At 44.3% G+C, this 137,149-nt stretch overlaps 7 protein-coding genes across 10 annotated transcripts in view; 3 read left to right on the top strand and 4 right to left on the bottom strand.

Annotated features, from left to right (window-relative positions):
• Nucleotides 1-8,392: 8,392 nt before the first annotated feature.
• On the bottom strand, nt 8,393-12,311 carry SERP1 (stress associated endoplasmic reticulum protein 1). The gene is made up of 3 exons (XM_081911451.1): nt 12,047-12,311; nt 11,600-11,675; nt 8,393-9,769 (listed from the first exon to the last, which is right to left on the bottom strand). Exons 1-3 carry the CDS (start codon nt 12,128-12,130, stop codon nt 9,729-9,731), a joined length of 201 nt encoding a protein of 66 aa, XP_081767577.1. The 5' UTR covers nt 12,131-12,311; the 3' UTR covers nt 8,393-9,728.
• A 174-nt stretch (nt 12,312-12,485) lies between these two features.
• Nucleotides 12,486-32,586, top strand: EIF2A (eukaryotic translation initiation factor 2A). Its single transcript, XM_081911083.1, has 14 exons — nt 12,486-12,652; nt 14,000-14,069; nt 14,510-14,584; nt 15,653-15,771; nt 17,592-17,691; nt 18,162-18,244; nt 20,513-20,586; nt 20,727-20,871; nt 22,002-22,118; nt 23,350-23,918; nt 28,798-28,908; nt 29,109-29,237; nt 30,698-30,763; nt 32,201-32,586. The coding sequence occupies exons 1-14, from the start codon at nt 12,625-12,627 to the stop codon at nt 32,264-32,266; spliced, it is 1,752 nt and encodes a 583-aa protein (XP_081767209.1). The 5' UTR covers nt 12,486-12,624; the 3' UTR covers nt 32,267-32,586.
• A 7,409-nt stretch (nt 32,587-39,995) lies between these two features.
• SELENOT (selenoprotein T) lies at nt 39,996-50,535 on the top strand. The gene is made up of 6 exons (XM_081911422.1): nt 39,996-40,227; nt 45,914-46,024; nt 46,926-47,052; nt 48,222-48,309; nt 48,895-49,047; nt 49,632-50,535. Exons 1-5 carry the CDS (start codon nt 40,091-40,093, stop codon nt 49,017-49,019), a joined length of 588 nt encoding a protein of 195 aa, XP_081767548.1. The 5' UTR covers nt 39,996-40,090; the 3' UTR covers nt 49,020-49,047; nt 49,632-50,535.
• A 6,858-nt stretch (nt 50,536-57,393) lies between these two features.
• On the top strand, nt 57,394-60,379 carry LOC309369894 (glucose-dependent insulinotropic receptor-like). The gene has a single exon (XM_081911333.1). It carries the CDS (start codon nt 58,581-58,583, stop codon nt 59,613-59,615), a length of 1,035 nt encoding a protein of 344 aa, XP_081767459.1. The 5' UTR covers nt 57,394-58,580; the 3' UTR covers nt 59,616-60,379.
• Nucleotides 60,380-60,766: 387 nt separating this feature from the next.
• Nucleotides 60,767-93,524, bottom strand: ERICH6 (glutamate rich 6). Of its 4 annotated transcripts, none has more exons than XM_081911019.1 (18): nt 93,224-93,524; nt 87,510-87,564; nt 84,955-85,043; nt 82,471-82,525; nt 81,043-81,164; nt 79,759-79,831; nt 78,961-79,067; nt 78,531-78,563; nt 75,537-75,595; nt 75,213-75,329; nt 70,495-70,593; nt 70,249-70,406; nt 69,545-69,639; nt 68,272-68,435; nt 67,000-67,085; nt 64,951-65,109; nt 62,604-62,835; nt 60,767-61,033 (listed from the first exon to the last, which is right to left on the bottom strand). In XM_081911019.1, the coding sequence occupies exons 3-18, from the start codon at nt 84,995-84,997 to the stop codon at nt 60,773-60,775; spliced, it is 1,863 nt and encodes a 620-aa protein (XP_081767145.1). In that variant the 5' UTR covers nt 84,998-85,043; nt 87,510-87,564; nt 93,224-93,524; the 3' UTR covers nt 60,767-60,772. The 4 variants fall into 4 exon arrangements, with proteins under 4 accessions (XP_081767145.1, XP_081767142.1, XP_081767143.1 ...); XM_081911016.1 differs by lacking the exon at nt 93,224-93,524 and adding an exon at nt 89,841-89,987; XM_081911017.1 differs by lacking the exon at nt 93,224-93,524 and adding an exon at nt 89,841-89,987 and having other exon boundaries at nt 79,759-79,828.
• Nucleotides 93,525-96,027: 2,503 nt separating this feature from the next.
• On the bottom strand, nt 96,028-119,336 carry SIAH2 (siah E3 ubiquitin protein ligase 2). Its single transcript, XM_081911348.1, has 2 exons — nt 118,293-119,336; nt 96,028-98,004 (listed from the first exon to the last, which is right to left on the bottom strand). Exons 1-2 carry the CDS (start codon nt 118,719-118,721, stop codon nt 97,447-97,449), a joined length of 987 nt encoding a protein of 328 aa, XP_081767474.1. The 5' UTR covers nt 118,722-119,336; the 3' UTR covers nt 96,028-97,446.
• A 13,112-nt stretch (nt 119,337-132,448) lies between these two features.
• The window catches only part of MINDY4B (MINDY family member 4B), a 36,823-nt gene continuing 32,122 nt past the window's right edge, over nt 132,449-137,149 (bottom strand). Inside the window, exons 11-13 of the mRNA XM_081911456.1 lie at nt 135,728-135,901; nt 135,126-135,306; nt 132,449-133,597 (exon numbers count right to left, since the gene is read on the bottom strand). Coding sequence (XP_081767582.1) covers nt 133,455-133,597; nt 135,126-135,306; nt 135,728-135,901 — 498 coding nt within the window. The 3' untranslated portion in view covers nt 132,449-133,454. The remainder of the gene's footprint in view (nt 133,598-135,125; nt 135,307-135,727; nt 135,902-137,149) is intronic.

Raw genomic sequence — 137,149 nt, 5'->3', positions numbered from 1 at the left:
TTAAGATTTGTTCAGCCTTGGATATTTATTCTCCCGATTATGCTGCATGATGATTTGTGTCCCCATTATGTAGCTGATCTAGCCAGCAGGGGGCACTGTTGGTCAACATAAATTTTGTTCAGTCTGTGTTACTGTGGATCCCAAATAGTTTGGGATTTTGTTGTACAGCTCCCAAACTGCACCCTGGTGGATGTTAAAAATGATTAAACACTAGTCCCTATCAGGATTTCAGTGTGATTTTAAGGGCTCGTATCAACCAAGTCACAAGTCTTTATCTGAGTCTAATAATTAGGTTCATGTGGATGTGAGGGTGATCTGACTGTAACATCTGTCACCCCACCGATCACCAGGGTAGATTCAGCTGATCTGACTGGCTAGGCTGGTGCCACCCGCCCCTCCCAAACCTGCATGCTCAGTGGAAGAGGCCCATCATCCCAGATAGAAGGACTGTACCGTTCTTCAGTCAAGATAGCTGCACTCCCGACAGAAGCTCCAAACAAGCTCAAGGTCCATAATTAGGTTCAAGTAGTGAATCAGAATACACCATGATGGGAGTGCCCAAGCTGGTCCACAATCTTCATTCAGGTGGTCCACCACATTTCTGTGGATTTCTTATTGATTTTTGATTGCATTTTCATTGCTTCTTTTATTTCTTATATTGTATTTTATTCCATTGCATTGCCATTTTAATTCTATGTGACCATAACCAGTTGATTATATACGTGTCTACACATAAGTAAACCTCACCAAGTTCAACTAGGCTTACTCTCAGGTAAATGCTTTTATAAAGCTCCTGTAAACTTGTCCACTCCCTAATTGGTAATGCACATGCTTCAGGAAAAACATCTTATTCAAACCAAGCCTTGGTTCTTGCTTTGTTGTTTAGCAAATGTGTGTGTGTGTGTGTGAGAGAGAGAGAGAATAACCTGTCTGAATGATTTCTCCTTGCACTGATAAGCATTTATAGGAGAAGTTAGAAAAGCAAACAACCAGGAACAAACACACACACCCCTGTCTCCCTTTGTGGCAAAATTTAATTTAAATAATTTAAATAAACATGCACATGAGGAAAACGGAATAAGAGAGGGATAGAATTAAGGGCATCAGATTCTCTTTGACTGACTTGCCACTGTCCTCACTCCCAAAGTAAACAAGGGTAGAATACACCCATTTCTTCTCAGTCACTATTTCTTCTCCCTCTGCCATCCTGCTGGTCTCGTTTCTTATCCTGATCCTGCTGGAGGGAAGAAACCACCCACAGCTTCCTCCTCTCACTGCTAAAGACAAGCACTGCCTGAGGTTTTTTTCAAGAAGCAGGAGCCACTAGCAAGGAAAATTCTGGTGAGCAGGCTGGGGCTTCGAATGCGAACAGGAAGCATTTGCCTGTTATGTGCTGTGGCCATTTCCACTCACAAATTACCTAACACGCTATGCCCAGAGTGGACACTGGATGCTGAATAATTGGATGGTGGGCAGGCCCAAATATGAGATCTGGAAAGTGCAGTAACTACCGGGGTCGGGGAGGGTTTGTTCCATTGTCTTCTAGTGCCCACAACCTGATTGTAGTCTCCCTCATCCCAAATGCTAGCAGGAGCGAAGTAGGGGTCTAAGGCACTCTGTCAAATGTCTTATGATACTAGAAATCAGGAGCATTCAATGAAGATTCGGACAAAGAAAGTACTCCTTGACATTAGGGCTGGGCAATATATCGTTTGATGATTATCAGTTTCATAGTTTTTGACCCGGCAATATATTGCGAATCATGACGTGTGTGTGCGCATCCTATGCAAAAATCACAATGTGGGAAACACTGCGAAGCCAGACAAAATCCATCCTTATTTTAGACATTGTGATATATTAGTATATCGCAGCATTTAGCTGGTGATATATCACGGTGCTGGAAACCAGGTGTTTCCCAGCCCTACTAGACATTGTTAAACTATGGAATCTGCATCACAAGAAGCAGTAATGGCCAACAACCTTGATGACTGTAAAAGAAAACTCAACAGCTCCATGGAGAATAAGGCGCCCAATGGTTCCTAACCCTGCTGGCTCATGTCAAGGTAGTATGCTTCTGAATACCAGTTACTGGAAACCACATGAGAATCACACTAATTCATTACAAAGCATTCAATGGCATTTTTGACTTTGAAACTTAACAGGTGCATTCGTGCAAAGCTATTTGCATCTTTTCAGGATAGATTGTACTTTGCTTCACTGCTTATTTATTTACCGAATTTTTTGCCCTATAGGACGCACTTTTTCCCCTCCAAAAATGAAGGGGAAATCTGGGTGCGTCCTATGGGGCGAATGCAGGCTTTTGCTGAAGCTTGGAGAGCGAGAGGGGTCGGTGCGCACGACCCCTCTCGCTCTCCAGGTTTCAGGAAGACATCCGCAGCCTAGGCAGCCCTGCGGAAGTTCCCGCAGGGCTGTCTAAGCTGTGGAGAGCAGCCTGCCGCCCGGCGCGAGAGGCGCCCTGAAGCAGAGCGCCCCTCGCGCCGGGCAGACATCCGCAGCGTGGGGAGCCCTGCAGGAGTTCCCCGCAGGGCTCTCCACACTGCGGATAGAAGCCTGCCGCCCGGCACGAAAAACGCCCTGAAGCAGAGCGCCCCTCGCGCCGGGCAGACAGCCGCAGCGTGGGGAGCCCTGCAGGAGTTCCCCACAGAGCTCCCCACACTGCGGATAGCAGCCTGCCGCCCGGCGCGAAACGCACCCTGAAGCAGAGCGCCCCTCGCGCCGGGCAGACATCCGCAGCGTGGGGAGCCCTGCAGGACTTCCCTGCAGAGCTCCCCACACTGCGGATAGCAGCCTGCTGCCCGGCGCGAGAGACACCCTGAAGCAGAGCGCCCCGCGCACTGGGCCGACATCGGCCAGCCCCACAAGCTCGGGGGACAGCAGGGAGGCGCAGCGCCGCCATCTCGCTGTTCCTCGACCTGTTTCGGTTTCCCCGACCTGGTGGGGGGGGGGGGAAATAAAGGAAAAATTTTTTTTCCTTTATTTCCCCCCAAAAAAACTAGGTGCGTCCTATGGGACGGAGCGTCCTATGGGACGAAAAATACGGTAATTAGTTATGATTGAGGCTTTTAAATGGTATTAGGAATTTCTACCTGAAGGTAAGGTCATGTACTTGCCAGGCTACCTAATAAACGTAAAAATCAATATTGGGCATGAAATTTAACGGCTACCCTCAATAAATTTAGGATTTTAAAAATACTAGTTCTATAATGTATTGATGTGAAAAGAAGTACAAGGCAAAGATTTATATAGTGCGGGACATATTTCTGCCAATTCAGTACTGAACTACAATATACCGTATTTTTCGTCCCATAGGACGCACCTAGTTTTTTGGGGGGGAAATAAAGGAAAAATTTTTTCCTTTATTTCCCCCCAAAAAACCAGGTCGGGGAACAGCGGGATGGCGACACTGCGCCTCCCCGCTGTCCCCCGAGCTTGTGGGGCTGGCCGATGTCTGCCCGAAGCGCGAGGCGCTCTGCTTCAGCGCACCCCGCGCTCCCAGCAGCAGGCTGCTATCCACAGCCTAGGGAGCCCTGCGGGAACTCCTGAAGGCTCCCCAGGCTTGCTGATAGCTTCCTGAAGCCTGGAGAGCAAGAGGGGTCGGTGCGCACCGACCCCTCTCACTCTCCAAGCTTCAGCGAAAGCCTGTATTCGCCCCATAGGACGCACACAGATTTCCCCTTCATTTTTGGAGGGGAAAAAGTGCGTCCTATAGGGCGAAAAATACGGTAAAATGCTCTACCTGTTTAATCAAAATGTTTCTGATTTATTAACCATCAGGATATATCTTGGTATTAACTGATGCAATAAGTTACTATCCTTTAATACTTGCATGTCATGCATTTGATACTGTTTGACCCTGAATGGAACAGAAATTTAACCGTGCCTTCTGAGTTGAGAAGGAATGCTGGAGAAGCTTGCTCAAAGCATTTCATCTCTCTTGGAAAGGGCAAGTTTCAACAAATATTACTTTAAAGGTTTAGAAGGGGTGACATTGTCCAATCAAAATAACTATTCAAGCTCAACTGGTTTGCTTATCAGGTTGGAGCCATTGCCGGCTAGCATAACTGCATGTTTTTTCCTAAATAATATTTTGTTTGCTGTGGTGAGGGAGAATATGATTGAGTTTATTTTTAAAAAATGATTACTGGGATGTGGGGGGGGGGGGGACAGAATATGATTTACACTTGAACCCTCTTCCTTCAAGGAGATCAGAGTAGCTGAAATAGTCTCTTGTCCAAGGCTCATAAAACCTCATAAAACAGTCGTACCTTGGTTTTCGAACGCCTTGCCACTCATGTTTTGGCTCCTGTACGCCGCAAACCCAGGAGTGTTTCGGTTTGTGAACTTTTTTGAAGCCGAATGTCCGACATGGCTTCCGATTGAGTGCAGGAAGCTCCTGCAGCCAATTGGAAGCTGCACCTTGGTTTTCGAATGCTTTCGGAAGTCGAACAGAGTTCCGGAATGGATTCTGTTCGAAAACCAAGGTGCGACTATACTTTCAAGACTATTCATTGACTGTGGGCAATCTCAATAACAAAATTCCCCGTATCATTCAACAGACATAGCAGAAAACTAAAATAGGACTTTATCTTAAGCGAACCCGCTTTACTGAGATCAGACATAAAACCAACAGACCCTTCAGTTTCTGGTTGTAATTACTTCTCCTTCTGTGTTTGAATCCAACATCACAATGCCAATACTCCTGCAGACAGATGAGGCACTCACTCTTAGGATTTCACAAGCCTTAATGCTCACTTTTGTTACATGCTGAAGGCATGTAATAAATCTTTTGGGACAAGGTGCTTATTACGCCCCAGCATGTTTCTGAGCACAATTCAAAGTATTGCTGCTAACCTTTAAAGTCCTAAATGGCCCTATTGTTCAGCCCAGGTACCGAGGTCCAGCTCTGAGGGCCTTCTGGTGGTTCCCTCATTGCAAGATGTGACGTTACAGGGAACCAGGCAAAGGGCCTTCTCGGTAGTGGCGCCTGTCCTGTGGGACGTCCTCCCATCCGATGTCTAAGGGCTAAACAACTATCTGACCTTCCGTAGACATCTGAAGACAGCCCTGTATCAGGAAGTTTTTAATATCTGATGTTTCACTGTTTTTTATGAGCTGCTCAGAGTGACTGGGGCAACCTAGCCAGATGGGTGGAGCGCCAGTAATAAAAATTTCCAGAGACACAGTTGATAGAATCTTTCAAGGAGCTGGAGATGGTGTTTATAAATGGTCCATGTTTCATAAGCATACAGTAAGTCTGGTAGTACAATAGCTTTGTAAACAAGCATTTTGGTTTCCTTGCAAATGTCCGGGTCCTCAAACACTCTGCACTTCAATCAGGAGAAAGCCGCACTCGCAGAGCTGAGGCGATGCTGGATTTCAGCATCAATGTTGGCACTTGTGGAAGGATAACTGCCCATACTGGAAGAAGCAAAGACCACCAGTGTCGAAGCAATGATCCTTCAACATCAACTTTGTTGGACTGGTCATGTTGTGTGCATACCTGATCATCTTCCAAAGCGACTACTCTATTCCGAACTTAAAAATGGAAAGTGTAATGCTGGTGGTCAACAAAAGAAGTTTAAAGACTCTCTCAAGGCAAATCTTTAAAAATGTAGTATAAACACCGACAACTGGGAAACACTGGCCTGCGAACGCTCCAATTGGAGAACAGCCTTTACCAAAGGTGTCGTGGGCTTTGAAGATGCTTGAACTCAGGACGAAAAGGAAAAATGTGCTAAGAGGAAGGCATGCTTGGCACCGTGATAAACTCCCTCCCGGAAACCTATGTCCCCACTGTGGAAGGACGTGTGGATCCAGAATTGGTCTCCACAGTCACTTACGGACTCACTGCCAAAACCGTGTTCATGGAAGACAATCTTACTCAGCTACGAGTTATCTCCAAAGAAGACAACGACTAGTAATTAATAACTAGAGAAGACAAGTAATTAGATCCAGTAGAACTTATTTCCAAGTAACTGCAGGGTAACATAGCATTCCTGTGACCCTAGCTACACCAGTATAATTTAGTCAGGATCCCTATGTATTTCCAGCACCAGTCTGGAGGAGGGGGAAGAGTTAGAACTATAAAAACCATAGCTACAATGCTACTCATTCCCCCAGCGCCCAAGGCAACACCACTGGCACAAACCAATCACAGAGTAGCATGCCAACAATGCCCCGATAGCCATGCATAGACTGACCCATTCCACACACAGCAATAGGGAAACATTTCCAAGACCTCACCCCCGAGCCATACACAACAGGCAACCCACCAATCACTACTGAAAGAGCCCCTAGGGCAAGCAGCAATTCAGCAATAAGGAACGTCTGGAAATCCCTATACAAATAGGTGTTCAAATTCACCTGTATCACACAACCATTACTAATACAGTTGAACGGAATCTGTTCTGGAAGTCCGTTCAACTTCCAAAACGTTCGAAAACCAAAGCGCAGCTTCCAATTGGCTGCAGGAAGGTCCTGCAGCCAATTGGAAGCCATGGAAGCCCCATCAGATGTTCGGCTTCCAAAAATAGTTTGCAAACCGGAACAGTCACTTCTGGGTTTGGGACGTTTGGGAACAAAAGCATTCAGGAACTAAGCTGCTCGACTTCCATGACTGTAATCAAGCTTTTGATGGCACAACAGAAAAGACAGGGAGACATTTCAAATAGGGACACATCTGAGGGGTGTCAGAGAGGTAGCAGCGCAGTGATTGCCAGCTCACAGGTCCTTTGTACGACCTTCCCACATGCTCCTTTGATTATTGCCCCTCAACTACTAAATGCTTCGTTCACTGCGGCAGCAGCAACTCAGAAGGACCTGCCAGCTTACCAGAGGATAGTTACCCTAAATTATGGCAGGTTAAGACCCCATCCCTCCCAGAGTCATATCTCAAGGTAAGAGAAGGCAAGAAAGAACTTTGGTGGATAGAAGGGATCTCTCTCTGCTGACCCTCACTAACAAAGTGGACAGCGGTTACAGGACAGCATCGTTTTAGCAGGTTCTGAAAGACACATGGCGTAAGAGTTGTCAACATTCTTAGTTTAGGATTCCTGTGATCTTGAAAGTTCCACAGCAGCTTAGATGTCATTTATCCCATTGTGCCATCTCCACACTGCATTTGCAACTGGCGAGCAAGCAACTTGCAAAGATACATGAGCCTGCTAGAATATCAAGTTGGCAACGCCACAGAGGAACAGCTGGAATCATACTGCTTACTACTGCTGGTACGCTTCTTTTGCTCACTGCACAGCAACAGGAATAAGAGCTATGTTGCTTGTTGCACCTGCCTGAAAGCTGCCCAGGAAGAGGCCAAAAGGCAGCAAAGATCAATGGTCAGCAGTTGAAAGGAAGGTCTTGGACCTAGATGTCCAGTATGCGTTTGTGAGAGTGCTGCCACCTAAATGCTCCTCAGAGGAACACTCTCAGCTAGGGAACTGCGATGTGTAGTAACTGACTGACCTCCACGTGGCCGAGCTGCAATTCTGCAGAGCGAAAGGTCTTATGATAGCTTAGTCAATAGTAAGGGGTGCCCTTCAATCACTAGAGAGCTTACCTGAATTTGATGGTTCACAGGCCCCAATGCCCCTCCTTCTACACAGTGCCTTCTAACCATCTGATGGTGTCACCAGCTGCTGAGGATTAGCCAACACACCGCTGAACACTGAAATGGACAGAGGGTGGAAGGTGGGAGATATCTGTAGCAGCCATACTTTAAAGCTCGAGTCAAGCTCCCCCCCCCCATCTACTTACCCACGGAGTGGTACAAAAGTTCTTGCTGGGTGTCCTGAGGGTCTTCACAAGTTTTATTCTTAAGTATTTCTCCACAGTTATCAACATTCCCTTTGGTGTGCAGGGCTTAAGACCAGAGAAAGGAGCTACATGTGCTGGCATATGAGAAATGGTCTCCGTGTTAAGGGTTTCTACACTATTCTATGCATGCTGTGATTGGCCAGTCTGAATCCTATGCTTCACTGCAGTGATGTGAGTAGAGTGGCAGGAAGACTTTTCTGACTCTCCGCTAATAGGAATGTTTTGATTTACACAGTCTCTTTTGTTGGTGTAACTTAACTTGTTGGTACTCAAGGGTAGAATCTGAGGGACCTGTTTGATTCACACTAAGCCTGCTCTTCCTCCAGTGACACTCACCTTTGACAGCTGTGCCAACAATGTTGAGTCAACATCAGCAAAACCTTGATGCTGATATTATATCACTAGCATGGGCTATGCAGAAAATCCTAGAGGGCTCAAAAGTTATCATAAATTGAGCACGGTGCTGTGCCCTTAATATAACCATTTCCCCGTAAGAATCGCAGGGTTATTATTGCCTGAATAAAGACTTAAGTTAAGGACTTAAAGAAATTAACGCACCTCAGATTTTAAAGTAATTTATTGGAAATAGTTCTTAGATTACAAACAAGCATTTTCATTTACAGAATGTGCTGACAGCTAATGGTAAGAAATGTAGCCTTCCAGTCACCTGCCCATCAGCAATGCAACCCTGCAAAATTACAGAGTAATTTACCTAGTTAACTTTCCCCTCACGTAGCCCTTTAAGTAGTTTATTTGTGGTCCAATTACCTGTTTGTGAAGGCATTCCCTGGAAGAGTGCCCAACCTCATATTTACCTCACTATGTTCTGCAACAAGATGGATACTTCAGTTGTGTCTACTAGCCTGTGAAAATACAACCCACTTACTCTTACATTGTTTTGATTTCTATGAAATTAAAATGCTGTAGGATTCTTTTAAAAAAAAGATTTAAGTCACAGCAATATAAAACTCTGGATTGGTTAACTTATTCAGCTGAACTGGGGAACTATTCAGGATGCAGGCATGTTAGTGCTCTTTGGGTGGGCTATCAAGAACATTATAGTATCGTGGAACAAGTCACCATGTGATGTTTTACACTTAAGTTTCAGTTGCTCCCAAGAGGATTAACCACCCCAAAGAAAGGAATGATGACATGAGAAACATTGACACTCAAGTACAGCATAACAACAATTAAGCATTTTGTAAAACTTCTGGTGCTTTTTAAGACTGAAGAGGTTTGTTCATTTATGTATATGGTCAATTAAACCATTGGTTTTAACTACATTGTTTTATTAAAACAATAGTCCAAGAAGCATAGGGTAAGGTCTTCTATCAGAACAATTTGAGACTTATTAAGTTGCAACATGCTAAGGTCAAACTAAGCTACCACATACAGATGTTCTTTTTAGATAAGCAAAAACCACAGCACACATCCATTGACCGAGTTGCTTGAGTGTGTTTTGAACTAGTCATACAATCACTGTTTGATAAGCTTAACTTCTCCATTTTAAATAAAACAACTTCCATTTATACAGAAGAAACATAAGAAAGATCGGTGTTTACATATAATGCAGTCACTAAGTATCTACACTGCTTACACTTTAATATACTAACATAAAGCATGGGTTTGATTCACAGAATAAGTAGGTCCACGATTGTAAGTTAACAATAACTCTTTATTGCTTTATACATGTGGTGCTTTTTCAAGGCACTGTGGCATGAACTAAAAAACTTGGAATGACTTGTGAAGGAACCTGGAATGACATATGGTCAACATGGAAAGTTCTTCAGAAGCAAGACGACAGCTAATTTAAATTCCAAGTTATCAAACATCAGGAATGAGAGTTCATAGTTCACAGGAGATAATATAACAATCTTGTTTAAGGATCAGCTCCTTCACATGCCCATTCTGATACTCTGAATAATCTGGAAGATAGCTGCAAAAGGAAACAGGTTTAGATGTTGCTATGTTAGAATATATCAAATGATGCACCATTTAAAAGAGTTATGTACATTGGCATTGTTATATACACCGAGTAAACCAGATTTCAGAAAACCTTTGAACAAGTTCCACTTGATTTTACTAAGCTGTGTAAGAAAGGTCATTTTACTACTCCCAATTTTATATAAATATCTTCCAAGAAAGCCACATTAGAAAGACCAAGTGAAGTGTGAAACTATACCATATGGCACAAAATTTTACCTGCTTTCTCAGCTGAAACCAACCAATTTTAATTAGCAGTTTTGATTTCAGCAATATGACTTCCCCCTCAGTCCTACACATAGTAACTCAGAAGTGAACTGATCCATGTACAGTAGAACATACTCTCAGGTAAGTGTGGATAGGAAGGCTGTTTTAAAAGAAAGCAATGGTTGCCAATGTAAATCTTCCTGTTTTCAGCATAGTGTATAAAATTGCTATTGACAGCACACTTGTAACCTATTAGTTTAGATCACTGCTTGCTACGTCAACAACTAAATAGCCACAATAAGGGGTATCAGCATGACATTTCAAAACAGCTATGAACCCACAATAAGATACCAGTCTCCTCCATTTGTGAAGTAGGCAAACTTCATGTGAATAAAGCCCCTCATTTAAGTAATAATAACTATTACTCTCCTTATCTTATTTATAACCATCAACACAACTCCTAAAGATATAAAAATTGGAGCCAATAAGCTTATAAAACTAGATGAACCATCACATATTATTAACAGTGTTCCCTGACGGTATTCAGGAAATCTGTTTTGCATACCCTTCCTTTCTTTTTGTGAAGCTCTGTCCTGAGCCACCTGGTGTACCGGAAAAATTACATTACTTGCAATTTGGCTATTTAAATGGGTGAGTCTCAAATAGCAACTTCCAAAAGGCCAGCTATATTAGTCTGCTGTGCAAACCTGAGCACAGGTATATTAGACAGACAATACCACAGGGATTTGTGGGTCACTTCTGGGAAAACAAGCTTAAGACAGCATTGAGAACCTAAAATTCTAAGGATGCCTTTATCTTTTGCAAGTCCTCATTGCTACAGATGTACATAAAGATCAGTGTGTGGGGGGGTATTCATAAAAAGTGGGCAAATATCACTAGCCCAATCAAGTCAGGCAATGTGTGTGTACGTGTAGAGGGATTCCAATATAATGTCTAGTAATTTTAAGCAGGGGTTGTTTTTTAAAGAAACCAGCATAGCTATGATGAAAAAGTACCAATGTGAGAACCTAAGGGCTAAACTGGTAACTGAATACGGTCCAATGTTAGAGTTGCCCATATGGCAGAGTTGCCCATATGGCACTCAACGCCAGCAGCAGCCCTAGGGGTCCACCTTGCCCAGCAAATGCGCTACACCTCTCCAGATGTTTCTGAACACCTGCTCCCCATCCCACCACTTGCAAGAAGCAGCACTGCCCCCCTTTTAGGCGAAAACACCTTCCACCACTCAAAAAGAAAAAGAAAATGCCTCTTCTAAGAAGAGAACCGCCTCCTTCTCCCCGATCACATCTTGGCAAATATAACCAACAATTTGAGGACCACAAACTACAGGACACCAGAGAAGCAGAGGGGAACATCTGTGGGAAGCAAACAAGTGTCGCCGCCAACCAAAAAAACTTATTGAGATGAACGCAGCTTGTTTACCTTCGCTAACCCAAGACCTTTCAGGCTGGAAGGGGTTCCCCACCTGAAAACCACCCCCCCCCAAAAAAAATCCAATTCCCTTGAGGGAGATGTTGGACAAGGGGCCCAATCCCGCCCAGCTGTCAGCGCTTACCCGATCCACACACCACGAAGATGAACAAGGCCAGCAGCCAGGGCCCCACCGACGCCTTCTCCTCGGGGGCGTTTCTCTGTGGGAAGAGCCAGCGTGTCAGGACGGCTCGGGTGAGGAAGAAGAAGAGGAGGAAGAAGAAAAGGAAGAGGAGGAGGAGGGGGGTTTCTTTCGGGGGTAGCCGCTCCTCAGCGGCCGGGGGGGGGAAAGGCCACGATCCCCGCAGTCCCCCCCCCATCCTCCTCTTCCTCCTCAGCCCCTCAGGAACCGGTTAAAGGCAAAGTACCCCCTCCCACCTTCCTCGCGCGTTTCCCCCTTCAGAGGCTGCTTCCCGCGCGAGGGGCAAACCGGCAGGGGGAGACGGACCCCCGCCCTCCCCGGTCGCAGGAGGGCGCTGAGGGGAAAGGGGAGAAGAGGTTTCCGAGGCCTCCTCCGCGAAGGAGACCCTACCGAGGTCTTGGCCACGTTCCCGCGCTGCGTGATGTTCTTGCTGTGCTTCTCGTTGGCCATCCGGATCCGCTGCTTCGCCACCATCTTGGCCGCCGCCGCCGCTGCCTGACAGACAGACGCCGCGACTGAGCTGTGGCCGCGCCGCTCGTGTGAGGAGGAGGAGGAGGATGAAGCGCGCGAGGGGAGGGCAGCGTGAAGGGAAGGGAGGGGGGAAGAGACTGAACTGCCTGACGCGCTCCCTCCGGCCGAGCCGCCGCGTAAGCAGCAAACTGCCCCTCGCGCAGGCCCCGCCCTCCGGAAGCGGGGAGGCGGAGCCGCCTGCCTCCAACCCGGAAGCGACAGCCTCTCCCCTCAGGTTTTTTTCTTCTCCGTCTCGCCGTCTAACGCTAAAGGTGGCCGGCAGAAATGGGCGGAGGCCGCGTGACGTGGGAAACTCCCCGCCCCGCCCCTCTCGAGAGGTTGCTACACGTCACCCCGGAAAGAGGCGTCCGCTCTTGAGCTGGCGGAGGAGAGACGTGTACTGTCCTGAGCCGTGACCTCCGCGACCCGGAAGGAGAAAAGGTTGGGCCTGGCTCAAGATGGCGCCACCCACGCCGCTTCTGGCAGGTGGGTTGAGGCGGGCGAATCCATAAGTTGCCTGTTTTTTTAATAAATCTTTTTTTTTTCCGATGTAGCGCTGCGTGCATTATGGCGGCTGCTCTGGGGCGCTGCGTGTTGTCCCCGTTTCGGCTGCATCCTCGTGCCGGAGTTGCGCGAGCGAAGTCCTGCGCGTCGCGCAGGGCGATCCTAAAGGTTTCCCGGGGAAGCGCTGTTCCTCAGTAGCGGAGCGCATTCATACTCCAGCGGGCGGCGGCTGCTCCGTATGGAATAGGCAGGCGGGGCAAGACTTAGGGGCCCTCCTAAGCTAAGCAGAAAGCGCGCAAGCCTCCCAAGGCGACAGTTAAGCATGACACGTTGTCAGCTAAAGGAATTTCCGTGTCTCTCCCCCGCCCCCCTAAAATCGTTGTCCAGAGCCGCGAGAGTCCCTGACTTCATCGCTGAAGACAGTAACTGAGCTTGATGGACTAATGGCATGGCTTGGTCTAAAGCAGATTCTTATTAATTTACTTAGATGCAAAAACCTAAAGAGCTTATTGGAGCTTCTTCAAATGTAAGCGTGTATGAGTGTATCGCCTTACTCATAGGTAAAGGGCAAGGCCCCCAATGAGGCTTACTCCTACTCTGTATTCCTAGGATCACACTCTTAGATGTTTTACCTGGGACTGAGGGCCATCTGTGTGAGAACTTGTGGTTAACCTGTGGTTTGTTAAATAAAACATGGCTTGGTATTGTGTCAACCAGGCTTATGTGAGACTGCCTCTGAAAAATCTCTGGAAACTTCATCTGGTCCAGAATCAACAGTAAGGTTATTGATAGGTGCCCATCCCAGTGAATATGTGACTACCATTTATTTATATTCAATCAACAATTCTAATTCTCAGTATAAACTTGGCCACTCCCCTGCAAAGATAAAGTATTCAAGCCTCAAACTTTGACTGTATTCAGACAGTCATTTTTCTGCTTAATAGGCCTAGATATGTGTGAAACACTTCCCTATGCTCACAGCGACTTCACTTATTCCTTTCTAGCATGAATAATCAAATCAGGAAGCCTCTTATTTCACCATCATTTCCCTTTTGTCCAAACTAGGAAACTGGCTACCACTTCAGAAAAAGCACAGTTTGAAGTTGAGTTTATGACTGTTGCTTGTTCTGAAGCTGCCAAACTATAAAGTTGATTCAGATGAAGTGGGAAATTGTTATTTGAAGGCTTGAGGAGCAAAGGGGGACCTACTAATATTAATATTTCAGCTTATTAATGTGAGGTATGATAATTAAAATAGGCTTTTGTTATGTAAACATTAAGTGCTAATTCTATTAGTGTGAAATAAATGCTTTTTTTTTTTTTTGCTAGTGCGAGGATCTGAAGGACTCTATATGGTGAATGGGCCTCCTCTTTTCACAGAGAATACAGCATTTCAAAGGTACTTCACTTTTCTCGATTGTTAAGTGCTATTTTGAATTGGAATTTTTTTTATTTATTGAAAGCATTTCTAAAACATTGTAAGTAAAAGCATAACACAAAGACAATAAAACAGTGTCATAAAAACAAAGATACAACATAGAAAACAGTGAGACAGTATAAAAACAAAAAATCAGTAATAATAGGATCCAATGTTATGAGTCAAGGACAGCCTGGTCAAGGAGATCTCTTTATGAGGTGGTGGCAACTGCTGGATAATGCTTCACATAAATGATCAAAACTATATCTAATTGATTAATTTCAGATGTTAATCAATAACAAGTAAGAATTGGTATACTTATATACTGCTAGGGATATTTATCGAACACAGTCTATTTATATTTTTCTATGCATTTTGTGTCATATACTTTAATTGTGATAGAAATGTATTTGTTTTTCCAGGGAGTCTGGGAAAAACAGCAAAGTTTTTGCTTTCAGCAAGGATGGTTCCCTTTTTGCTTGGTGCAATGGAGAACAGTCAGTATAACTCCTTCTTTTTTAAACATTTGTTAAGAAGTTTGGGGGCCTATATTAAATTGTGCGAAGTGTGTTAAAAAAATTGCTTGAGGAAGGAAAATTGCTACAAATACATGTATTTGTAGGTATGTTCATTCAAAACCAACCTCAGTCAGTTCTCAATTGAACTTCCAGGAAGAGTGGACAGGATTAAAGCTTTACCGACACATACAATTCTGTCCAATTTACGCATTGCTTTCCAGATGGTAGAATTAGATTGGTAGGATTGACAGCCTAAAATGCTTGAATCATGGATGCAGTTGGGCAGGCTTAGCTTACTGAAATGCATTGACCTAAGCATGTGTAGGATTGTAGTTTCTGAAACTGAATATCCTCCCCTTTCCATTTTGAATTAGTACATTTCCAGAGATGTTAGTTCTGTTTTGTCGTTCTTGGAGTATTGTATTGCACATGTGTGCCATTCTCAGCAGTTTAGATATCACTTAACATATAGCAGATGGGACTGTTACTGTTTAACCTGAGGCCAGCTCCCCAATCTTACTTTGTGCCAATTGGGACGAAGTAGTGTGTGAATAGGCCAAAAATAGAAAGGTTCTCTTATCACAGTCATTTGCAATGTGACTCTTGCATGACTTCAGTCTCAAGGGCATGGTAGTGAAACGTGTGCACACGAGTCTTTGAAGGTTGGGAGTTTGGTGGTTACACACTGAGGAAACTTAAGCAGTGGGCAATCTGCAGCCCTCATCCTAATATGTGATTGTCTGGGAGGGAACAAAATGGTGGAAAGAGGTGGCAGAGAGAGAAGGGTTTCCCTATCTACCTTTGGCCTTGGATCTGCCTGCTGCTGTCATACTATTGCTAGGTTACCCCCCACCCCAAAGGAATGCAACCTTGATAGGAAAAAAATATTATATTAGTGAAATATTGAACAGTATGGTAATTGAAAAAACAGTTCTATATTCTATTAGGTGGTTCAAATGAAAGCAAATTTGGCACTGAACAAATAAAGCCTGCTATTAATTAACCACCCTAATCAAGCTTTGTTGAAGTTACCTCTTTTGGTTCCAGAGTAAACATCGTGAACGTCACCAGCCATGAGGTGCTGCGTTCTTTTGATCAGCCGAAGACAGTTTGCCTTGAATTCTCTCCAAAGAGCAATGTCCTGGTAACATGGCAGCCCTACACGAGTGAGTACTTCAGGTGTCTGCTCCAGCTTCCTTCAGTGTAAACAGGGCTGCAGTCGTGCATGTTGTAAACGCTGGAAGGTTCATAAATATGGCAACCTTTTGTACGCTAGGTATTGTAAGAATACAGAAGAAAAAAAGCTGCCTTCCGAAGTGTCATAGTAATAAGTTGTGTATGCTACCCTTGCCTTTCCTTTTTCTAATTTCCCATTGCTATGCCCTTCAATATAGACTGCAAGCTCTTCAGGAGAGGGACTTGCATTTTTTCCTTAGGATCCCCCACCGCTTATTCTCTGTTGTTAGTGTTAGCCAGCCTTCCCCAATCTTGTGCCCATCAGATGTTTTTGACTCCAGCTTCCATTAGTTGTAGCCAGCATGGCCAATGAGGGCTTATATATTTGTAAAATTTATTACCTGCTTTTCACCAGCGGCGGGTTGCAACAAGTGGAAAGTACATTTATAAAATAGATAAGAATCACTACAATTAAAAAAATGCAATTTTAAAATAGATAAAAATCACTTCAATTTTGAAACACATGAAACCATTATGCACGGTGATGGGAGCTGTAGCCTAGAGCAGCAGGTTGGGGAAGGCTATAGTAAGTTAATAATAATAATAATGGAAAGAATCATACTGATGTAAGGCACCAAAAAGTCATTATGTCTGATTCATCATCCAACACAGTTCAAGGCCTTCCAGACATCATGCCCCCAACTAAAACCAGCCCATACTCAATTAGATGTGATGCTATTTTCTTTCTCTAAAGGCAGGAGTGAGTGTGTGTCTGTGTCTGTATGTGTTTGGGGAGGGAGTTAGGGGCTTAGATCAGAGCCATAGCACAGGGAATGGATTAAAACACACCCTGCAGTTTTCCCCGCTTAAATTGTCCCCCTAAAACTGCTGTTAGCTGTGAGGTAGGGGGAGAGAGATCTCGCTTGTCTACCCACCCCAGACAGTGGTTTCTAGGGACAGGGGTTCGGGTAGGCAGAGAGCAAGCATCTAAACCAGGGAATGGGTTAAAAAAAAATTCATCCAGCGCTGCAGCAGCCCTGATTCCATTTCCCCTGTGGCTGCTCTTAGGTAAAAGGAAATGGCATTGGCAGATCTGCAGTTGAATCTCCCATGTCGCATCTCGTTTGGCCCGCAAATGGAGAGTAAATGTATTACTGTTTGGCACAACTAGTTCCAGATGAACTCAAGCAAAGAATAGAGTGACTCTTGCCAAAAAAATGCATCTACAAAGGATTTTGACACCAGAGGGTAAATTTATCTGATAGGATAAGCCCAGGCTTTTGTTGACCCTCTAAGATTAGACCCTATTTTATGTGATTGAATCTTCTGAATATCTGCTGTAATCACTTTTTACATACTTTTATGTGTTTCTATATTGCTGTTTTACTGGTTTTAGGTTGTCTTTTTGTTTTAAAGTTTTAACTACATTTTTTTAAGACTGCACGCTACTTTTGAATCATTTATGAACTATTAAGAGGTTTATAAAGGCTTTTAAATAAACTTACATATTGCATCTCTAAAGAGTGGCAGGGACTGAGAATTTTTATTTTGGGGGGAAACTGTTGTGTCTAGGTTTGTTTAAGAAGGAAAATATTTTTTCATACTTACAGATATGGGATCAGCGAAAGCAAATGCTAAAGGAAACATCCTGTTTTCTTGTCCTTGTGTGCTAGCCCCTAGTATAGCATTCCCTATAAGGCATTAACAAAACGCATCAACAGAACCCATGGTTCAGGATGTTGTAAATTAGGGACGGAGATCTGGTGCTTATTTTGAAGGTCACCACTGCAATATATGTTGTTTGTTGTAGCTTCTAAAGATGGAGGAGCAGGAGTGCCCAACCTTCAACTTTTTGATGTGAATACTGGAAAGTTCTTAAAATCGTTCATCCAGAAAAAGATGCAGAACTGGTAAGTAGCATTCAGGATAACTTATTATTCACAAAAGCGACTTGAAAACTTTTGTATTTGAAGTTGCAGTATCTGATTTTGTTCTGCAGTTCATAACATGGTATATTTCGTTTCAAGCAACCCTGTAGATGGTGAACAATATTTGACATCACGGAAGAAAACTTCTACTCATGCAGTAGGACTTCCCTCAACACAAATCTGCTCCAAAAGGTCCCCTAAACTCCCAGAGCAGATTTTTGGGGCATGTAGGGGGTTGCAGAGTAAAGAGAGGAAGCATGTGTTTCACTGCACAAGGGAAATCTGTTCTGTTGGTGAGGCGATGTCATTGGATGTCAGCCTGTCTTAGCAGACCAGGATGAAAGCAGTGGGATAATTGAAAAATAGCACCAGTAACCATTTTCTAATTTAATAATTCTTAAACATTTTCAAACCACGTTTCTAAATCACTTGCCCCCCTCTCTAACCATTAGGTGTCCTTGCTGGTCAGATGATGAAAGCATATGCGCCAGGAGTGTTAACAATGAACTGCACTTCTTTGAAAACAACAACTTCAGTATGCAAGCCCTTTCTTGTTCTCTAGATAAGCTTTCCCTTTTAGTTTGCCTTTATTTCTCTTGTGTTTTGAGCGCCTGCATTTATCACAGTTGACCGATTCTGGGGAACCATAATGTTTATTGAGCGTCTTGATACAGTTTTGAAGCTCCCTTCTATAGTACAAAATCCACATTGGCTTAATACCTAAGAAATACTTGAATGGATGAAAATCAGAAATAGTTCTGAAAAACCTTTTTAGAGAGTGGTCCTTACAGAGGGGGCAGCAATGCCAGGTAGGTCTGTGAATTACCGTATTTTTCGCTCTATAACACGCACCTGACCATAACACGCACATAGTTTTTAGAGGAGGAAAACAAGAAAAAAAAATTCTGAATGAAACAGTGGATGTATCATTTTGGTGCTTCGTGCTGTGGCCACAGACATGTGATTTGACGGTGAGTTTGGGGTAAGCCAATGCAAAAATCCTGAGAATCCATGTGGATCTGTGCTTTGTAACCACAGCAACCGAAAACAGCTTTTACAACTTTGTAAACAAAGCAACCGAAAACAGAAGAGGGTGGGCAATAAGACCCTGAGGCAGAATGCAGGAAAGCAGCAGCCTCCTCTGTGCAGCGCGCGATCTGATTTTTGCCCCTGCACTCGGGCCAGTCGGCTCCAGGGACCACACATTCGCTCAACAACACGCACAGACATTTCCCCTTACTTTTTAGGAGAAAAAATGTGAGTGTTATAGAGAGAAAAATACGGTAATTACTCCTGTGGTTCAGCCAGAGATGCATGGAAGATAATGAGAGACAAACTCTTAAGAGAGCAACCTTGTGTAAGTTCACTCGGAAGTAAGTTCCGCCTGTGGTCAATGGAACTTTCTCCAAGGCAAGTGTAAATGGTTGCAACTTGAATGTGGTGACAGAGGCAGATATGAGGTAGAGTAGCCATCTGCCATATGTGATGCAACAACATCACACTGGCAGTACAGACACACCCGTTCACATTGAGGGCAAATGAGTCCTGGTAAGCCGCAGCCAAACCTGGGCTCCAGGTAGACAGTCTTGCACAGGTAACTTTTCTGAATCTGTTGCAGATGCTCTAACAAATAATGAGCAGTGCCTTACGCTTGGAATTTTCCAAGGCATTTAATATATAAAATGAGTCTTCCCAAGGATATAGCTAGGCATTGGGCAACCTGAAACCTTGTTGATGAGAAATATACACAGTGGGGGTATCAGGGATTTTCCTGCCACAAATAATCTTGTGAACTCACATTTATTATTATTATTTACTTGTACAATAAATTGTATATTATGTTTTTTTAAAAAAATGAATTTTCCAAGGCATCAGCAGTAGGGACTCATGCGCAATGTCTAGTTTAAGCATTGAGGGAGGAAGCTGCTTGCCCTTTGGGAAATGTTATGGTGTTTGGAGGCAGACTCTAAGGTATATAAAAGAGATAGGCGCACTTGATTCAACAGTGTGAAGACAGCCTGAAGCAAAGTAGCTAACTTACTCAAGAAAAGCCCAAGGACCAAGCTCTCTCAAGGGGGAACCTTTTGCAGGGATGCATACCAGAGATGGGCAAGGGCCAGAGGCAAAAAGTGTGTGATACTTTTGTACAGGCTGCATTCCAGCCATGCAAAAGTCAGAAGTTTCTACTCACACCCACACATTGCTGCATCCTCCATACAGGCAAGCAGGAGATTATTACACATTTCATGGTATTTTACATCAATACAAGGATGGCGCAGAGTAGGTCTGGTGAGGGGTATGGTGTTGGGGGATTTCTGAGAGCCTGGCAGAGGCCTGGAGGGCCATATGCAATTCTTAGGTCTAAGGTTCCTCACCTCTACTCAAGAACATAGCTAAGAGAAGAGGTTGGACCACACTTAAGCTGAGGAGCTGCTTTGACCTGTGCCTGAAAAAAGCAAGTACAAACTTGCTTTTTGAACGCACCCCCTAAAATATAGACAGTTTAGCTGAAAAAGCTTTAAGAGTTGTAAAAAATGTGGTTTGTTGCTGCAGTATATATATATATATATAGAGAGAGAGAGAGAGAGAGATATGGAGATGTGATACACTTGCATCATGCTGTGAGAATATATAGCTTTAGTGTAAACCAATTTTGAAGGGATTATTCTGCTACGTCAAGAAGGCCTTTACCATTATGTGTGTGTTTGCTTTTTACTTGCCACTAGCATAGGCTCATAAGCAGCACAATCGAACAATTATTTAGGTAACTTTTATTAACCTGAGTAAAATTATGATTTTGCAGGTACAATTGCAAATAAACTTCATTTGCAAAAAGTCACCGATTTTGTGATATCGCCAGGGGATCAGCCAACTAAGGTGCTTCCTTTTGATTTTTATTTCTTCGACCATTTTAATTTCGTAGGAATCCTGAAAATGTTTATGAATTATTCCGCTTCTGTCTTTTGTGCTGCTCTTAAGAATTGTATTACCAAGCTGATTAAGTGTTATTGACACAGGTTGCTGTCTATGTTCCTGGAAGCAAAGGAGCTCCATCTTTCGTAAGGCTCTATCAGTACCCAAACTTTGGAGGCCCGCAATCTGCATTGGCCAACAAGAGTTTCTTTAAAGCTGATAAGGTGACGATGCTGTGGAATAGTAAAGGTATAAGAAATTTCAAATTTCCTCTGTCTTTATCTATCAAGAAGTGAATGTATTGATTCTCTGTGTTCTTCTGTGTAGGTAACTAGTGCAAGTGTTTTGTAATTCTAAGTGCTAATTGCAATTTTCTTCTATGGCATTTAAACTATACTTGCAGCTATTCTTCCAGACCAGTCCCATTCCCTGTAACTCCCAGCATGCAGCAGTCATAGGCACGCTTCATTGGGAGTGCAATCAGACTTGCTTTTGAGTAACAGGCACTACTCAAAAGCCATTGAGAAAGACTAAACTGACAAACATCATGAATTGTGCAAATCTTCCATTCATTCTAAACAGAGCTTCTGATATACAGGTTCCAAATGTATTGCCTATCTTTAAAAATGTCTCAAGGGATACTGTAATAAATGGATGTTTGTAATTCTTTGACCGGTAATGCAGTCTTCGAAGCTTTGCCAAGAAAATACAACTTCAGGGCACGTTTTATAGTTCTCCAACAGTATCACATTAATGTGCAGAGTGCCTTATGCACATGCAAAGGAATCTCATGCTTTGTTTCTGTGAGTTAACTCCAGTCCTTGCATGCTAGGGTTGCTGGTATTCCAGTGAGTTGTATATAGTACAATTTTACCTCAGGTTACATACGCTTCAGGTTACAGACTCCGCTAACCCAGAAATAGTACCTCGGGTTAAGAACTTCAGCTTTGGGATAAGAACAGAAATTGTGCAGCAGCGGCAGCAGGAGTCCCCATTAGCTAAAGTGGTGCTTCAGGTTAAGAACAGTTTCAAGTTAAGAACAGACCTCCGGAACGAATTAAGTACTTAACCCGAGGTACCACTGTATACAGGTCAGGAAGCAAACATGTTGGGTGGAGGTGGGTTGTGGCATTACTATAGCAAGCAGAGTGGCCATAAACGGTCTTTGGGATGTTTATATAAACTCGGTGCGAATACAACTCTGATGGCTGATCTGTGCACCATGGCACATGAGCTCTATTTCAAAAACAAATTAGGCAGATTTGTAAGTTGGATTTATCTTGCTAAATGATGATTCTTCTATTGAACCCTAAATTAATATCATTGGGTAGTTTGCTTTCTGAAAACATTTAATTACTGTTGTTTTTATATCCAAATAGCTACTGCTGTGCTTGTAATCGCTAGTACAGAAGTTGATAAAACGGGAGCTTCGTATTACGGGGAACAAAATCTGCATTACATCGCAACGAATGGAGAAAGTGCTGTCGTACAACTACGTAAGTGACTCTCCTAGTAATTGTATAATGAACTGAAAAATCGTCCTCCATATATGCTAAAAGATCTGTAATGTTCTTTGGGAATAAACTTCAGTCTCCTGTGTTTGCTCTAATGACCAACCTTGTACAGATTAAATTCCTTTGGAATGTTTTCGTTTGGACTTTTGCTATCTGAAGTTCTATTAATTCAGAAGAAGTGAGGTAGTATAAGAGTTGAGCTCGAAAGTGCGGACTATAGACAGGAGATGGGGACAGGATGGAGCACCTAATTCTGTTAAGGAGCCCCTGATTCTTGAATTGGGAAAAGAAAGTGGTTATAACTAGGACTCCAAATCAGTTTTAAAGCCCCAACCCCCAATTGTTGAATTGCTTTTAATCAGTCGCACTTATTATAATTCAACAAATGTATATATTACAAAGCTTAAACAGATCATCCATCTTGAGCACGTGATAGTTGGGGTGTGACAAGAAAAGGGTATCTGTTTGTTTTAAGAAAGTAAAGCCCTCTTAACAGTGTCTGGACCAATTGTAATACTTTCAAATGCCCCGATATCCAGAGTGTTTACTACTAATGAGACTACTCTTTAAATCTGTAAAACATGTAGACCGTTTTAACCGATTAAGGTTTTTAATTGCAATGAATTAACTAAACAAAGAAAAATGTGCGGTCCTTGTGGAATAGCCTTTCAGGGCTAATCCTGCTGAAAGAAACTTGGGCAGTGTTCTGGCCACTGAATAAGGAGGAGTTTCTCTCATCACGTGGCCAGGCTACTCACTGGCTGCTGCTCCTCAGTAGTGGCAGGAGAGATGCGGTTATCCGGCTGTGGTAGAATAATGACAGTCTAATATAGGCCTGAGTAACTTATGTACTTCCAAGCCTACTGTACCACAGCAGGCATCCAGTGTGGTGTCTAGATGCTTGACAATCCACACACAAATACACACCTTCAGTGTATGTGTGTGCACTCACACATGCAATCCGAAAGAGGCAGCAAAAAAAAAAGATTATTGAATCACTCTGCTAAGGAACAATAAGGCTGTTTTCAGCTTCACAGGTTACAAGTTGTGGTGGTCTGTTCTAATATCTTGCAGTTTTAAGGAGGCTAACGTTAGACCTATGCTTGTTAAGAGAAACTAACATGACTTGTAACTGTTCTTCAAAATCAATTCCTTCTTCAGGCACATGCAGATAACAGTTTAAAAAAAATTCAACTGTTTCCTTTTTCTCTAGCAAAAAATGGTCCTATTTATGATGCAACCTGGAGCCCCAATTCCACAGAGTTTTGTGTCGTCTATGGTTTTATGCCTGCCAAGGCTACAATCTTCAATCTGAAATGCGACCCCGTGTTTGACTTTGGAACCGGCCCACACAATGCTGCCTACTACAGCCCTCAAGGACACATCTTAGTCTTAGCTGGATTTGGGAATCTCAATGGGCAACTGGACGTTTGGGACGTTAAAAACTACAAACTCATTTCCAAACCACAGGCCTCGGATTCCACGTACTTTGCCTGGTGCCCTGATGGGGAACATATAGTAACAGCTACATGTTCTCCAAGGCTGCGGGTTGGGAATGGGTACAAGATCTGGCATTACACAGGCCCTGTCCTATACAAGTATGAAGTCCAGCAGAACGCAGAACTTTGGCAAGTTGCCTGGCAACCCTTTTTGGATGGTGTCTTTCCAGCAAAGGCGGTAACATATGCTGTTCCGAGCAAAGCGTCGAACGACGAGCCCAAGGCTGCCCAAGCATACAGGCCCCCAGCTCTGAGAAACAAACCTGTGACTAGCTCTAAACTTGTAAGTAACTGCTGCCTCTGTTGTAAAATGTCTTGCTGAAAAATGTCTTCCCAGCTCTGGGAAAGGGTAGGGGGCACGTTATTAAATCCAGTCCTTTGTTCTTCCGCTTCAACTGGTAATTAACACTATTGAAGGCCATTTAACTAGGACTTTGCAAATGCCAAGATTGGATTCCCCTACCCGCTTGCCCCACCTAACTATAATCATGTATCGTTTATAAAAGCCGCTGAGGTACACATAAGATAGGAAAGGTATATGTAAGCACTGGTTTGCACAAGTGTTTTTCTGCTGTCAGATCAGTACATGGTTGTTTTTTTCAGTCTGTGGGAGTAAAGGCAGGGTAATCTTAAACACGGGACGCAGGTGTCGCTGTGGGTTAAAGCCTCAGCGCCTAGGACTTGCCGATCGAAAGGTCGGCGGTTCGAATCTCTGCGGCGGGGTGCGCTCCCGCTGCTCGGTCCCAGCGCCTGCCAACCTAGCAGTTCGAAAGCACCTCCGGGTGCAAGTAGATAAATAGGGACCGCTTACCAGCAGGAAGGTAAACGGTGTTTCCGTGTGCGGCTCTGGCTCGCCAGATGCAGCTTTGTCACGCTGGCCACGTGACCCGGAAGTGTCTCCGGACAGCGCTGGCCCCTGGCCTCTTAAGTGAGATGGGCGCACAACCCCAGAGTCTGTCAAGACTGGCCCGTACGGGCAGGGGTACCTTTACCTTTACCTTAATCTTAAACACTCATTTCTTTTCAAACAGGCTGTGCAATAGAAGTACAATAACTTCTTCCCCCAACTTTATTTTTAATATAAAGGCCTTCAGTCACCTAAAAAAGTGGCACATTAAACTGTTATAATTTTAACATATAGTTCATATTTCCAAAACAAATATATTTCTGTGAAAATGCTCCTGTTTTTGAAGAAATTTTGGCTCTTTTGGGCAAATCAGGCTGTAAACCTTCATAAAGTAAACCAACTACTATTGTAGGAGGCCTTGCTGGCACATCACCAGGATAGACACTTGGCACTTGGTTTAGCTCAACAATGGCAGAGGAACTTTCAAACCATGTAGCCTTTTTATTTTTAAAAGAATGAATATGGTTGGAATTTAACCCCCCAAATTCATTACCAGATGCTTTGAATTTGTTGGTACATTATCTGCAGCATTTCCTCTGAATTCTTCTTTACCAGTTCCTCATCCCTGTAATCATAGAATTGTAAGAGTTGGAAGGGACCTCAACGGTCATCTAGTTGAATCCCCTGCAATATAGGAATCTCAGCTAAAGCATCCCTGACAGGTGGCCACCCATGCTGTGCTTAAAAACCTGCAATGAAGCAGAGTCCACAATCTCCCAAGGGAGTCCCTTCCATTGTTGATCAGCTCTTACCATCAGAAAGGTCTTCCTGATCTTTGGTCAGAATTTCTTTTCTTGTAACTTGAAGCCATTGGTTCATGTCCTACCCTCCAGAGCGGAAGAAAACAAGCTTGCTCCATCATTCGTTCTCCCTATTGCTGCATCATGGGAGCCTGTTCCATGATCAAGCAGTATCCCTGTTGTGTCGCAGGGAAAAAGGGGCTCACAGGAGATGCCATTTGCACAAGGAGATTCTGGTAATTGGCCTCTCTTTCCCATGAGGATTAAACAGTTATGACCATATCCCTGATGGGTTCTGACACTAATGGGGGGTTTATTAAGCAAGCATCCCGTGGATTGCTCACATCACAATAGTGGAGAAGGGGAAAGCACCTCCCAACAACATTTTAAAGACTTGAGATGACAGAGCGAAAGGAAAGTTAAAGAAAAGTGGCAGTAACTAAGCTTGATGGCAAATTAGGTTTTATCCTTTTATAGTAGTACGAAGAATTAATTCCTCAGGGCTTACTTCTGAACAGCTGCGAGCCTGCTTGTTAGCAGTCACTAAAAATATTATACAAGAGCAGCACTATTCACTGAAATATCATTTTCTTCCTAACGTAATAACCTCTCAAAACTTCTTTGGGACACGCATGCAAATGGGTACCATGTATACAGCCTGCAGGGCTTTACCACAGCTGCCAGCATGCAGAATTCTGGCTTTGACTCCAGAGTCCTTCATTCATTTGTTGGATTCTTGCCTCTCTGGAAGATGTTTAAGGCACTGATAGCCTACCAGAATATGAGAACCCTGACGTTTTTACGACGTCAAAAATACCATGGAGCTGGTGTTTCCTAGTATAAATGGGAAACTATAATGCTTGCGGATGTCAGGCAAGAACACAGACTCGAAGGCACAATACATTTCAAGCAGAATCTGAGTTGCAGTAACTGAATCGCAGTAGCCGTCTAAAGAATAATATACTGTGTTTTTCTTTTTTTATCTGTTCGGGTACTGCTGATAGCTCTTATCTCTCTAGCCCAGCTGCATCCTCAGTTATAGGACTGAAGCTCAGCTGTTAGAGCATGAGGGTCGTGGGTTCAAGCCCAATGTTGGGCAAAAGATTGCTCCATTTCAGAGGGTTGGACTAGATTACCCTTGTGGCCTCATCCAGCTCTACAATTCTATGATTCTGTGATTTACGAATTTAACGCTTCCTGTGTCAGTTCACATACAGAGTCACTACTATGCCTTCATCTCAAATATAAGGTCTTGTCGCTTTTCCTGCCCAGGCATTACGGGCTTTTCCCTCCTACATTTATTTGCACAAAATGACCCTTGGGTATTTTTTTCCTTCCTTGTTTTTCGTGTGAGGTGCCAATGCATTCCTTAACTGCAGTTCAGATAGGAGAATTTGTTCCAGGAAGGTAGTCCCATAGTTCTTCATCTCCTAGCTATAAGGAATGGGAAACCTATATTACATCTGCATTTGCCTTTTATGTAGAGAGTCGTTAATCTCCTATTTTCCTTTTTCAGTATTCAAAAACAGGTTCGAGAACATGGCTCTTTACTTCCTCTTTCTTATTTTCTTTTTCAAAGAGCGTAACCTGAGACTACCAGCACTGAAAGGAGTGTTGGTTTTACGCACACTGCTGGTCATTGCAAGTGACTTATTTCTTACTAACTCCATAAGCACAGTTAATAAGAGGTTTGTTACGAAAGAAGGCTGATGTAATCCTAATCGCATGTGATAGAGGAACAAAACTGGTCATTGAGAAACATATTAAGCTTCTTTGAATTTTTTAAGGTGTGTAGTGGGTTAAAGTTGCTCATAGCACAGTCTAATACAGGCATGTCCAACAGGTAGATCGTGATCTACTTGTAGATCGTGGGGTCTTCCTGGTAGATCCCGTAGATCTCTGGCCCCTCAGTGATCCCCTTCTCCCCCTTCCCAATGACAATGGGTAGATCACTGCCAGTTTTTTCTACTGTGAGTAGATTGCAGAACATTGGGAGTTGGACATCCCTGGTAATACATGTTCACTCAGAATTAAGTTCATTGGGGGTCTTCCCATAGTTAAGTGGGTGTTACTTAGGGGACTGCAGGCTAGGAATCAAGTAACATTAGGGGATTTAACCTACATGACATATTAAAAAATTAAGCTGCACAATGAAGAGGGGGAAAGCTCTTGTCTTTATTATTTTATGAAGGTTTAAAGGTGTACCTGAAATACCCGTAGTGCAGTCTTTAATCCCTCACTTGGTTACCACAGGCAAGTCTGGAATTCCCTCTAGGTGAGCAAGCAGGCTTGTGAAGGAGAAACCGAGCCCTCTCTTTCGCTTTTGCCAGCCGCTTGGATTCTGTACTGGGTGTGAAAGTAATGAAGCCCTTTCCTCGAAGGGCAGCGTGGAAACAACAGGCTGGTGAAGAAGAGATTTGGCATCCTCCTCCTCCTTCCTGAAATTACTGCACTTACTGACCGCAGATTTTTATACCAGCCTGGTTTTTTTTACTTATAAGATGGTCGTCTCTTGCAAGCCAAAGATGACTGGTAAAAATGTTTGGGTGGTTAGTAATAAGGCTGCAGCAGTGGAAATGAAACAAGCATCCCCTGAAACACAAAAGCAAAAAAAGAAGAAGAGAACTTTTCTTCCCCTCCCCTGCCGGCTGCCTTTATTGAAACGGATGCTTCAAAAGTTTTCACTTTCCATGCGCAGAAGCAACACTTGCGCAATAAATTCTGTGGAATGAATCCTTGTGCATAATATAGATTGAGAATGACCAGCTGGTTGTCTATAGGCCACGGGTGGCCCATAAAAGGATTGATCTGTCCCTTGGCAAGTCGACCAACTTTTTAATCAGATGGAATTTTTAAAAATTGGACATATAAGGAATAATTGCTTTCAAAATGTGTGTGTGTGTGTGTGTGTGTGTGTGAGTGTGTGTGAGAGAGAGAGAGAGAGCGAGCGCGCGCGAGAGAGGGAGGAAGCAGATAGAATGACAGACATTTCACACTTCAGTGTTGTCTCTATAACATGTCATTCTCATCCACAAAAGATGCTTTCTGTGACATAAGCTCACCACCAGCCCCTTAACAGCTTTATAGTGGATAGAATTTGTGAACCCTTAAACAGATATAATCATAATTGAGTAATGCACACGGACACACAGTGTAATAAGTGACAATCTACATGGGTTTCACACAATTTCTTAACATGGAACTGAGAACTGAGTCCTCTTGTAGAGCTGAGATGGAGAACGTGAGACCCTGAACATGATGTTGGACTACAACTCCCATCATAATTGGTGATTTTGGCTATGGCTGATGGGAGTTGGAGCTTGACCACATCTGGTAGGGCCACAGGTTTCCCATCCCTAGTGTAGGGGTTGTGTTGTTGTGGCATTGCTATAAGACATGTGGCGTAAGTGAACATAAAAAAAACAACAACTCAAGCTCCTTTTATCAGGCAACAGATAATTATGTGTTGGTTTTCTTACAGTATTTTTTTCCCTCCCCCCTTTGCTGTCTCTTAGCATGAGGATGAACCACCGCAGAACATGAGATCAAAAAATGGCGATAAACCTTTATCTAAAACAGCACTCAAAAATCAAAGGAAGCACGAGGCAAAGAAAGTTGCCAAACAGGTATAGCTGCTGCTTCAGTTCTCTTGAGCAAACGGTTGCATTCACATTTTCTAAACCTGCTTACCTGAACAGAGCCAAAACGTGCTGAATTCCAATATTCTGGGGAGCTTAACATGTATACCATTCGTGTAAATGTCCCACGGGGTTGTATACGAAAGACATTGTTCCAGATGTTGATTGAATTTGTTGTTTTTTTACAGGAGGCCAGAGCTGAAGGGAGCCAGGAAGTTACTCCGGCCTCACCAGTACAGAATGCATTGCAGAATGCGGCTCCCTCCATAACATCAGGAGATCCTGAGGTTGATAAGAAGATAAAGAACCTGAGGAAGGTGAGGAGCTTTTCTAATGAAGAAGCTTGTCTGTTCTGGCAAAAGGTCTTCTCTCCAACCCCACACCCTAGTACCTGACAGCTGTCACTTCTCTCACCATCTAACTTTATTATTATTATTATTATTATTATTATTATTATTATTATTATTATTATTTTGGTTTAATGCATAGGTGCACAATAAGGGCTATTAGGTACAGAGCCAATGTTCCCCAAGGCAGCCAAAGTCCTCCAGTCTCTTCCCTATTGTATCAGAAATAGCGTGGCAGCTGCTAAAGGTAAAGGTACCCCCGCCCGTACGGGCCAGTCGTGTCCAACTCTAGGGTTGTGTGCCCATCTCACTTAAGAGGCCGGGGGCCAGCGCTGTCCGAAGAAAGTTCCGGGTCACGTGGCCAGCGTGACGAAGTTGCTCTGGCGAGCCAGCGCAGCACACGGAAACGCCGTTTACCTTCCCGCTATAAAGCGGTACCTATTTATCTACTTGCACTTAAGGGTGCTTTCGAACTACTAGGTGGGCAGGAGCTGGGACCGAAAGACGGGAGCTCACCCCGCCGCAGGGATTCGAACCGCCGACCATGCGATCGGCAAGTCCTAGGCACTGAGGTTTTACCCACAGCGCCACTCGTGTCCAGTGGCAGCTGCTAGACAGGCTAGATGAGAAGTCCTGTGAGTGCCAAAAGTAGGGAAAATGCAGCAGACACATATGCAATTATTATTATTATTTTAGAAAAGGATGGGAACCTGTAAAATTGAGAACAGTGGTGCAGAGGGGTGATCAGCTCCTCCTTGCTGCCCCCCCCCCAAAAATCAAAATGGTCCGCCAGCTCTTCTTCTTTCTAGAGCAGAAAAGGATGTGAAGCATCTGGAAGAGCAATTTTAAGTGGGGATAGGCACAATGTTCTTATCTAGATATACTCTCTGATCTTGCAATAAACCAGGCATAGGCAAACTCGACCCTCCAGATGTTTTGGGATTACAGCTCCCACCATCCCTGACCACTGATCCTGTTAGCTAGGGATGATGGGAGTTGTAGTCCCAAAACATCTGGAGGGCCGAGTTTGCCTATGCCTGCAATAAACTAATGTGGCACAAAATCCTTTACATTCAGCAGCCACCACTCCAGGGTGCAGAGCAGCAATCTATATGACGGCTGTTGCTCTCAACAGAGTGCTTGAACCTACCATATCTCCTTTAGGAAAGCCAGATATCAGTGGCATTTTAATCACTCAGCTGCCCGCTTGCCAATCTGTGGTTTGGGCTGCACAGCTCAGGCTCTCTCTGTGCTGTTTACACTTTTCCGCAGGGAAAATATATATTTCAAAGGAGCGTGGAGGCATCCATGACCTTGAAGATAATGCTTAGGGAACAGTAAAGGGCACTTCCTCTCCCCCCCCCAAAAAAAATTCCTACAGTATAAATATTCAAATGTCTTAAAACGTGTTCTTTTTTTCACCACCACAGAAACTAAAAGCAATTGAACAGCTGAAGGATCAGGCCACTACAGGCAAACAGCTAGAGAAAAACCAGGTATGCCTATTCATATATCATTCTGTTATTAGGGATGGCTTGTACAGCATGTTAAAAGTACTAAAATGTACTATTAGTATATTGTAAATGTAAAAAAGCACTATTCTGTTTTCTTTTGAAAATATTGCCAGAACCGAGATTCAATAAGTTCTGTTTTTTCTTGCAATTAAAACAAAGGCTCTGAACTTATTTGAATGTGCTCCTATTAAAGTTGCAATGTGAGACAGAAGGAACTCTCCTTTCCACACATGGCAGGCAGATGTCTTGAAATGAATAGTGTTTGTAAGCACATCAGATGAGCTCTGCTGCATTGGACCAAAGCTCCATCTAGCCCGTGTATGGGAGCCCTCAGGCCCTCCTGATGTTGCTGAACTGCAACTTGGGGCCACCACTGAAGGGGAGCAACCAAAGGGGGCCATCCCTTTGGGGGTGGAACGAGGGGGTGGGCCAGCCCCCTTGTGCTATAATTACTGTTCTAACGGGGATGGGGTTTTTAACTTGAGTGGGTGCTGTTTTATTTGGTTGGGTGGGGTGGTTTAAAATTGTTTTTAAATGTTATATGTTAATTTGTATTTTGCATTTGTGGGCTGGGGTAATGGTTAGGGACCTTTGTTGGGGAGTGCATTTTTTTCTTAGCTTGTATATATTACTATAGTTAATTGTTTAACTTATTTTCATTATGTATTTTTGCTTTTCATGTTGTACCTTTATGTTGTCATCTGCCCTGAGACCTACGGATATAGGGCGGTATACAAATTTAATAAATAGCAACAACAACAATTTCCATCAGCGCCAGCAAGCATGGTCAGGGGCCAGGGATGATGTCAGTTGTGGTTCAGTTGTGGTTAGAGGGCTCAAGAGTCCTCACACCTGTTCTAATCCAACAGCCTGTTTTTAATTACAGTGGTACCTCGGGTTACATACGTTTCAGGTTACATACCCTTCAGGTTACAGACTCCGCTAACCCAGAAATAGTACCTCAGGTTAAGAACTTTGCTTCAGGATGAGAACAGAAATTGTGCAGTGGCAGTGGCACAGCAGCAGCAGGAGGCCCCATTAGCCAAAGTGGTGCTTCAGGTTAAGAACAGTTTCAGGTTAAGAACGGACCTCCGGAACGAATTAAGTACGTAACCAGAGATACCACTGTAGTGGCCAGAGAGATGCTTCCAGGAAGCCCATTGGCAGGCCATGAAAGTAAATTTTCTGACCCAGTTCCTGTGGAGTCTTAAAGCATCTAAACATGGACGCTCCGTTTGGCTGCTGCGACTGAGAGCCACTGATACCCACCAAGAATCTCCCATCTGGATTTATGTTAAGAAATGGTTTTCAGAAGTAGATAGCTTTTGTCGGATATGACTGTTCTGTGTACTCAAGTTTATTTTTTTCTTTGCCTGTGCTACGTAGTATCTGATGGTGTCTTCTGTGTATATTTCCTAGCTGGAGAAAATTCAGAAAGAGGCTGCCCTCCTAAAGGAGCTGGAAGAGTTGGAGCTGGGTGTTTAGAAAGAAGACAGATGAAACTCACGGGTTTGTTCTATAGAATCATTTAATAATAAAAAGACTGGAAATGCTCATTTAAAAACACTATACACAGTTACATTTTTTTCTTGACCCTAATATATGGATACATGTAAAAAATTTGAGCAGAAGTATTGTAAATCAAAACGAGGCAAATAACTTGCTGTGATTCCAAAATGGTATTACTGAACTAAATAAAGTACAGTGGGTCCCTCTATTTACTCTTTGGCCAGATACAATAGAAGTGACCCTTATGCAATAAGAAGACTGTAGAATATAATAAAAAGCATTTTCCATTTAATAAAGATTTTTGTGTTTTTTTTATAGGTCTTGTATGTTTCTAACCTGCTGTATTTCTGTTTCAGTGTGACTTTTTGTGGATTGAGACACATTTTCCTAGATCCTGGGATTTCGCTTTCTCTCTCTGTGTGTACAAGAAAGTCACAACTGAGAAAAGGGATTGAGTATAAAGGAGAAAGGACATGTCCCTCCTCTGAAATGGAGACAGGAGAGATTCATGAACTCCCTGATGAAAAGGGAGTAAGTTTTGCCTTCCTGGAAACCCCAGTTCCAAATCAAGTAGAAGTAAATGTCTGAACTTACTCGTGTTTACATGGTTTGCTAGAAGTGAAAGGAGGAATATTAGGTAACTGGTCAATATTCACAAGGGGATCCATCCGTTACACACTTACCTGGTGTCTAAATTAGGAAGTGTCATAGTGTAGATTAAATGGGGTGTGGGTGGGAATGATATGGAAAATAACCTTTTCAGAATAGCTCCTTCCCCGCCCATATGACTGCATTCCAGGGGGTTGGGAGTGCCTTCCAACAGTACAATTCTATGATTCTGTGTTTTTATTAACTCAGCATATTCTCCCATTCTTCCACAATGGAAACTGAAGATGGCAGGCAACACCAGAAACACCAATAAAATCACAGTGAACTGCTAAAAAGTGGCTGGCTCCTTCTGCCTCAACTCCCTTTCTGTGTGGTCCATGATGCAGTTATTTTAAATGCAGCTGAAAGAAACTTTCGAAGTAACCAAGTCGACCTAGAGCTAGAAAAAACCCTTATGTACTTACCGTATGTCACATGGTATTTTCTTCCTAGGTCAGGACACAAGAGTGTCCAAATCAATGCCTGAGATGCCCTCTAGTGGAATAGCCATGCAATGTGCATCGTTTCGAAAGAAATTGATGTCAAAGTGTACAAAGCAGAAATGGTTGGCCCGTGACCCTCCAAATGTTGTTGAGATCCCCCATCAGACTTAGCCAGCATGGAATATGGGCAACGATTGTGTGAGCTGTAATCATCAACACCTGGAGGGGCCACAGGTTAGCCCTCCGTGTTTTAAAGTGTCCAAACTGGAATTGCACTTTCCATTTGCCAAAGTGGAGTGGAAGACATTCAGTGAATAAGTTTACTCCTTGCACTGGACTGGGCAGGCAGTGTCTTCCAAGTCTTTTGCCTCCTTTTCCGGGGGAAAGAGCCATTCTGCGCTGCCTCTGGTCAGGTGGGCAGTTTCATTTTTTCACAGTGAGGAAAAATGTTTCTTACTCTACCACTGCACACTGCAATTCTGTTCCTCACTCCTGAAACTCTGGGTTTTTTGTTTTTGCTAACTATCCCTCACCTCAGGAGGGGCTTTCCCCATTTGCTGTTGGCCCACAATGTCTCTGTTAATGGTCATCGCCCATTTCTTTGTGGTCTTTTAATGGTCCATCTCTCAAGGCAATTGCTTCATCAGGAAGCCAGCCCATCTCTGTTTTTTTAACATGGCTTATATTTTAACATGCTAATTTCAGTGTCTGGCAACCCATAATTAGAATAGGAGTCAAGGTATCCCACAAAAAATATAACAGTATATTAGTTTCTAGGATGGCGGGGGGACGGAGACCCACACCCACCATTATGTATTTAGTTATTTCATATAATTTATACACTGATTGATTGGTGTGTTTTTTTTTAAAAAAAAAAACCACATCATAGCAGTTTACAAAAAGGTAAGACTGTAAAATCTAGGGAAAAAATCACATCCACGCATACAAAAGTTAAAATACTAAAACAGATTAAAATTACCTCAACTTCCTTTCATTTTTTTGATATAATTTTTATTCGATTTCACAAGTATAAAGATATAACAATACAACCATACACATTTAAAGATTCCTTTGAATCTCTGGACTTCCCACCTTCTCCTCCATGGGTCCTATTGTTAACCTTTTCTACTGCGTATTTTTCAATAGTCCATATTTTATATCACTCAATTTTCTCCATAATATTTGCTACGTTACAAGTGTTATTGCAATCATGCTAATTTCATCTGCTCACAGTGGTCTCCAAGATAAATTATATTTTTTCTCCATTCTTTGTTAAAGTTTTGGTCTTCTTGATTCCTGAGCTTTCCGGCCAGTTTTGCCATTATGGCATAGTCCCAACAGTTTAATTTGCCATTTTTCTCTGGTAGGGACTTCATCTTCTTTCCATCTCTGGGCTAGTAGCATCCATTTGGCTGTCGCCTTGTACATAAGAAGTCTTTTCTGCTCCCTTGGAATATCAGCACTAAAATTACCTCAACTTTCTAGGCACCTGAGGTGGCTTGTCTAAACAAGAATATTTTCAGCAGGCACTTTTCTGCAGCGAAGGGGCTTGCTTGATCTCACAGGCAAGGAGTTCTAAAGTGCAGGTGCTGCCAGACTAAACGATCGCATTCTTACAAATCCAGAACAGATATTAAAGGTTCCCCTATAGATAGTAAAAGGACCCCTGATCATTAGGTCCAGTCGTGGACGACTCTGGGGTTGCAGTGCTCATCTCGCTTTATTGGCCAAGGGAGCTGGTGTACAGCTTCCGGGTCATGTGGCCAGCATGACTAAGCCGTCTCTGGCGAACCAGAGCAGTGCATGGAAACGCCTTTTACCTTCCCGCCAGAGCGGTACCTATTTATCTACTTGCACTTTGATGTGCTTTCAAACTGCTAGGTTGGCAGAAGCAGGGACCGAGCAACAGGAGCTCACCCCATCCCATCGCGGATTCGAACCGCTGACCTTCTGATCGGCAAGTCCTAGGCTCTGTGGTTTAACCCACAGCGCCACCCGTGTCCCTCAGATGATGTTGTTGTTTAGTCATTTAGTCGTGTCCAACTCTTCGTGACCCCATGGACCAGAGCACGCCAGGCACTTCTGTCTTCCACTGTCTCCCTCAGTTTGGTCAAACTCATGCTGGTAGCTTCAAGAACACTATCCAACCATCACGTCCTCTGTCGTCCCCTTCTCCTTGTGTCCTCCATCTTACCCAACATCAGGGTCTTTTCCAGGGAGTCTTCTCTTCTCATGAGGTGGCCAAAGTATTGGAGCCTCAGCTTCACGATCTGTCCTTCCAGTGAGCACTCAGGGCTGATTTCCTTAAGAATGGATAGGTTTGTTCTTCTTGCAATCCATGGGACTCTCAAGAGTCTCCCCCAGCACCATAATTCAAAAGCATCAATTCTTCGGCAATCAGCCTTCTTTATGGTCCAGCTCTCACTTCCATACATCACTACTGGGAAAACCATAGTTTTTACTATACGGACCTTTGTTGGCAAGGTGATGTCTCTACTTTTTAAGATGCTGTCTAGGTTTGTCAGTACTTTTCTCCCTTAGATATTACCTGTCAGCAATTATGCCACAGCATTCTGCACTAACTGCTGTTTCTGGATCAAACACAAGGGAAGCCCCACCCTTGTGCGTTGCAGTCATGAAGTAATCAAGTCATGAAGTAACCAGCGTATTAACTACTGTGGAAAGGCTTTCTGGGTCTAGGAACAGTTGTAGCAGTCGAACCAGCTGCAGTTGGCAAACACTGCTTCTAGCCGCTGAGGTTACCTGAGCTTCCAGGTACAGAGCTGGGTGTAGAAGCACCCCAAAGCTGTGAACCTGATGGTTCACAACCCCATCCAGACTAGGCAACTGAGCAATTTCTCAGAAACAAGGAGCTACTCACCCACAGTGCCTCTCTCTTGCAAGGATTCAAGCTCAGTTTGTTTTTCCTCATCCATTTTACAACTGTACCCAGGCAATGCCCCAGGGGACTGGACAGCCTCTCCTGATTCAGAGATGATGGAGAAATAGAGTTGAGTATCATCAACCTATTGATAGCACCTCGCCCGGAAACGCCTAATGACCGCTCCCAGCAGTTTCATGTAGATATTAAATCATGCTGGAGATAAGGTAGCTGCCATAGCATAGCTGCCAAGTGGCCAGAAGGCACTCCTCTCTAGACACGGTCCTGAAGGTCAGATTGGAACCACTGTAATAAAGTCCCCCCCAATCCCCACTCCTCAGAGCTGGTCCAGGAGGACACCATGGTCAATTCTTTCAAATGCCAATGAGAGATCAAGCAGGCACAAGGTCATACTCCCCCGTCTTGCTCTCTACAAGGATCAGCTGAGGCTGACTCCATCCCATGGCCAGGCCTAAATCCAGATCAGAAGGGATCTACATAAATTGTGTCCTCCAAGAATGCCTGCAGGGGCCCCACCAAAGTCCTTTTCGCCACCTTCCCTAAAAAGGGTTGGTGTTTTTTCTTGTAACTGGCCAGTTGCTGTTCAAATCCAAGTGATCCAGAGCCGATTTCTTTAAGAGAGGTTGCACCACTGTTTCTTTCAATGCAGCAAGGACCACCCCCTCACACAGTGAAGCATTAACCACAATCTGGACCCAACCAGTCAGTCCCCATCAGATGCATTGCTGCCAGCACCTTGTCCACATCAGCTGATTGCAGAAGGTGACATTCACCCCACAAAGCATCTCAATAGCTTCAGTCCTGAATTGGTTGTGCTATCATCAGCATGAAAAGGTGAAGAATCATGCCGTTTCTGATGGGTCAATGTCCTTCCCAGCAGAAGAGTCCCCCCCCCATCAGTTTCTATTCTGGTTAGTTGCTATTTACTCCCAAGAGCTTAGGGGGTCTCCCCTATTCTAACATGGCCTGCTCTGATGGGGGACATTTGTGTGCGAGGACTCATCTCTATGACCTTCTTTTACAGTGTGTCGAATTTCACACAAAACAGCCACAGGTGCCACACACTCCTAACTTTTCAGGCACCATTTTCATTGCTATTTGTTTTGGGCCATCCACACCTGGGGTGGGGTGGGGGAGCTTGACAGGAAGTATTCAGGTGGTGTTTTTTTCCTGTCTCAACCCCTCCACTAAATATTTCACCACCAACCCTCCCTCAAAAAATGATAACCTTTCTGAAAGTTTTTCCTCAACCGTGAGGACATAACATTTTCAGCTGTTGGTTGGGTGACTTCCATTGGCTTTAATTGAGTTTTCGGTTACTAAAGTGAATAATAGCTTGTTGTTGCTCTGAGGTACATAATCATTACTGCATAGTTTTGCTGATCTATAGCCAAGGGCAACCCTTCCCCTACAAGCTGTGCTATCATGGCGCATCAATATTGTTTGTGAGCTGTCCTTTTGGACTTTAGCAGCAATTCTGTATGTGATTAGGCTGATTGAATGTCATTGACTTCTGTGAAAGGGAAGTTTTCAAACACAGGTTGGATGGCCATCTGTCAGGGATTCCTTAGCTGAGATTCCTGCAATGCAACAGGTTGGACTCTGAGACCCTGTGGATCCCTTCCAACTCTACAGTCCTATTATTCTAAGTAGATTAACTTTCCACACATTTGCAGACATTGTCTTTGATCCTCATAGTGCTCAGGATCTTTAAAACCACCACCATTACCACCATGCATAAATGCCATTTATGGAGAAAACATGCATATGCAGTATGTGGTTGCATCTGCAAATTACTGGAAAATTTAATCACTATTACAAAAGAGCATGGTGAAGAAGCTAAACCAAGTGAGAGTTGCCAATGGGTCTCAAACTGCTGTACTGTACCACAAAAATGTATCTAAGTGGTTTACAATAGTGCATGAGTCTGAAGGCTTGATCTCAACTGCCAAGAGAGTTCCAAAATGCAGGTGCTGCCACACTAACTGTTGGGTTCATGCAAAAGCAGAACAGGTTTTATGTGGAACCTGGAGTAGTGTCAAATTCCGCCAACTAAAGTGGTTGGGTATGCACATGTGGGGGGTAAGGTGATCTCGTAAGTACTGTATTTTTCGCTCTATAAGACGCACCAGACCACAAGACGCACCTAGTTTTTGGAGGAGGAAAACAAACAAAAAAATATTCTGAATCTCAGAAGCCAGAACAGCAAGAGGGATCGCTGCGCAGTGAAAGCAGCAATCCCTCTTGCTGTTCTGGTTTCTGTGATAGCTGTGTAGCCTGCATTCGCTCCATAAGACGCACACACATTTCCCCTTACTTTTCAGGAGGGAAAAAGTGAGTCTTATAGAGCAAAAAATACGGTAAACTGCTCCCAGGTTATTAAGCGCTTTGTATACTAATAGCAACCAGTGCTGTTCTCTGGCAAGAGCTCAGACCTGTCAGGAATCATGCTGCAGCATTCTGCACTGACTTCAGATCAAGCCAATAAATGAATTTCAATAGGGACAAATGTTAGGTTCCGCACTTAAGAAGGAAGAACCAGCTGCACAAATATAAGATGGGGGACATCTGGCTTACCAATAGTCCATGTGAAAAGGATCTTGGGGCCTTAGTAGACCACAAGCTTTAACATGAGTCAGCAGTGTGATGCAGCATCAAAAAAAGCCAATGCTGTTCCAGAAGTATAGTGTCCAAATCAGGGGAAGTAATATTCCTGCTCTGTTCTGCCTTGGTCAGACCACACCTGGAACACCCGTGTCCAGTTCTGGGCAGAACAATTTAGAAAGGATATTGACAAGCTGGAACGTGTGCAGAGGTGAAGATGTTCAAGAGACTGGAAACAAAGCATTATGAAGACTGGTTGAAGAAGCTGAGTATGTTTAGCCTGGAAAAGAGGAGATTGAGAGGAGATAGGATAGCCATGTTCCAATATCTAAAGGGCTGTCACATGGAGGAGGGAGCAAGCTTGTTTACGCCTGCTCTGGAGGCTAGGACTCAAGGCAATGGCTTCAAGTTACAAGAAAGGAGCTTCCGACTAAACACCAGGAAAAACTTTATGGTGGTAAGAGCTATTTGACAGTGGAACGGTCTCCCTTGGGAGGTTGTGGACTCGGTTTTTAAGTTGAAGTTGGATGGCCATCTGTCATGGATGCTTTAGTGGAGATTCCCGCATTGCAGGGGGTTGGACTAGATGACCCGCAAGATCCCTTGCCAACAACTCCACAACTTTATGACCCTGAGCACCCTGAAGCAATCTTGCTTTATTATTATCAGTGCTTTTTTTCTGAGGGGACGTGTACCCCTAAACATTTTGTGAATCTAAGTTTGGCCTCATTGAGGGGCGGTATTTCAATATGAGTAGGAAAGTGAGAATACCCTTAAACATTAAAAAAAAACAACTGATGATGATGATTTTATTAGAATGTAAGCCTGTAGGGAGAGACAGCTTTGTTTCAACTGCTTTTGATGCCGCACGTAAACCACTCTGGGGAGGGTTAGGGTCTCCCATTTTGGCAGAGCAACGGAAGCCCCCCTGCTGTTCAGCCGGGCGCGAGTAGCCCGTATGTACAACACCCTTGAGGCAAACTCGTCGACTGGTGGGGGGTGGTGGGCGCCATTCTTTCCGCGGCCGGGGATAGGTGGAACCTGGCGCAGGCGCGCTGCGGGCGCCCTCTCTCACGTGACCCTCGCCCGCTAGCGGCAGAGCGCGAGGCGGTGTGCGTGCGGAGGTGGGAGGGGGGTAGAGGGAAACGGAGCGAGGAGCGTTTATAAAGCCGGCCGTGGTCGCGCAGAGGAGAAGAAGACGAGATGAGGCCGGCGCTGGCGTTGCTGTTCCTGCTGGCGGCGGGGCTGGGCGGCTCTGGCGCTCAGCCGGACGGGTTGCCGCCCGGGAAGAAGCTGCGCATGGCCTACGCGACGGGGCCGCTGCTCAAGTTCCAGATCTGGTGAGCCCGGGGGGGGGGGGGAAGGCCTCCTGCTCCTTCCTTCTCCTCCTCCTCAGACCTTCCTCCGGCGGGGGTGGGAGGGCGAAGCCCAGAACCGACAGCGCGCCGTCGCTCTGGCCTCCCTTCCCCGCCGAAGCCTCGCCCTGCGGAGGCCGGAAAGGGAAGGGAGGCGAAGGGCGAGCGAGGAGGGGGCGAAGGGAAAGGCTGACAGCGCGAGGCGTCGGGGGGGGGGGGAAGAATTAGGGGAGCCCCTGGGGAGGTGTTGGGGGGCGAAGGGCGGCAGGTCCGCACATGAAGGTGTGGAGAAGCCCCTTCAGTCCTCGGGGAAAGTAGAGGACAGGCTACGTCGGAATTCAGATAAGAGTTGTTTTCCCAGGGCAGGAAACGTCTCTGTCTCTTACTTACTGAATTTATTTATTGAATTTATATACCGCCTTATCCCCGGAGGTCTCAGGGCGGTTCTTATCTATCTCTCTTCTCCCCCCCCCCCGATTTCAATCGCTTTAGCCTTTAGACTCACCTTTAACCTCAAATAAACATGCATCTGGGGATCCCATTTCTTATTATCATCTCTCTCTCTCCCCCCCCCCACATCTACCCCAAATATCTGTATGGCGGTAGTGCAGCTGTTTTGGCCCACCTCGGATCAGGCCATGGCCCCCCAGTTGAAGACGACTGGCTTAGGATGCTGTGGCCCTTGATGGAAGACATTAGGGTTGCTACAATAATGTTGGCTTTCTGATAGGCAGGAGGCATGAAATGAGAGGAGGGAGGGTTGGGCAATGCTCTCCTTAGCTCACCTTGAATATATATATTGTGAAATATAGGGCTTGAGGTGGATAGGTGTTCAATAGGATGGGGAAAGACCAGGAGGCCCTGAGCGATTAATAGATTGAGGACAAGTTGGTGTTGGCAAAAAGAGTTTGGGATTTGAGGATGAGAAGTGGTCTGAGTAGCAGGGCGGATTGGTGGAACTATGTTGACTAGTGGGGGGGGAGTTGGGGGTGCCTGGTGATAAAAAAATGTGTTTATGTAAGGGCTTTCAGAAACGATGCAGAGGTGGAAGAACCACTGCAAGAAGTTGAGGGGGCAGTATAGGCACTTGGACGCTGCAGGTGAGGCAGAGTTTGAAATTAGCCAAGTGCCAGGCACATTTTGCAACCACTTGCAACCAAGGGAAGAGGCCTAGGCACCAGGATGGCACCTGACACCTCTATCATCTAGAAGTGCATGCCTTGGGATCATTGGATCTGGTCTGTTTTCATACATTAATACCCCATCCTGTAGAATTCTATCAGTTATATTTTATCTGTGCAATAGGAATGAATTTCTGGAACCAAAATGCTTTTTCTGTGCAGGCTGAGCAGGAGCAGTCGCCATTAAGAAAAAGAGGTTGGAACAGGACAATATATGTGTCGACTGTCCCTGGATCAAGTGGCTTTTCTTCTTTAAGTTCTCAAAGCTCTTAACCCAACTCAAGGTTGTCATCTGAACTAGCCAGATGTTTAACTGAGAATCAATCACAGTCAGTCCATCATTGAAAAATAAGACTTTAGAGCCGTCTTGCCTCACAATGACAACTAGACATTGTTTTAGCGACTGTAAACCTGGTTTAAGGAGCCATTTGGTGTCTAGCTTATATATCTGAGTTTCTAACGCTGGGAGGACATGGTTGTCCACACGCCAGTATGTGTGAGGATTCTATACTGAGGGAAGCAGTTTATAACATGAAAGGAACCTTAGTTCTTGTTTAGGACCTAAAGGTATACATAATGTGTTGACCTGTCAAAAGTGGAGTTGCCAAATGGTACTTGTCTAAATAGTGCTCTTTTCCTTTGGATACTCATGTCTGTCATAAGGTTTGTGATCCATTAAGGGGAATAGTCTGTACTTTTGTATTTATATTGATGAAAGCCAAATACATGCAACACAAATGCTGTGCATGTTTACCCAAAAGTCAGTCCCACCATGTTCATTGAACTGAAGTCCTAGATCTGTGTACATTGGATTGATGCTTTGGGTTCCAATCCAGAGTAAGCTTATACTAGATAAAAGACTGTCCTAATGAAGTTGCTGAGGCTCATATCTGAGCAAACGTGCTTAGAATTGCACAACGTTTTATATAAAGGAACTTCTAAACAGCAAGTTGTAGTTAGTGATGGGATTCAGTAAGGCATTTTGTAGTTAAAATTGGAAAACAACAAGTCACAAATAACATTTAACAGTATTGACAAAGTTGCTAATAATATATTTATATGCAAACTGCTATTTTGATATGAGACTTCAGTCTGAATATGAATAATGGATTTGGAATTAGCAAAAATAGGAAAGTCAATTAAAGTGTGGAACAAAAATGTCAGTACTTTTCTCTAAAAATAACTATTTAATGGAGTAATGGTTAGAATTCTGAATTTCAAGCAGTTTTTCAGCATTTGCCCATATCTAGCAATACAGTTTTCTTTCTGTAACATGGTCTTTCTTCAGGCTTTCTTTATCAGCTTCAACACTGTTCATTCTTGTGTTGGAAACATTCTTCATTTTTAAAGTTTCACCATCTATTTATTGCAATTTTTTCAGGCATTGTTACTCCTTGTGTTAGCAGTGTTACATCAGCATAGCAACGCATCACAGTTGGGACCAAAGGGAAAGAAAAGCAGAGTCATTTAAAAAACATTTCACATTAGTCTTCTATGTTCCCAGTTCTATTACTGAATGTTTTGAGTAATATTTGTGAATTGTGTGGATTCCTCAGTAGCTATTTAGCTTTTTTTTTTTAATCAAGAAGCCCTGTTATAAATGTGAAAAATCCCAATTTTCTTTTTCTTTAAAAAACAAACAAACCTAAAATAAATCTCCCTTGTCTTTGAAGAGGACAACCATAAGGCAGAACTGTGGCTCTCAAAATAAAACTCAGAAGAGAATAAAACTGGGAGGCAAGTAAAGGAAACTCAAGGCTAGAATCATAAACATCTGGAAATTTTGTTCTTCGGTGTACAGTATCCCTATGACCTGATCACCATTATGCATAAATTTCATGGAAGGAAATTGTGGATTATTTGTGTTAGTGTTTGAAATATTTTAGAGACTAGTTTGCTTCAAAACAGTTTTCTTAAAAACCTCCTCCTAACAACAAATGGACACGGCAAGGGGATGGAATCCACAATATACAAAACACTGCTCCAAAATCTCACAAACCCCCTCAACATAGGCAAAAAACAATGAGAGGATAACATAGTCTATGAGGTTAACCCCACACAATGGGCTAGAATGTGGTCTAAACTTCCCTTTAAATCAATGTTGGTTAAAAGAAAAGAACTCACCCTGAAACACACAGATTGTACCTAACATCATGGAAACTAGTGCTGATATGCCCAGGAGCCTCACCAAAATGCTGGAGAAGCTGCACCTCCACGGGCACATACCTTCACATGTGGTGGGAATGCCTCAAAATCCAACTCTTCTGGACATCAGTCATACAAGAAATGCGCAAAATAACTAAGCAAGTATTAGATGTCACCCCAGAACTGGCCCTACCGAACATCTTCCAAGATAATAATGCCCACTAATATTATAAAGAGCTCATAACCCACCTACTCTTAGCAGCCAGAAACCTCAGCCAGACACTGGAGAGACCATTCAGGAGTAAACATGGACCAGTGCTATTAAATAATATGGGAAACAGCCTTACTAGAAAAACTAACCAATCAGCTGAAACTAACAGGGACAAATAGAAGACGCCTTCACCTCTGTACAATCTCCTTTATCACATATATAGCCCAACAAGACAACAAGAGTCCACCGACAGCCTACGAATCAATATGGCTAACATGATCCAAAAATCCACCCCTCCACACACTCACGCACATAAATCTCACTACAGCCAACCAAAAACAACCGACCACACCCTAGGCCACCCCCAACCCCTCACATCATCAAGGAAATATAGCAAGCGAATAGTAAGAGCCCATACAAGTGACGCTGACACAAAACCCCACATATACACTCAGTAGAAGAATAGAAGCATTACCTCACCACCCCTCCCCATCTCCCCCCCTTTTCTTCTCAACCTAATATTGCATGCAACACTAATGTCTCACAGTCTCACAACAAATGAAACTGATCTGTAGAAAGCACAACTTGAAAAAAGAGACAATGCACGTCTTTTTGTAAACTAAGAGATCTTTAATTTAAAAACCAAGTTTTCTTTAGAGGGCCATTACTAGTGATTTTAGTAGTGATTTCTTAATGTAATAGTTTTTACTAAGGCATAGCTGTACAGTGAGAAGTCAATTACTAAAGTCCTTGGGCTCTTTAGGAATGTATGATGTGGAGCAGAAGAGATAATATCCAGAGTTGGAGTAGGAACACCAAAAATGTAAAGAGTTTTGATAAAACAATCAAGTTTCCAGGTGGTATTGTGACATAAGGAGAAAGTATGTTTTAATTTTCTGTCATTTTCTTCTTGGAGAGGGCTCAGCTGTATTCCATTTTCTTAATGTTTTTTGCAGATATGTTCAAGGAAAACAAACCGTTGACTCATTAAGTTTCAGCATTGGAATTAATTATTACCTACAGACATGTTTTGGAAGCTTTCATACAGTTTGGATTTCGCTTTCTAGCTGGCTTGGTTAATATTTCCATATCATACTGAAGGCTCTTGCTGCCATCCTAGCTATTGCATGACTTTAGATAAAATATTTAGTTGATTCCCCAGAACCAGAGGTAGGGGAAATGGGACAAACACACTGAGATCAGTGTTAGAAATTCAGATATCTAATCTAATCTACAAATGGCACCTTAAACCTAGATTGCACTTGCCACAATGGAATATCTAGGCACCTTTTATGGTATTATTTATTATTATTATTCATTTCATTTCTGTACCACTTTATATTTTAAAGAACAAATCTCATAGCAGTTTATAACACATTAAAATATCAAAACAATCCAGAATAAAACAAATCCAAGCTTCAAGGGAAATATGTCAGATCCTTCTTTAAGTGACATTTTGCCTTCCTTAGTCTACAATCTGGCATCCAGAGATCTCCACATGGTTGCAATTGAACCCATGCTAGTCGCAAAATGCACTTGGCTAATTTCTAGCACTGACAGAGGTGGACTTAAAGCCAGCTTTTATGCTTGGGATAAAATGTCCCGAAAGCTGCCTGTGAAAGTGTTTATACATCAGTGTTTGTAGCACCATACCAAACTATAGGTAAAACTAAACAGGCCCTATTCCTTAGGGAACTTGCTGTTTGAAATAGACAATGTTTAGAGCTTAATATGTAAAAATGCAGTTGCCTGCATTTCAAAGTTGGTTATTTGAGGGGTAATCCAAAATGCCACATAAAGACTAGATTAAATATTAATTTACGTGATACTTTTGCATTTACAGAATTGTGTTCAAAGTAATTTGCAGTGCATTAAAATGTAGCTTTTGAGGAAAGACTTTAAGGGGGGGGGATAGAGCTGTCACCTCTGTTCAGAAGGGGGAAAGTTTGGGAGTTATGATGGAGACCAAGAAACATTTGAACAGATGAGGATGGTGAAGTTGAGGGAGTAAATTGTTTTTAGGGAAATCCGGAAGCATGCTAATTCCAGTTGATTATCTACAAATAAATAATCTTACCAAAATGCTTATGCTTAACTACACACAAACTAATCATAATAAAATATTTCTTTTCAGTGTTTCCTGAGGATACAGACGGGTGTTTGAGGAGTACATGCAGGTTATTAGCCAGCGGTACCCAGACATCCGTATTGAAGGGGAAAATTATCTCCCTCAGCCTCTTTATAGGTAAGTTTATTATGAATTAAAATATGACAGAGACATGAGTTTAGACCTAGTATTCCTCTTGTTTATCTAATTTGGTACCTATGGCACGAGTTCAGTTTCATGAGGCTAGCTGAACTAATCAACCCACACTTGCAAACTAGTAATGATAGATTGCCTTTGTTGTGGTTAGAATGTTTACACTAATGATGATGCAGAAGAGAGAGCATAAAGAAGTGGTGAGTTTTTTGTATTATGGCAACCTGAAGAACTAAGATCTCAGCCCAGACTTGCATTCATTCATTGGAATACAGGCGACTCCCCAGTTACAAGGGAGCTAATGCTCCTGGGTACTGCATGTATACTTGAAATCACATATAGTGGGGAACACACATCTAAAAAGCCTGTAAACACCCTTTTAAACCTCTGGAACCCCTTGAAAAACCAACAGCACTTACCAGACTGGCATGAATGGTGGCAGTAGTGGCTCTCAGTCTTCCTCATCGCTGGAGGATGATGTGGAAACAGTGACAGGTTGGGTAGACTGGTACCCCAAGGTGCTTGGCTGTGGGTCAGATTCTTTTGCTGATGGTGATATTGCTCTCCAAATTCCAACTGTCCACAGGCCTCAAAGGGCATTGCAAAGGCTCATGGGACTGCTGTTTCCCTGCTCTTTCCACACCTTTTTGCAGTTTAAATCGAATTATTTCTTTCCCAGCACCATGCACAAGTTGAACACACATGTGGGGAGTTACATGTGGTCCTGCATTTTAAATGCAACGTTTTCAAATACGTAATATTGATAAGATGAAATATCACTAGTTACTGGAATAGTGACATGCAGCTGGGTATAGCGTAATCTTTGTCGTTTTTGATAAGTTTAGGAATAGCCTTTAGCGACTAACATCTCTCTTTCTTCTCCCAGACATATAGCATCTTTCCTGTCAGTCTTCAAACTAGTGTTAATAGGCTTCATTATTGTTGGCAAGGATCCTTTTGCTTTCTTTGGCATGCAAGCTCCAAGCGTCTGGCAGTGGGGCCAAGAAAATAAGGTAAAGAGACTACTTTTTCCTCTTATAACATCACTTTTTTCATGGAGTGGACATTGGTTTCCTGGTGTTCACACAACCAAATGCTCCCACAAACATGCACTTTGATAATAGCTTGAAGGGGAAATTGCTTCAGAACACACACAACCTCTCCCCCCCTCCCCATTCGTACCTTGGTTGTTGAACGCCCTGGAACTCGTATGTTTTGGCTCCCGAACGCTTAAAACCTGGAAGTGATTGTTCTGGTTTGCGAACGTTCTTTTGGAACCCGAACATCTGACGGGGCTTCTGCAGCTTCTGATTGGCTGCAGGAGTTTCCTGCAGCCAATCTGAAGCTTCGATTCAGTTTTGGAAGTTGAACGGACTTCTGGAATGAATTCCATTCGACTTCCAAGGTACGTCTTTAAGAGGGCTGGAAAAAATAATTTTCTACTGGTTATAATCAGCTTTTTGAGCTGCAAATAAGAATATGTCACCATTAGTTATGGTTTATTCTTTGGTGGCTGGTGCAGAAGACCTAGAAGAGCAGAAAACAGCAGCACTACTTTTCAGATGAGGCAAGGATTCTGGTCTAAGTAGTATCTTTAGTATTAGAAATTCTGAAAAATAACTAAACTTATGAAGTAATGGGTTAAGTGTATAACCACATGATCTTGGATAATTAATCCATGTACAAGGAGCTGCAATCTTAATATGAGCTGAAACATAAATCTTTCACTATGAGATCTTTTTATGCCCTGTTGCTGAAGATTGCATCATTTTATCCTTTGGGTATAGCGCCAAAAGCACATTTAACATTCTGGAGTAAAGGGAACGATGCCTCTAGGGTTTGAAACAGAATAGTAGTAAGACAACTTATGTAGAGCATATGTGTATTTGCTTACTTGCTTTATAAAAAGGGGTTTTATTTTAGAAATAATAACCGTCCTGATTTTATTCCAGCAATCAGTGTGTCATACTGGTTATCACTTGGTATTTATCTCACTTAAGTGTTATAAATGAACCCTCTGAATTCAAGACAGGGAAGGAAAATGAACAAATTTTAATTTAGAGTCACAAAGAAAGGAGATTACTTTCACCAAATATTAGTATCAGCTGAATATAGAGCTAAACTGATAAATATGTTGCATCATTTAAAGACTAGCATTTAAATTAATGTGTTTAATTTTTAGGTCTATGCTTGTATGATGGTTTTCTTCCTGAGCAGCATGACTGAGAACATTTGTATGTCAACAGGTGCATTTGAAATAACTTTAAATGGTGAGTTCTGAACAGCTTTTGTGTATTCTTGTTAGCTTAAGAGGGATTTTGTGTTAATTGTACCCATTAAGTATTTATGAAGCTACCAGCTGCATTTGGTTCAGAAGACCGAAATAAAGGGTCTATTTAATATGACCCTATGTCAAAGTTGAGACTAGTGTGAGTGATCCCTAAACTTTCACAAATAACTAAAGCTATAGTAGTAACAGTTCTTAAATAATGTGCCATTTAAAAGACCTCTCCACTGTAAGTTGATTGAACATTGACAAAGTAATCTGTTAGTGAAGGAAGAACTTTGCACACAGATTCTTCATGCAAACCTTGTAAACAGAAGTGTGTGTGTGTGTGTGTATTAATCTAGTTTCTTCAGAAGCTTGGTAATACTTAATTGCATGTACAAATGGTATTTGTGGGATGGAGATGGGAGTGAGAGTGAACCTATACTGTATTCAAAAGCTTGTATCAGTTGTTTTTCTCTGGATATCCTGGCAAGCATAAAATAAGAGCAGCAACTGACAGTTCCTACACTGTACAAAAAGTAGTTTAATATGCTAATCATGTTCTTTACCTCCTACACTTATTTAGATGTTCCAGTGTGGTCTAAGCTACAGTCTGGGCACCTTCCTTCCATGCAACAACTTGTTCAAATCCTCGATAATGAAATGAAACTCAACGTGCACATGGAGCAAATGCCACACCATAGATCATAGCCCCATCCATCAGTACTGAAAACTTCTTGTAAGTTTGTTTTGAAGATTACTCCATTAGATATTTGATTTGCAAGATAAAATGGTAATGAATAATCCTTGTATTCAATAACTCGCCTGATAGCTTTTGGCTGACAAGGGATTTTATACAGGCAAGTAAGTGGACTGGTGGATCAGGGACAAATAATTCCATCCCTACTTTCCAGACTGTTGTTTTTCTGTGCTGGCTGTGGAAGAACGAGCTTCTCTTCCTTTGGAAAAAAAGACTATTGGCCTCTTTGCAGGCTAGCAAAAAAATATCGCAACTAACTTTCATGCAATTAATGTTTCATACACATGTTCAGCATAGGCTTAACATAGAACTTCTGGAAGTTGGTGACTGTCAGTTCCTTTGCTAGATATCTTCTACACACGTTGTCTCATGTAGTAGTAGCCTGGTGGCATGTATATTAAATATCAATTCATTATTTCTGTTTGCCGAGCTTCTAGTGTGTTGTTGTTCTAACTGAATATAGTAGGTTTTCCATGGTGACATTGGATATAGAATGGCTTTGGGTATATTTATTTGATCTATTTTTGTAACGCAACCTGCTATGTGATTGCTATGTTTTTCAGACATTAAGCGACACTTTCAAAAGACAACATGAACGAAATAAATGACGGCCTGTACTGAAGACAGAATACTTGTTGGTACAGACTGGATGCTCTCCTCGTTTTCATGTTGTTCCTGAATATCTTAATGCAAGACCCCTTTCAGTACTGGTATATTTCAAAGTACTGCACATTCAAAGAGTGCAATAATACTATATAGTTTTTTTTAAAGTTAATTCAACCACTCTAGAGCTAGACAATGCAGACATTAACCGATAACAATGTTTTGGGTTGGATCCATAGTTAATTGCACTTAGTTCCAATTGAAATCAATGTAGTTTAAGTGCATTTAACTTAGGGCTAGACCAGCTAAGTTCTACTTGAACCAGACCCACTGAAATTAACAGAACAGTTCATTATTTACTGGGTCTGCTCCAAGTATGACTAATGTTGGATACAACCCATAGCCTAGATCCAACACTTTTATTTTCATTTCTAAGAAGATGACAAAATGCTTTAATAACCTAATTTTTTTCATTGGAAAAGTCTGATCTACTGTGTGTGAAATTTATGTTCCATTTGTAGTTAAAATTGATCTCTTAGGAGTACTGGTTATCCTTTAAACTGGATAAAAATTGGTGGCTGTCAAACATTGCAGATTTGGTTATGTAAGTTTTGTATATTTTCAGAGTATATTGCTGAGTGAATGGTGCATTGTATAATAAATTATAGAAACAAAACTATATGCAGAGTAAGTACCTAAGTGTCATGACTTCAAAGAAGACCAAGTGCTGTTTGAATTCCCTCAGCAATTTTGAAGTCTGTTTCTGGGCCACTCTAAATGATCAAATAGCTTGGCCTTTATTCTCTCCTAAATATGAGCTAAGCAAACTAATTTAAATAAAGAAATTTCATCTACTGTGTGAAAGACCTTGAATCATTTTATGAATTTGTCTGTCTGGCGACTGTGCTTGAAGAAGAAGAAAAACACAAGACAATGTTTAATGTTTATGGTGACTTTCTTGTTTGAAACTTCAACTTCTGCAATTCACAACACATCAAGTTACAGTTACAGACTTACGTTTGGAAAGTACCAAATACATTGCCTGTGATAAAATACTTTTAGCCTAGTAACAGCCATTTCCTCTCCTCTGGCTTCTTAGATAGAAAGGAAATTAAACATTCTAATTACTGAGCTGGAAGAATGTGTTGGAAGTCTATGAGAAACCACAACTATTTATATTTAAGCCATGCAGAAAAGACTGTTTGGTTGGATCCAGTGCAGCTGTTCTATTTACAGAAGGGATTGTAAACCACTAGAGGATTCCACAAGCTCAAGTGTATTTTGCAAATTCCTTATACAGCAACTCATGGCGCTTTTCTGTGATTTCAAGGAGAATTGGGGGGGGGGGGCGGGGACACCACCTACCTTTTGCCTCCATTTGTGAGAGTGTTCTGTGACCAAAACTGCACTCTCAGTTCCAACACAGTAACTTACTTGGAAGCAGCTGGAGGTGGCGGAAACATAACTCATCCTTTTGTTTAGACTTGAATGCTGGGTTAAAAAAAAATTAGAATGAGCAAAACAAAAATAGAATCTAATTTGGGGGACACACACTGTGTTTCTATATCACATGTTTAATGAGATATATGTGAAGAATTAAACTGAAACAAGGTAACATTTTGAAGCCTTGAATTACATATAGGCATACATATGTATACACAAATGAACAGTGGCTTGTCCTCTTCCATAGCCAGACTAGGAAGCCCAGGTAAATGCAGAGGGGAGCTCAGTTTTTCTAATGTATTTTTTAAAAATTGGTTTCTTGTGTCTGTTGTCGCCAAATTGTAGAAAGGTCATAGGTTTCGTTTAAAAAAGAAATGTTTTCTGCAAGTAGATGGCTAGCACTATGCAAGTCTGAAGTTCATAAAATGTTGATGCTCACGAGAAAGCATTTGATGTACAGCATCTTTTCCTCAGCATTTGGCAAGCATATGCAAACAATCATTATTGTGACACACTAACTGAAAGATGGAACTTGGGCACCAATAATCAGAATGAGGAAGAAGTCTCCACATGCAGGAAACCTGTGCAGGAGTAGTCAAATAAGTGATTTGTCACCTGTAGCACACATTGTACTTTTCAACAGGAACTGCAGTAAATTTATTCTGTAGTGTATTGCATTTTCATCTAAGTAAGTGGTTTTATGCCACTATGTTGTTGGAAAAGCTGTATATTTTTAGGGTAGTTTAGGGTTATGTTTAGGGAAGTTTTAAATGTCTGAGATTTTAATGTATTTTTAATCTTTGTTGGAAGCCACCCAGAGTGGCTGGGGAAACCCAGCCAGATGGGTGGGGTACAAGTAAATTATTATTGTTATTTTATCACTGTTGGTCTAGTGAGTTAGGGAATGAAAAGCTATTTAGTAACTAAAATGCCTGCAATTTTCATCCATATGTAGCTAACATTAATACAAGCTTTTAATGCTCATTCACCTGTTTTGTTTCTAATTTGAGTATCTTGTGACGTGATTTGTCTTTGAAGTTTTCAGTTTGTATGTGAGTGAAACTGATACTTGATGGATATGAGTTACATGTGCATGTTGGCTTTAACACAGCTTGAGTTGTAAATTACAGACCATCAAATGTTACTGACAAATCTGCTGATCAGCTCCTGAGCCTTTTGAATAACCAGTGAAATGCACCCCAACTCTCAGCATTCAGTATAGTCCTCCCCTCACCCTGAATGTGTCTTGTGAAGGAAGGATTTTCTTTTCCCATGCATAAATGTACCTCCATGTGAACAAACAGTTTTAGTATCAAGCAAGCAGAGTGGCACCTGTGTTTGTGGTTGCTCAGGTGTGTTGCTAGGTTGTTAATTTCCATAAACTGTAGCTGTACAGAACATCAACACTATTTTTGAACCTTCCTGCTTTGAGAGTGCATGGTTTTAAAACTAGCTTCATGGCATTGCAACAGGGCTGTGTAAAAAGCACAATGTTAAGCATCTCTTCCCACTTAGGAAGTTGGTTTCTTGTAGCTTCTGGCCATGCAGTGAGCCCACTGTTGCCCCACTTGGAAATCTGGGGTAGAACAGAGATGAGGACTTATTGATGTACTAGTCACTGAGGTAGTTACTCTGAGAATGAACTAGAATTTTAATCAACTTGGCATTTAACACTCAAGTAGGGGCAGGGCCAGATTTATTTTGATGAGGCCCTAAGCTACTGAAGGTAATGGGGCCCTTTATATGTCCAGCTGTCCTTGGTCAACAGCAAATTGTCGCTGTTTTTGTGTGTTGAATATATGCTATGTGGTAATTTATGGACCTAATGGTATCTAAAGCCATGTGCACATAACAAAATATGTATTTTATCAAAGTAATTGTTGAACTTATATTTTGGAAATGTACATCCAGGTTTTTTCCCTCTAAATTTTTTGGGGGCCCCCAAGAAAGTCCTAAGCCAGGAGCCAGCAAACTTTTTCAGCGGGGGGCCGGTCCACTGTCCCTCAGACCTTGTGGGGGGCTGGACTATATTGGGGGGGAATGAACGAATTCCTATGCCCCACAAATAACCCAGAGATGCATTTTAAATAAAAGGACACATTCTACTCATGTAAAAACACGCTGATTCGCGGGCCGGATTGAGAAGGCGATTGGGCCGGATCCGGCCCCCAGGCCTTAGTTTGCCTACCCATGGGACCTAACCTATAGCTTGTTTAGCTTATACGTAAATCCGGCAATGAGTAAGGGGTGTTCAAGAGAGAATCCTGAAACCAGGGACGAGTTGCATTTGAGACAGAGACTGACTGGTGGTTGTGGTCCTTTAGCCTCTCCTTCATAATTTTATTTTGCTACATGCAGCCAGGTTCGTCCCAGGCCGTCTCCTGTCCACATTCATGTCAAGCCTTCCACTCCCAGGCATTAACCTGCTACAAGGTTAATAGCTGCTTGTTCCTACCCTTCTTAACATGTTTGGTATGGTGTCTTGGAAGCAGTGTTTGTATTCAAGTAAACAAAAGGGAAACCTTTCTTTGTTATGGATACAAATCTTGTGATTACCTCCGTTCTTCACATTCTAGCACCAGCATAATTTATGCTTGTTCCCGTAATTTATACTAGGTCATTCCAAAGCCCTTTTACTTGTAGCATTCATTTATTTTAATAACTGTTGTTGTTTAGTCATGTCCGACTCTTTGTGACCCCATGGACCAGAGCACACCAGGCACTCCTGTCTTCTGCTGCCTCCCGCAGTTTGGTCAAACTCATGCTGGTAGCTTCGAGAATACTGTCCAACCATCTCGTCCTCTCTCGTCCCCTTCTCCTTGTGCTCTCCATCTTTCCCAACATCAGGGTCTTTTCCAGGGAGTCTCTCTTCTCATGAGGTGGCCAAAGTATTGGAGCTTCAGCTTCACGATCTGTCCTTCCAGTGAGCACTCAGGGCTGATTTCCTTAAGAATGGATAGGTTTGATCTTGCACTCCATGGAACTCTCAAGAGTCTCCTCCAGCACCATAATTCAAAAATTTTAATAACAGAGTTACTTTTAATTTCAGTTATTTACAACGGAGGGCGGGGTGGGGGACCTGTGCCAGAGGTCCAAGTTGGGCCTGCGAGACTGTTTACCTGAAACAATGCCCACCTCTCCCACACCTGATGTCAGGCATGGGGCAAAGAGTCATAACTCCATAAAGATCTGGTTGCCCTTGGAGAATGCACTTGTGTGGCCAATCCTTGCAAAAGGTATGGTTGAAGTCACTGCCCATCAGCTCATAGGGCATGACTTCAAATCTGCTGATCCAGCATTGGTTCAAAACACCACACAGAGTTCTTTGCAAGCCTGGTGACATCACTGTGACATCAGGCAGTTTTCCAGTGGGTAACCTTGCCCACCAAATTCAGCCCACAAGGGGTAGGAACTAAAAGAATAGCCTGCTGGCCAGATCAGGTTCTCTACTTCTGATCTGCAACATGGGTGGCTAACGAGAGACCTTCCAAATATTGTCCATCGTCTCTGACCTCTGGCCAAGCTGGCTGGGACTAATTGGAATTGTAGTTCAATACTTGAAAGGCCACAGGTTAGCCACCCCTGACTCACAGTATTTTTAAAACAACAAAATGAGAGTTTAAACAATAAATAATGTTCTGTATACTGTCAGTCTACGTGTATGTGTGGGCGTGTGACGCCCTGTGGCCCTCCAGTTATTGCTGGACTACACGTCCCTGACAATTAGCTGTGCCACCTGGCGCTGATAAAGTTGAACTAAAAATAAATCTGGAAGGCTAAAGACTTACTACCCTTGCAATATGGGAAACGTCACTTGTTTAATCCTTCATAACTGGTCTTCAGTAAGCCAAAAGTACGCGACTCTCACAAATCTTTGACTGAGAACACCATAGGGTTTGGCCCTGGAAAAAGTAAAGTCCCACTGAAATCACACACAATTGTGAATTCACACACAATTTTATTGAGCACCCAAAGCCATATACCGTATTTTTTGCACCATAGGGCGCACCGGACCATAGGGCGCACCTAGTTTTGGGAGGCGGAAAACAAGAAAAAATTATTCTGAACCCCAGAAGCCAGAACAGCAAGAGGGATCTGGCTTCTGGGATACCGTGTGGCTGTTCTGGCTTCTGGGGTAACCGCACCAAGCCTCTTCAGGGCAGCGGGATGAAGGCTCCCCCTGCCCAAAGAGGCTGCGCAGGGCTAAAGCAGAAGCCAGGACAGACGTGTCGCTGAAGGGGCACTGCGCCTTCTCTCTCTGCGCAGCGCCCCTCCTTCACAGGAGAGGTGCTGCTCAGAGAGGGAGAAGGGGCAGCGCCCTTCAGCGAAGCTGGAGAAGGAACAGAAGGAGACCCTTCTGTTCCTCCTCCGGCTTCCAGGACAGGCGCATCGCGGCAAAGCCAAGGAGCCTGCATTCGCTCCATAGGACGCACACACATTTCCCCTTCATTTTTGGAGGGGGGAAAAGTGCATCCTATAGAGCGAAAAATACGGTACTTGTTTTTCCTCAATATTCTTTTGGGCTTCTAATCAAAGTGATTAAATAATACTTTGGTGCTCCATTATAAAATGGATTGTTTCCCACTTCATAGAACCTTAAATTCTGTTGCCTTGCCTTTCCTGTTTTCAAGGTGCTGCAGTTTTGAAACCATACAAAAATACTTCATGTAATACCTTTGAAAAGAGATTATTTCTGTCTCTCTCCTCTCCTCACCCCACCCCACCCCACCCCTTTTCTTTTTATTTTTTCCAGTCGAAACTTCTTGGAGGACAATATCAATAGGCAGTACATCATCAATTCTGCAGGATGGTCCTATGAGCTGTATCCTGTTGGGTCCCTATTTCTCATAGCTGTAACTAGCCACTGTTTTAAAGACCTAGGATTAGAGGCTTGCAGGCCCTAAAAGCTTGGCAGATGTTCTGTGTGAATTGCTTAGGAACAGCCACAAGGTACAATCTCTCCAAAGCAGTGTTTGCAGAGCTATTACTGAAACTCTTCTGGTGGCCACTAACAAGTAGTCGCTAGTGATGCCTATCTTGGAATGGTTGACAATAAAACTGGAAAGTGCAGTAAATGTGAACTTAATGAAAATACTGTTTGGACAGAGGATAAATTGACAACATATTAGAGTCCTGAGTTGAACCAGTTCCTTGCAGTTGTCTAAATATAGCACAGTTGGGTATACCTTTGTCCGTACACTATAAAATTCTCTTTCCTCTCAAACCTTAACAGAGAGCACAGTTCTATTTGTTGCAACTATTTATGGACTGCTTATTCTTTCCAGCACCCAATTTTCCATAATTTATCTGTTCTTGTCCCTCTCTATTTGGGTCCCTGCTCTGGTTACTCTCAGAAATATAAGCAACAGACTTAGTTTCTATAACTGCCCGGAAGCTGGGTTTGGCTTTGGGGGATGATGGAGGAGATTTACTAATTTGTTCTGCCCCTTCTTGTACCACCCCTCCTCTTACTCTTTGTCCTCTACTGTCATTTTTATACTGCAGTGTCATTGCAAAACATTGATTTCTGGAGGATGGAAACCTGCGAGTGTTCTGTGTAGAACAGATGCTGTTGAACTGTCAGTCAACCTTGACAATCCTGTCTGGGGCTGACAGGAGTTTCAGACCAAAATGCCTCAAAGATGCCACATTCTTTTTTTACCCGTCCTAAATCACAACTCTCAAACGCATACCCTTGAACTTAGAAGGAAAATGCAAGATTTCTTGGCAACCTAAAACATGCAAGTGTTAGGAAGCTCCCTTACACAGAGTCAGAATACAGTGGTACCTCAGGTTACATACACTTCAGGTTACATACCCTTCAGGTTACACCATAGCTGTCAACTTACAGATTTGAAAATAAGGGACCAGCAGCCTCAAAAATAAGGGATCAGCAGCCAAAATAAGGGATCAACAATTACTTTTATAAAATACCTATTTTGTTGCGTGCAAATGGCTTTAGATACCTATTAGGTCCATAAATTACCATATAGCATATCTTCAACACACACAAAAAAACAATTTGTTGTTGACAAAGCAAGCTGGACATAGAAAGGGCCCCATTACCTTCAGTAGCTTGTTGATAAGAGACATCATCAACAAGGGACAGCAGCGGGACATGGCGCTGGAATAAGGGACTGCCCCGCCAAATAAGGGACGCTTGACAGCTATTGGTTACACACTCCGGTAACCCAGAAATAGTGCTTCAGGTTAAGAACTTTGCTTCAGGATCAGAACAGAAATCTTGCTCCGGCGGCGTGGCAGCAGCGGGAGGCCCCATTAGCTAAAGTGGTGCTTCAGGTTAAGAACAGTTTCAGCTTAAGTACAGACCTCCAGAACGAATTAAGTGCTTAACCTGAGGTACCACTGTATTAATCCAGCTAGTTCAGCATTTTTTCTACATTGACTGGCAAGAGTTTTCAAGGAGAGGGCTCTCTTAGCCATACATGGAGTTGTCTGGGATTGAATTTAGAACTTGTTTCAGGCAGTGCAGGTGATATACCTCCAAGCCTTCCCTGCTCTGAAAGACAGCTAGAGGATGCAGAACAATTGATTTTTTAAAAGTGTTTAGTCAAGTTAACAGTGTGATCCTATTCTTGTCTTATTAGAGATTTGAGTTCAATGGGACTTAATAATCCAAGTAAGGAAATACACCAAGACTGCATTCCTAAATAAAATGTAGGAAGTACTAAGCCCCCATTTTACTTTAACACAGTTAACCAGTATTGGAAAGCATGGATTCTGGTGAGCTTTTACCAGTTCACATCCTAGCCTTGTATTTACATCCAATATCCACTAAACTGGAAACAATGACCTTTTTCTGGCCATAGTAACTGAAGTATGTTTTCTACCCCAGGTCAAATAATTTGACTCCATTGACATTAATAGCATAAACACGCAGGAATATTTTCCTGCATGCATACGGAGCATGCTTTTAAAACTGCACGAGCTCATTTCAGCTGCCTAATGGTGGGGGGGGGGGAGCTCACAATGTTTCTCCACTCTGTTTGTCAAATGCCTTCCTTATCTTTCTGCGTCAAAGACAGTTTCAGGAACTGATTGAACAAGGCTGCACTGCCCGCCCCAGGTGTTTTCCCCCTCCTCCTCAAGCCAACGAGTTCACTGTGCCCGAAGCCTTCATGCATCTTCAGACACACCTCTGCTAGGTGAAAAAGAAAAACCTATATTCACACAGGGAAAAGAACTCGGACGCTACAGTGATGCTGGCAATCTCTCTCAATGGCAAACATTGCCCAGAAGTTTGAAAGGAACCATCTGACCAGCAGAGCAGAGCCAATGGATTCTAGACACTGGATCATCACTTCTTGCTGCTGTTACTTCTACCAGTTCCTCAATGGTAGTATGTTTCCTCCAAGCCTGATGTCGCCTCTTGTGGATTGAATGTAAGTTGCGTATGCAACGCATATGTTAAACCCAGTAGTTTCCACCGCTGCTTCCCAAAGAAAATGCCGGATACCTTGTGTACAGTGCTACATGCCTTCTTAAGCGTCTTCATCCCATCATCCAACCTCTTGGTGATCATAGTCATCTGTCAGCTGAGAAAGAAGAAACCAAGCAGAAACTATGTCTTCATCCTTAACTTGGCAGCTGCTGATCTACTGGTTGGTGTGATGTGCATTGGGGAAGCTTTGGATGATGCAACAGATGCACTATTTGACCGAAATCTGTTTATTTGTCTCTTGCGGATCTGCATGAGCATCACTCCTTGCATTGGATCCATTCTCACCTTGCTTTTGGTTTCTCTGGACAGGTACTTGGCAGTGAAGCTGCCTCTTCATTACCCTACACTGATGAGCAAGAAACCTATAGTCTTCTCTCTTGTTGTCCTGTGGACGGTTTCCTTCTTGGTAGGACACATGCCACTTATTTTCTCACAACTTCAACAAAGTGAACTCTCAGGTAGCTGTGGGGTCCTGGCAGCAGCCAAGAGTGACTACCTGTACATAATCTGCTTTGGCATCTATATCCCTGCCTTGCTGACCTTGGTCTGTTTACATATCTCGGTGGGGAGGATTGCTTATCTTCATCAGAAACAGATCCAGCGTGTCTGCTTGCACCCAGATACCCCTACTGCTCCTCTCCGCCATTTCAAAGCTCTGAGGACAGTCCTCATTGTGATTATCTGTTTTGTCCTCTTCTGGAGCCCTTATTATGTAGCTGCCATTTTGAAAGCTACTTGTACCTCCTGCATCCTGAGCTCACAGCTGAAGGATTTGTTATACATTTTAGGAGAAGCCAATTCTCTGATAAATCCTTTTATCTATTCGCTATACAGCAAGGATATAAGAACCCAGTTGGTCAAAATGTTGAAGTGTAAGGGAAAGGGACAAATAAAACCCCACAGGTCTAACAGGTTGGCAGTGAACCATTTCAACATCATAAACCAAAGTGACTTACCCTGCGGAGGAAATTCATCTGGGGATCAACTGCCTAAATCTCCTCCCTTCAACAGTTTCAGAGGGGTACTCACCATTTCTTGATTCAAGGCAGAAGAGAGGAAACCCACCATAAAGCAGATGGAAAGCTTATTGTGCACTGATCACCAGTAAAAAAAGGTAATGCAGAAAAAGTCCAAATGCGCACCCAAGTTTTCTTCCTATTCTATCTATTCCACTACTGCGCAGTTAACCATAATTTGGTGATGCAGAGATCAACAGTGAGCTAAGAAAACAGTGCTGCATATATTTCCCCTCTTAGTGTTCTTTTTAATAAGTGCCTTTTGGGAATAAGTGTGCAAATAATTTTATCCTAACACAGAATTTTGTACGTGGTGTTATCCAGTCTACCTTCCCTTTGTAAGATATATGTTCCTCTTTGCCTGGTTATCTGGATCCACATGTGGCTAGATAAACGAGCTGGAAGGGGAAATGTCTAGTTTAAGTAACAATTTCTATGCAGTTAATTTAATCCAAGCATCAATAAACAAACTTAAATAAAAACCCAAATCTATCTCCAGCCTTTATGTTCTTCTCCTACCCTTATTGCTGTATTATATTGTTATTTATTAAATTGTTAAACTTAACCGCCCCACCCCCCCGCCCTGTTCTTGGGAGGACATCCCATACAGCTGTTGCTTCCATTGACTTGCTGCCTGTTTTCTAACAAGACGGAGAACAGAAATTAGTGGCCATGCAGGGCTATTCAGGGAAACTGGACAGGCATGGCACATAAGCAATTGGTTTCTAGTATTGTTACACCCTTCAATTGCTTGTGAAATGCCACAGTACAAAGTCAATTATGATAAGAATCGTTGTAAACCTCACAAAGATCCAAGCCATGCTGCCAGGACCATTACAGTTGCATCTGTCTGTCTCGGGTGACAATGGATGAATCCACCTGTCTAAACTCAATTCCTCAATTAGAGTCTGGACTCTATAACAGCACCATAACAGCACCAAAATCATAGTTGGGTGGTACTAAAATGCCAATCTAATTTAACTTCCTGCCTAAAGTAGGCTCAGTGTCCCCTTTTTCTGCTGTATAACATAAGAAGGTACTGCGTGTTATGTGACCAGCATAAATGGAACTGTTATTAAATGAATCCTGAGATCTGATTTCCGATACCTCTAGAATTCAACATAACAGTAAATATTCCTTTGAACAACGAAACAAGTATCTTCATACAACATAATCATGATCAGGCTGGTGAATTTAATGTTTCCATGATTAAGGTGTCCAGAGCAGAACTTATTTCACATTCCTTACAAAGGTTCATTAACTTCAAAGCCTTAGTGAAAAGAAACGAAGGCAGCTGGAGCTTAGCCCACCAGTTGTTGTTAGGAAAATCTAAACACCCTTGCAGTTTAGCAAAGATGCGGAGAATCTTTATCCGGCAGGCAAACAGGAAGAGGTCATCTTCAGACACAAACTTCGGCCATGGGTGATGCTCAGCGAGCGGCTTTTAAGGAAGCAAAAAAGCAGGGAGTTAATGTAGTTTCCCAGTCACATGGCAGTTCTCGCTTGCACAAAGTCAGAAAGGTTGCACAGGGAAGGAAACCTAACAGTGAGTATTGTTTTAAATCAAGGAAAATTAAATCAGTGTTACTGTGAGACTGACCAACATTGCTGTCTTATTTCTCTCCGAGTGTAAAGAGAGGTAAGGACCAGATTCCCTCTTCTTACCTGGAATTTACTGATGGTCAGACCTTGTTGATGTTGGCAAGGTTAAAAAGAGGGTGGTTTGGAGAACTTCCCCATTCCCTGGCATGCCCTCAGGCCAGGGGTTAACTACGCCAGCCCTGAAGTTGGCATTGTTGGTTCACTTTAATTTCCCTCTCATGCTTCCCAGTAGGAGGGGAAATAATGTAAAAAACAAAACACAAAAAACAAGCCAAAAACAAATTGGAAAAGGAATGAGGAGTTCAAAGAGCACTAATATCTACCCTCTTGAGAACATGGGATTAAGTGGATGAGCCACCTTCAGTTTTCCCTTCCCAAAGCCTTTAAAAAGTCGCTTTCAAAAAACAAAACACCAACCTTATTTTTATTCAACCTCATTAAAACTGCAGAAATAGCAAAAAAACCAACTCAGGTCAGATGAGTATTTCAGAAACTTCCCTCTTCACATGCACATGGGCACCACATTTGCTGAAACCTCTCTAACATTTGCTAATATGTCCAATATTATTCCTACTTACAGTAGACCCACTGAAAATAATGGGAATGGCTAACTTAGGTCCATTAACTTCAATGGATCTATTCTGAATAGAACTTAGATGGATCCATCCCAGTGTCCTTTTATTCTCTAAAACTGCTATTCCTTGCACTCCCTGTTAAAAAAAAAAGCATGCCGTTCCTGCTCTCGTTTTCAAATATGCTGAAATTTAATGTATGGAACTATATCGCTAAGCAATGTGTGCTTGAGAGAAGTTCAAGAACAGTTATGGGCACACTGATAATCTGCATGGATCAGTGTGTTTACATAAGCAATTCTTACATAAACAAGAATTACATAAGCAATTCTTAAACTTTATGGCTGAAGAGTGTTCTACCTACTAGATTTTTAATTTTAAAGCTTTATATAATATTCTTCCTTGGCCTGTTCTCAGTCTGCTTTTTTCTTAACTTATCCTATAAGCCACATCACTTGAGTCTCAACCTGAATTCTTGGTTATACAAATTCATACAAGTAAATGCTTTCATAAATCTTTTTGAAATTATAATTTGTTTCCCTCTTTTTGTTCACTGGGGGGGGACCCCCAACTTCCATCTGACTGACATTTTGGTTTATTTGGTCAAGGGATGCTGAACTATAGGCATTGTCTTGTACAAACCAGATAAACTATGTGTCAGTCTTTGGCCAATTTAACTTCGTTTTTCAAATACCTCTGTAAGTTCGAAGCAAACTGCTCCATTCCTTTTTTTCCGAAAACGTTTTCTATATTTACCCCCAAAACAATCCCACCCTCTCTTGTTGAGAACATGTAAACTCATCCACTCTCCCCCATATTAACTCTGAAATAAAGTACCTTTACTTTTGCTCCTATGTTGATTTTTGCCTGCTTGCCCCTTGCAAGGAAAGAAATGGCTACTCTGTCTTGCTCAACTATCCTGACACCAACGTTCTGGTTCAAGGATAGAAAGACTGGCTTAAACGGTGCTCTCGAGACACACTTCTGCAAATTGTTGGGCCAGATCCACGTTTTCACTTTGTTGCCAGCTTCGTCTGAATAATGTCCTCCTCGAATCGTAACATTTATCCTAAATGTGGAAAATAACAACTTGAGAGGACCTCCGAAAGGGAAGGGGGAAAAACCTGGCTGTACAGCCCAAGCCCTTGTCTGAAAATATCTTCACATCCAGATACAGCGGTACCTCAGGTTAAGAACTTAATTCGTTCTGGAAGTCCGTTCTTAACCTGAAACAGTTCTTAACCTGAGGTACCACTTTAGCTAATGGGGCCTCCCGCTGCCGCTGCGCAATTTCTGTTCTCATCCTGAAGCAAAGTTCTTAACCTGAGGTACTATTTCTGGGTTAGTGGAGTCTGTAACCTGAAGCGTCTGTAACCCAAGGTACCACTGTACTGCCAAATCAAATAGGGGGGAAATGGCGAAGGTACAAGGGCAAGCTCTAAGTTCAGATCAACAAAAACCGAATACTGGCTTGCCTCCACACTGGGGTCACTTGCCTCATCAAAAATCAGCCTGCCTGCTAACAGTTACCCCACCCAACTCTTAGGATCATCGTCTCCATTGCTAGATAAATAGGATAGTGTTTAACTAATTATTCAATTAAAAACCTTTTCACTGGCTAACAAGCTGCCCCCAATTAATTTGACACAGACACCATCCCAGAAGTGTTGTTCCTTCTCTTTTGACATAGGAGGGGGGTACCTTTTCTAATATAGCTGCTGTGGCATAGGCATTCGTCAATGTGAAAACACGGGACGTGTTTTCTTTTTTAAAAAAGGTTGAAGAAGAAGAAGAGGAGTTTGGATTTGATATCCCGCTTTATCACTACCCGAAGGAGTCTCAAAGCGGCTAACATTCTCCTTTCCCTTCCTCCCCCACAACAAACACTCTGTGAGGTGAGTGGGGCTGAGAGATTTCAGAGAAGTGTGACTGGCCCAAGGTCACCCAGCAGCTGCATGTGGAGGAGCGGAGACGCGAACCCGGTTCCCCAGATTACGAGACTACCGCTCTTAACCACTACACCACACTGGCACTGGTTGACTTTACTTACAAGAAAATGTACCGTATTTTTCGCCCTATAGGACGCACTTTTTCCCCTCCAAAAATGAAGGGGAAATCTGTGTGCGTCCTATGGGGCAAATGCAGGCTTTCGCTGAAGCCTGGAGAGCGAGAGGGGTCGGTGCGCACCGACCCCTCTCGCTCTCCAGGCTTCACGGACCTCTCCGCAAGCAGCGGAGAGTCGCCTGCATGCCGAAGCCTGCGCGCGCTGAGCTCAGCGCGTCCAGGCTTCGCGGACCTCTCCGCAAGCAGCAGGAGCCAGCGCTGGGCTCCCACGGCTTGCAGAGAGCTGCCTGTTTGGGGGCTGGGGTTGGGGGAAGCTCGGGCCTCCCCCGCCCCAGCCCCACACCTGGGGGGGGAATAATTTTTTCCCCTTTATTTCCCCCCAAAAAAACTAGGTGCGCCTTATGGGACGGTGTGTCCTATAGGGCGAAAAATACGGTAAATGTATTTAATGAGCTAACCGATTGATTAAAACCCATACAATTTCTCACCTAGCACTTCTTTCATCAGGAGGCAGAACTACAAATTTGGCTTCTGGGCTTTTTAATACCCCGGAGCTCAGCAAGTTCAGAGGATGCCGTTTCTCCCAGCGCAGTGTTGTTGCAATGGGACAAACCTCATGTAATGAACATCTTCCTGTCAGGCTGTTCTTGCACCCAGGTTACTGCTCTGTCCCTGACTGGCATTCAGTCATGGTCCCTTGCTCAGACGCTAACCTCTTCCTCTTGCTTCTAATTCTGCCAGCCTGCCTCTGCTGAAAGGAAGCTACGGCCCAGCAGCTAAAACGCCATTCTGTCTTATAACTTCCCTTTCTCACAGCAGGGCTGAAACATGTGACTATTCTGGGAACAAACGTGAACCTTTCGAAATGGCTCTCAAATTTCCAATTCTTGTGGTTTTCTCGGCGGGAAATCCATTTTTAAAGTTCAGTTGGAATTTTTACGTTCACCAGTAACCTCCAGTATTCTATATTTGCCATTTGGTTAACAAAGGACACTGCATATGTTTTTGAATTAGAAAATGAGGTCCTGACCACCCTTCAAATTACAAGTACAAAACACTGGTATACATTTTGCAACCTAAATGTAAAACAACAAGACCAGACTGATTGAACTGAACGTACCATACATTTCCATTTGAATGATAGCAAGTCCCATTGCCACAGGAATCGAACACTGCTTGGATTTCTGCATTCTCAGGCTTGTCGTCTTGTACTATGGCAATGTAGCCTGTACCCTCATTCCTTCGTACAATGATAATCGCCAGATTTCCAGAGGGGTAGCTGTATGTAGATAAGGTTCCAATGGGCCCATTAACTTGCTTAGGAACGTTGTCGCGTTATCGAGGTGTGTGCATGGCTTCAACTGATTAGTTCTTTGTGTGCGTGTGTGTTCTTGGATACCACTTCTGAACGATTCAGTCCTACTTTGTTATGCTTTTGCATCCATATCACAACAAACACCAGAAACACTATGTGTACTTCTGTAACCCAATAAAATATTCAATAAAAACAAGCAAACAACCCCAAACAAACACTGTTACTACCCCTTCCAGGGTTGTGTGATAGCAAAACAGAGTGGCTAAGATTGCAGCAAAAACCCACCGCCTTCAATAGATAAAGTGAAATAGTAGCTCCTAGGAAAATCCTTCAACTGATCCAAAATGCGGTTGCCAGGCTTGGAGTTGGAACATGCTACTTTTTATCTAGTTCCATCTTCACCTTTATCTAGTAGCATGATCAGCCATTTCCCCCCAGACTCAGTTATGAGCCATTAATAGCCGTTAAAGCCTTTGCAGTGCAACACTATACACACCTACTGAGAAGTTATATTCCACTGAATTCGGTATGGCTTACTGCTAGTGCAGAGTTCTCCAACTTTTTTCTCTGGGCAACACTTTCAGAATAAAAATTTGCTCGCTCCTTTCTAACTGATAAGAAATACATTGCATAAGAACAAAAACCCCGACTCTTTGTGGTGCCTGATTTATAACACAGAACACAACTTCTTTATAATATGATCATGGGACGTCCAGAAAGTATAAAAGGATGCAGCTACATAAGAACATGGGTCGTTCCCCAAATATAATTATAAGCAAGCCTTTTACATTAAGTAGGTATACAAACTCAGTGAGACGTATGAGCTTGCTTCTTAGGCCTAATCTCAGACAGACAAACAAACTCTCATCTCATCAACACGAAGCCTTTCTCTTTTCCGATCTTTCATATTAGTTGAAAATCCTTGTTGACAATAGATTCTGGAGAACTGTAGAAGAATAAGCAGTGCTCTTGAATATCTATGCATATTCTGGAAATAAAAACATTATTTTGATACTATAGTATACTGCACTGCACTGAAATATTTAAATGTTTCTTTGATTGTCCACTGCCACACCAGTTCCAGGGGTGCACCACACCCTTTGAGAACCACTGCCCTTGATGACTTTAGGATTGCATAGTTAATAGCTTACTAATAACCTGTAATAGCTGCTCTTTTCCAAGTCCCAGCATGTGAACACTTGGGACCCCTCCAGACCGGTGATTTTCCGCAGGTGCATTCTGCAATGCGTCACTGATACAGTAATAGCGGTGGATTTATACTGGAACATCCACATATTCTGTTTTATTAGTTTTGTAATATTTCTCCAACGGTATTGCATTACTGCCATCAGTGGGGGCGTTACTCTCGCACTACAGCCCAAGCAAAGCGGGACAAAAGCACCCCGTAACAGTTGTGGTATAAAAAGTTACAGGATTTCAGGGGGAAGTTATGGGACATGCACTGATGGGAAACAAAGCCGTATAGCAGCCCTGACATTTGCAGGCACAAAGATCACTTCCTTATAGCTTTGTAAAGCACTAATTCCTTAGTCCAACATTCACAATATTACTAAGGAGGACGGGAATCTGCTCCTCACGTATAAGCATAGATAGAAATAGAAAAAAACCATCCTCTTTACCACAATATTGACTGTGACCATGACAGGGTGATTAAAAGGTGAGGTAAAGTTACACGCATAGTTGAATTTGAGTTGAGTTCTTAACCTTTTCCCAATGAAATTGATGGGACTTAAAATATGTTTAGCTTTGGCTGAATTATACCCTCAATACTGTAAAGATGTGCCTCAGATATCGCCACAAGTCAAAAAAACCAAAACCCCACAAAAAGGATACAATATTTGTGCACTACCATCTGGAAACATGGTAAGAAACTTCACACCATTTTTGTAGTATTGCTGGAAGAACTGGTTTTTCAGCAACTGCACACAAAAGGAAAACAAGACACGTACTTTAAAATGATATTTTGTTTTCAGGAGAATTGGTATACTAAAGGCAAGAAGAAAAAGGTCACTATGCAAAAAGGGTGGTGGGATTAGGTAACAAAAAGCTACGCTGCCTGACTGAATTGTCCCTTCCCAGTTTTCTCCTTCTACGAGTTGATGAGTTTCTAGTCAGACCTGCTGCCTCCCAGCTCTGCGATCCTGTAGCCAAGTGACGGTTAATAGTTGACAGTTCTGGGAATGGAGGCACCAGAGTGCAAGATCTCAGTCAAGCTGTCACAGGCCTGTCCTCCGCGGCAACCAGGTTGGATGTTACATAGGCAAACATTCAAGCCTGCATTCTGCTAGCAGCTAAAGTCCATTCCAAAACCAATCCCTGCCCATACAAAAGCTGGAAACCTACAGTTGGAAAGTGGCTTCAAACCCAACCCTCTGCAAATACAGGAAGTCTGCTGCTCCAGCATCCTTGATAGCACTACAAATCCCAGAGTTCCATAGGAAGAGGGACTGGTGGTTAAATCACTCTGGGAATTGTCGTTCTGGGAGGGAAACAGAGGTCTCCTAAGAACTCTCATCATCCTTAACAAACGACAGTCTCCAGGATGTGGGGGTGGGGAGCCATGACTTTTAAAGTGGTATTAAAGGTAAAGATAAAGGGACCCCTGACCATTAGGTCCAGTCATGGCCGACTCTGGGGTTGCGGCGCTCATCTCACTTTACGGGCCGAGGGAGCCGGCGTACAGCTTCCGGGTCATGTGGCCAGCATGACTAAGCCGCTTCTGGCGAACCAGAGCAGTGCACGGAAACGCCATTTACCTTCCCACTGGAGCGGTAGCTATTTATCTACTTGCACTTTGACATCCTTTCAAACTGCTAGGTTGGCAGGAGCAGGGACCGAGCAACGGGAGCTCACCCCGTCACAGGGATTCGAACCACTGACCTTCTGATCTGCAAGTCCTAGGCTCAGTGGTTTAACCCACAGTGCCACCCGCATCCCTAGCGCCACCCGCATCCCTAAAAAAAGTGGTATTATGGTGCTTTAAATGTGTGGTGCAGTTGTTGCCATAGTCAAATGCAAAATGCTCTGTCCTATGAATGTTTTTATCCTGGAAGAAGAAGCAGGTCCATTAATGGGGTTCCAGCGCAGGAAAATCCAGGTGCTTACCTTTCCACCTGCAATAGTGAAATCACAGCTAGAGATGCTGTAGCTAGCATCTTGGCTCATGGTACTTCGGAATTTAATTCCCTGGAGAGGCATCTTTGTCCAGCCTGTTATAGAAGGTCTGTATTGGGACAGGCAGTAGGAAATGGTGCTGAGTTGCCGAGTATCTAGGGAACATGAAGCAGCACAGAATATTGTTCAATAAAGGTTATTTAATAAACTTGAACTAAGTAGAACAAAAACCAATTTCAATTTAGTTCAGATTTATTTTGTTTCATTTGGGTTTTTAATAGCTTGCTCTTCAATACAAATTATTAGCGTGGCTCCCAATATGAAATTAAAAACCACTATAATGGAGTTAAAAACGAATAAAGAAATTATAGCAAAACACAGCAGCAACACAAATTGGATTAGCAGCCAAGGTAAAAATTACAACGAATGTTTATATTAAGAGTCTTAAATGAACCTGTTTACTAACCTGAAACAATAAAACAGAGAGTTAAAAAAAAATACAATGCACATCTCTTATCTAGGTGTGTTGGTGACCCGGAAACTACAACTAATCCAGAATGCGGCAGCTAGACTGGTGACTGGGAACGGCCGCCGAGACCATATAACATTGGTCTTGAAAGACCTACACTGGCTCCCAGTACATTTCCGAGCACAATTCATAGTGTTGGTGCTGACCTTTAAAGCCCTAAATGGCCTCGGTCCAGTATATCTGAAGGAGCGTCTCCACCTCCATCGTTCTGCCTGGACACTGAGGTCCAGTGCCAAAGGCCTTCTGGCGGTTTCCTCACTGCAAGAAGCCAAGTTACAGGGAACCAGGCAGAGGGCCTTCTCGGTAGTGGCACCCGCCCTGTGGAACGCCCTCCCACCAGGTGTCAAAGAGAAAAATAACTACCAAACTTTTAGAAGACATCTGAAGGCAGCCCTGTTTAGGGAAGTATTTAATGTTTAATAGGTTATTGTATTTTAGTGTTTTGTTGGAAGCTTCCCAGAGTGGCTGGGGAAACGGAGCCAGATGGGCGTGGTATAAATTATAATTATAATTATTATTATTATTATTGGTAGGAACATGCTAGATCTGACCCAAGAGACCATTTAATGCAGGGATGGGTAACTCTGACCCTCATCTGGCTGGGGACAGGGCAAGATTCTAGTGTAAGAGTGAATATGTGCCAGTTTTCAATCTCTGCTATATAAGAGCCATTCTCACGGTTTCACCCACTAATGAGTACTGTCCATAATAATTTGCAGAAAAATTAGAACTCACAGTCAAAGACATGAGTTGGAGAGACGTCCTTTTCTCTCTCTGCTTTCTCTCTCGGGAGGTGAACAGCCAGTTGGGCCATTTGTTTCTCCTTCAACCTGCAAAATCAAAACGTACATGGCATGAACCCCAAATTTCTTAAACGTTGAATTCCAGATGCTCTTGGAGGGCTGGCAAGGTGACTAGCTGATCTTTTAGCCACTGAAACAGAAGAGATGCTCCTCTGCTGCAGATTACCCTGGCCTTGGTCAGTGATGTCTTTTTCTATAACAGAGAGTTTGGCTGCACATTTTGTGCGTAACAATTGGCTAAAGCCTATGAATCAGGGCCAGACCTCCTGAAATAGCAGGAAAGCTCAAAACTCAATATACAGTGGTACCTTGGTTCTTGAACTTAATCCATTCTGGGAGTCCGTTCGACTCCCAAAACCGTTCAAAAACCAAGGTGCAGCTCAAGGCTGCACTCAATCGGAAGCCGCGAAAGCCATGTCGGACATTCGGCTTCTGAAAAATGTTTGCAAACTTACTTCCGGGTTTGCGGTGTTCGGGAGCCAATTTGTTTGGGAGCCAAGCCGTTCGAGAACCAAGGTACCACTGTAATCATTACCCTGCTCTTTCTTGCAAAACACTTCAGAAGTGCTGGCTTGCCCTCAAATGTCACCAAAATTGTTCCTGAAAATAGCATGTACACCAGCCGGCTGACAATACCTTTGGCGAGCTCTTTCTCTGGCTTTTTTCCTCTCTTCCGCAGTTCCTTCGACCTGCTTAGTGGTGATATCAATCAGCTGAACTCCTTCCTTCGCATAGCGCTTTTTCTCATTGACAATGAACTCGTGAAGATCTCTGCACTGCTGGCAACAGAAAAGCTGGAAGGCAAGATCCTACAGTTATCTCGCGGCCACATCGCCCTTGACTTTGTAGCGATGCCATTAGGATGATTTCCCCATTACTTACGTTTCCATATTCTGCTATTTGTTCTAGACTTTCAAATGACGGATAATTCCTCAGTGGGCTGCCACAGAACTCACAAATTTCTCCATAGTGTTTTTCCAACTGCAGAGAGAAAATGGAACATTTTGAAGATGTTAGTGATGACAAACAATCACCTTGTGGGAAAGTTCAATATTAGGATTGTAATTTTTTAATCCTTTTTAGGCCTGAAAAGTAGCTAGGCTGAAAAGGGATCTAGCCATGGGCTAGAGCACTGAAAAGTGCTCTAGCCCATGGTAAAGGCAGCTGAAATGTCTCCAAGCCCTTTACAATGTTTTTTTTTTGGGGGGGCTAAGTATGTCACCCCAAATGTCCCCATTTTAGATTTGCTTAAAGGAGAAATGATCCCATTCTTGTACTCTTATTTTGCAGCTATTTCATTCCTGTTGTCTGTTTTATTGGGTCTGATCCATGGTCATTCCATGGACAAAAGGGCTCTTTCCATTCATGTAAGGCACCAAGATCCTGTGGAGGTAATTAATAATAATAATAATAAATTTATTATTTATACCCCACCCATCTGGCTGGGTTTCCCCAGCCACTCTGGGCGGCTCCCAACGGAATATTCAAAACCCTATAAAACATCAAACATTAAAAACTTCCCCACTGGAGAAGGGATGGGGGAGCTCTTTTAGCCAATTTCTTTTTCCCTATGCAGCCCCCTGTGCTACCTAGCAAGCTGCTCCAAAGGGTTGAAGGTCATGTCCCCACCCCAAGCAGCATGAGTGGCAAGCGGGGGTGGGCGTGGGCGGGGAAGGAACAATCAACAATCCTATCTCCTTCCTCCAGAGCAAGCAGAACTCTGCTGAGAGTAACTCTGGATCAGAGGCGCAATCTTGCATTGAATATTGGGGGGTGGGATGGAGGTGGTTCCTGGTGCACAGCATTTACATGTGATGTCATGGGCCCAGCATGTGTCGCACACGTGTGACATCATGCCCGCAATGCACATGCAACATCGCATCATCGGGAGGAGGCCAAGCGCAGAGCCCAGCCCTGTACCATCAGATTTTGAGGGGGCTGAATTCACCCCACTCCTAGGAGTTGGTGCACCGGCTCTGGATCCAGCTCACGACATGTAATGTTTACATTTGCAACAGATTCTTTTGCAACTGTTTTTAGCCATTTTGGCAACTTTGAGGCGAGTGAGGTATGCTGGTGCTGGTCATTACAAACCTATGATTTTGTCATAGTCAAGCCTCAGATGCACAAATCGCAGTGCATCTGGTAAAACACAAATCCTGCCCCTGTATCATCTTAACTCAAAAGTTAAAGCAAAATAAATACGTGTAGCTTATTCCCTCCCAGAGTTCCAATTCCCGGTAACTACAGTGCCTAGAATTTTTTGAGGGAAAGGATGTGCTTCAAATGTGTTTTAAAGGTGCAAGCATGTACTGAAAATGGAATAACAGCAACAACAATGTGCAAGACTCTGCTCTCGGTCAGAATTAAGTATTTTTTAAACCTCTCAGAGTGTAAATAAGTGAAACTGAAGCCCTCCAAGTCACCTGACAGCATTCATTTCCATCCAAAACTAAGTAGATGAGGAAAATGGAGGGGAGGGTCCTGTGTTAAGGGGTTTTTTTGTATTACCTGGGCATGAATTGTCCCCAAAGGCATGCTAAAAAGCCACAGCAAGCAATCTGAACAGGCTTATTTTAAGCCTCCTTCTGTAAACGGCATAAGAAAACAAGCAGCCCCTTGGCTTTCCAAAGCTCCAAGGAAAGAATGAACAGCAGCAGAAATAATTCAATGCAGCGCTACAGCGAACGACCAGCAGGGGGCAATGTTAAAGTTGTCGGGTTTGCCATCCCTAATAAAATAGAGGCCATGAATCCAAATCGAAAATTAGAATTACTGCATTGCATTTGCTCATAACACGAAGTGACCAGCACTGAAGGCTGCATCTACTGAACAAAGGAGCAGGGAAAGGAAACTGAACGAAGGAAGGGCTTGCAGGGCTAGGCAAGGGTGGGAACTGGGGTGCAGTCCTCTCCTGTTTTGGTTGCTTGTCCCCAGAATCGTGAAAAGTTTCTGAAGCGGAAAAAAGCATTATGAAAAAGTTTATTTAAAATGATAGGGTTGATGGGCGTTGCAGTCCAGAAAATCTGGAGGGTGAAAGTTTGTCGAAGAAGGATATGACCTAGTTATCATGCTAAGCAAATGATCCCTACTTCCCAGCTTTTTCTCAGATCTCTATCCCCATAATGCAGAGGTTCTCAAACTGCTGTCTTCAAGTTTCATTCAGGTGCTGTGAAAAGACTGCAGAGCAGGTGGGAATATCTTCCCTTGGCCCTGCAGTATATTCATTTTTTTTGGACAGTGGAGAGCAAGTCATTTTGACCACAGCCACCCTCAAGTTCAAATGCAGAAACAGGATGAATGCTGAACATGCAAATTCTCAGGCTACAGCTGACAAACTCGGATGGCTTTAAAAGAATGCCCCTTCCTGTTATTCCCACAACGCTTCCTTTTAAGGCATTTAAATAAAATATTGCAAATACATATTTTGGCTACAACCCAGAGGCTACATTTTTTGCATTTAGCTGGCAGATATTATTTTAGCGAGCAGCTTGGCATGACCATTAATAACTCCTAAAAGTCCCATTACTTTGAAGGGAGAGTTGAAATCTGTGCTTAGCTCACTCTCACGGAAATCAGTGAGATTTATAAGTATTTAGCTTTCACAGGACTGCGTCCTAAAAGTCCATAACATGCAACATCTCACTCTGCAAAATGCAAAAAGAGAGTTGAGATTCCTGTATACAATATCAAGGTTGTGAGATTCATCTCCAGACTGAAGTCAGGCAGAACTCTGTGTGCCTAAATTAAGCAGAGCTGGAACTTGGCAGGTTCCGTCAGTATTACTTCAAAATTCGGTACATACCAGCAACTTGTGTACATCATTAGACAATAAGGCACTGTGCCCTTTTAATAAGAACCTGTGGAACAAACTTTATGCAAACAAAATGCCAGAATCAGTCAATTCCGCATACAGAAATAACATAGCTGCTTCTTTCTTACAGATAATTATGACTAATTCATCTCTCCAACAAAGTAAGTAATGAAAACACTAAATGATTATAATTTTCCCGCTCCTGGGGAAAATCTCAAACCCTTGGATTTCAGAATATTGCTTTTCTTAAACGAATCCTCAATTGATCACCTTAGAAGAGGTGATGCAAGGAGGTCATTCAACCCTGGTAGATTTTGGCTTTTGCAATAATACTATTATTCTCCCTACCCATCCCACACCCTGTAAATTGGAAATGGCGATGTTTCTGTAATGGATTTTCATCAGAATTTACTACAGTGCTCAGGCAATTCATGTGGATGCTCTTTTAAAAATAAATTTAAAAATGACTAATGTAAAATTTGGCTAGCAAAATGCTGAATGGAGAGAGGGAAAGTAATGTAAGGTTTAAAGAATGGGTGCCTTTTCTCAATCCAATAATCTAATTTCCGCTATCAGTTCAACAGAGCTTGCTTCCTCAACTCCTTGCAGAATTTCTAAAAAAAGACCCATACACTTCTTCAACTTGCCTGCAGCTCTCATTTTTTACTGGAACAGGTGGTGTCAAACGGTAACACACCAAGACCACTGAACTATATGACATGTTGTTCCTTTCCTGGTCTTCTCTCCCAAATCCAGACTTGTTAATCTTGATTAACATCAAGGATGGCTTGGAGAGTCTTGTTTCCCTTTCCCTTTCTCAAGGGATTACAGGAAATGATCTAATTTCTTTAAGGATCTTAGAGCCATCTGTTTCCTGGAAAGCGTGACAAACGGCAATCTAGACACAGGATGAGGCTTCCCCACAAATGTTTCTGGAGTACACCTGCCTCTAGACACCAAATAGTTTCAACTCTTCCACTTCTGAATGCTCCTTACCATTTTATTTTGTCTTTATGCGGCGTTCTTCTTAGGCTACTTACCTAAGCAAATCAGTATGTTTTAAAAAGTATGTGGTATAGCCCCTTCTGAGATGCAGGTGCTGGTGGCAGGGGTTTGGGGTCACATATTGAAATATGCATACAGAAAGTATACAGAAGTATGCATACAGAAAGTATATAGAAAATATGCATACAGAAAGGGACGCAGGTGGCGCTGTGGGTTAAACCACAGAGCCTAGGACTTGCTGATCAGAAGGTCGGCAGTTCGAATCCCAGCGACAGGATGAGCTCCCGTTGCTCGGTCCCAGCTCCTGCCAACCTAGCACTTCGAAAGCACGTCAGAGTGCAAATAGATAAATAGGTACCGCTCCGGTGGGAAGGTAAACGTCGTTTCCATGCACTGCTCTGGTTCGCCAGATGCGGCTTAGTCATGCTGGCTACATGACCTCGGAAGCTGTACGCCGGCTCCCTCGGCCAATAAAGTGAGATGAGCACGCAACCTCAGAGTCGGTCACGACTGGACCTAATGGTCAGGGTTTACCTTTACCTACAGAAAGTTAGTACATCAGAGAGAAGTGTGTGTGTGTGTGTGTGTGTGTGTTTAGAAGAAATGGGACATTCAGTCACACAAACACATGCATTCTTATGTGGTGACACTTCAAAAGCACTACACTGTAGGTTTGCACAAAAGTGTGCAATGCATCACACATTTCCCTGTGTGTTATTTTACGCACGCATCTCCCTGGTTACCCTACATGCCCAAACCACAGAATGGATAGAGACACCACCTCAAAATGAATGTCTTCTCTCGATGATTCTGGCCTAAAGGCTAGTATAGTTGGTGGACCAACGCTGGAAAGGGTACGTAGAGATTCCTGAAACAGCTTTAAGAAGTCTTCTTGAAACTTAAAAGAAAAAGGAAAAAACACAATACAATGTACAATGCAAGAGATTAATTCCATTTCAAATCTCAAACCCCGTTGCCCAGAATGTTCCCATAGGATCACCCAAAGATGAATGGCATCAGCCTTGATTTGGCTGAAAGGGAAAGGGGACGTTGACTTGGCAGGATGCCTTGACCAAAATGTGCAGAGGCCACGAGTGACCAATACCTCCGTGTCGCACAAAATGTCTAAGCAGCTGAGGTCCTCGTACCAGACGGCGTAGATATCTAAACATACACAAGGAGAATGGGTTAGGAAATTGGTCCGTTCTTGCTTTTAAGGTCTGAATCAAAGGACACACCCACATCGCTTATTTAGGTCTGGGGATGCTGAAGTAGCAACAGGCCAGCGACAGCCAATTGTGATACCTTGAACATGTTTCAGACTACAGCTCCCATCATACCCAGCCAGTGTGGCCAATGGTGAGGGATGATGGGAGTTGCAGTTCAAAGCATCTGGAGGATACCATGCTGGCTACTCCTGGCGTGTGCAAATCCTTCCCAGTACACAAAGAGCAGGGTGCCGCAGCTTGTGCCCATCCATATGCCCAGTGGACATGGGCTGATGGCAGGGCCAGCTGTGCAGCTCAAGATGTTCTGGAGTGGGGGGAATACCCCTTTCCCAGAGACATTGCACATGTTCCATTGTGTTTGTGCATGATGCCACTAGACCAGTGTTTCCCAACCTTGGGTCTCCAGCTGTTTTTGGACTACAACTCCCATCATCCCTTGCGAGCAAGACCAATGGTCAGGGATGATGGGAACTGTAGTCCAACAGCAGCTGGAGACCCAAGGTTGGGAAACACTGCACTAGACCAGTGTTTCCCAACCTTGGGCCTCCAGCTGTTTTTGAACTACAATTCCCATCATCCCTGACCACTGGTCTTGCTAGCTAGGGATGATGGGAGTTGTAGGCCAAAAACATCTGGAGGCACAAGGTTGGGAAACACTGCACTAGACCATCAACACCCAAACCATCTCTCTTGGAAGTGCCCTTAGGAAGACTGGTCCTCCAGTTCCACATGTTGGTGAATGTACACTGGCAAGCAAAGCCAGTCCGGTCGTTAGGCAAGGTGAGGATGCTGCTTCAGGCCCATGGGTGTCCCGCTTGCACCACTGCCTCTGCCAGCAGCACCGATTTTGGGCAAGAGAGTCTCCATTTGGGTGAATTCTTGCCCGAAATCATGCCAGATCTTGCAGAGCCTGCAAGGCGTCACTTAAAATTGGCATGATTTTAGAAATACCAACAGTGGAAGAATGGCAGGTGAGGATGTTGGACTTTTTGGAGCTGGCCGACCTGACTGGAAGAATCCGCGATAAAAAAAAAGAGGAACACCAAGAAGAGTGGAAGAAATTTAAGGACTATTTAGCTAGATATTCGAATATCACATAAGTAGAATCACTTGTAAGTACCAAATTGGCCTAGGATTAAAATATGTTGAATTCTATAACATTATGGACTGAAAATATTATGAAAAGGAAGGAAGATAGAAATTTGAATAAGTAAATTCTATTGAAAAGTAGATATTGGAAAACTGTTACAATGAGATTTATTGAAATTCAGTTAGGAGAGATTTGAGGAAGTCACTTAACAATGTAAATTAAATTGGGCCTTTAACAGTTAGGTGTTTATATGTTTGTTTCTATTTCTAATATTGTAATGTCTTTTCTTTTTGTCTGTTTGTTTTAAATTTGGAAAATCAATTTTAAAAAAATGGGGGGGGGGAATAAATAAAATTGACATGATTTTGCCTCAAGCTGGCAAAGAACTGTCTTAAGACTGGTTATCAACAGATATTCCCATGAGCTCAGTGGCTCTTAGTTTCAAGGAGACATACTGTGCTATCAAGCCTGGTGTAGGCCTCTTTGCATGGCCATTCAGGTGCTTTTTGAGCTCCCCCCAAAATGCCTTGCCTTAGTTACAGTGGCGTAGCGTGGGGGGTGCAGGGGGGGCCAGCCGCACCGGGCGCAACATCTGGAGGGGGCGCGCTCCATGGGTTAGGGGGCGCAAAATCCATGGGTTAGGGGGAGCAAATTGCTTGCCTTGCCCCGGGTGCTGACAACCCACGCTACGCCACTGCTTAGTTACTTCCATGGATTTGCATGCGTTATCTAGACCAGCCTGCTGCCATTCCATTATTGCTTTTGTCTGCTTACTGTGGGCTGCCCAAAGACAAGCCTGATTTTGTTTTTAGACAGAATGCCCCTGTGCCTTAGGAGTGCAGTGGGGGAGCACTCAGCCTCACAGCGTTAAAAATATAGTGGTCAGAATAGAATAAAAGCCACAACGTGGTGAGGGGAGGGAGGGAGGGAGGCAGGCTCAAAGGAACAGCCAGTGCCTGCCCATGCGGTTCCATTGCTGAAGGAAAAGTGGAATAGTAAACTGTGAAAAATTGAGCAGGGTGGGGAATGTGCGCATCTGGATTCTACCCAGCAAATAAGCAGCAATGGAGCATTGCTAGAGGTTAAAAGAAGAAGAGCTTGCCAGTTTAAACCATCGATTGGGTTGTCTACCTGTCAAGGTTACAGCTTGCCATTTAAAATGGGAAACTTGGAAACAGATGCCTCAGAGTGCAGGCCGGAATAGCTGCTGCAAGTATTTGTGTGCTGATATTCACAAGGGAAAAGCACAAATTCACACACACACACAAAGCAACCAAAGAATATCTTGGAACAACGAGATGCTGAAGAAACAGGACAAGAAGTGCTGACATAAATCCAGCCTGAGGCTGGAGACAGACAGTGAGAGTAGCATCATTTCCTGTGATGTAAATTTTTCTGTCTTTCCTTTTTTGACCCGCCACCACTCTTCGGATCAGTTTTGCAAGCTTTCGAAGCAATAAAAAGCCTGCAAAACCTGTTCGCCATAGGCAACAGTAGGATTGCACACAAGTCGGCCTTCACCTTCAGTGTGTCACAATACACATTTCATTGATCATCACCTTGCAATGTAAAGCAGGTTGTTAACATTCCCATTTGACAGACCATGATTTAAGACTGAGGAATAGCAAGGTGCCCACATTCTCTCGAGTTTATGGTTGAGCTGGGGTTATACTGCCTAGATTTCACACCCAATCCCGTGTGGAGTCGCACAAGACTAAAAAGAAAAGAAAAGGCAGGGCTCAAAATGAAGGAGAAATTGATGTGCTGAGGACCAATTTACCATTCTCAGGACGAAGCTTGTCTTCCTTTGGATCTGCAAAGAAAACAAAAAAAAAAAACCCCATAACATCTGGCCTAACTATAGAACAGCCTTTGCCAAACGCAACGCAACCTATAACACATTGCAGCAGAATGATCACATGTTTTGCAAGCAAAAGGCTCTGGTTTCAATCCCTAACATCTATGATTTAAAGGAGATGAGGGAAAGACCCCTTTCTGAGACCCTGGAGAGGCACTGCCGGTCAGAGAGGACAAGCTAGGTTTACACGGGCAAATAATCAGATCAGGCTTGGGGCGGTTTCTTATGTAGCTAAATGGTTAATTCTATGCATGGAGATTACAGTGGAGATTTTTTTGTTGCTATTTTGTGTGTGCCTGTGTACGTGTGTGAGAGATAGATAGACAGTCAGCACAAGATGCCTGTTACTTACGCCTTTTCTTGTAGCGGTCATAAAGCCAGCTCTTATCTGTCTGCATTGAGACTGATCTTCCCAAAAGTTTTTCGGACTGATCAACAGCAACTGCATCCACCGCCTCCCTTTTCAGTAGACACAACAGAAGAAGCGTAAGCAAGCTGAATACGTAATTAATTTATGTCTCAAAGCAAACTCCAAGCTCCTTTGTTGTCTTTGAGGCACAAGAGTTATCTTTGTCACTCGCAGCTTATAAGTAGCGGAAAAGCAAAATGGCAGAAGGAATGGACCAGCGGCCAATATAGGGAACTGTGGTTTAGACCCATTATACAAAGCCCACTCATGATGCCACCTGTGCAAACATATTATTACCCTAATCTTTGAACTGACTACAAAATCCATCCATTTGTTGTTATGCTAGCCCCGGAAAAGAGAGCAAATGCATTTAAGCAACCTTAAGGAAAGAGAGGAAAAGGGAAACAGCTCTACCCCCAAAGCAAAACCATGACAAAAGGAATTTCAGCCTTGAGCATAATATTGTGAAGGCGATTTGGCTTAAGATACAGAAGTCTGCCCTGCCCTTCAGTCCTTGTTTCATGGCACCTCTGCAATTCATACCCTCTTATACCTAAACTTTAAACCAAACTTTAATTTAAAGCTGAAGAATAAAAGGAGGAAGCGTGATTTCTTCTTGTCGTCTTCACGATCATCTGGAAGAAAAGCACACTGCTCGGGGTTTTGGCTGTTGTTACTCAACAGCGACATGATCAAACTCAACATGGAAACATGGAAAAGCAACACACTTCAATTGCTCACCTCCTTAAGTGGTACCCAGCAGAGCTCTCTCTTCTAATTCCTCCCAGTATTGCAGGGTGGCCCTTGAAACCTGCTGAGCACAAGCTGAACTAAGTATGTGTACGGTTGACCAAATCTCCATTGCGTACGAGCTACAGACCATCGAGATTAATAATCTGTCCTTCATGAATGGGACACCTCAGTCTTGGGGCCACTCTGATGACCCCAAAACACCTACACCCCCAGATATCTCCCTCAGAACCAGATCTCTAGTTCCTTTCCAGGACAGGGAGTGGGGCAGACACTTGCGGGTGACATTGATTTGGCAAGGAATGCAGAGACAAGCAGAAGTCGCTTGTCAGGTGAGGCAGAGCCACCAAGGTGGGTCACTGTTGCTTACTGGAAGACGCAAGGTGGTGCAAACACATTGGCAGGAGTGCATGAATTCATGAGGTGACCTTAGGCAACCCACTGTCTCTCGGCCTCAGTTCCTCAAACTGCAATAACGGGAGATAAGAATCATCTTACCTTGCAGGGCTGTTGCAATGATTATGACTAGATGATGCATATGAAGTGATTGAAAGCTCTATTGTTATAATATTTTTTGTAATTTCCCTCTTCTTGTTCAAGCACTTAAACTATAAGTGTGTTTGGCTCCACATTTCCTCTCTCTCACTTAAGCTGTCCCCTCATAAAAAGCCCCCCCCCCCGGGAAACATTGCTGCAGCCTTGCAGTAAGAAGTTCCCAGGTTCAATCCAGGTTCGGAAGGTTTGCTGCTTGAAATACTGGACAGCCAATCAGTGCAGACAATTCTGAACTAGGTGGACCAATGGCCTGCCTTGGTATAAGGCAGCTTCCTATGTTCCACTTTAACGTGCAAAGGAAGGTTGGAGCACCGATTTGGAAAGGGCCATAGCTGAGTGTGAGAGAAGGTCCTAGGTTACTACTATTATTTAATAAATTTATATACCACCCTTCATCCAAAGATCACAGGGCGGTTTACAACATAAAAAACACAAAACACCTAGCATAACAGCAGGAAACCAGACAAAAATGCCCACCTCAACAGACACATTTAAAAGGCCATAGATTGCTTAATCAGCCAAAGGCCTGGTTGAAGAAGAACGTTTTCACCTGGGGCCTTAAAAGATATGTAATGAAGGCACCAGGCGAGTCTCCCTGGGGAGAGCATTCCACAAACAGGGTTCAATTTCAGCATCTCCAGGTGGAGCTGGGAATCAGCCCCCCCCCCCCCGAGTTACAGTCCTTCTCTCTTGGCGCATGCAGAAGTTAGAACATAGTACCTTTGCTTGAGGATAAGGAGTCAGTGGTTTCTGGGGAGGAGAGCTCTGCTGATCTTTCAAAGGGGGCAATATCTAATCCTGGCTTTTGACTGCTGTCAGCTGTTCCCTCTGGGCTTTCTGACCTTGGCAGATGAAAAACAATGTATTAGTGCTTGAGGGGAAGGGCAAGCAATTGAATTAGAGGAAGCCCCACACTTTTTATGTCAGCATCTGCGCAAACACAGACACTTACATCGTTGAGCCCCATAACAACACAGGCAAGCCCCGGAGCTTTCTATCCACGGCACAAACAGTACGTCGGTAATTACTACTGCCAGTTCCTGAGGAATTCTGATTCTGACCACAGCACAGCCTGCCAGAAATAAACATGTTTTCCATGCAGTTGCGATGCATGCCGCTCCTTCTAAGAGCAAACTCGAGCGGTGACAACAAGTGTCAACAGGACTGGAGCGAAACTCGGGCCACGGAGCCGGGATCGGGGGGAAGGAGGAGAGATCAGCATTCATGGGGGAGCCCCGAAGGTGGTGGAAGTGCAAAATATCTACATCTTTCAAACAAACACCTAAGGACCTAAAAAACAATAATAATTTAAAATTTAAAAATGCTACATTAAAAAAAAAAACCAGAAGCATTTTTACTTGGTATTATAGGTCAGGACATTAATAGACAAGATGTTAAATTGTTTTTATATGCAACAACTGCAGCAAGAGTATTGTTAGCCCAGAAATGGATACAAGAAGAAATTCTGACGAAAGAAGAATGGCAGACAAAATTAATAGACTATGCAGAATTGGACAAAATGACAGGAAGGATTCGAAACCTGCGGGACCAGAGATTTACAGAAGATTGGAAGAAGTATATGAATTATTTGAAGAGCAACTGTAATCAACAAATTACGCTAGTAGGACTATAAGAAGTTTTGTAAGGAGAAATGTACAAAGTGTTACAAAGTAGAAAAAGATAGAGATATTGGTTATGAGTTTAAAATGTAATAGGGAAGATAAGAAATGCATACTGAGAGATTAGATTGGAAAATTTTCAGACAGGATTGATGGAAGTCAAAAAATGGAATAAAATGTAAAAGTATGTTTAATTACTGTTGAAAATGCTATGTTAAAAAAAAACTAATAAAAATTATATTAAAAAATAAAAAATGCTACATTTTTATTTCTAAAAGGTGAAGCAGGCTTTCCCATGAGACCCAGAAATCTAGCTGTGGTATCTTCTACAGTCTGGAAATCTGTAGTCCACCTTCCATGACACATCGCGGACCAGTTTGAACAAGATGCAGTAAGTTAGAGGGAAAGCTCATAAATAATGTCGGAAGAGTGAGCAGAAATTTCATTCCACCACCCGCTTGTAATAAGGTACATCCCATTAATAACCATTTTGACTAATGCAAGAACTTGCTGTTGTTGTTGTTGTTACCTAGCTGGAGAAGTGGATGGTCCACTTTTATCTCTTCCTGGATGATCTTCAGGACCTGTTCATATAAACAGCATTATGATGGCACTTACATACTTAGAGAAACACAAAACATCTATCCTGAGCTTTTCTGGGAAACCAAATGTTATTTTTAATATAGGCATCTTTTAAATGAATCCACACTAAAAATACATCAGTTTGCCTTATGCTGAAAATAGTACCATAATATCAAGGGATTTACCGGGGAGGCGGGCACATCTCTTCTGTAATGAGAATTTAAGTCAACTGTTCTCTAGCGTGTGAAAAATTACATACTGATCTAAAAAATTTGCCCAGCCACCATTCCTATGCACTAAATAGCACAGCACAGCACAGGGTTTAAGGTAGAATTTATATAGGGCAGGGCTTTTGCTGCAATACCAAACGAACGAGACTTTTTCTAGCGTTCCCTGTGTGTGTATTGTTCTGTGACAGAAAGGGAAGGTGTAAGCTCTGTAGGCCTTTGTACAGTCAAGGCAATGATGTGTGCAGAACAGTCCCTACCGGGCAACCAGCTGAGGCAAGAAATCCCTTGTTCCAAGCATTTGGGCTCATATGCACCTCCAAGGCTAAAACCAGTTTTGCCTGATCTGAGAGGCTGCTTCTGGTATGCAAAGAGTTGATCTGGATTTGAAGAGGCTGATCTGGAATTGCTGCCAGCCTGGAACTGTCTGAGCGCTTCCTTCTGCATCTGTCTCATACCTGCCCAACCAGCATAGCAGGGATGCTGTGGCCCTTCAGGAGATGCTGGACTATACGTGTTGTTGGACTACAAATTCCATCGTCCTGATCACCAGCTATGCTGGTTGGGGTTGATGGGAACCAGTGGCAAAGCTTCATGCTCCGGCACCAGAGGAGAGCAGGTGGGGGCGGGGCTGGCGCGTGTCCCAGGGGCATGGCATGCATCCTGGGGGCGGGGCATGCCACCTGCGGGGGTGTGGTGCCCAACACGGGCAGGAGGGCAGCCGCCATGGCACCCCACCGGGATTGTGCTGCTGGGGGCGGTGCGCTCCCCCCGCACTCCTCTTCCTCCGCCAGTGATGGGAACCTTGGCAGACTGTGGGGTATCAAATTTCAGGGGCGCCTGATGCTAAAATTTGGCACCCCCACTCTGTGTCTCATGCTCCATTCTAAAGCATTGGTGTGGTACCTTCTGCAGCATGGCGCCCACAGGTGCCTGCACTGGTAAGGTAAAGGTAAAGGGACCCCTGACCATTAGGTCCAGTCGCGACCGACTCTGGGGTTGCAGCGCTCATCTCGCTTTATTGGCCGAGGGAGTCAGTGTACAGCTTCCGGGTCATGTGGCCAGCATGACTAAGCCGCTTCTGGCGAACCAGAGCAGCGCACGGAAACGCTGTTTAGCTTCCCGCCGGAGTGGTACCTATTTATCTACTTGCACTTTGACATGCTTTCGAACTGCTAGGTTGGCAGGAACTGGGACCGAGCAACGGGAGCTCACCCCGCTGCGGGGATTCGAAACGCCGACCTTCTGATTGGCAAGTCCTAGGCTCTGTCGCCTGCACTGGTGACCCTAAAACCCAGTGGCCTCAGTGGCCGTTGTACGCTAGGCATATCCCTTATCCACTCAACCGTTACTTGTTTGGTACAGGCGTTTAGGAGACGTCTAACTGCATTCAGCTGAATGTAGTTAGAAGCCACCATGCGATTTGGAACTGCATAATCAGGGATGATGTTGTTGATGATTAAGCCACCGGTCACATTAATGTCCCGAAGAGACTCAAGATACAACTACAAACATGAAAACAAAGAAAACAAATTAAAAACGAAACAAGTCCCATAACAACCACAGGAAGCTTTAGCAGCACACTAGTAACAAAACATCATCTTGGTCCATCAAAAGCTGGGCAAGGAGGGAAGATAAAGTCTTTATCTGGCACTGGAAAGATGTCAAAAACGGCGTTAGGAGAGCATTCACTAAGGAGAGCATTCCACCGATGGAAAGCCATAACTGAAAAGGCCCTTGCCCTTGCCACCACCCTCTGAGCCTCCCACAGAGGAGGGACCTGGAGAAGGGCCTCAGAAGAAGATTTAAGGGTCCAGGTGGGTTCACATTGGGAAGGTTCCCAGTCTTGGATTCCCAATCTCCAGGTGGTGTCTAGTCCCTTTCAGGTGAATGCAGTTAGACCTTCTCGCTCAACATGCAAGGGAATGCCAGGCATGTGAGAACAACAAAGGTGGGTCTTGCGTGTGCACCCCTTGCCCTCTTTTAACCCCTGCATGCTTTGGAAAACACCTGAGACAGCTCTAGTTGGATGAGCAATAGCACTAGGAAAGCAAGCAAACAGTAACTGGCTGATGTGTATGTTTTGGTGTTTGATGGCAACCCTGCAGCAAGTTTGTGAGCCGCAATGTAGTGACTTCCTTCCCTCTGCCTACTCCAGATGTTATGCTTTCTTAAACCACTCCACAGCAGCAACAATACAATACCTGTGCCTATCTCTCTCCTCTCTATGGTCTCCTCTGGCTCCATCTCACTGTTGTAAAACTCTGAAACTGTCACAACAATTTCAGATGCCCTATGTTAAAAATAAATCGCACATTTAGCTCATGAAGAAAAGATTGCCTCTGCAACACTAAGGACCGATGCACACAGTAAAGTAATTTTATTTGAAATTGAGAGCCATTTAATATACTTTTTATTCCAGAAGAAAAGTAACAATCTTCACAGGCTCTTCAGCGGCCCTCCGGGCTTCAAGTTGGACTCCAACTCTCCCCAGCCCCAGCCAGCGTGACCAATGGCCAAGGATAATGGGAGCTGTAGTCCAGACTTCTGAATAATAATGGACTTAAAAGTTAAATGGCAGCAAACCTTTTAGGGACTCAATGTTGACCTCTTCATGTGCTACAGTAGAATCTTGGTTCTTTAACGGCTTAGTTGACGAACAAATTGGCTCCCAAACGCCAAAAACCCAGAAGTGTTCCGGTTTCCGAACCTTTTTCAGAAGCCGAACGTCTGATGCAGCTGTCAGCTATTGTTTCTGGGGCGCCTGAGCCAATTGGAAACCATGCCTTGGTTTTTGAACGTTTTGGAAGTCAAATGGACTTCCGGAACAGATTACGTTCGAGAACCAAGGTACCACTGTATTTAATTTTGTATTTATAAATGTTTCAAAAAGCATACAGCACAACTATGGATGCAATAAAGGTAAAGGACCCCTGACAGTTAAATACTTTGTATCAAATACAATAAAGCCATTATTTAAATTAACAATACATAATTATCCTCCATTCAGGATCCAATATTGTTTGCTCAACCTTTGATACCATCAAAAGCATTTCTGGAAGGGAAAATACCTACAGCAATATTATTAAGGCTGAATGCCCTGTGAATTCATACAACAAATCAACTTTGCATGGTGCCTGTAGCTTCGTCTGCAGGTTTCCCTTCCAGGGCGTTACTTGAAATGCATCACTATTGTTTATTTACAAAACTCTGTCAAGAAATACAGGGAAGCATGTGGTGGAAAGCCTCAACCTCTGTCTGTGACAACAGACAAATTATGAAAGTTTCAGGCAGGCAGCCTGAGGATAATCTAATCCCACAATGCATCACGGCTACATGACTCCATCCTGCCATTACATTTTGCCAGTGTGAAATTCCACAGGCAGCACTTAACAAGGGTTGCCTTCCTTATGGAGGAAAGATTGCTGAAGACTTACAACCTTTTTTCAAATAATGGGCTTCTCTGCAGCAGAAAGCAGGCTGAGGCAATCTGCAGCCAGTCCTAGAAGGACCAGCACACAAGCTAAACCATGGGTAGGCAAACTAAGGCCCGGGTTCCGGATCCGGCACAATTGCCTTCTAAATCCGGCCCGCGGATGGTCCGGGAATCAGCATGTTTTTACATGAGTAGAATGTGTGCTTTTATTTAAAATGCTTCTCTTGTTTATTCGTGGGGCATAAGAATTTGTTCATTCCCCAACCCCCAAACTATAGTCCGGCCCCCCACAAGGTCTGAGGGATAGTGGACCGGCCCCTTGCTGAAAAAGTTTGCTGACCCCTGTCTAACCAGCACCAGGTCCTCTGACTTACTCAAACCAACTCTATTGTTAACACACACACACACACACACACACACCTATCAGCTCCACCCCAAATTGTGTGTCCCTGTGTGTCACCTTTTCAAATGCATGGCCGTCACATTCTAAGCATTCCAGCAGGGCTCTCTGTACATCTCCCACAAAGGACAGGCCCTTAGCTATTACCAAACAATTTGCTTGACAAAAGGCAATACCTCCATGCAATTTGTAATTTAGCAAAGTGCCACTTCCCGTGTTCCAGAATTCAGGAGAGAAGAGAGAAAATGGTTCAAAAATAAGTGAGACTCTTACATTGCGGCCTGAAATGTTTAGCTCCCCAATACATAACTGCCTTATTGGAGATCTTTACGTTCATATAGCTAGACAACTCTGGGAAGATGCCATAAGCAGGATATGCCATAAGCTTTCAGTCTACTTCATCAGATGAATGAAGTGTTATGTTCCCTTCCACATGTGGGTATGGGAGGGAGCCATGATAAGTTTGCTAAGTCTTTCAGGTTCCAAAAGGCTCTTTTCGCTCCAAGAGACTACCGCTCTGGAATTTTTGACAACGGAGGCGTGCGTGCTATAGGTCTGGGATCGGCTACCTTTTTTTCAGCTGAGGACTGTGTTGCTTTGGGGGACAATCTGTCAGAGGCTGCCTATTCACAGTAGGTGGAGCCACACCATCTTTCTCCCCACAATCACCCTATGGGGTGTTGGCAGAGGGACAGTTCATTCTCACGAGAGATAGTCTAAACTGATTGCTTGCAGAGGGGCACTAAAATTAGGCTGAAGGCCACAGTCACTCAATTCTAGCATGGATAACTATTCTTTTTTCCCCACTCTAGAATTTTGTGATAACCAGAGTGTTGTCATGCTTCGTTTTTAGCTGCTTCAGCAAATTTTCTGTCAACAGTCCCGTTTTCCATGCGTTCGTATCAATCTTTTAACTTACTTACCTCCCTGATTGAGCAGCTTCTGGGGGCAGCTGTTCTCTTCCAATGTCTTTGCTGTCTGTTTAACATAAACATATATAGGTGAATTGTTGGTATGCAATATAATCCTAATGACAGTTTCCAGTATGTGGATGTTTAAGGTTTTGCAGAAAATGGACCCCATTCCAGGTCATGGCTTACCACTCCAATTGAATTCAGTAGTAATTAATTACAAATAAATCTGCAAAAGATCAGTTATCATTTTCGATTGGATTTAGAGTGCAATCAAATACATATCTACTCAGAAATAAGCACCACTTACTTCCATGCAAGGGTGTTTAGGTTTAAGGACTGCAGCTTTAATCATGGCAGTCTGGTTGAATCTGAAAGTATTTCCTTTTATTGAACATTTCCATAGTAAATGAAAACGACATTAGTGGGAACAATATTTTAATAATGCATAGAAGCTATAAATATTAGATCTATCTCATTTCTGCAGGCCTCCACAACAGTTGCTGTATGTTCGTTGGGAAGGTAGAGGCACTATCTTAACCACTCTACCAATTTTTCAATAAGGTTTAGTAGTGGTGGTTGTTTCTTTTTAAAAATTATAACAACCTGCCGGCACATATGGGAACGGCTGTAGCATAGTGATACAGCATCTGCTTTGCCCGCAGAAGGTTCCAGGTTCAACCTCTGGCATCTACAAGTGCAACTGGGAAGAACACCTGTCTGAAATCCTGCAGGATTGCTGTCAATCAACATAATAACTGGCAGCAAGTCAGGCAACCCTGAGCAAAATGAACCAATGGTCAGACTCTGGTTGTGAACGGGATCTGTTCTGGAGCCCCGTTCGCATCCTGAAGCAAACGCAACCCGTGTCTGTGCGTGCGCGTGTCTCAATTTGCCGCTTCCGCGCATGCACGTGACATCATTTTGAGCGCCTGCGCATGTGCAAGTGGCGAAACCTGGAAGTAACGCGTTCTGTTACTTCCGGGTCACCGCGGAGCGTAACCTGAAAATGCTCAACCTGAAGCATATTTAACCCAAGGTATGACTGTATAAGGCAGTTTCCAGTGTTCCTACTGCCCTTACCGCTCCCTATTTTAAAATGACTTAAAGTAAACATTTCAATATTTTTTAAAAAATACAAAGATAATATGCTACTAACTCTTCTTCCCCTCCTATTGTATAATTATTATTTATTTGATTTACAAACACGCCATAAAAACAGCTAAAAGCAGTTTTAAAAACAGTACAAGAAACAACTGTATTGTTTTAAAAGCTACGAGGCAGAGACTTTTTCTTCCTGCTGGAAAAGCTCATCCGTGTTCCATGTGGCAGACTTGAGGAAGGGTTCTGACATGGTGAGGAACTGACTCTGAGTTTCCTTTCATATTCTCTCCTTCCGTATGTACTTACACTTGATGCCACCTGGTTCCCTAAACCATATTATGGGTTGCCTTTAAAACTTTTACTCAGAGCACACCCACTCAAATGAATGGGCCAAATCAGCTATGGCCATTAATTTCAATGGTCCTGCTCTGAGAAAAAGTTAACTGACTACAACCCTATGCCTCTGTGGGTACTGGAATACTGCACAAGGAAAGTAACATAAGGAACTTAAAGGACATTGATGCAAACTGCCTTGAGTCTATTTGATGGGAGAGGTCTATAAATATAACCAATGTACAAACTTGTGGTGTTTGTTTGTTTGTATCTGTGCTTCACTCATGAAATTTGTCTCAGCTCTATCTTTGCAGAAGCTCCTTTGATCATAGCAGCCAACTCCTAGGGGCCTTTGCCCCCCCCAAATATTTGGGGCCGCCCCCCTCAATGGATGCGCATCACTATTCCAGTTGTGCCTGTGCACCGCATCATGTGATGCAAGACGGGGCTTACCTGCCCTCCTCCAGTACAGTGTTAAAGTTGGCACTTTTGCCATTGATCCAGATGAAAGAAGGGGCACTGTGCCAATCTTTCCACCTGTTAGGATTGAGGCACAAGAAGGCAGCACGACATTGGGGCGCTGCCTTGCTGGGAGACACAACCGTCGCTTTAAAACGTGGCAGAACTAGTGGCAAGTAGTTCCGCTGCCTACCGGCCCAAATTTGCATCTTTTGAAAAGAGGTGCGTTTGAGAGCTGCTACTTTAGCGTGGTCCAGGTCCTGCACCCCGGACTCCACGGACGTCTCTTTTCCTCCACACCACCTCCCCTCTTTAGCTCAAGCCTCTGCGGGTTGGGGGCATCGATCTTTCTATCATCCAACCCGCTCCCCCGCCGCATCCTTTTTTATTTTTTGCCCCCTCCCATGGCATCTACGCTCCAGAGCACTGCCTCTCTCGAGCAAGCACCTGGATCTTCTCGGGCTTCCTCGCCATCCTTCTCCGACTTCCCAGAAGCCCCGTCCATCATGCAAAGTGCAACCCAATCGCTTCCTTTGCAACCGCAACGGCGCCGGGGCCGCGGCCCCTTTAAGGCTCCAGGGAGAAGCGGCGTTCTTCGCCCTCTGTGACGCGCAGTGTTTTGCGTTCCAGTTGCCAGGGGGACTCCGGCGGGACATCAAAGGGGGCGGGATCTGCGTCTCATTCTCACGTCTGTGCAGAATGTCCCCCCTCTCTTTGCAGCCACATTCAAGTTGTGTTTGTGTTTAGCTTGCCGTTCTCTACACCCGCATCTATTTCATTTCCAAGTCTTGGGACAAACACTTTTCAGACACAACCCCCCCCCCCACTATTTGGCTTTATTATTATTACATTTGCACCTCACTTTTCCTACAAGGAGCGCATGGTTTTCCCCTTCCCCATCTGATCATCACAACAACCCTAAGAGATAGATAAGACTAAACCACTGAGCCTCTTGGGCTTGCTGATCAGAAGGTCGGCGGTTCATATCTGTGCAAGGGGGTGAGTTCTTGTTGCTCTGTCCCAGTTCCTGCCAACCTAGCAGTTTGAAAGCACACCAGTGCAAGTAGATAAATAGGTACCGCTGCAGTAGGAAGGTAAACGGCGTTTTTGTGCGCTCTGGCACTCGTCACGGTCCTCTGTGCGCCAATAGCGGTTTAGTCATGCTGGCCACATGACCCGGAAAACTGTGGACAAACACTGGCTCCCTCGGCATGAAAGCGAGATGAGCGCCTTAACGCCACAGTCGCCTTTGATTGGACTTAACCGTCCAGGGGTCCTTTACCTTACCTAGATTAGCCCTGTGAACTACCAGGCAGAGTGAGGATCTGACCTCATGTCTTCCAACTCCTAGGCCAACACCACAGCCACCCACCTCCCCCACACACTGAGGGTTATAGTATTGTGATCAACTCCCGCCCGGAAACCAATGTCCCCACTGTGGAAGGACGTATGGATCCAGAATTGGCCTCCACAGTCACTTACGGACTCATTGTTAAAACCGTGTTTATGGAAGACAATCTTACTTGGCTACGAGTGATCGCCAAAGAAGATTGTGGTAAACACATCACGGAATGGTAGTGGGTGTTTTTCCATCTACTACAATTCTGTTGGCTCCTTTTTTTTTTTTTACATAAGGATAGAGTAATCACTGCCAGCAGACTACATCTTTCATTGCACCACGGCAGCCTCAGGGGATGCAAGGACATATATATCTCCATTTTTTTCCTTGTCTCTTCCCACACACCAAGTTAGAGCAGAAAGAATTCCGCGAAGGATCTATCTTTAGCAGTTAGTTCTCAAACTTTTCTTTCCCCACAGAGCACTTGAAAATATCTGGAGCTCTCAATAGATTACTTAACTTTTTGTTCTGCAAATCAAAGCATGCCCATCACTCCTTTCTTAAAAACCATTTTTTCCCCTTCAATGCCACTGCCAGCATCATTGTCAAATACAGTGACATAGGGAAATCACCCCCCTCACAAGCCTAGGCTTTTGAAAAGCCCCCCCCCAACTGGCACAATTTTAGGAAAAAAATACTTTCTTGTCCTGATTAAGCTTCAGTTTGTTCACCCTTGTCCAGACTGTTACTGATGACAAACACCAGTTTAGAACAGAGACATTTTCCTTGGATTTGTGTGGAAAGGAGAAATAGAGCTGGGTGTGATATGCATGACACTGGCACACACCAAAACTCCCACCTGTTTCATGTAAATGTTAAATAGCGTGGGCCTTGGGGGACAGAACAGAACCCTAAGGTACCCGGCAGGCCAATGGGAAAGTCATTGCTCCCCTCCAGGAAGGAACAGAGCCACTGTCAAACAGGACCTCTTAAGTCCCATCCCAGCAAGGTGATTCAGAAGGATACCACAATCGATTGTGTTGAAAGCCACTGAGAGGTCCTGCAGAACCAACAGGGGCGCACTGTCCCCTGTCCAACTCACAGATAAAGCCACAACTATATAATTCATCAAAGCGGGGGAGGAGGAGGGAGACCACGTTACAGGACCTGCCAGATGCTTTAACAAGTTGTTTTCAAATTGTGCATGCATGTTAGCTACCAAACCGCAGAAACTTCACCACCTGAATGGAAAAATCAGTTTCTGTTCTATTCAGTAGACCGACATTTTCCTGCTAATTAGAGACTGTTCGACTTGGAAACATTTCTAAAGTTTCCAATCCGTCTTTACTAAGCTGCAAAGTTTTTTGTTTTTGCTATACAAAGAAGAGAGTGTACTCATAGTAACAAGATTAAGCATGTGAATAAAGGTAGGAAGATTGAAGGCGAAACATTATTATTATTATTATTGTTATTATTATTATTATTATTATTACAGAATGAATAGTGTCAATCTACTTCTCCTACTGAATTCAGTACACACCTGAGGAGTCACAACGGAATAAAATAGGTGGTTGCAATTAAAAATAAATAAATTCAGGTTAGCAACTTCCATTGAGAAGGCTTGGCTGAATGGGTAAGATGCACATGCTCAAGTTTCTTTGGAGATGATGTGGAAAAGGCTAGCGTGACCTAGAAAACGAGAGGCCTATTGCAAAGGTTTTTATATTCTCCTAGAAAATGCTGACCATGAACAGAGCAGTGATACCAACTTGAATAAAATATGGGGGGGTGCAGGTAAGCCCCACCCCGCATAATTGATCACAAGACACGGTACATGCACACCATTTGAATGGCAATGAATGTCCATCGTTTTTTGGGGGGGGGAAGGGGCCTGGAACTTGTTTTTCCTCCTGACTTGGCCATTTTGGCTGGGGCTGATGGGAATTGGAGTCCAACATCATCTGTAGCCCCAGCCTTCGTTTGGCCAACAATTTGCTGCAACATCTCTCCCAACATTTTATTATGCGTCAGCATAAAAATTATCAATAAAAATTATCTTATATTCACAAAGTTGGCAAAACTTAATAGACTGCCTGGGGTAGGGGGGCTAAATTAGGGGACTCTTTGCAATTGCATTTATACACTTCTTAAAAAATATCAGTATTTTATAAAGTATAGTGATTCTCAAGGAAGAGAGAGAGCTTTTCCTGCCTTTTAAAAGAAACATTTTGCATTCTCAATATTTATGTAATCATATCAATACATTCACTTGATTCTTTCTTTGTTGCCCCTGAACGGTGCTAGGATTGAGATATCGCACACAAAGCTTTAGCCTGATACAGCATTAGTCATTTCCAGAATTCGGCATTAAGAAGTCAGCAATAACATACATTCAAATTCAGTTTGTATGTAAAGAATTTTTTGGGCAATGTGTTTGTTACTATGGGGCGACCCCCTTCCTCCGTCAGCCAGTCAGCTTTGTTCATAATACCATTTCCTGTTCTCAGTACGATCTGCCAACTTCCCTGCTTGCTCAGACAGTCCTGGTCTGTGGACACTGCCCAGGAAGTTATTGCCGTTCTTTTCTCATGCCGTAGGATGTGCTCAGATATGTAAGTGAGGAACTCTACATGGGTATGTCCAGAAGGCGATATAATCCACAGACACCTCCATGTTCATCCCTCTGGACCCCTGAGCAGAGAAATACAAAAACACCATCCTAGGAAGTGACAGCTGGAACCACTGCTGTGCTAGCAAGAGTCTGCTTTCAATATCCTGGTGAGATTACTTTCGGAATGTACAGTAGCTATTCTAGGGACACTTGTGTCATAATTTAAAGGTTCCCGTGCCAACAGAGTTCTAGGAATTAAGGTCTTGCAATGCCAGCGATCCAGTAACTCTCCTCTTGGGAAATCTCTTCCTCTCGGGCACAGAGAGTGGTATATTAAAATGCAAGCCCTAAAAGGTCTGTTACCCCCACCCTCACACCCAGCATGGGCATCAACGCTGCCATTTAATCTCGGCTCTTTGAATGGCGTGAACATTCTCAACAGTTCACAAGTGCAAACCACCTCTCTAAGTTTGTTAAGTATAGACATTCCGCTGCCGGGCAGAGCAGATGCTCAATACGGCCACTTACCAAATGCTCTGCAGACGACCCAGACTTACATTTTAGTGCAAAATTAGGCTTTGGTTGATGGAGCCAATAGTCTCGAGACACGGTCTGAACTTGGTTGGTGAATGCTAATGCGATGAGGACAGGTTTAGAAATTGCATCGAGGCTGATGGTCAGAGCAGAGATGGACAAACGTGTAGATCCCAAGAAGCAGAGGAAAGGCATTGTCACACCATGTCCTTAAAGCTCTTTCATAACAGAGCAAAGGTAAAGGTAAAGGGACCCCTGACCATTAGGTCCAGTCGTGGCCGACTCTGGGGTTGCGGCGCTCATTTCGCTTTGTTGGCCGAGGGAGCCAGCGTACAGCTTCCGGGTCATGTGGCCAGCATGTCTAAGCCACTTCTGGCAAACCAGAGCAGCGCATGGAAACACCGTTTACCTTCCTGCCGGAGCGCTACCTATTTATCTACTTGCACTTGGACGTGCTTTCGAACTGCTAGGTGGGCAGGAGCTGGGACAGAGCAACGGGAGCTCACACCGTCGCGGGGATTTGAACCACCAACCTTCTGATCGGCAAGTCCTAGGCTCTGTGGTTTAGCCCACAGCGCCACCCACGTCCCTTTCATAACAGAGTACTTCTCCCAAAGCTTTCTGCTCCACCAATGATGTACCAAAACGGTTGCATACTAGTGATTTGAAGCATTTTTCGGAGACACCGTAGCTCGGGCAGAGCACACACCCCACATTCATATGAACCTGGGTTCAACCCTTGTATCTCCAGTTTTCAAAGACGTAGGAGTAGCAGAGTTGGAGAAAATTCTCCTTTCGGCCTTGGAGAGCTGCTATCTGGGAAAGTACACAATACTGATTTAAATTAGCCAGTATTCTGACTCTAAGGCAGCACTGTATTTTCAGTAGACACACACTGATGATCTGGGCTACAGAGGAATGGTTATCTACACCTTGCCCATCAAGGAAAGTCAGAACAAAATTTGTTCTATAAAGCTGGAAATCTCAAGCAACTGCTGAGCAATTCATTCAAGGCTCAGGCCAAAACATCTGAAATTCCTTGCTTCCTCTGAGCAAGAAGTGCCTACAAACATTTGCAGGTTCTACGGCACTCAGTGCATCTAGTGACAACAGTTATTGTGGAAAGCAGAAAAGGTACAGGGCCCTAGGTTATTAGAGGAAACTCAATTAGTGTTGGGGGAGGGGATGAAAACTGGCAGGCACCCATGGGAGGTGGAACAGTGCGCTGCCCAACACCCATGCGCTGTTCTGAGAAGCCATACAACTCTTTAAGTTTACAACACAGGCACAAGTTCAGTACTGGGTCTAGTGCAAGTTAATATGCATTTGCTGTAGTATGAAAGGTCAGAAACATACTGAAAATATGGTGCTGCCTTAGAGTCAGAATACTGGCTAATTTAAATCAGTATTGTGTACTTTCCCAGATAGCAGCTCTGCAAGGCTGAAAGGATTCTCCCTAACTCTGCTAATCATACGTCTTTGAAAACTGGAGATACCAGGGATAAACCCAGGCTCATGTGAATGTGGAGTGTGTGCTCTGCCCGTAAGTCAAAGTGTCTCCGGAAATTTTTTTCAAATCACTTGGGAAGACAGGCGAACTAATGCCAGTGTACTGGAAGAAGCTCACCAGTGTTGAAGCAATGATGCTTCAACATCAACTTTGTTGGACTGGTCATGTTGTGTGCATACCTGATGATCGTCTTCCAAAGCAACTACTCTATTCCAAACTTAAAAATGGAAAGCGTAATGCTGGTGGTCAACAAAAGAGGTTTAAAGACTCTCTCAAGGCAAATCTAAAACAATGTAGTATAAACACCGACAACTGGGAGACACTGGCCTGCGAGCGCTCCAGTTGTAGAACAGTCTTTACCAAAGGTGCCATGGGCTTTGAAGATGCTCGAACTCAGGACGAAAGGGAGAAACGTGCTAAGAGGAAGGAACACTTGGCAAATCCACACCGTGATCAACTCCCACCCGGAAACCTATGTTCCCACTGTGGAAGGACGTGTGGATCCAGAATCGTCCTCCACAGTCACTCACACACTCAGTGTTAAAACCGTGTTTATGGAAGACAATCTTACTTGGCTACGAGGGATTGCTGAAGAAGGTATGAAGGATGCGCAAATGCTTTTCCAGACAGCCCATGGACATTATTTTTGCAAAATATTTATTTAAAAAACTAGAGTAAATATGGCAACAACAGGAAACTTAGATAGCAAAGAACATAAACAAGACGAATCGGCACATCGCTTTCCCTTGTGTTATTTGAAAATAGCTTTTACAATGTTAATGTCAAGTACGCCAAACATCCTGGGTATATTTATAGGTGGGACCTATTTTTAAAACTGCTCAAAACACATCTTGTTTTTTGCCACTACGTTAAGTTAGCAGCTTCCACAAAATGTTGAGCCTCTTCAGCTCTTGCTGAACTGGATGGATGAAGAGGGTCAAACATTTTGCAGGTGTATGGAAACTCTTTCTTTTTTGGAAGGCGGGGGGGGGGGGACTCTGTTGGGAAGAAAAAGGACAAAACAGCAACAGCAAGACCAACCAGATGACAGTGGTACCACCTGTTAAGTATGTGAAACTGCTGTGTGCAAAAGAACATGCCTGAAACATGTTGTGTACCACCAAGGCTTCAGCAACTTCCTGCATCACTAAAAAGTGATACTACTGTACTCCAATTTCTCTCTCTTTTGTTCTTTTAGAAGGCCAATCACTGAGATCATCAAGAGAAGCAGATTCGTGCGGCTACACACACAAATGCAGCAGAATAAGCTAGTAAAATTTCAGATTGCAGGTGATAAACCACGTTTCTAAAAGGTCCCACACTCAGACGTTAAAAAGTCCTGGCAAATGAGAACACTACTATAATAGGGAGATGCTGTGCTAGAACAGGAAGTTATAAGGGTTGTTGTTTTTAAGTGCCCCTCTTGCCGTCTGAAGGAGCACAATGCACTCAAACACCTAAGGAGCCCACCTCCCACATTCTGCATGTGCAAACTGCCTCTTTAAGTCCATTCCGCTGCTTCTCTTCCGATTCCATTATGTTTAAAAAAGGTTTTGCTTGTCAAGAAAAGGGATTTGCCTTCACCTTTTAAAACCTTAAATAATGCTATTTCTTTAATAAACAAATCTCCTCCCTTCCTTTCAGATTAACAGGATAAAATCATCTTAACTGTCCTGTTAACTGTGCTTTAAAAACTCTGCGGTACAGACAGGTGGCGGCGGCAGTGAAGGAGAGAATGAGGGTAGAAAACGGCCGGTTAAGAAAGAACCCTAAAGTCCCCTTCGGGCATCCCCCGCTCACACGATTAACAATTACACAGGTCCCACATCATCGGGGAGCCTGCGCATGTGGAGTTGCCTCCCTGGCACGAACATGTGGATGGTGGTGCTGCAATGACCAGGGTACGTGTGTGCCAGGGGGCTGGGGCCCTGTTCTCCCCTCATGCGATTGTTAATAGGGTGTGAGGGAACACCTGAAGAGGGCTACAGTGGAACACCATAAAAATAAAAACAGTCAGTGAAACGAAAGACAACATGGTCTCAATAATTACATAGAAATATCACGGACAACACGTAGAAATAGTCACATTGATCCCGAGGTTCCCATTGTCTGCAAAAAGGTGTGCTATGGCAGTGTCGAAAACAAGGCAGTCGCAGTTCATAATGGCCGCCGCCACCCCGTCGTGGATGGAGCGAGGGGTCGCCTCCCAAGTCAGCCTCCGCCGGTTGCCGTTCAGTTCGAGTCTGTACGCAAAGTTCTCTGCCTGTTTGCGGGTGCCGATGAGCAGGACGATGGCAAAGAACTGCTGGTGGCCCTCGTACTTCTCCTGCTTCTCCAGAACCAGCATGAAGTGGTGGCCAAAGCAGGACTGCATCATCACCCAGTCCACGGCCCCCGGCAAGTTAATGTCCGTGGCGAGGAAGACGATGTCCTCCCCTTGTAGGGTGGTGATGCTCTTGTGGGCGTGCATGAGGTGCGACATGACGGCTTCCAGCGAGCCCTGCCACTTACACGAGGCGCCGGGGCACGGGCAGGAGTAAGGGCGGTATTCGCAAATGTCTTCATGCTCCGGTTTTTCTGTATGGTGGAGTGTCAGGGAGCAGCCTGTCGTGGCATACTGGAAGGAGACAAAAAATAAAATCAAGGGTGGGAAGCACGGCTATAAAGCAGAATCGGCGGCTTGCTGCTTGATTTTGGTTTTCAGGGATGAAATCAAATGCACTGAAATACCCTGAAACTAGATCTTGCCTTATAATGCACAAACCAAACATTTACGTTTTTTGAATGTAATAGCTGGTCTAAACCATGGCTACCCTCCACCAAATGCCAAGATTACAGGGAACCAGACAGAGGGCCTTCTCGGTAGTGGCACCTGCCCTGTGGAACGCCCTCCCTTCAGATGTGAAGGAAATAAGCAGCTATCTTATCTTTAAAAGGCATCTGAAGGCAGCCCTGTTTAGGGAAGTTTTTAATATTTAATGCTGTATTGTTTTTAACACTCGATTGGGAGCCACCCAGAGTGGTTGAGGAAACTCAGCCAGATGGGCGGGGTATAAATAATAATTTGTTGTTGTTGTTGTTATTGTTGTTGTTGTTGTTGTTGTTATTTCTGGATGCCATGTTGAAGACTTGTAACAAAGGTGAGGCTGTGAATTATTATTTCAACCGCATTGCTTTCTCCTGACCTTTTGAGTTTCCCCACCACCTACCCTCTGATCCTTTTTCACTAGATATGCTAGAGGTTCAACGTGTGGCCTTCTGTCTCCAATGTATGTGCTTTGACCTCAATCTGTGGTACCCTCCACAAGTCTAAAAGCGTGCGACAGGGGAAGGGAATGCCACACAAGGCTTGCTGGTTTGGGAGGGCATGAGCCTCGTGCCATGAATGACTTTAGAATTTTAATTCACGAGCAGAGACCGCTTGCTAACGAAGGTTGCGATATCGGTGGGTGTGCGATTACATGAAATTACAACTGTTTTTAATTCAAAGTAAGTGGCAGTTTAAAGACTCCATCTGTTTTTATGGCAAACGTTTAACAGAGCAACAGACTCGACCGATTTCTCAGGCGAAAGCAACTGCCAAAAATTTAGCTCCTCCAGCGACTCCCGTTGCAGCCATCAACTTCACACAAGCGCCGCAGAGCGCAATTAATTTTTAACAACTACTCTGAAATGTTTCACAAGGTCCAGCGCACAGCACCCAATAGTCAACTTTTCAAAAATAAAAACCACATTTGGCCTAAATTCAGATTTAAAAGCCTCACTTGCTGAATGGCATGATACATAAATCACTCTCAGATATAGATATATTAAGGAAAGGTCAGTGATGGTGTCTGTTACTGAACTTGGTGGTCTGAGAGTTGTTAGGAGACCTCCATTCCCCTCCCAGAGCTATAATGCCCAGAGTGGTTTAACCATCAATCCTTCTTCCCATAAAACTCTGGGAATTGTAGCTCTGCGAGGGGATTAAAGGCTTCCTAACAACTCTCCACATCCTTAACAAACTACAGTTCCCAGGATTAGCTACCAACCCGCTTCCAGGCCCAATTTAAGACAAAAACAACAACAATTTACCCCGCCCATCTGGCTGGGATTCCCCAGCCACTTTGGGCGGCTTCCAACAAAGATTAAAAATGCATTAAAATGTCACACATTAAAAATTTCCCTAAACAGAGCTGCCTTCAGATGTCTTCTAAATGTCAGGTTTATCTCTTTGACATCTGGTGGGAGGGCATTCCACAGGGCAGGCGCCACTACCGAGAAGGCCCTCTGCCTGGTTCCCTGTAGCTTTGCTTCTCGCAGTGAGGGAATCGCCAGAAGGCGCTCGGCGCTGGACCTCAGTATCCAGGCAGAACGATGGGGCTGGAGACACTCCTTCAGGTATAGTGGGCCGAGGCCGTTTAGGGCTTTAAAGGTCAACACCAACACTTTGATGCTCATGCTAGCATTTAAAACCCTAAACAACTTAGGCCCTAAATATGTGGAAGGTTGCATCCTTCCCTGCAGATCATCCAGAGTGTCGAGATCAGCAGAGGGTGGCCCTCTGGGTAGTTCCACCTTCCTCAGAAGCTCAGTGCATTGGGGGTGGCCCAGAAGAGGGCATTCTTTGTGGTAGCCCCCAAATTCCCTCTCCTCAGATGAAGCCTGGCTTTTGGTAAATGCTGAAGGTGCACTTCTATACGCTGGTCTCTGACACTTGAGATGTGTGTTTTCAGGGCCCAGCCTATTCTTGTGATTGTAATCTGTGCTAACTGTTTTTAATTCTGAATTTGAAGGACGTCCGTTTTCTTACCTAGGCATTCACCTGCAATATGGGAATAATAATGCTGACCTATCTTACAGGGTTGTTGTAAAAATGACTCTTTGTGTGTTTGTGTGCAGTGGTTTGAGCACCTGAAATAAACTCATTATTGTTGTTGTTATCATACCATGTTATATTATGTCCAGTTCTTTCTAACCTAGTGGTTCTCATTCCATCCCACATTCAGATGCACCATAATTGCACCCCAGCATTTCCCACTGAGCTTTGTCAGCTAAACAGCATTAGTAATTGTGCCATATATGAAAATCACATTAACTTTGCTGATGCTGCTAAGGATAATATTACAAAGCTCAACACTAACCTATGTTAACAAAAAGGTGAGAGGCATTATTATTATTAATAATTTGCTTCTTGACAATTTCCTGAGATGTCCACTCCTGTGTGTACAACATGCTACATCTCAGTTTGGAACAAGGTGAGCAGATGGGATTTTTTGATCCTGCAAACTCCATGGCAAAGCACGGAAAGGACCGGCCAGTAGGTGAGAACATGTCACTCAGCTCTTGTGTAGTGTTTGCTTGCTGCACAGAAAATCCCCCAAACTCAACAGCTTCAAAGGCACACACAGACCCATAAGAAGTTGTGGCAAGCTTGTTAATGTATAAAAATATTACACAAGGTAAAAGGTAAAGGGACCCCTGACCATTAGGTCCAGTCATGGCTGACTCTGGGGTTGTGGCGCTCATCTCACTTTACTGGCCGAGGGAGCCGGCGTACAGCTTCCAAGTCATGTGGCCAGCATGACTAAGCCACTTCTGGCGAACCAGAGCAGCGCACGGAAATGCCATTTACCTTCCTGCTGGAGTGGTACCTATTTATCTACTTGTACTTTGATGTGCTTTCGAACTGTTAGGTTGGCGGGAGCAGGGACCGAACAATGGAAGCTCACCCCGTTGCGGGGATTTGAACCACTGACCTTCTGATCGGCAAGTCCTAGGCTCTGTGGTTTAACCCACAGCGCCACCGGCGTCCCATTACACAAGGTACAAAAGGTTAAAAGCACAGAAACAGAAGACTTGTATGAACCACTAGACTTGGGGAATTCTTTCGGGGGAACTCCTATGGGGCCAAATTATCATTGCCAAGATAGATAACTTTTCAAGTTTCTAGACCACGTGGTTGCAATGGAAAAAATTATTTAGCATTTAAATGACAGATGAGAAACAGGCTTTCCCACCTCCAGACGCTTTCGACCCATTCTCTCTCCCACCCAGCTCTTTTATAGATTTCCCCTCCGCCCTCGTTTCATTATTTCTAAATGGTAAAGTGACGGGGAAATCCGAACGATGCAAATTAAGTGTTTTAAGAATATCCACTTGTGAATAATGTATTGTGGGCATAACGTTTCAATTTCTGTGGAATACAATTCTTTTGGCCCAAGACACACACACACACACACACACACACACACACACACAGCCTAGATTACGAATCTTATCCTACCCCATTTATCAACAGTTTTAAGAGATTCTTTTACAGCCTGGTCAGTGAGCTTTGGAAGCACACACTGTAAAGTCCCCCTGCAGAGAGAGGGAGGCACATGCTGCTGCAGAGAACCTGGCGGGTATCACATACGATATATGTGCAAAAATGAAAGCACAGCAAACTGCAGCAGCCTGCCCGGCCCGCCAGATGGTACCACAGACAGGAACCTTCTGTATTGCAGCAATGTGCTATTGCTAATAATACACAACTGAAACGACCTGCTTTGATGTCACACCCTTTATCAATTCATTATTGCAGCGGGTAATTGTGGCAGTGATTGTGACGTGACTCATCTGCATAGAAGGCTTGATCTAGATAAAGATGTCTAGACAGACCTTTTAGGTTAGACAAACCAAGGGGCCCATTAAGAGTTTGTGGGCTGTGGTTTTCTTGGGAGACACTGGTGTCGGGGTGATGAGAGAAGAGAATCACAGCATCTGTGGGGGGGGGGAGGGCAGGAGAAATACGAAGTAGAAATGAACAGGTCCGTGTGCTTGGGACATGGACAAGAGTTGCCTCTGAGGGCACATCTACATTTCTGGGGGCGGGCAAAATTTCTGCGCATTCTTGCATCTGCCACAGCCAGACAGCAAAGCAGCAGCATTTGAAATGGTGCCAAGCCTCTTACACAAAGGTGGGGAGCATTCGAGCGGCAGAAACCAAGAACCCAGCACATTAGTTCGATGGTACCCAGGGACATGTTCATTCTTGCCCCATTTATGCCTGGCTGCCTCTAACTATGCATAACAGCCAATGTTTTATTGTGGAAGTCTCTCGTTTCTTTTGGGTACGTCCACAACACATCTCTAAAAAGCTGTGCGCTGGAAACTTTACTTTGAACTACCTTATATCATAACACGTAAACATTACCAGTGTTTTTTTCTGGGCATAGAAGAGAAGAGTGGGAAGATTGTGATTATATCACCCACAACTGGCCTATTTGCACAAGCAACGCAGGAGCCCACATTTAGAGATACAGTGTTTTAGGGGCATAAGTGAGGCCCCTTAATCACTGTCTTTTTTAAAAAAATAATATTTATTACTTTCCAACAATTTAAACACTACAAAGGAAAAAAAGAAAATTAAACAAAACAATACAATACAAAACCAAAGACACTACATAACACTAACACTAAACTAACAAAACAAAACAAAACCAATTTAAGACACATTAAACAATTTCAATATCTTATCTTTCATTCACTTGTTTCAACGACTTCCTCGCACCTCCCTTTTTGTATTCCACTTCAATTAATTGTTTCAGCAAATCCTTTCCCTCTTCCTCTGTTTTCTGTCCTGTAATTATCTTAACATATTCTAACCTTATTTTTTCCCTTTAATACATTAATAATCTATTTGTACTTAATTCCTTATAACAGTTCTACTAAAGCCATATAACTTCATTCCAACATTTTTCTAACATTCATTGATTTTACGATATTTCTGTAAATAGTCTTTAAACTTTTTCCAGTCTTCTTCCACCGACTCTTCTCCCTGGTCTCGGATTCTGCCAGTCATTTCCGCCAGTTCCAGGCCCCTTAATCGCTGTCAGTGTCCCTGAGGGCGCATCCCACCCCCTGATACCACTAACTATTCTGGGGTGCAGCTCTTGGATTGCAAGGCAAAATCGTTTGGAGGTGGGCAAATGCCTTGACCTAGCCCAGATCTCACTGGAAAATGCCAAGGGGGGGGGGTAAGAAGTACAAGACAGGACCTTGCATCTCACATGAATCCCTGGCCTGCTGGCAGCTGGATACAAAAACCTTGTTACCGAAACTAGCTCCGAAGCCCCCCAAAGTTGAAGGTGGAAAGCTTTTAGATCCTGTTAACATCGATGATCTATTTCACCAACTTGGCTCTTTTCAATTATTCCAAGTTTCCCTCCGAGATGCATCGTAAGCCGCGCCGCACCACCCCCGGCAATCACCGTTAACTGCAGTCTCAGCAGCCGTATAGGTCAGCACATGCTGAGCTGGGCACATAGCTAATTGCTTGCTTATATTATTAGTTTTGCATTTGTGAAATACTGTTCCCTTACACTACGGTTTTGCTATCGGTTCTAAAATGCAGAAGTTGTCTTCGGCAGTTAACTCACTTAGGTCTGAGCAGACGGCAGGACTGCACCCTGCAAGCAAAGATTTTCCATTTGCAGAATCCAGTTACCGTGAGCATTTCGACCAAAGATAATTTCTAGGTTCCCATCACAGCTACAAAGGGCCAGACGCTAAGTGTCAGCAAAAATGGCTGGTGAAATATCGGAAACCAGAGGAAAACTGAACTGCTGGAAGCAGAACCGTGCAAAGTGAGCACATGTATATACGCTTTTTGAGCAAGTCTATTAAGGTTAAGGGTGGCGCTGTGGTCTAAACCACTGAGCCTATGGCTTGCTGATTGGAAGGTCGGCGGTTTGAATCCCCACAACAGGGTGAGCTCCCGTTGCTCGGTCCCAGCTCCTGCCAACGGCGTTTCCGTGCGCTGCTCTGGTTTCGCCAGAAGCGGCTTAGTCATGCTGGCCACATGACCCGGAAAAACTGTCTGGGGACAAACGTAGGCTCCCTCAGGCAGTAAAGCGAGATGAGCGTTGCAACCCCAGTCGTTCATGACTGGACTTAACGGTCAGGGGTCCTTTACCTTTACCTAGTAAGGTTAACAGGGAGCTGCTTTGAAGACGGACTGCAAACTATAGTTTGTAGTTAACTCCTGGTCAGCACTAACCAAAGTTTGCATGAATTTGGAACTGAAGGCAAAGTATGTTTAGAACAGCCTTCCCCAACCTGGTGCCCTTCACAGAGCTGTCTTTGGTGGGGCTGAAAGGAGCTGCAGTCTGGAAGGAACCAGGTTCAGGAAAGCTGATGGAGAACACGTCCGGAAATGGATGAGGGAATCTGCATTTATGAGAAATAATGGGGATGCCTGATTCTCCAAATTGTGTTTGTAGCATTGGAATTTGCAATCAAGCCAAGGCACCATTTCCTTAAAAAGAAAAAAGAAACACTATTTTTGGAGCAGATACAACTAACATCACATAAATGTTTCGATTGAAATTATTAAAAGGGTTTCTCTGAGCAATGCAATCTGATTTTAATTTTTAAGATGCTTCATTTTGGTTGGTGGGAAATTAAGCACGATCGCTGCTAGGCTTTTCTAAGTTTCTGCTTTTGCTGCCTTACACTGTGTTACAATACTGTGGTTTTGTATTTTGCATTGCAGTTTAAAAGTAAGTTATTTTTAAAAATGAAAGGAGGAAAAAACACACACACCAAAGAAACAAGTCCCAGCCATTCATAATCTTCTAGGTAGTTCCCCCTCTCACTGAAGAAAATTTTCAGTTAAAGCTAACAATAGATTGGAACAATCTGCACCTGGCGAACAATAGCAATAATCAGCAGATCTGGGCATGCCCAAGCCGCTGCTCAGAGACCGAGTGGATGAAGAACAGAAAAGATCGAAGAGGAGGGGTTAGAGTATCAGGACTCAAGAGTCAGTGGCAAGTTCAGAATCAGAACTGAGGTCCTGCACAGCCATCAACAATCTAAGCAAAGATCCAATGGAGGAGTCATAGACTGGGGCCGCAAGTGCAATGGGTACCCTCCATATATTCTCCCAACTCCCATCAGCCTTACCCAGCTTGGCCAATGGCCAGGAATTATGGGAGAGCATTAAACTGGCTAACCTGAGATACAGTATTCAAGGCACATAGTAAACTCCAGCCGCAGAGGAAGTGATAAGAAGTTGATGGGCAAATGTCAGATCAAAGGCAGCATCAGGAATAAGCAGTGGCCAACAATAAAAAGGAAGACCAAAATCAATTGCAGCCAATGCCGAAATGGAATAGCATAGGCACAGGAAGGCTATGACCACTCTATCTTTTTCAAGCAGCTAAAAAGCCTGGTGGCGGCTGCAGTGGGTGCTATGCGCATTCAAAACAGGGCCAGAAATGCGCCATGAAGACTATACAGAAAAAGGTGGTTGCAACACATCCTTCACAATATCTCTGTGAGGATGCTATGGGGGGGGGGGTTGTGTCAGCAATCTTGTTTTCCTATATACAATATTCCTAGGAGGAATGTTGTTTCATCCCATCCCAACACTCTCAGGCTTATCCAGCCATATTTTGAACGCCAGCAGCAAAGTTTCCAGCTGTTCGGAGTAGTTATTACCTGCAAAACAATATAAAAATACCGTATTTTACCTTCTATAAGACGCCCCCCCCCATGTATAAGATGCCCCTTATTTCGGGAGACTCCAAATTAAGAAAACATCCCTCAGCACTAACTGTGTATAAGATGAGCCCCAATTGTAAACCTAATTTTTTGGTAAAAAACCCCATGTCTTATACACGAAAAAATACAGTATATATTAATAGGCAGCCCCCAAACCACCTCCTAAGTACTTTTTCCAATTTTTTAAAAAGAAATATCCCCATTAATATGGAAACGAAACGAACACGTAAAGATGACATGAGCTGATGCCTCCATACCTAACTGCAGCTTCCATATGTATAAGGGGAGTAAGTATTCAGGTTGCACCTGGACAACGGGAGTGTCAGTAGTCCAATCTGAACACTCATTTACCATCAACAAGAGTCTTGGGTTTTGCAGAGCACTCTCTGCTCCTCCCTCCACCTTGCTGATAACGTCATCTATGACATGGGTGCTCCATGCAATTCTCTCGCATGAAGGCCAGGTGTAGATAAATGACAGCTGCGTTTGCTTGAACAGTGGAAATTCAGGTATTTCCACTATGATCTGCTATACTGTATTCCAGTCTTGTTCCTAAGAGGCACCCACACTGTGTGGCAGATTAGGATAAAAGAGCCAGTGGCTTCAGAGTTGTGCAGGGACACAACTGTAAATACTAATAAATAGTATTTATTAGTGTAGAACTGTAAATAATAAATACCTCTTTGGCTAATTGACATCAATGCCCTTTAAAAATGTGTTGTGAAAGGGGATTATTGGGCTCTGCCTGCTTGCCCGTGAGCAGGGGGAGTGCTGGGACTGTCTCAGCTGGGGAGGGGAAGCCAAACAAACTGCGTTGTCCTAGCCCAGCGAGCGCCTGGGTGCAACGGCCTCAGTTCCTGAGGTGAGAGCTGGGGAAGTTTCACCAGGGGAATGCAGCTTGCTTTTTCGTCATTGTGGTACATCACCAAACGGTGATGTTTGGCTGGCAACACACCGCAATGTTGAAAAGCTGATATCGCCCAGCCCTAGCTGGGACAATCAGTGCCGACTACTGATGCTGTGGGTTAAACCACAGAGCCTAGGACTTGCCGATCAGAAGGTTGGCGGTTCGAATCCCCGCGATGAGGTGAGCTCCCGTTGCTCAGTCCCTGCTCCTGCCAACCTAGCAGTTCGAAAGCACATCAACGTACAAGTAGATAAATAGGTACCGCTCCGGCGGGAAGATAAACGGCGTTTCTGTGCGCTGCTCTGGTTTTCCAGAAGCGGCTTAGTCATGCTGGCCACATGACATGGAAGCTGTACGCCGGCTCCCTCGGCCAATAAAGCGAGATGAGCGCCGCATCCCCAGAGTCGGTCGCGACTGGACCTAATGGTCAGGGGTCCCTTTACCTTACTATTTCATTTGTATTCTTTGCTGCTCTTAAGCAACACCACCAGATTCATGCAAAAGAAGTGCAATTCCTTATCAACCTGGTCTGCTGCAATCCGGGGTCTCGCTCCAAATCCTACCTAGCAACCTCCATTCTAAAGAACCCAAACCCCAGCCTTGTAATTAACAGCCCCAGGCTTGTTCCCAACTCATTCATTAAAATCAATCAAAGAACTAAAAATAGAACTGGTTCCCGTCCCTCCCCATCATATTTGTCATCAGCGATTCTAGAAAACAAACCTTGATCCTGCCTCTTATCATGCCTTTTAAGTCTTATTTGATCATTATAAAACAGGCGCGAGCATCTATTAATGCAGTCAGACAATGGCTAGTCAGAGGCAGGGAAGCAGCAAGCTATTGATTCATTTTGATATTATTTTGAGAGGAACAAAAGGTGAACTAGCTTTGCATCACTGAGACCAACAAAGTAAAATAGTATGCTCGGAGAAAGGGGAAAAATTAATGAAGCGAGGCTACTAGTGACTGGGATTAAAAGCACACACAGCATGTGCATTTCTGCTATTTAAAGAATTGGCCACCATCAGGTCTCTCATGACCTCAGCTCCTAACAAGACAACAGCCGCACGCTAGTAAATGTCTGCTTGCCATAAACCATGCAAATGTCTTCTCTAAATATCTAAAGCTGCCTAATACATTGAGTAGTTGTCCCCAGGCCAGTCAGGAGAAGTTGACATCTTTCCCCTTCCTTTCCTATTCTCCAAAAGCAGAATTTGGAGATTACAGAGCAATGTTAATAACAACCAACGACCAGGAAGGTTAGTATGAGACACTAACACACTCGTGAAGAGCAATAATATACCCATTTTACAGACAATTCCACTATGTATCAGATGTCAGTGGTTTGCCACAATATGAAGGAATTTGCAGAGAGGATATTCAAAGCCTTCTGTTCCATACTCTCTGTCAACATGAAAGCTGTCGCTCTAGGAAGGAAGAAAGGAGCCCACTTTTGCCCGAGTACAGTCATACCTCTAGTTGCGTTAGGTTCATGTTGCGGATTTTTGGGTTGCAAATGTGGCAAAGTGTATACTTCCGGGTTTTGCTGCGTGCACAGAAGCGTTCTATGTGCTTTGCGCAGGAGCACTCTATTGCGTCACGCACATGCACAGAAGCGGTGCACTACTTATGGACTTTTCGTGGTGCGAACGGCACCCCGGAATAGAACGTGTCCGTAAGTAGAGGTACCACTGTAGCAGGAGCGGAAAAGGTGAGGAGTGGGACAAATTGAAAAGCATGGGAGAGAAAGCAAAGTGGCCAATTCCATCCCTAACTTAGCCAGAAGTCAAATAACACTGGCTATACCAATTCTGCACATTCCTCTAGGTCAGAGGAACAGGGCGGGTAACAATTCTGGCCAATCCAGTCGCTAACCCAGATCTTCGATAAATGAATAATCTAATAAATGCCCTTTTCTCAGCACTGTGCAAGCAACTCTGCAGAAAACTTAGACACTGGGGGGGGGGGGACATAATCCAGCAAAGGCACTGTTTGTGTGAAAAGAGGATTAGTCAAGCACAGGGGTCAGCAAACTTTTTCAGCCATGGGCCGGTCCACCGTCCCTCAGACCATGTGGGGGGCTGGACTATATTTTTGGGGGGGCGGGAGAACGAATTCCTATGCACCGCGTTTTAAATAAAAGCACACATTCTACTCATGTAAAAACACTAGGCAGGCCCCACAAATAACCCAGAGATGCATTTAAAAGGACACATTCTACTCATGTAAAAACATGCTGATTAAGAAGGCGATTGGGCCGGATCCGGCCCCCGGGCCTTAGGTTGCCCACCCCTGGTCAAGCAGGTTAGTTTTGCACTTCCACGAAGTTACTTAGGCTGCCACCCTAACCCACTCTACCTGGGAGTAAGCCCCACTGAAGTCACCAGGGCTTACTTCTGAGTAACACTTGAACTGTCATTGGAAAACTTTTCTTTTTCATGCCCTCTATTCCTCCCTCTCACCCTAGCTATCACTCATGCCACCCATTCTTGGAACAAAACCAAGACACTACTGTACAGCCCATTAAAATCAATAGCAGCTTTGCCATCGATTTCAGTGGGAAATGGACTGTTTACATGTTGGAGGGGTGGGGGAAAGAGAAATCCATTAAGCAATTTCCCCTTCCAGCTGCCAAACAAACCTGCGGTTGCTTGTTTTGGATTAGCAAAGCCTCCCCATAATCACAGATGATAATATTCCCCTATCATAGGAGCAATGACAATTAAATTGCAAAGGCAACCCTTACAGTAGAGTTCAAACACAATTAAGCTAGTATCCTGAAAATCAATTGATTGGTATCTTTAATTGTTTTAAAGTTTCTTCCCCCACCCTTTGTGGTGGTGTTGATTCCTGGGACGGCACTTCTATAGAGCTGGCCCAGGCAGGAGCTGGGGTAAGAGACATGCTTATCTTGAAGATGGGTGCCTCCCATAGCATGCTAAATCCTAATTACTATGCTAAACAGAGATGGGCCCATACCCTGTCCTTGTGCTCAGGTAAGCTGAAGGCAGACAATACACTCAGACAGCTGAAGGTGGCAACAATGAAGACACCACTACAAATGTTCTTGTTTATTTCCTCCCACTGCCATCTCTGGCCAAACAGGTTTTGCAAAAGATGCAAAAAAACCCAAGCATTTGTTTATTATTATTTTTTGCAAACCTTCCAGCAGATGGCAGTGATCTCGGTAAGAGTGTAAGATGCAAGCAAGGAAGCTTCTATCCCATGCCAGCTTTGACTCTCTCAAAAAGCCACTGTCGTGCTGAAAAAGTGGGGAGGAACCACAGCTGAGTGACATTGCACATGCTATACATGATAACTGTCCCAGGTTTGGTACCTATCACTGTCTGTTAAGAAGATCAGGAAGGATCCCCAACTGCTACCTTGGACAGCTACTGCCAGTCAGGAGTAGACAATGCCAGCCAGCCCACAAGGACAAACAGCCAGACCTGGTATAAGCAGCTTCCTATGGATCTGAAACTGTATAGCTAGATGCTCCATTTCCTAAGGAAATGTTTCTGGTGCATATGGAGCACAGCTCAGTGAGAGAACGTGTCCTTTCCAGACAGCATCTCTATGTAGCATAGCCTGCCTGTGTCTAAAATCCTGCAGTGTAGACCAGTCATGGGCAATCTGGCTCACAGGCCACTGGGTCTTGCAAAGTGCTGTGCCCTTGCCCTCATGGGAATACCTAACATCTCAGTCTTCCATTCAGGCAAAAGGCATTCTCAGAGTTCAAGGGCACATTCCTGGCAGGCAAAGTAGGATGCAGAGCAGGGCTGGGGTGGCTCGGGGTGTGTGTGTGGCCTGTGAAGGCCCCCAAGGGCCAGACAGAGAACCCATAAAAGCCTGGAGGGCCACATTGGCCCAAAGTCCTGAAACTGCCCATCTCCAGACTAGATGATTAAACACAATTTCGTCATCAGATGACAACCCACATTACAATACTTCCCGGTCACCTATCGTTTCCATGGTAATTCTCCTAGAACAGGAAAAGCCTGCATTAAATGTACTTCTGTTGACCTTTAACAGCAACCGGCTAGAAAGGTCAGGCCACTGACTAGTCATGTGCTAAGATACTCTTTTTGTTTGAAGGTTGTTGACTTGCTAGACCTGGACGATGTTGACATGACTTTAGTGCCTTGAGTCTTATTCTATTTCCTTCTTTCTTATCACTTCCATTTAACCTGCTGTACAGTCTGACAATTTCCACACAGCCCCACATACAGCGCATGACAGTATTCTAGGCAGAAGGTGATGGGGGCGTGGACAACTGAGACCAGGCTGTCCCAATCTAGGAACAGCCATAGCTACTGAATTCGCTGAAGTTGGACATAAACACTTCCAGCCACAGAAGCCATTTGAGGCTGGAATTCAGGAGTACACCCAGACTATGAACTTGTTCCTTCAGAGGGAGTGGAACCCCTCCCAAAACAGGTTCTACACATAATTCCCAGACATGGGAAGCACCTCCCCCCCCCCACCCACAGTACTTACATCTTATCAGAATTCATCCTGAGTTTATTAGCTCCCACCCAGCCCTTCACTGCCTCCAGACACCTTCAGAGTTTCTCCTGACTCAGATGGCACCATGCTCCAAATCCCAAGATCCCATGAATTTCAGATAGATGCCAAACAGCCCAGGAGACAGACCAGACCTTTTCTGGGACCCCCACAGCCACGTTGCTGAGCAACCATCTCCTTGTACTGCTTTCTGGATGCAACCTTGCCAACAGCAGTGCAACCACTGAAACACAATACCTTCAACTACCAACTCCCTGGGTCACTGCAGAAGAACTCCACGGTCAACGTTCTCAAAAGCCAATGAAAGCAAAACCAACAAGGTTGTACTTCTCTCATCTCTTCCCAGATAGAAGTCGTCACTCGGGGCAACCAAGGCTGTTCTGGTGCAAAGCGAAGGACAAACCTTTTTGGGCACCTATGAAATACCTTGCCAACTTCACTGTCGCTAAAGGCACCACACAAACACTTCTTCATTAAGTCAGACATTTAAGAACGTTTTTACTGTCTTACTCTCTGACTTCAAGCACGCTCTTGTCCGCTGGTTGCTTTGTATGCACGTGCCATTGTTTTACTTATTTAGTGTTTAAAAACCATCCTGAAACCACTGATGGAAACGCAGAGTGATCCGAAATAAAGGAAGCTGGAATAATGGATGCTGGGGTAAATTATGCTGGTGTAACATACCCCTAAGGGACACAGGTGGTACTGTGGGTTAAGCCATAGAGCCTAGGACTTGCCGATCAGAAGGCTGGCGGTTCGAATCCCCATGACGGGGTGAGCTCCTATTGTTTGGTCCCTGCTCCTGTCAACCTAGCAGTTCGAAAGCACGTCAAAGTGCAAGTAGATAAATAGGTACCGCTCTGGCGGGAAGGTAAACGGCATTTCCGTGTGCTGCTTTGGTTCACCAGAAGCAGCTTAGTCTGCGGACAAACACAGGCTCCCTCGGCCTATAGAGCGAGATGAGCGTGCAACCCCTGAGTCGGTCATGACTGGACCTAATGGTCAGGGGTCCCTTTACCTTTTAACATACCCCTATTCCAATCTTTGATCACCAGCAGCGGCAGACTTTGGGCTCTAATATTTGAGCAGCACCCTGTGCAATGCTAAAATCTGACACAAACACCCCGCCTGCCTCTCACGCTCCGTTCTGCATAATTGTTGTGGTGCTTCCTGCAGTGTGGCACCAGTCACCTAAAGCTGCCTCTGCTGCCAGCTGAGCTGGCCAGAGTCTGGCAGAGGGAAAACAAGCCTTTAAAACAGTTTGACTTGCGCCACCCTTTTGGCCAGTGTTAACTTCTGATGGGTTGCTAGGTCATGTTTGGAACAGAAGTCTCCCCTGCCCCATCATGACTACCCCCCAAACTTCTAGAATGGCCCCTTTTCAGGACTTAACCCAGCCTCAGCTCAGAGGACTATGACTGAGCCCCAAGATAAGGTAGAATGGTAGTGCTTTGATTTTTATTCTATTTCCCACCCATTTTTGATGGCATATCTTCAGCCGAGCCAGGATGCAAGACTCAGTTCCAACTGAACCCAGGCTCAGCCTGTGACCTGCCTATTCCCAACTCTTCTCACCTCTGGTGGACCATGGGCTTGGATTTCTCCCTTCAACAAAATATAGATAAAACAAAATATGTACTCTAGCATGTCTCACAATGCTGCATTTGTAAGGTGCACAAATCAACTACACAATGTATGAAGTGTCTCCAGGTTATGCCAATCGACCCTGTATGAACACCTAACTTTCAGCGCAGCCCTGTGCATTTTGACCCAGAAGTAAGTCCTGTTGTGTCCCATGGGGCTTACCCCTAGGTAAGTGGGCATAGGACTATAGCTCCAGGCTCTAACTCCCAGATGTCCAGGTTCCACTATGTACTGCATACATTTCCATTTCTACTGCTACAACGGATCCTCTCCTGGTGACCTTTGATCTAAGTTTGGGAAATGAAAAAACAAAAAAAGGATTCATGCACCTGCTGCCCTTATGAGCTGACCCCACTTTTGTGGCCAACCTTGCCCCTTGAAACAACTGTGTCATACACACTCTCCTACCCAAACTAAGGCAATTCTAGTTTTGAAGCAGCATTTATATGTGTGCTTACCAGGCAGTAAACTTCTCTAAATAGAGCAGGTGTCACTTCCATGTAAACACATAGCACTGCTCTGCAAATTACAAGAACACACCAATTTTACATGCTAACTATATTATGAACTATGCATTTAATGCTGCCAAAACTGTAAAAGGTTTGGGTTAGAAAAGAAAATAAGTATTGCATAGCTTTTCATTTCCATTCCCCTGCCCCCAGAAAAAGAAGTTTTTCTCTTTCAAACTTTCTGGGAATTTTACATCCTATCTATGTAATATTTGGGAATCATTATGTATATAGCATGGCTTCATTGCACTCACATAGCATAGGTGGCTTACGATGATGTGGAGATTCTCCATGCAATACTGTATGCTGATTCTGGAGAAAGCACATTTCAAACCTGCAGGTTTTAGTGACTTCCACAGGGAAGCCTACCATGTTTTAATCTAATACTGGTCTTCAACTACAGTTTCGTGATTACCATTTGTTTCTCTGTGTGGAATCTAAATTCAAAACTCTGAACTGCGAGCACTTGTTCTGAGCAACTTGAGATCCGCTATACCAAACGTGGCCTACAAGACATGAACGGTGGTCCAACAGGAATGCAATAAACCTCCAGATTTTGCCACTGGCCTGTTACTGCAAAGCAGCAGACTTGTTGGGACACTTGGAAGGTCACACCAGATGCCCGATGGGATATGTTTGGCTTGGTAGGTCACATGCTAATGAGGAAGGCCCCAAAATCAGTGGCAGAGGACATGCTTAATGTGGGAAAAATCTGAGGTTCAAGATATCTGCCATTTCTGGACAGGGCGAGTGGAAGTCCCCTGTTGAAAAGAAAGCCAGTGTTGCGTAGTGGTTAAGAGCGGTAGTCTCGTAATCTGGGGAACCAGGTTCGCGTCTCCGCTCCTCCACATGCAGCTGCTGGGTGACCTTGGGCCAGTCACACTTCTTTGAAGTCTCTCAGCCCCACTCACCTCACAGAGTGTTTGTTGTGGGGGAGGAAGGGAAAGGAGATTGTTAACCGCTTTGAGACTCCTGAAGGGGAGTGAAAGGCGGGATATCAAATCCAAACTCTTCTTCTTCTGAAAACTGGAATGCCACAGCCACACAGTGCAGACCAACCTAACACAATAGGACACAACTTTATATGTACCAACCTCCACATTGCTTTACCCCATCTCCCATCCTTGTTACACCTAGCTCAACACTGTCACCAGCCTCCCACAAGCTGTATCCCCCGCACGACGCTTCCGATTACAACTCCCATCAGCCCCAGTCAGGATGACAAACATTCAGGGGTGATGAAAGTCGTAGTACAACACCTGGGGTGCCCCAGGATGAGGAAGGCCGATGTGTCGAACTAATGAACCAACAGTCTGACTTGGTACCAAGTTGGCATCCTGCGATGTTCAGGCCACGCTGCCAGCTACTTCGTCAGACCATTTGGCCCCTCTTTGTCCAGGACGGACTTCTCCTGACTGGCGGCAAGTCTCCAGGGTGGGTTTTATCCCAGCCATGCTGCTACCTGAAATCCCAGGACTGGACCTGGTGCCTTCCGTAAGCACACTCTATGACGGCGTCCCTCAAATCTAAGAACTAGGTCTCTTTTGCAGCAGCATTCCCTTATTTCTTTCAACTTATCTGTGATCTTTCCATTTAGACTAATTTTATTTATGGAGTTCCTCTGTTCACTTTTCCTTAACTGCCAAGCTAGGAATTTCCCTGGTTTGTTTGCATGCTCAAAATATTTTTGTTTTACTCTCTTTATTTTCCAGCTGATTTCCTCATTAACTATCACTGAGTACTGAGTTTGTAAAGTTTTGATTGCCTGTTTCACTGCCTCTTTATTGGCTTTGTTTGACAATTGTTCCTCCTTTTCTGTAATCTCATCTAAAATCTCCTTTTTCTTTTTCTCTTTCAGTTTCCTTTTATATGAGTTTTGTTGTATAGAGTCCCCTCATTACCGCCTTACTTGCGTCCCAGACCATCTGAAATTTCGTCTGTCCTTGACTGTTTATTTCAAAATACAGTAGTACCTCGGGTTACATACGCTTTAGGTTACATACGCTTCAGGTTACAGACTCCTCTAACCCGGAAATAATACCTCAGGTTAAGAACTTTGCTTCAGGATGAGAACAGAAATCGTGCGGCGGCAGCAGGAGCCCCCATTAGCTAAAGTGGTGCTTCAGGTTAAGAACAGTTTCAGGTTAAGAATGGGCCTCCGGAATGAATTAAGTACTTAACCCGAGGTACCACTGTAATCAGTCAAAAGCCTTTTTTGTTTTTTCCACAATTTTTCAGTCATCTAGTAAATCATCAATTAATCTCCATCTATGCAGCACCATTCCCAAAACAGTGTAAGAAAGGAGTTGTCTTCCCTAAACACCCCCTTCCCCTAAAAAAACCCAACCACCCCTGGTTGAATTATGGTGGAACCGATTCCCCCAGGAGGTGGTGGACTCTCCTTCCTTGCAGGCTTTTAAGCAGAGGTTGGATGGCCATCTGTCATGGATGCTTTAGTTGAGATTTCTGCATTGTAAGGGGTTGGACTAGATGACCCTTGGGGTCCCTTCCAACTCTCTATGACAGTATCAGTGGTTCAATGCAGCAACTCTCTATTTCCGCAAGTTTAATTTTTGCTTTTGCAACTGGAGCCCTTCCGATGGAGACTGTTAACGCGGGCGACATGGTTGCTTCCAGCCTTGCCTTTCATCAACACGACCTTAAGATCTGTGTCAATGTCATTTTAGAATGGTTTAGAGTGCATATTGATCAGCCTAAACCTGCGCCTTGGGAGCGAAACCAACACCGGTATATCTAGTTTAAGGGAGACAAGGGCCTAAAGATTGGCACTGATAGAAAGCTTGGGTGGAAACAGCTCTTCTATCTGCCAGCTGCCACCTCGGTTTTAGGGTGCTTCCAAACAGCCTCCCCCCCCTAAAAACTAGCACTGATTGAGAAAAAGGGGTGGGAGCATTTAAAAGAAAAAGGTTGTAAATGGTACCACCACCAGAGGTGGGATGTCGATGCTGTTCCTTCTTTGTGCAACCCACGCTCATTTTTCTAAGTCCATATGGACTAGCAATTAGCTAGACTCATTCCAATCGTGAACTTGGGTGGTCAAGGGCTGACGGTTTAGGAGTGAAACGGGGTCATCTGAACAGGAGCATTCCTCTTGGAGGGTAGGGATATGCTGCAACCATTTTTGCTAATAATAAGCACAAAGCACAAGGATCAGCACCGTCCCAGTATAGGTTGCAGGTGCCCTTAAGCTCCAGTCCTGCCCGCTTCCACAACAGCAAAAGACGTCATCAACAGAACCCCCAGCCTCTGACTGGATGCAGAGGAGCTCTGTGGCTTTGGACAGAACAATATGGGAAGTTCCTGAGCTCCCGGCTCAATATTGTAAAGGATGCAAACACGTTTCATCAGCAAAAGTATGTCGGGGGGGGGGGGGAATGTCTCTGCAGAGATAACATGCGAAGTTGGATTGTAAAGGAAAATCAGGTGTGTACACCTTTCTGCACCCAACCAATTCTCCTTTGCACACACTTCCATTCCCCAGCTGCCTGCAACCGAATCATGCAGGATAAAAAAAAGGTGGAAAAACTTGTTGATGGGGGGAATCACCCCTCCCCACATCCCCTTGGCCTGCCCCTTCTCCCCTGTACATATCCCTGCCAACTAACGCACCAGAACCCAACTTGTCTCTCGCTCTGTCAAGTTCTGCCTGAGTCAGAAGTGTGAAAGGAGGACGAGGGAAAGGTACCACATTTCATGGGCCTTTGCACACATCTCTGCCGTGTTTAGACCAATGCCCCAATTCCCTTAGCGCACAGCGCAGACTAACAAGGAGTGCATTAGCACCAAAGTGTTTCAATTAACTGAGACACTTGGCAAGGCTCCCTACATGGGAGTCAAGAATCTATTGACTGACTGAGCTATCCATCTCTGGCCTCCCCGTTAAAAAACCCCTCCTGTTTTACTAATCCAGGTACTGCTAGAGTTTCCAAATCATTTCCAAACTTTTATGCTCCCTTAGAGCTCTACTTCTCAGTGGCCACTATTTTTGAATTATACATTAACTCTCCGGTGTAACACTATCAAGTTTGTAAGCAGGGATGAGGTATAACTATGACATGAGCCAATAATAATAATAATAATAATAATAATAATAGATTTTAAAGTCTGTGTGTTCTTTCAAGTGCTCCAAGCTCTTCACATACGTTTATATCAGGGATCCTTACAACTAAAGTAGCATAATACTCCATATTGCAAGATATTAGGGAGCAAAACTGAGAAATACTAGCTTGGAACAGGTCAGGTGCAAAAACCAGTAGCTCTCTGGCCCCAGTCTCTTGACAAGAATGCACCAGAACAAATAACAACTAAGCAAAGATCTGCATTCTTGAAAGGACCATGGACACTGTTTACTGTTGTGGATGTGTGAAAGACCCCACACTTCTTCTGCAGCTTGAAGAGTAATGGGGTTATGTCTAAAGCCTGCTTGGAATAGTGGTTTGGAAGGTAGAGGAGGCAGAATTACAGACGCAGGTGCATCTTACATTAAAATGAAAACAGTCTTTGAGAATCAGCTCTCCAGAAAAAAGGGCACTTTGTATATGTTTCTCATGAGGAGTTAGTGAGAGGCGGGGGGTGTGCTCACGGGGTTCGCCCCAATACTTCCCAGTAGGGTATGGAGAATTTAAGAGCTAGCTTTTAAAATAACACCTGGATCACCACAACTTCAAGGGCAGGCGCTGAGCCCCGCTGCTTCCCTCGACCCAGCCCCCTCTCCCCGCCCACCTTTCCGGCGGCTGTGCCGGTTGCTGCCTGCGACCTGCCCTTCCTTACCTTGCAAGGAAAGAGGACGGCCGAGGCCACTTTTTCCATGGCCAGGTTCCTGATGCTGGGGGTCAAGGATCCCCGGCACGTGGGGCAGCAGCTCAGCTTCTGCCGGCATTGGTTGCACACCAGGTGCCCGGCCTGGCACTGCAGGATCGGGGGCAGCACATAGTCGAAGCAAACCGGGCACTCGAAAAGCGAGGTCAGCTCGTGGTGGTGAGGCGAGACCGGCCCGCCGCTGCCTTCGCCTCCTCCAGGGCTCGAGATCACAGCGGCCGCGGCGGAGACCGCGGAGGAACCGGCCCCGGCGGCGGAGATGGTGGCGACGGCGGCGTTGGCGGCGGCAGGGGCAGCAGCCGGCGACGGGGTGTGCTGCTGCTGCTGCTGCTTGCCGCAGGGTTTGCTAGCGCTGGGTCCGGCGGAGGACGGGCGGCTCATCTCGGTCGGGACAAACCATCGAACGGCGGGCACCGAGCTGATTCGCTCACCGAAACCCCGCAGGCCCCCGCCAGCGAGACTCAAAACAACAGCGCCCGTTTCCCTGGAGCTGCTGCTGCTCCTCGGAGAGCCCGGCCGGGCCTCGCCTCCGCGCCGCGGGAGAGCGCGAGCGTTCCAAAGTGTGTGCGAGCGTTCCAAAAGAGAAGCCCCGACGTTCCACCGGGCCAGCTCAGCGTTCTAAGCCGCTCCTCCGCCCCCGGCGGCCCTTCCGCTCCTCCCCCGGGCAAAGCGCGCGTGGTTCCTTCTCAAACCGCCCCCCCCCCACGCACGCCGTCCCTCCCCGGAACATTAATCTGACGCAAGAAAGAGAGGCAGGGGGTGGTGTAGAGTCGCAGCCTGCTCCCGAAGCCGATGCTGGCTCCTACTGAGCATGCCCTTGGTCTTTGCTGATGGCAAGGCGGAGACTTCGGAGTGGGGGGGGGGGGAGAGATAGATAGAAAGAGAGAGAGAGAGAATGGGCGGGAGCGAAGAAAGAAGGAGGAAATCGGTGTGCCCTCTCTCTCTCCTTTCCCCCGCCACAATCTGCTCCTGGAGATTCTCGCGGAGGCACCCCCCCACTCTAAAATTAAAATTAAAAAAAAAAGCGGCCGCTGAAGGCGAGAGAATAAAGGGGGAGTGGAGATGGGCACGCGCGCACATGGAAGCTTCTTCACTCTATTGTTCAATGGCGTATCAGAGCCAGGATAGGCGCTCCGGCCCGCCATCTGCTGGGCATGGAACTCGCTTCTTCGCCCGAGCCAATAACAGGTCTGTGGACAGGTCTCTTTGGAGAGAACCCATCTCTGTGTTGTACCTCCAAGAAGCTGGAGGAAGCAATGCTTTTGAATACCAGCTGCTGGGAAACCTCGCTGGATTAGGTGGGCCGCCGGCCTGACCAGCAGGGCAATTATTCTTGTGTTCTGAAGGAAGCTTTCCAAAGAAAATGTTGTGATAAGGACCGCACGGATCCGTTCAGGATCCCCCCCGGACACAATGGGATTTACTTCCAAGATAATATGCACATAGGATCGCTGCACCGGACCTGCTGTTTCTACTGATCTTACCCAGCAGTTGGTGACTTGGCTGTCTCTTCCACAGCACAGACATTAGTAGCTGGTTATAAAGTAAATATTTACCTATTTATTTATTAAATTTATATTCCGCCCGTCATCCGAAGATCAAAGAGTGGTTTGCAGCATAAAAATGCAAAATGGGAACACAAAATACATAAACAAACCCCAATAACCCACCCTACAAGCACATTTAAAAGGCCATAGATTGTTTAATTAGCCAATGGCTTAATTAAAGGTATTATTCCACAAGCAGGGAGCCATTACCCATAAATACTGAAGCACAACTCAGAATGTCCAGTTCATTCTGGAAATTTTAATCTACCTGTTCAAGTTTTAAGATAGAAGAATTTCCAATCCTGGGGGAAATGCAAACACTTCCCCCCCCACTCCATCTTGTGCTGAATTTCCAGTAGCAGGGGGGAAATGGGGACTTAAAAAAAAAAGCCTTTCTAATGTTTCAAGAATCAAGTCCAACAAATCTATAAGCAACTATATCGTTGGCAGAGGCCCTGTCAGTGGGCCAGATTCATTTTTGCTGGCACAATATTGTGCCAATGAAACATGCATGTTAACTAATGAATATATACCAGATTTTCCTATGCAGAGTACAGGATATCACACACAAACACTCCTCTGTCCCGGTTTGGAGCAAGAGGAAGGAATCAGTTCTGCATTGGCAGAACTGGTAAACACAGCCAAGGTGGCAGTTTTGCAAACTGCTCAGTGGGGCGGGATTCAGTTTACATTCAGCCCCCAACTAAAATGGAGGGGAAAGCCTTCATTTTAGCAGAAGAAGAGAAGAGTTTGGATTTGATATCCCGCCTTTCACTCCCTTTAAGGAGTCTCAAAGCGGCTAACATTCTCCTTTCCCTTCCTCCCCCACAACAAACACTCTGTGAGGTGACTGGAGCTGAGAGACTTCAAAGAAGTGTGACTGGCCCAAGGTCACCCAGCAGCTGCATGTGGAGGAGCGGAGACACGAACCCGGTTCCCCAGATTACGAGACTACCTCTCTTAACCACTACACCACACTGGCTGCAACAGGTCGTAAGGGGTTTGCATTGGACTTCTGGGTGACGATGGCGACAAGTATGGCTTCTTGTCCTTGAGTTCCGTGGTCTGTTCTAAAAAGGTAAAGGTAAAGGGACCCCTGACCATTAGGTCCAGTCATGGCCGACTCTAGGGTTGTGGCGCTCATCTCGCTTTACTGGCCGAGGGAGCCGGCGTACAGCTTCCGGGTCATGTGGCCAGCATGACTAAGCCACTTCTGGCGAACCAGAGCAGCGCATGGAAACACCGTTTACCTTCCCGCCAGACCTATTTATCTACGTGCACTTTGACGTGCAACGGGAGCTCACCCCGTCACAGGGATTCGAACCGCGACCTTCTCATCGGCAAGTCCTAGGCTCTGTGGTTTAACCCACAGCGCCACCTGCGTCCATAGTATGTTCTAGTTTTCATTAAACACACACACACAAAACCCCACAACTTGAATAGTTTTTAAATTGCAAAGGCAGTTGGCTCAGCAGTTAACTTTAATTACTCCATACAGGCAAGGAGCATACCTCTTTTGTTTGTTTTATTTCTATATGGGCTTAAAAACCATATATTTTAATTGGAGGACAGGAGCGGAAAGAGCAGCTGTTTTGGCTGGGCGTTTTTAACTGATATGAAACTGATAAGAAACACTTAGAAGAACATCTCGATCAAAGGACACTCGGCAGTTTTAATATGGTTATTACACGAGCACAGACCTGCAGTGCTTCCGTTACGACATCCAAAACTTTATTGCCAAATTTAGTCCAGAAATCTATGCAGTACTCCTGTTCCTCAGCAAAGGGAGGAAGAGGTGCTTCAAAGATACACTGGTACCTCAGGTTAAGAACTTAATTCGTTCTGGAGATCCGTTCTTAATATGAAACTGTTCTTAACCTGAGGCACCACTTTAGGTAATGGGGCCTCCTGCTGCGGCTGCTGCGGAGCCAGCGCATGCTTTCTGTTCTCATCCTGTAGCAAAGTTCTTAACCTGAGGTACTATTTCTGGGTTAGTGGAGTCTGTAACCTGAAGCATCTGTAACCCGAGGTACCACTGTATCTTACATTAAGATATCTTACATGGATAGCCTGGGTCTTTTACATTGTGAGTATGCAAGTAAAGAAGGCTGATCGCCGAAGAATTGATGCTTTTGAATTATGGTGCTGGAGGAGACTCTTGAGAGTCCCATGGACTGCAAGATGATCAAACGTATCCATTCTGAAGGAACCAGCCCTGAGTGCTCACTGGAAGGACAGATCCTGAAGCTGAGGCTCCAATACTTTGGCCACCTCATGAGAAGAGAAGACTCCCTGGAAAAGACCCTGATGTTGGGCAAGATGGAGGGCACAAGGAGAAGGGGATGACAGAGGATGAGATAGTTGGACAGTGTTCTCAAAGCTACTAACATGAGTTTGACCAAACTTCCAGGAGGCAGTGGAAGACAGGAGTGCCTGGCATGCTCTGGTCCATAGGGTCATGAAGAGTCGGACACGACTAAACGACTAAACAACAACAAATGCAAGTAATGGGGCCGGAGAAGCCTTATTCTAAGGAAGAGGTTTTGCTACATGTTCCTCTAATGAGAGCTTAGCTAACTGATATTTTTGCTCCCAGGCAACATCTGCTTCCTCCATATAATGAAACCTCAACTAGGTGTAATAACAATCTTGGCTAGCCCTGCAATTTGGATCTAGGCTATTCGGAGTTGGAATCCAACTCGTACTGAGGGGGTGGGACGGGACACACAGATACCCCATTTCTGAGGTAGGGAGCTGTATCATGTGCTTTGTGCTGCTGTTTTTGTTTGATAATTTGTGCTACAACGTTTAATTTGTTGCTTTTGTGATTGTGATTTGCAAGCTACTGTACTTTAAGCAACTCCCTTGTGAAGCAGAACAGCAGATCCGAATTTCTTGAATGAATAAATGTGGATTTCAACATCAAACTGTAAAATGACAATTTGCAGGAAGAGTGTGACAAATGGCAAAAGTTAAAACAGTGAATGTATTGATGCAAAAAGCGCATATATTCCATTGCCACACCCCCCCCGGAAGAGGAAAACTTCGATGGTATAAGGAAAATGTGTTATTTGTTCATGCACCTGTTTTCAGTTGGCTGTCTGTTTTGGCTATTCTCTTATTCATGAATCACCATGTAGCAAAAGCACCAGTAAGGATTGCCTGGGAGTAAGTCCCATTGAACTGAATAGGACTTATTTCTGAGCAGACATGCACACATTTGGGGGGGGGGAGTGTGTTGTCTTTCAGTTATGACTAATGCTGTGTCTTGTGCAAATCTAATATTTCAATATTAAATTTCAGAGGCTGGAAACACTGAACTATTTCCTCTGACTGATGTCGAAATCACTACAATCAGCATAACAGCAGAAATGCCAGTTAGTCATCAAGAAGTACTATAACCAGAAACTGCCTTCCAAGGTCATCACAATTAATTGGTTTTAGAGACAGGGAAACTGTACTCAGCTCTTCATCCAGCCAGGGGGAGTAAATTGAAAAGAGATAGTCATTAAATTTATGTATGTCAAAATAAATGAAGCTATAGCAAGAAACCTGCTTCACCCTTCTTCAGGTACTGCTACTCCACCTGCAGCACACTGGCCAATTTAGCAATGCTTCCTTGTCACATGTGACTGTATGACTCACCTGTGATTCTATCCAAGAGCCAGTTTTTTATATTATTATTTATCGGGTATTTGATTGTGTTTTGCACCCCCTGCATGGAATTTGCCTTAGGTGAGAACAGTCACGACCTTACTCAACCTTGAAATTCAGTGCTGATCACAAATAAGCCAGTCTTTGCCTGCCTGTTGCCATCCAGATGTTTTGGGCTTCAACTCCCTTCAGCGCTGGCTGGTTGGAAACATCTGGAGGGCACTAGGTTGGCGAAAGCTGCAGTAAGGTAAGTGAGTGGATTGGCTTTTCCATGCAAGAACAACCTGACGCGATACGGATCTGAGGGTTGAATTATGCAAACATGGTAGCCTAAGTTAAGTTTTGTTCACTTGGGTCCCATAAGGACTGATTTATTTATTTGTTATTTTATGCCATAAAATACATAAATAACTTGACTATAAAAACAAACAGGCAGTAAAATCAAGAAAATTACTTATAGCCCTACATATGAAAGTTAAAAAAACTGAAACAGATTTGAACGACCTCAACTTTATTATTTGTTTATTTATTTGTTTATTTATTAAATTTGTATACTGCCCTGCATCCATGGATCTCAGGGCACTCCACAACTTTCTAAGCCTTCCCTTGCAATTGAGGGGGCCTGGGGCCGTCAACTGAGATGGCTCCTCTAAATCCAGGACTGTCCCTGGAAAACATGGACTCTTAGAGGGTCTGGGGCTTCTACGTGATCCGGAGGAAAGATATGGGAACGTATGCCTGTCAAGCTTCAAGGAATCCGATCCTGCCCACCGTGGCAGCCAAGAAGTAGATAACCAAGAAGAGTTCTTGCCAAGTCTTTCATTCAATATTCACAGAGATAGACGTCAAAATGCTGTCTCTCTTAGATAATGGCGTTGCTCTGAGTAAAGTCCCACCTCTTCCGTCTCTCCTATTATACGTCATCCCTACGTCAGCTGATCTGTGCTTTCTGCCTCTGAGCTTTCTGTTCTCCTATTCTCAATGCACGCCTGGTCCTGAGAGAGAGGGCGGCGGTCAGGAATGCTTTCCAAGGACACTGAGTCTGTCAGTTGTCTCTCTCCTGGTGCTTCTTCCTCCTGCTCCTCTCTCAATATTTCCCAGCTTCTCCCCTCTGCAGCCTCTGAGCTATGACCTTCTACAAACCACTGTTCTAAATCTACACTGTCCTCCTCTTCTCGGGAAGGTGCAGGAGGAGGGGGGCGGTCCCCACCATTCCTCCTCAATCCAGTCCCTGACAATGCCTGACTTGCATATCTGGGGGGGGGGGTTGGTGTGACGTTAACATATGAGAGTGCTGGAGGTGAAATAGTTAAACAAGTTACCCAATCAGAACCCAGGGGGGTGGAGTCAGAGGGACTATAAAACCAGCTCTGGGAGGGGCGAAGAGAGGAGTTTGTTGGGAGTTGGGTGGTTGGTTGGAGTGGGAGTGAATTGGGATAGAGTCTGTGGGTAGCTTGAGTTAGTGTAGCGAAATAAACTGAGTCAGGAGCAGTTAGGAGCTAGGAAGACAAATAACTGAGAGGTGGTTTAGTGAGTGAGAGCAGGTAGCAGAAGTTATAGGTCTGGATAGGCACCCCATGATTGTAATTGACCGATACCGTTTATGAAACCACACGCTTGTTAAACTGCAATAAATAAACAGAAGTTTATGTTCCAATTTAACCCTGACTGGACTCAGTATTGTACCAGGTAGGGCCTGGGTGGAGGCAGCGAGAAATAAAGTGGTGGCACGGGGATCAATAGATGGTGAAACATCCGGGGACCCTGTGTGATTGCCACAGTTGGTAACCAATGCAATATTAGAAAAATAAGGGGAGGATGTTCAAGTTCTTATCATATTCAGGGTTTCTGCATGTCCCCTTTTCAAATGTTACTCCTCCAGTGCTTAGGCTGTCTGGCTTGCAGCCCATATACCTGCTAACCCTAGGAGCAAAAGTAATGAGCCCCAGTGAACTTAGCGGCAGCAGTTGTGTCTAGAATTGCGCTGCCTGTCATTCATGTTGCCTTTCCTTCTGCACCCAGGCAATGTGCCTTCAATCTGAGTTGCTAAAGGAAAGTTGCCATGCATAGGAAATAAGCTCCAGTGCTGTGAAAATGAAGTCTGAGGCTTAAGTATGGAGTCAGCTCCTGCATTTGAATTTCCTCCGATGAGCGAACAGAGGTCTCTAGCTGAAAACAGGAGCTAGAGGGGGGCCTTGTGTAGTTAGCATGTCAGCTTTCAATCAGAAGGGGTTTTAAGAGGTTTTGTTGCTCAGGTGTGCTGTCTCTAATTGATAAAGATTAATGGGCTAATGTATCAGTCGTCAGACAGGATCTGCACACTGCAAAACCGAGAGCAGCTTGAGAAGGAAATGGTGTTAAGAGTCAATAGTTTTAAAAGTCGGCTTACATTTATCGGTGTGCAATTCCCCGGGGACCCTTATTAAAGAAGAGCAATTTAGAGATGGTGTTTGCATCTTAAATTAGATCTAATCCACACTGCGGATGTAACTGGGGCCGAGAAATCAGTGCCAGTGTGGTTTAGAAAGGGGGAGGGGGGAGAGAAAGGCAGCATAATTGTTTCTGACATGAAAGCAGATTTTATGGCATCTTCCTTTATGGCTTCAGCATTGCACTTGCGAAAGAAGCATGCCTTCATGTGCAGCTGCTAAGGCTACGTGGGGCATTTCCTAGAGCACCACCCCATTGTTTTGCCATTTTACATTGTGCAGTACACACTTAAGAACAAATGGGCTGTTCCTTTCCTTGAGCTCTACCATAGCCCCTTGGGACATGTAGGGAGGAAAAGGCATTTTTAATCCGACTCCCTTGTGGCAGATTCTTAGTCTGGAACCAGAAAGATTCTCTTCGAGGAAGGTTCTCTAGAATATCATGTTGCATTCAAAAGCATTATTTCCCCCCTCTTTACTTAAAAGGTTTCATGCTGCCATCTCTGACGTGTTGTGCCCAAGGCGCCTTCTAGTCAGTAGAATAACGATGTAAAACAACTTGTTTATTTTTTTTAAAAAATGTTTTTTTTTAAAAAAATAATTTATTTCCATATGAGATGTGCAAGGCAGCTTTTCATAAACACTGCACAGCATTAAAAATAACTGAGGGCAGGTAAAATAAAATACTTTTCTACACAGAATATAAAGGGCAGAATTCAATCCCAACTTGGATGGCTTTAAAAGAAATGTGGACAGTTTTATGGAAGAGCGGTTGTTCTGCTGAAGAAGGCTAGAGAGTGAAACCATGAGTGGGGGTTTTTGTGTGGGAGGACTGTGAGCTCAGTTCTGGTGCTGAAAATAAGTTTTTCTGTAATTCTGTGCCCAAGCCACATATGTTCTGTGCCAGGATTTTTGCATGTGGCTCTGGGGGGTGGGCCCTAGCATTCAAAGCATAGGTGTGCCCGCCCCCAATCTAAAGCAGCAGTCTTCACCTTTTCAGACCTAGAGATGCACTTTTAGCCCCTGCATGCATTTGGGGCAGTGGCGTAGCGTGGGGGGTGCAGGGGGGGCCGGCCGCACCGGGCGCAACACCTGGGGGTTAGGGTTAGGGGGCGCAAATCCATGGGTTAGGAGGTGCAAATTACTTGCCTTGCCCCGGGTGCTGACAACCCACACTACGCCACTGATTTGGGGAACCACTTCTTAAAGTTTTGCCATTTCTATGTCTGCCAGGGTTGACAGAGTTTCTTGGGTAAATTCAGTAGCCTCTGACTATAGCAGGATCATGAGAAAAGGCAGCCTTTTTATTAGCTTCAGAAATGTCCAAAGCAGTCGTCATCTGACCAGATAATCTGTGAAACATTGTACTGCAATGAAATCAATAAGGCAGGCCTGGTATAGGATTGCAGCCTTGTATGGTTACGTAATGTGAACGCTTTCAGAACTTTAGCATTCATTATACTCACTAGCAAAGCTGTGTTATCCGGTTGTGCAGACAGCCTTTTGTCCATGCAAGTACATCATGCAGATTTAAATTAACCTAATGTGTACATTTGGTATGTATCAGCTACCTTGGCACATAGTGAAACTATTAATATTGCATATATTTATTCAGAGTTTTGCAGTGTAGAGAAGTATGTAGAAGAGGCTTTAGAGAGAAAGCAGGGATTCACTGCCTATTATTGCAGTAAATCCCTGCTCTCCCTCGCCCCAGCACATTATTCTGTCCTCTCAGCTGGAGGATGTAGTGTGATGCCAACTCATTTTATGCTGCAGCTTCTCCTGCCCCTTTGAGACAATGTAAATATAGATGATGTCATAAGTGGCAGGATTTAGGAATGTGTTGATACCATCACCTGCCCCCTCTGCAGATAGGAGAATTCTGGAAGCTTAGAGCGTGGGGAGGAATGCCCTTTTCTTTTCCTAAAAATTATTGAAGAATTGTACATTCTGAACAGAGGTGACCAGTTGCACAGTGGAGGTGATCTGTCGGGAGCGCAGAAGTCTCACGGCGATTACAACGGCCTGTAATTCTCATGGAACATTTGCATAACAAACAGAAAAGAAAACGGATTCTATATAACCAGGGTGGGGAACTTGCAGTTCGTGGGCCAAATCAGGCCTCTGCATTTGTCCTGTGAAGCCCTTTCCACAAAACGATATCACAGCAACGTAGAATTGTAGAGTTGGAAAGGACCATGAGGATCAAATAGTCCGACCCCCTGCAATGCAGGAATCTTTTGCCCAGTGTGGGGAGTGAACCCACAATCATGAGATTAAGAAGTAAAGACACAGCTGAATTATTGGGCTGGAAAGCAGGACTGAGCTCCCCACATGTCAGTTAGTGGGTGGGGAGTTCACTCCGGCTTGGAGTGCGTTCCCTGCAGGACAACTGCTTCGAGTGGACGTACGAGCTGGTTCCTCATGGGAGACGCGCTAGCACACCTGAACCCTGCAGAAAGCAGGATTCAACTCCCTGTGTATCAGCCTATGCCCAGGGAGTTTATTTCTGCTTGGTCACTATCATCCCACCCCTACAGGCTACATTGGACAGGTGGGTGGGACCACTCACCTGTCCATCATCTGACATCATAATGCCATCAGGTGATAGACAGGCGGGTGGTCCTCTTTACCTGTCAAAATTGGCCTATGGCATGGAGGGAGACACAAATCTGTCCTGCTAAGCCAAAAAGGTTCCCTACCCTTGCTGTAGAAGATGAATCAGGGAAGGACTGTACCTCAGAGATAGCTGAGTGGGTAGAGAATGCAATTCTTAATCTCAGGGCCATGGGTTCGAGTCCCACGTTGGGTGAAATATTCCTGTATTGCAGGGGGTTGGACTAAATCATCCTTGTGGTCCCTTCCAAGTCTATGTTAAAGGTAAAGGTAAAGGGACCCCTGACCATTAGGTCCAGTCGTGGCCGACTCTGGGGTTGCAGCGCTCATCTCACTTCATTGGCCAAGGGAGCCGGCGTACAGCTTCCAGGTCATGTGGGCAGCATGACTAAGCCGCTCCTGGCGAACCAGAGCAGCGCACGGAAACGCCATTTACCTTCCTGCCAGAGTGGTACCTATTTATCTACTTGCACTTTGACGTGCTTTCGAACTGCTAGGTTGGCAGGAGCAGTGACTGAGCAACGGGATCTCACCCCATTGTGGGGATTCGAACCACCGACCTTCTGACTGGCAAGTCCTAGGCTCTGTGGTTTAACCCACAGTGCCACCAGCGTCCCTTCCAAGTCTGTTACTGTGGTTTTATGATTCATTGGCAGAGCACTTGCTTTGCATGCAGAAGGTCTGAGATACAATCCATGGCGTTTCCAGGAAGAGCTGGGATGGACTCCTGCCTGAAACTTTGGGCAGCTGCTATGTTAGTGAAGAGGAGATTGAGCTGCATCGACCAAAGGTCTGGTTCAGTATAAGGTAGGAGGACCCTGTGTAGCTAATTGTATTATTGCATATACAGGATCCAGTGATGGAAAAGTGGCAACTTGCAAAATCTGCACCTGCTTCTGTTTATCTCTTCTTGCCACACCGTGGTCTTCGGGGAATACGGAGTGCCTTTCGAAATGCCACCTGGGAATTCACATGTGGGCAAAAACGCACAGCTGTCAAACTGTGACCTGAATGATCCGCAGAACATTTTCAAAGTTTGCACGAAAAAGAAAGGGAAGATGTTGCTGGAAAGTGTTCCGTTTGGCCACATCGTTAATGTGACACCCCCACCAAACACTTCACAATAAATAAGTTTGGAGGATGCTCCAGCTTTGTAATATTCTTGCTTTTGTCTACTAAAGTTTGCTCTGTTATCTTTAAAGGTAAAGATAATGCCCTGACCATTAGGTCCAGTCGCGGACGACTCTGGGGTTGTGGCGCTCATCTCGCTTTACTGGCCGAGGGAGCTGGCGTATAGCTTCCGGGTCATGTGGCCAGCATGACTAAGCCGCTTCTGGCGAACCAGAGCAGCGCATGGAAATGCCGTTTACCTTCCCGTTTACCTATTTATCTACTTGCACTTTGATGTGCTTTCAAACTGCTAGGTTTGCAGGAGCAGGGACCGAGCAACGGGAGCTCACCCCATCGCGGGGATTCGAACTGCCGACCTTCTGATCATCAAGCCCTAGGCTCTGTGGCTTATCCCACAGCACCACCCGGGTCCCTCTGTTATCTTTACTACATCTAAATTACCATAACAATCCCATAGTCCGCAATCCTTATGATTTTTGGGGGGAGGGTGTATGTGTCATAAATGCTTCCTACACAGAACACCCCACATTCAGGGCCTGACATCTCCAGCTACAATTATTGGGTAGGCACTGACAAGAAAGCCCATTATCTGAGACCCTGGAGAACCTCTGCTGGTCAGAATGGACAATATTGGTTTAGGTGGATAAATTGTTGTTGACATCTGTCTCGAGGGAATGTGCCTCCCGGGGTATAAGTTATAGCTCAGTGGGTTACAACATGGTGCTGATAAAAATGCCAAGGTTGCAGGTTCAAACCCCATAAAGGACAGCTGTATATTCCAGCATTGCAGGAGGTTGGACTCAATCCTCAGGGTCTCTTCCAACTCTACAGTTCTATGCTTCTAATATTCACCATCCAGACTGAGCTTTCCTCCTCATTTGCTTGAACACAGCATATGGCATTTTCCCATCTCTGCCGTATTAAGCAGTTGGCTCCTTACCTTTCTCGCCCTGATTTGGCCACAGTGATCCATGCGATGGTCACCTTCAGGCTTGATTATTGTAACTCACTCTACGTGGGGCTGCCCTTGAAGCTGACCCAGAAACTCCAGAGGGTGCAGAATGCTGTGGTGAGGCTCCTTATGGGGTCCTTGCCATGGGATCACATTCATCCAGTGCTTTACCAACTGCACTGGCTCCTGGTGGAGTACAGGGTCAGGTTTAAGGTGCTGGTTTTGACCTTTAAAGCTCTATGTGGCCTAAGACCCATGTACCTACGGGACCGCCTCTCCTGATATGCCCTGCGGAGGACCTTAAGGTCCACAAATAACAACATTTTGGAGGTTCCAAGTCGCAAGGTGGTTAGGTTGGTCTCAACTAGGGTCAGGACCTTTTCAGTACTGGCCCCAACTTGGTGGAACGTTCTATCACAAGACACTAGGGCCCTGCGGGACTTGACATCTTTCCACAGGGCCTGCGAGACAGAGCTGTTCCGCCTGGCCTTTGGTTTGGACTCAGTCTATCCATTATGTTTCCCTTTTCTTATGGTTTTGACTTTTAAAATGAGGCTGCATTTTAAATTGCATTTTACCTGTATTTTAAATTGTTTTCTTTTTCTTTTTTCTTATTATGTTTTTACTGAAATTTTGTTGGTGTTAGCCACCCCGAGCCCAGCTCTGGCCGGGGAGGGCAGGGTATAAATATAAATTATTATTATTATTATTATTATTAAAGCATGCCGTGCTCCCAGAAACAATGTCACACCAAAAACAGTTGGGAGTGGATAGCTCACTGTATGGATTAAGCAGAATCAACAACACCTGAGCGCCCTTGGTTTGTTTGCTGTTGTTGACTCGAATGATAAAAGTTTGCAGTTCTGAGCGCCACCTTGTGGGTGACTTGCCACTGTGTAACACCATACATTATGTAGCTTGCTTGAATCGTATTTGCCTTGCAAGCAACTCAATGGGCGCACCTGCTCTCCGGTTGTGGCGGTGTAGATTTCATAGACTGATGCAGGGAGGAGAGGAATACAACTGGGTGGCAGGATTCTATATTGCATCTTTCCCTCTGATTCAAGCAGAGCCATATTCAACATTATTTTATCAATACAACTAAGTTGGAAAAAGAAGCAGCAGCAAACCAAAAGCTTGGCAATGGTATAATTATGTGCTATAAAGAATGACCAATTTTCAACAAATTATGTTATCTACCGTTTCTTACACATCCGTAAGTCATCAAGTTTTACATACTTATTAATTAATCATGCTTTAGTTGCATACAACTTTGTCTAGAGTTAGGTTACATTTATTTCAGCTGCCGTGATCAAGCAAAGTACAAATGCCATCTCGGTCTTTTCAGTTAATTTTCTTAGGCACCCAGTAATGCCAAATTTTCCATTATTATTTCCTGATAGTAGATTACCAATACTTTATTTTTACATTCAGTTAGATAGCCGTGTTGGTCTGACACTGTCAAAATATATTTAAAAATAAAAAGAATTGTCCAGTAGCACCTTAGAGACCAACTAAGTTTGTTCTTGGTATAAGCTTTCGTGTACATGCACACACAAAAACTTATTCCAAGAACAAACTTAGTTGGTCTCTAAGGTGCTACTGGACATTTTTAATTTAAAAAAATATATATTTCAACATTTATTTTTTACAGTGCCCTTGTTATATATTGAGGTCAAAAGGGGAAAAACATATCTAGTGATTTTCAAAGCCACTACTGATTTTCTGCCCTAGTTTACAAAACAATTTAAGTTCTTTTTACTTCTTTAAAAGGTTTGCAAATTGTTTTAAATACTGCTTAGACACACCCTTAATTTGTATTATGTTTCTCTTGCAAGTTTCTCACAAACCTTTTTCTTTTTTTAAAAAACTTTTGTATCCAAGCTTTTACCTACTTAGATTTTATTTGATGTAGGAAAAAGGACACCTCTATCTTTTTTGCCTAAATTATCCTATCCATTTTTCCTCCCCTGTCCAACCCACTGAATCACCTCCCTTTCCTCCAAAAGTTTTAAAAAAGTAATTTCCCCCCTTTCAAAGCACATGTTGAACTGCTAGACTCACATAATCTGTTAAACCTCATCACTCTCTCTATGTCGATTCACATATTTGTCATGTTTAAAGTGCCCTTTCACCCATGCTCAGCCACAGTAATTGCCACTTAATTAAATTGAATTCCAAATGTATATGCTTCTTAGGAATGGACTGCAGACATTCTGACTCAAAGAACTCTGGGCTGGGACTTCTGTACGCTACAGACTGTGCATCCTGGCAGCGGAAAAATTCAACAACAGAAACAGTAATAATTTTCAACAACAGGGAGAAATCAGCATGAAGATATGAAACGGTGGGGTCATGACTTCATTCTGTCGCTTCCAACATTCCTAATTGACTTTAGGTCCTCAGTCATTTCACACCAATTATATTTCCATGACAGGCAGCACCCTTCCATGAGGCCCGGCTGGTGGGAGAAGCAAAAGTTCACAGCAGTGTGTGTGTGTGTGTGTGTGTGTGTAAAACTGTCTTGCTATACTCCGATTTTATCTCAGTTCTGTGTTTAGCTTGCAGCGTTCTCTCTCTGTGTGTCCACATGTTGCACAGTTTGTCTTTTGCTTATCCCAAAAGCACAGCTAATTTATTCACCGAATGCAGATTGGAAGTCCAAACTGGCAGGCCCATTGAGCTGTCCATTGGTAGCAGTTTCCTTTCTTCTTCCTCCAGGCCTGGGCAGCAGGATCCGTGCAAGAGAGCCTGGGGACCAGCTCTGTGCCCGCACCCGTAATCTTCAGAAGAAGGGGACCACGCCGTTCCAATTGATAGCAGCACCCTCCCACTTTGTTCGGATGGCCATCTCCACAGAAGGGAATCGCTTTTCTGCATCGCCGTCCTCCTCACGGTGATTTTCCTCCCAGTGATGAGAATGGGTGTCTGAAAGGAAAAAAGAAAAGACGCTTGTGTGTGTGCTGTTTCGTGCAAAATGGAAGCTTCTGGCATTGGTGTTTCTCACGCCTCTCAGCCTCTCCTGTGCTTCAGCTGTCTGCCTTTAGATCAGTTAGCAGAGGACATGCATTGCATTCAAAAGCCCCCAAATGCAATTCCTGGAGTTTCCACACAGGACTGGAAAAGACTCCTGCCTGAAACCCTGAGACCCACTGCCAGTCAGTGTAGACATTAAAAAAGTTAAAGGACCCCTGACAGTTGAGTCCAGTCGCAAACGACTCTGGGATTGCAGTGTTCATCTCACTTTACTGGCTGAGGGAGCCGACATTTGTCCGCAGACAGTTTTTCCAGGTCATGTGGCCAGCATGACTAAGCCATTTCTGGTGAACCAGAGCAGTGTACGGAAACGCCGTTTACCTTCCAGCTGGAATGGTACCTATTTATTTACTTGCGCTTTGACGTGATTTCGAACTGCTAGGTGGGCAGGAACTGGGACCGAGCAACGGGAGCTCACCCCGTGGCGGGGATTCACACCGCCGACCTTCCGATCGGCAAGCCCTAGGCTCTGTGGTTTAGACCACAGCGCCACTTGCGTTCCAGTGTAGACATTACTGATATATGGCAGCGTCCTGTGGATCAGGCCCCATATGCTGCTGTATCTTTCTTTCTAGGACACAATGGTGTTAAAAACACAGCCTCAAAATAAGGGCAAATTGCCCAAAGATGGCTTTGGGGAGGGGGCTTTTGTGGGGGGGAATGATGCAGGAGGAAAGGGTTATACCCCACTTTCCCTGTTCCACAGGGAACAGTGCTTAAAAAAACACACAAAAACCCTACATACCAGGTCCTCGCTTGACTCTCTAACCACTACACCACACTGGGACTCAAAACATATCCTTATGTGTTATAGCCCTCCCTTCCTCCCAAAGGAGCCCAGGATGGCAAACCACAAGTGATAAAACATCTTAAAAACATAGAGGCTTTCTTGACATTCAATGGTCACTGAGTGCTTAGTAAAAAGAAGAAGAAGAAGAAGAAGAACTGGGCTCTTAATGGATTATACAGCTTAAAAAACGATTGGAGGTATTTTCTCCCCTATTGAGAATGCTTTCAGAATTTCCCCCAGGGACTGTACTTCTCCTCTTTCCTAATTGCTGGAGTTTCCTTTCAGATCTGCTCTCAGAGTTGCCCCCTCTCTCTTATTGTGCTGTTTACTGTTGCTTGTATGGGTGTTTTCATAAGGTTTGCTTATCTAAAGCACATGTTAGTTTAGAATGTATTGTTAATGTAGCACAGGATTCAAATGTATGCCAGTTTAAAACTCAGAAGGTGCAGGCAAGGCCACAGAACTTTTTTTTGTTAAAGATAAGATATATATTTGATCCATGCAAAACACACCAAAATGGATTTAAGTATCACTTGTGGGGGGAAAAAGGCATTGTTGAACATACAAAATTGAAGAGATGTCAGGAGTGTTCATTTGAAAAGTTCTCTTTCAGTAAAGGTAAGTGCCCACCTACTGTTAGATGCACTGTTGTCTTCTGTGAGGGCTGTCCATTATAAAAATACAAATCAAAGAGGTGTTCCATTTTCCAGTCGGACAAGAGCAGCCTGTTAGTGCTGAAAAGGACGCTGTATGTTCCACTGATGTTGCACAACCAAACAGGCAATTTAGGAGTTTTCAGCATGCTGCCAACCTACGGAGGGGAGGGCATAGCTCATTCACAGTCTCATGGTGCGGCAAGGCATTAAAAAGAAAACACAGAGCCCCCAAACAAAACCAACATCTTCATCTGTTTCAAAAAACTTCATCCCATGTAAGCATCAAATAAAAATAAGAGCGTGGTCCAGCTGATAACTGAAAACGACTGGCTGCTAGGAATTTGCGACACACAAAAAACCCTACATACCAGGTCCTAGCTTGACTCTCTAACCACTACACCACACTGGGACCCAAACATATCCTTATGTGTTATATCCCTCCCTTCCTCCCAAAGGAGCCCAGGTATAGCATGCTCCTTCAAACACATTGCTAATGTTACGTGTAGTTTGGCCCTGTAGCTCAAATGCTTACCTGCACTGAAAAGACCTATGCACTGATTTGCATGTTTACCTTACCTGTGGGAATCTGTAATGTTCCACTTCCTCCTTGCTCCAGTGTAAATAGCCCACCTCACTGCGGGACAAGACGCCATGCAGCTGCTTCTGCACATTGCCTTCCGCCTCAAGTTTCTGGAACCCATTAAACACATGTGGACAAGCTCTGCCTGTTAAGATGATGTTCAGGATGGCCTAAAGGAGAAAACGACCCAGACCATGCTTTCAGGTGGGGAATCCGAAGCTGACCTCAAGAGCGGCTTGTTCCTCAGTGTTCAGCAATCATAGAATTGCAGAGTTGGAAGGGACCATGAGGGTCATCTGGTCCAACCTCCTGCCATGCAGGAAACGTTTTGCCTAATGTGGGATTCGAACCCGTGACCCTAAGGTTAAGAATCTCATGCTCTACCAACTGAGCCATTCTGGGAAGGAGAGGCAATGGGAGACGCTCTTGGGATATAATAATAGAAACATAGAATGGTAGAGCTGGAAGGGACCCCCCCCCCCCAAATGGTCTTCTAGCCGAACTCCCTGCATTTCAGAAATCTCAGCTAAAGCATCCATGACAGGTGGCCATCCAACCTCTGCTTAAAAACCTCCAATGAAGGAGAGCCCACAAACTCCCAAAGGAGACGGTTCCACTGTGCAACAGCTCTTACTGTTGGAAAGTTCTTCCCGATGTCTAGTCGGAATGTTCTGCACTCCCTCCATTGAAGGTGTAAGCAGGTATACAATAAACCATATATCTTAAAGCAGGCATTCCCAGCCTTCAGCCCTCCAGATGTTTTGGACTACAGTTCCCATCATCCCTGACCACTGGTCCTGTTAGCTAGGGATCATGGGAGTTGTAGGCCAAAACATCTGGAGGGCCGCAGATTGGGGATGCCTGTCTTAAGGACACTAGCTTCCACTGTGCTAGTGGAAACAGAACCCTGGGTAAGTGCCTGGAACCCCCTGGAATATTGCTACTGATAGACAGAGGCAGAGCAAAGTGGGTGTGGTGGATGCAGTCTGCCCCGGGTGTCATCCTTGGGAGGGGGTGACATTGCAGCTGCCCCCTGGGACGCTTGCCGTGGGCGGCACACACCTGGGATGCTTGCTCCACCCCCTGGGACACTAGCCCCGCCCCAGGTCACGTTGCTCTGGGTGTCAGAGCAGCTAGCTCCACTTCTGCTGCTAGGCAAAGACTGGGGGTGGCACACAGCCTTCACAACATTACTTAAACAAAATAAAGTCCAATAGTGATGCCTTGTGCAGGGAGATGCAGCCCGTGGTGTTCCCACAGTGACAGTGGCAAGGTTAGCAGGGTTAGCAGAATAATAGTGGGAAGAAATTGGAAGAACGAAATCTTACCAACGATTACAGAGTGGCAAATTCTTATCATAGAATACCTGCAACTAGCAAAGTTGACTGGAAAAATTAGAGGAGTGTCAAACCAGAAGG

The sequence above is a fragment of the Podarcis melisellensis genome, assembly GCF_964234715.1.
Source record: "Podarcis melisellensis genome assembly, chromosome: 5".
In the NCBI taxonomy this organism is placed as follows: Eukaryota; Metazoa; Chordata; class Lepidosauria; order Squamata; family Lacertidae; genus Podarcis; species Podarcis melisellensis.
This window is presented reverse-complemented; position numbering and strand designations above follow the sequence as displayed.

What these genes read in the sequence shown, in the direction of transcription:
- LOC309369894 (XM_081911333.1), top strand. Translation starts at nt 58,581, where the DNA reads ATGCCGGATACCTTGTGTACAGTGCTACATGCCTTCTTAAGCGTCTTC.
- SERP1 (XM_081911451.1), bottom strand. Translation starts at nt 12,130, where the DNA reads ATGGTGGCGAAGCAGCGGATCCGGATGGCCAACGAGAAGCACAGCAAG. An exon ending in GGAACGTGGCCAAGACCTCG is followed by an intron (nt 11,676 to 12,046) that starts GTAGGGTCTCCT and finishes CTCTTCCCACAG; the next exon opens with AGAAACGCCCCCGAGGAGAA. An exon ending in CTTCGTGGTGTGTGGATCGG is followed by an intron (nt 9,770 to 11,599) that starts GTAAGCGCTGAC and finishes TTCCTTTTGCAG; the next exon opens with CTATCTTCCAGATTATTCAG.
- EIF2A (XM_081911083.1), top strand. Translation starts at nt 12,625, where the DNA reads ATGGCGCCACCCACGCCGCTTCTGGCAG. An exon ending in CAGAAAAAGATGCAGAACTG is followed by an intron (nt 17,692 to 18,161) that starts GTAAGTAGCATT and finishes TCTAACCATTAG; the next exon opens with GTGTCCTTGCTGGTCAGATG. An exon ending in CAGGGGATCAGCCAACTAAG is followed by an intron (nt 20,587 to 20,726) that starts GTGCTTCCTTTT and finishes TTATTGACACAG; the next exon opens with GTTGCTGTCTATGTTCCTGG.
- ERICH6 (XM_081911016.1), bottom strand. Translation starts at nt 89,901, where the DNA reads ATGATGGACGGGGCTTCTGGGAAGTCGGAGAAGGATGGCGAGGAAGCC. An exon ending in GGAAGCCCGAGAAGATCCAG is followed by an intron (nt 87,565 to 89,840) that starts GTGCTTGCTCGA and finishes TATGTTAAACAG; the next exon opens with ACAGCAAAGACATTGGAAGA. An exon ending in TGACCGCTACAAGAAAAGGC is followed by an intron (nt 78,564 to 78,960) that starts GTAAGTAACAGG and finishes TTTTCTTTGCAG; the next exon opens with ATCCAAAGGAAGACAAGCTT.
- SIAH2 (XM_081911348.1), bottom strand. Translation starts at nt 118,721, where the DNA reads ATGAGCCGCCCGTCCTCCGCCGGACCCAGCGCTAGCAAACCCTGCGGC. An exon ending in CCGTCCTCTTTCCTTGCAAG is followed by an intron (nt 98,005 to 118,292) that starts GTAAGGAAGGGC and finishes GTCTCCTTCCAG; the next exon opens with TATGCCACGACAGGCTGCTC.